This window comes from Thalassophryne amazonica, chromosome 13, assembly GCF_902500255.1.
Source record: "Thalassophryne amazonica chromosome 13, fThaAma1.1, whole genome shotgun sequence".
NCBI lineage: Eukaryota > Metazoa > Chordata > Actinopteri > Batrachoidiformes > Batrachoididae > Thalassophryne > Thalassophryne amazonica.
Window position 1 is genome coordinate 9888510 of NC_047115.1, and position 144179 is coordinate 10032688.

At 41.3% G+C, this 144179-nt stretch overlaps 3 protein-coding genes across 7 annotated transcripts; 2 read left to right on the forward strand and 1 right to left on the reverse strand.

Moving 5' to 3' along the window:
* Positions 1-390: 390 nt before the first annotated feature.
* On the reverse strand, positions 391-96431 carry nckap1 (NCK-associated protein 1). Of its 4 annotated transcripts, none has more exons than XM_034184431.1 (32): positions 96112-96431; positions 62101-62118; positions 55364-55474; positions 43261-43347; positions 43066-43122; positions 41594-41736; positions 41324-41414; positions 38943-39080; positions 37721-37769; positions 37451-37607; positions 37199-37255; positions 36677-36773; positions 34269-34375; positions 34034-34166; positions 33804-33885; positions 32839-32897; positions 28786-28931; positions 24741-24873; positions 24542-24661; positions 14891-15030; positions 11386-11517; positions 11079-11297; positions 10504-10634; positions 8871-8968; positions 8502-8595; positions 8336-8418; positions 8170-8250; positions 5762-5855; positions 5563-5679; positions 4648-4757; positions 2975-3064; positions 391-2010 (listed from the first exon to the last, which is right to left on the reverse strand). In XM_034184431.1, the coding sequence occupies exons 1-32, from the start codon at positions 96217-96219 to the stop codon at positions 1894-1896; spliced, it is 3399 nt and encodes a 1132-aa protein (XP_034040322.1). In that variant the 5' UTR covers positions 96220-96431; the 3' UTR covers positions 391-1893. The 4 variants fall into 4 exon arrangements, with proteins under 4 accessions (XP_034040322.1, XP_034040321.1, XP_034040324.1 ...); XM_034184430.1 differs by having other exon boundaries at positions 43261-43353; XM_034184433.1 differs by lacking the exon at positions 62101-62118.
* LOC117523814 (dual specificity protein phosphatase 19-like) lies at positions 95617-106143 on the forward strand. Its single transcript, XM_034185423.1, has 3 exons — positions 95617-95773; positions 96610-96850; positions 106031-106143. Exons 2-3 carry the CDS (start codon positions 96631-96633, stop codon positions 106141-106143), a joined length of 333 nt encoding a protein of 110 aa, XP_034041314.1. The 5' UTR covers positions 95617-95773; positions 96610-96630.
* Positions 106144-120247: 14104 nt separating this feature from the next.
* On the forward strand, positions 120248-143922 carry LOC117523753 (dual specificity protein phosphatase 19-like). 2 transcript variants are annotated; one of them, XM_034185365.1, is made up of 5 exons: positions 120248-120404; positions 121243-121483; positions 130691-130737; positions 136711-136863; positions 143355-143922. In XM_034185365.1, the coding sequence occupies exons 2-5, from the start codon at positions 121264-121266 to the stop codon at positions 143568-143570; spliced, it is 636 nt and encodes a 211-aa protein (XP_034041256.1). In that variant the 5' UTR covers positions 120248-120404; positions 121243-121263; the 3' UTR covers positions 143571-143922. The 2 variants fall into 2 exon arrangements, with proteins under 2 accessions (XP_034041256.1, XP_034041258.1); XM_034185367.1 differs by having other exon boundaries at positions 120270-120435.
* The last annotated feature ends 257 nt before the right edge of the window (positions 143923-144179 follow it).

Genomic DNA, 144179 nt, shown 5'->3' on the forward strand with positions numbered 1-144179 from the left:
ACTGTTCAGTGAAGGAAACTTAAAGGATGAGTATTTCTAAAAATCCCAGAAAAAACAACCAAAGCACCAAAAGAATGTGGAAATAATATAAATCTTGATTTGCTATTCAGAAATTGTCCAGCTCTACTTTAGACCACAAGAGAAATAGCACCACCTACTGGACCTTTACGTTACCCGGAGAGCTAAGGAGAATATTTGAAGGTGTACATGGGAGTATATAAATAAACTCTAGTAGTACTGCAGTATTTTTTTTGTAAATGTAGTACATGTTGTGTAAAGTTTTGTTTGGTAAAACTGGAGTGCAACACGGAATCCTTTCTGTAAAAAAAAAAAAAAAAAAAAAAAAAAAAAAAAAAAAAGTTCTTATTGAGCCAAACACGCCACTTCAAAGCCCTGATACACAACTTTTAGTGTCACATTTGGCAAATTGTCAGCATCATCATCATAAAAATAACAAAACATAAAAGTTAAAAACAGACAGTTCACATCAAAGTAGAATACAGATATTATATCTTTACCCACAAAAAGCTTGTTACGACTAGCTAGAAAAAAAACAAAAAATAAAAAAAATAAAAAAAGAAACAAATGTCACCATGTTATACAAGATTGTGTTTCACTATGAAATGTGATTAGTGTGTATTTACTTTCTATCTGCACTGGATGTAAATGTGTAAACGCACATCAACAAGCAACATGTCTCATTAACACAGAAATCCAACCCCCCCCCCCCCCCCCCCCCCCCAAAAAAGATAAAAAAATAAACTGAACCCGCATCACATCAGAATCATTTGCATTTCAACAGAAACCCATCACCACGAGTCGTCCGCAAAAAACCTCAAAGCTCTCAAAGAAAAAAAAAAAAAGAATAATACTTTAGTGTCAATATATATATATACTATATATTTATATTTTTGTTCTTTTATACCAAACAAACATGTTTATTATGTGTTGCTGTGATTGGCACCACCCACCCCACCAGCAACATTATGTCAAAGTAAAACTTCATCCAGCCAGCGTCCGAGTTCACGCGTCCACGTGGACGTTGTGAAGTTTTAGTGTTTAATCTTTGTGGTAGTCTCGTATGTTTGTTAGTGTAGTTGTTTTTTTTTTATGTTACGCGTTTAGTGTGTTACATGTGCAAACAGCAAGTAGTTGTACTTTAGTGTGTTTAGTTCAGAGTTGGGTGACGGTCACTTTTAAGACAATTTTATCTACAAGTGTAGCGGGAATCGACGGGCGGAAGAATTTTATGCCATTGTGACTCTCCGCATACACTTTCTAGCTGCCGTGGCGACTGTGTTGTTGGCGAGGAGTCAAGTATTACACAATCAACACATTAATCCTGTGTCCAAAATGAGCTCAACAAACTGGTTTCTGAACCAGCTATCAATGCTAGCTAGCGTTGTAAGCCATAGCAACAACTGGGCTATGCCGGCTAGCCAAGTGGTTCGCTCGCGACATGGAGGTGAAGTTAATTTCTTGAAGGCAACATAATTGTACCTTTTGTTCTTATATTACAACTGATTGCAAACTATACTGAACTGTTTCTGGACTAGTTCATGCCACAGTAGAGCAGGATTTTATAAAACTGGATTACGCAATACCTAGCTATGAATATAGTTCCGTTTTCGGACACCGTTTGCTTGTCTCCAAATTCAGAAGCGTAAAGTCGGCTTGTGATCAGACACCATCTCAGGTTGAGTGAAAGTCACCAAATATAAAGTCAAAGGAAAAAATAAGTGCAGATTACTGAAAACAGCAAAATAAACCAGTTTCACCCAGAAAATTCACTGTCAACGTGAGGGAACCGCCTGTTTAGTGTCAACGCGTTTTCTGTTTTGTTTGTGTGTGTGTTTGTCGTGTGAAGGTCATCGCTGTATGTTCAGTGCATGTCTATGCGCTCGCACTGATGCTCTGTTTGTAGACTGCGTGGTAGGCGTTCCGCAACAGCACGTAAGGGAAGCAGGACTCCAGCAGGTCCATGGTGAGGAAAGGCGACTCCTGCACAATCTGAAACACAGCAAACAAGCTCTTAGCAATAAGATCCTGCTGCTCAAAGGTGACTGTTGGCACGTTTATGGTGATGTGGGTCAAACGTATGTCACACTGAGTGAATCAGACCGGCAGTAACTTTTTCATGAACAGGTTGACATTTCACTATTATTTAAAAGATACAAGATAAAAAGTCAAAGTTTAGGCTGCTGCACAAGATGGGTCGGCGGTATGACCTGAAATTAATATCACGGTATTTTCATCTTTAAAAAAAAGTTCTCAAATGAGCTGTGCCAGGACTAATTGACGTTTTTAGCAAGAGAATGTCTGTGAAAACACTCAGAATTATGGGACTTTGGAGCAGTTTAACATTAACCTGCACACACGTGAAAATGTAAGATGATATAAACAGGTTTTGCACTTAATGACTCCTTTAATACAATATTAATACTTGGCTTTTGAACAGTCATTTAACCTGGGCCATTTTCAATTTCAAATCTGTTCCTTCGAAGTTAAAATCTGTATGAAAACCTTCACGAGTCAATGTATTTTTACAGTTTTCCGTTTACCAAATCTGCATGTAAGTAATGAGTCTGCAGCGCAAAAATATTTTCGTGACGTGAATCAACAGCTTTATTTTTTGAATGAATGAATAAATAAATAAATAAATAAAATTTCAGGCCCGGTGAGGGTTCTCTGTCATCGTCAGTATTGTGCAATCCATACTGTGGTGTATTATAACGATGACACTAGTGTACTGCCCACTCCAGCTGGACACAACTTAACATCACGTGCATGACGCTCCGTCAGACCAGAGTTAATCACAAGGATCATCCCATAAAATGAGCATGAAACAAACTCACCACTCTAACTTGAAGTAGTGAGAAAGTAAATTAAGCAAACAAGTAAAACCTTGAAGACACTTTCTGCTCTGAAAACCACATGAAAATATTTAATGCATCAAGCCATCTGGTTCTCTCACCATGTCCAGCAGCAGATAAACAGATTCCCGGTTACGTGTTGTCATTTTGTCCGTCTCCTGGCCAATCTTCAGCAGGCTGGATGAAGCAAGCTACAACACACACACACACACACACACACACACACACACACACACACACACACACACACACACACACACACACACACACACACACACACACACACACACACACACACACACACCAAGAAATTGTACATGGATCTCACTGACTACGTTTACATGCAGCCAATAACACTTTCCTAACTGGAATATTAGCAATATTTGCACATGGCAATTAAAAAAAAAATGGTTGCGCACGGCCATGTAAACACCTGCAAAAACCCGAATATGGTCATATTCGGGTTTTTAAAAAGAATCTTGGTCTTTTGAGTATGGCAACTACTTGTATGCGGTGCGCGCAACCCACCGGACACCACAGAAGCAGAGGTAAACAAGCATGGGGAAATCCAGACGCGGCAGCACAGCACAACACTTTTGGAGCGAGGAGGAAACCGAGTACTTCATTAGTATCATGACATCCCGTGAGTCAGAGCTCTGTAGTTGCAGAGTTTGGACATCTGACAGCCAATAAAATGTCTTTTATTGACGGTAGAAAGTACCGAGATAGCGACATTTACAAGAAGGTGGCTGAAAAGTTACGCGACGCAGGATTTACACGAACACCAGACCAAATCAAGCACCGGTGGAAGACGTGCATCGCTGTTTAGATGGGGATATTCCAAATGATACCAATGACCATGTATACAGGAGTAACTCTGTCTGCTTAAGCATGTAAACAGGTTATTCCTAATGATTCAGAAACCAGAATATTGACCTTATCCCGAATATTAACGGCATGTAAACATAGCCGCTGTCTACTCCGGCTTTGTTCAGCCAGTTCAAATCAGAATTATTGCACACACAATTCAAATTTGATCTCACAGACTGATTGCCCACATTACACACCACAACATCATCCAATCTCTGTGTCTGTACTGTGACACTGCCGTGTAATCCACATTGGTTGCTACAGTACATGGAAACAGTCACAAGACTGCTGTCAGATGTCCGAACGCTGCAACTACAGAGCTCTGACTCACGGGATATGGATTATATTCAAAGCTGGCATGTTTGCAATTTAGAGTTTCAAGTGTATATATATTAAAATGACAGAAGGGTGACATTTTGAAGGGGGAGGGGGACCCCCAAAAATGCATGTGTAAAGACTAAAGACAAATGATGTGGACAGACTGAGCAGCGGATAAAATGCAGTCATGCAAATCCACAAACACAAAAGTCCTGTGTTATTTTTTAGATGTGATTTTACAGGTTAGTCTGGGCATTTTTTGTGTGTGGTTTATGTTTTTGCCATCACCCAGCTGTGACCAGGGGAAGAAAAAGTCACAGACATACACTCAGAATCTGATCTCAGCATTAAAACAAAAAGGGATTTTCCAAAAATTCCACTTGAATCACATTTCAAGCATCTCCGAATGAGGCTTAGGACTGATCTGGAAAATAATGATTTCATGTGACTTGAGAGTTCAGACTGACAGCATGGAATCAGATTCACATACCAACAGAACAGAAACAACTTAAAAATTACAACAGTGGATTCAAATACAAGCAGGTGAAAAAGAGGACAAACACTAAATCAGGTGTCTTCATCTTACAGCTAAGAACTCTTTCAGCCGGTCCTCAATGCTTCCTTTGTGGATGGTGAAGAGAGCAGCAGCGATCTGGTTGATGGCTTTGGCCAGACAGTGGATGTTGTTACAATGGCCTACAGGGGGCAGCAAACACAGTGGTAATAATGTGCTTGTTTAATTACCATGAGGAAAGAGAGAAAACAAAAAGGAAAAAAAAAAAATCCAATTACATTTGGCTTAATTTTACAATACTTCATAGTTTAATTTTCATCTTGGACAGAGTCCACAGCCTCAGAGCAGGAAAACATGCTTTCTATTTCTCTAAAAGTTAATGTTGTTACACCGTTTAGAACAGTCACTGATTAAATTAAAGTGTGATTCTCACAACCATAAAGTAAGACGAGAAGCACCAGGATGTTCAAGATGTGGACATTCGCTTGCCTGTAACATGTATGAAAAAGATGCAGAAACGGAAAATATAAAGGGTGGAAAAAGGCACACACAGCTGTAATTTAAAACTAAAGGGTTCGTGTGTGTTGTGCTGTCCAACACGCCGCCTGCATACCAACAACAGCGAAGCACAGAACACGCCGTCATCCATTTCAAATCAGTCTCATTAACAAAGGCGCCGTTCATTTCAAGGTTGTTAGGAAGCAATGTGTCGATAATCCTTAACGCTTCAATCAAAGGCTTCATTTTACTCACATAATCACAACACAAAGAAGATTCACAGAATAAATGTGCTTAATCAAATAAAAGTTCAGTCAGTGACCTTCAAAAACATTATCCAGGAAATCACATCAATAAGAAAAATAACGACCTGCATGCTGAGTGTGAAGATTTGGAAAGAGTGGAACATTCATACAAAACAAAAATCTAATTATTTACACAGCCTATGAATGAATGAATAAATAAATAAACACCACCATGGCGTCTCACCTTCGATAGCTGGGCTGTACTGTGACATGACGTTAGTGGCCAGTGTCGGCAAGGAAACGGCCACAAATACCATGAGCAGACAGGCGATCTTATACTCCTCCTCTGGACTGATGTTCTCTGCACATAGACACATGCAGGCATTAGGAGAGGGACGTGAGGCCGATAACCCAAGCAACAAGTTTCTCTGTTTGCGTCTCACCGCTCTTTTGTGAGGACAGCGCCACCACCAGGGCCGGGTCGATTTCGCACGGTAAACCGGCTGCCGAAGACAGCTCGTAAACGTTCATGGCCACCTGCAGACAAAGGTGACAAAAAATGTTGAAGTTGCAGGAGATCTGGTTGGCTGCTGTTGTTCCGCATTATTGTGGTACAATAAAATGGCTAGCATAAATATGGCAAGAAAACGCAGCAACACTCCCCCTGTGCGAGCGGTAATCTGAGCTTTTCTGTTCTTCATTGACAGAGACAAAACCTGGCAGGCGAGCACATTTAGCACATGCAAGTCCTGCCCTACATCTAGCAAAGCCGGATGTTTATGCACGGATACTCCATAGTTATACCCATCTTATCGGCACCCATTAGGGCTGATTTAGATCGAGCAAACATCTGAAAACTTATTTACGTATTTTGACTTTTAAGATGTGTGTTTAATTACTTAAAATTTCTTATTTAATCATGTGAATTGTATCATATGATTAACATGTATCAAACTGAAATATTTTCAGACAGTTTACACATTTCAGAGAATAGAAGCTTTGTTTTTGTACACATACAAGATTAGAGGTGCTACAGAATATTAGAGTTTGAGATTAAGAAAAGATATAAAGAAGCTATCACTTCTGACTTGTAAGTAACTTAGCAGACCAAGTGACAAATGTGAATATATAAATAAATGAAGATATGTACAAAACTATTTAAACAAATATATACATTCTAGAGAAGGCACAGAGAAAATTAGACTGGACGTATTAGTGTGAGCGTATCCTATAGGATTTCAGATATTGCACATGAGTGTTTAATGTTCTCACAGCTCAGGGAAAGAAACTGTTTGTCATCCAAGAGGTTCAGGCTCTGATCGACTATCTCCTGCCTGAGGGGAGCAGACCGAGCAGGTGATGTGGTGGGTGAGAGGAGTTTGAGAGGATGGCTCTAGATCAGGTGAGACAGCAGGAGTTAGTTATCTCCTCATGATGGGGCTGTACTTCGGGCAAATCACGCTGTGATGCAGTACGTCATCACACTTTCGATGGTGCCACGACAGAAGGCCACCAACAGCTTCTGCTCCAGACTGCTCTTCCTGAGGAGCCTCAGGAAGAGCAAAGAGCAGTCGCTGCTGTGCCTTCTTTATAAGTCGCCGTGGTGTTGGTGGACCAAGAAAGCTCTTCTTAGATGTGGACCCCCAGAAACCCAGCTCTTCGTTGATGTTGAGAGGGGCATAATCCCCCCAGTTTCTCTTGTAATCTATGATAGCCTCCTTTGTTTTTGCTGTGTTGAGTAGCAGGTTGTTGGCCTGACACCACTCTGACAGGTGCTGGACCTCCTCCCTGTAGGCGGTCTCATCTCCCCTCGAGATGAGTCCGATCACCGTAGTGTCATCTGCAAACCTGATGACTGTGTTTGTGGAATGACGGGGGTAAAAAAGTCACAAGTGTATAAGAGTGTACTCGGCACACAGCCCTGTGGTGAGCCTGTGCTGAGTCACCATGGGCTCCAGAACTCCGTGGCTGTGTTTAATGAATGATCATTTCAGGCTTAATGAGCATTTTAATGCAAAACTTTGCTACTTAACACACAATCGCTCACAGAAAAACACATTTTAGATATTTCCACAACAGTTACTAGAGCAAGTTATTTCTATAAAAAAATAAAAATAAAAAAGAAGTTCTGTATCTCCACCCCCAAAAGCATCCATAAACTTATTGAGTAAACCGATTAGAATGGACTTAAATAATTTGTCCACGGGCAAAATTTGAAGAGCAGAGCTTCTCCGGACACCGGAGACACTCTCTGTCTGCTGTCCGCTCATGTACAAAACTTTCCAACAGACTCGTCAGACATCACTGGACAAGGCACACATTTAACAAATGAGAAAATAATTTGTACAGGACAAAAACAGACACATTATTAATAAATAGCTGAGATTTATTTTTTTTATTTGTGATGAAATCAGTCATTTTATTGAAATGGGCATTTTGACCAACGTAAAATTAGCTGCACTCGTGCATCTGCTCAGCCCTTCTTCAGGCGTCTTGCATGGAACGCCCAGAGGTTTATGAAATTCAAGGAGTCTGTAGACTGGAAACTATGTTAGAAGTCCAATGCTATTAAAGGATCCTTTGTTCAAAATGCCAGGAAATGACAACGCTGATTTTCAGATTCTCCATGCTCCAAGAGGTCCAAAAATGTAGAGGTTTGGTAATCTATCAAAAACTTTGAGAAAACCCCAACAAAAAATAAATAAATAACCAAGACTAAATTGCTAAAATGCACCAATGTGATTTGGAAGTGGTGGGAGGGGTTAGGCAGTGTTTAGGACTGAGATTCTGGTGCCTTCATGCACCTGTATCATTTATAGCATCCTTGAAACGACTTTGCAAAGCATCTTACCTTCATGTCCGTCTCTCTTGGAATGTGATCTTTGAAATCCTCGACTGAACTGACCAGGAAAGGAATGTGACAAGACAACACCTAAAGGGGAAGAGACAAAGAACTGGTTCACATGCACCTTAAATATGTTAATTTACATGCATTATTGCTGACGTGCACATCTTACATCTCTAAGAGCCTCCTGAGCGAGAGAGCGGAAGGAGAGGATGACGCCGATGATGGTCATCCTCTTCAACACACTGTCCACAGCTACACAACACACAAAAACAGAATCAAACATTGATGAACTTAAAAACACAGATCCTGTGTCTTATTTCAAAGTGTTTGGTTACAGGTGAGTTTCTTGAAGAGCGCTGCCATGTGGTCCGGTTTGTCAAAGCTGGTCCTCATCTGGGTCAACACCTCCATGTTCTCCACCACCAGCTTCTGCAGAGTGAAGGACACACTTTCACTTCATGGTTACACAATATTTAACATTACACACATCCATCCAACACTTCCAACGCCACACGCAGGAAGCTGCCAGGTTCAATCCAGCTATGAGACGCCAGCGTGGCGGTGGTTATTTACAGGTCAACGTCAGGGTGGAAGAAAGCAATCCTCAGTTTCGCCCTCTGACAGCGAGAATAGCATTTTATTGGCTCCTGATATCACAGCTGTGGCACTCTGACCTGCGTTATGAAGCATCCCTTTATTTGTACCTTCAGCTCAGCAACCTGTGAGGAGATGTGCCACATCAGACTCTCACTTAGGAACTTCATCCCGTACGGCCCCAGCAGCTCCGACAGGGAACGCATCTCTGTGCACAGAGAGAGTCACACAAAACGTCCTCAGACATTCTAACACAAAATATAGTGAAGTTGCTCATTGGAAAATATGTTGCACTGTTGACCAGACAGATGCACAAATTTACAAACTGTTACCGTATTTTCCAGAGTGTAAGTCGCACCTGTTAAAAAAAAGCTCCAGAAGAGGCAAAAAACAAATATAATTTGCACCTTTTTCCCCCGTGTTATCAGCGCTTTAATTTGGGATTTTTATGTACTGTTGCAGTGTACTTTTTATTATTGGCATTTAATCTTTTTATTATTTGAGTTTATTTTGCTTAGTGCTTTGATTCCTGGGAAAGTCTGAAATAAACAGTTATTATAATTATTAGTAATGAAAGCTTGATAGTTTTCCCCCCTTATACAAGCCACAGGGCGTCAAAAAAAAAAAAAAAATCCATTTTCCGTCCCAGAATGCAATGCATCGTCACCATTTTTTTCTTGTTTTGTTTTTGTTAGCCAATCAAAGCACTTCCGGTAGCTTTATTTTGAGATTATTTTTAGGGTTTGTTTGCTGATACTTTTAAATGTGTAAGTGGCGTTCTCTGCAGTAGTGGAGAAGTACGGCGGGAGCGGTGAGTTTCACAGAGAAAGTCACATAAGTTTATTTGATTTTGGAGAAGTGTGACCACATTTCATAATCACAATCTTCTTTGTTAGCATCTTGTCATCCTTGCCACCGCCTTCCCAATGTCAGCATCACAGTTATTATTATCACAACTAACAGCCACGTCAATCATGTTTTTTTGTAACCTGTTACCTTGAGTGGCCTTGTTACGTGGTAAAGTACTAGAAATGTAAAAGAGTCGAAGAGACAGCGATGTGGCTGGCATGGCTTTGTTCAGAAGAGCTGTGACGTGGGACTTGAAACGGCTAGAGGTTGCCACAGTAACATCCTCCTGTAACTCCATTCTTCCCATTGCCATTAGAACATTACGTAAGATCCCCCCCCCCCCACCGCCACATAAGCACAAGGCCAGTCTGTAGTTTGAGGAACGCAGCCTTTCTGTGTACATCTGGGTTTTGTTTTGTATGTTGAGTCACACTGAAGATGATTTTCTTTTACGATTGATCAAGTTTCTGATTCATGACACGTGGAAAATCATAATAATAATAATAATAATAACAACAACAATAACAGAAATGTTAGATATAATTCTGACTAAATGTCAAAATATAAGCTCAACACAAACTTTTAACCACACCTTTAAATCTTATAAGATTTTCTTTTTTCTTTTTGTAGGGTTCAGAGGGGGAATTACTTTTGGTACAAATGTCAGTTTTCACATAAAACTGCTGGACATTATGAATAAAATAACAAAAGAAAAACTAAATTAGTAAAATCTTGCAATGTTTCCGATTGTATTAAAACTTTGAGATTACATCTCAAAACTAAGCTCTGGCCTAAAACTGAATGTTTTCTCTTCCAGGTTTGACTGTTTCCGGAAACATTTAATGACAACAGGTGTGGAGTGTGTGTGTGTGTGTGCACGTGCTGCGTTGATACCAGAGATGTCAGAGTATTCCTCAGCGTTGAATGTCAGCTCGTTCTCTGTTGGCAGGTTGACGAAGGCCTTCATGGCAGGAAAGTAAGCAATGTGGCCGTTACTGACCTGACGGAGCAACGTCTCCAAGTACCTACAGACACACGTCAGAGTTTCATCCTTCAACTTTTGCGTCTTTTAAATTTAAAAAACAATCTCAAAGCAAATGCCAAGAAAAAAAAAAAAAAAAAAAAAAGTCAATGTACAATAAAATGCTGTATTATATAACTGGGCAACAAATCTCATCCATTGAGAGAGAAATTGATTTCCATTAGACGTTCTCCAACTCTTCAAATTTAAAAACAATACAATCATGGAGTTTAACGGCGAGATGAGAAGCATTTGTTCCCACTGAAGCAGAGCGCTGGAATAAACATTAAAGAAAGCTGGAAGTCATTTAACTAAACTTCCTGCAGAAATAAACTCTGAAAAACCTTCAGCCCGTCGTCTTCAGTAATTTGTTTCAGAGTGTCGCCCCCCCCCACCGGTGGCATTTGTACTCTGTGACTCAGATGACCTCGTATTAGGGTGGATTTACCAGTTGGTGTAGAGGCTGGTGATGGTGGGCTCGCCATGGCTATCCAGGTGCTGCGTCTGCTGCAGGAGGACATTGTTGAAGACTCGCGTGATGTCGATGGTGACGTAGTTCTCTATGGACTGCAGCACGGTCATGTAGGCGCGCACGCTGGTCAGCAGCTCGCTGGGTTTGGCTATCTCCTGAGTTGCCTGGTTATACATGGTCATTCCCACTATAGACCTTAAAAAAAAAAAAAAAAATTCAGGGTCATTTTTTTTAATTGTGATTGAACTGGTTATGCCAGCGATGTCTCGGCGTGTGCATTTACTTTGTGAACCGGATCTCCAGGTGCGAGGTGAGGTACTCTCTGGGTGTGAACGTGTGCTCCCACACCACCAGGTTGGGAACATAATTGATGGAAAAGCAGAGTTCTGATAATGCTGTGTGGAGTTTATCCAGACTGAAAGAAAAACACAACAAGGTTGTAGTGGAATGAATAATGCATGATGGGAACTTTTCAGGATCCAAGCAAGCAAACGGTCTGCAGCAGCTTAGGGGAAAAAAAAAAAAGGCGGCACACTCACTGCTCCAGATGGTGAGTTTGAAAATCATTTATCTTGAAAACAAAATATACCATTTATCACAGCCAGAAACTGGAACAAGAGTCCTCTGAGAGCAGAACATCCCCCGCTGAGAAATGCTGCTTCGGTACATTCTGGTAACATTTCAAGGAATTGTACCAAGTTACAAGAAATTCTTACTGAAAATGTGAGGAGTTAATTTCAGAATGCAGGCACCCACTCATAAAACTGACAGAGTCTAGCTTTGTTAATCAAGGCCATAACTCCGGTAAAATGAGCCCAACTCAAACAGAATTATATTATGCGTATTAGCAACTGATACAAAGGACTTGTACCAAGCTTCACGAAATTCCTCCTAAACATGTGGGAGAGGAAGGAAGGAAAGAAGTACCTGACCGACAGACAGAACCACAACATAATCCCCCTTTGGGCCTTCGGCTAGCGGGGGATGAGATCTGTAAAAATATCTGTGCACCAAATGCTTCTGACAGGTAAAATAACAATCTAAGCTTAAATCTGTAAACCACTTTATTCTAAATGTCCTATTGAGAGGTTGACCACAAATAAACTGTATGATCTACATCCTGTTACAAAATTAAAATAAATAAAATGTTCAGGTTTCAGCACAGCTGGACAATCTTAAATGGCTCTGTTGAGACCAACAGTCGTGTCACAAAAATTAAAGGACATGTTGCACGTTATTCAACGTCCCGGTTAAGAACACATCATCAAAGTATTCATGACTGTAAGTCTATCCGTGCATGAGGTAATAATTAGTAATAGTCACTGATAAGTATGTCCATCCAGTCTACATATGTTTTGTGGACTTGGAGAAGGTGTATGATCAGGTACGCAGGGAGATACTGTGGGAGGTGCTGTTGGAGCATGGAATGAGGGGGTCCCTTCTCAGGGCCATCCAATCTCTGTACTCACAAAGCGAGAGCTGTGCTCAGGTTCTCGGCAGTAAGTCGGACTTGTTTCTGGTGGGGGTGCATTTGTCACCAATTCTGTTTGTGATATTCATTGACAGGATATCAAGGCACAGGGGGGGGGGGGGTCCAGTTTGATGGGCTCAGGGTCTCACCACTGCTTTTTGCAGATGATGTGGTCCTGTTGGCTTCATCAACCTGTGACCAACACTCACTGAATCGGTTCACAGCCGGGTGTGAAGCGGCTGGGATGAGGATCGACACCTTATCTCTAAGGGAGACGCCAGCCGGTCTCCTGAGGAAGCCCATTTTGGCCGCTTGAACCCATGACTTCAGATTTAGAGATAATAAATTAGAGATTTAGAGCACTTGCTTGAGAGCACTTGCATTCAGAGCACTTGCTTGACTCGGCGAGTCAAGCAAGTGCATTTCCAGAAAATATCTTACTCTGGCATTTTGTACAGTTTCTCAGCATATGACCTACATTTTAGGAAAAGCAGTAACGTCCCGATGGCTGACAGAGTGAAACAAACGCTGCTACGCCCAATAACGAATTTTTTGAGCTTTCATTTTAAAGTGATGGCTCGGATTTACAGAGGATGTATGGAGAGAAGACATACTTCACCTCAAACTCTTGTTTTTTTTGAGAATCTGTCAGATTTTGGAACCTAACGTGTGTTGACTCTGCTGTTTGTGTCACAAGATGCTGTTTTAACATGCTGCCTGAACACGCTGCCTGAACATGCAGATATATTTCTAACATTGGAAAAAGTCAGAATATGTTATTTTCAGGAGATAATGGACTTTCTGTCTAACATCCCAGAATCACGAGAGAACTTTGTGAGGAGCTGACAATGGAGCTGCTGTAGGGAGCATGCCAAAATAGCGGAGATGAATGAGATAAATCACTTTTTCCACACCAGCTGGGATTATCCTTTTTCTTCTTCTTCTAATTCAGGACAACAATGGGAAAACATCTCATGCTGGCGGCCATGGTCAACCCCCGTGCACAGTGGTGAGCTTAAACACAGCGAAACTGTGGAGGACATCTGTCGACAGGAGGATCAGGTGGATCTGGTCATTGTTCTCCAGCTGGTGATATCGCGCAATCTGTGCATCACAGTGCCAGTTGGGACCTCTTTGATGGTGTGGACACTATTCTCCTGCTGGCAACTGCACATGACCAGTGTGCAATGACATTTTTTTTTGATGGTGTGGACTTCACATATTTAATCCTGGAAATCATTCTACAAATGGGTGAGTGCCCTGTTCAGTTTTTGTATTTTGTTCTCCTCAGTGGAGCTGGTAGGCTTTGTTAATTTTATTTTACTTTCAGAAAGTCTGTCGGATTTTGGATATCGATGTGTGCAGAGTCTGCTGTCTGTACCGAGCAGCAAGCAGTTTAAACCCTGTTATAGGTACCGACATGAACGTGCACGCAGAACTCGCTGCCGTTTTTGAGGCTGTCCGACCACACAAATGTATTTCTGAGATTTTTCACAATTATATCGATGACAACACTTAGACAGTTAACGGGCTGCATTCATGACGAACATGCACGCACACCATGTCTTCTCACAGGGGAGAGTGGCTGCTGGTTTTACTGTGACTGCATCAAAATGAACAGTTACCACTTAAAAACAAAATCATCACAACAACATCACACTTATGTAAACCTTGCAATTAATCTGTGGCTCCATTCTTAACATTAGCAGCTACATTCCATTCAAGCACATGCTGGGACGTTTTCTCAAAGGTACATAAACGCTGTTGGAAACATTCTTCGGGCACCTACTGGTATACAGCTGTCATTGTGGGATGGCTACCATACCTTTTTGAGGAGGCCAGGGTACACAGACTGGATTATTAATGTTTGGGCACCGTAAGTGGTCCTGATTAGTTTAAAATTGATGTCAAACTCCGACTATAAACCCTACATAGGCCCTGAGTGAGGCCCACTGTAAAAAGTTAAATGGAAAAAACCCTGGCAGAAAGGGAAGTAACCGGTGATGGAGCACAGTTCCATCCAGGGAGAGTCAGACTCTCAAGCAACCGTATCTGGGGGTAAGCTCCAGCACCATCATGCCTCGGGGCCTCTATAAGACTTAGTTCTTGTGGGTGTAACTGCTGTTTTCATTGAGGTGCTGGACTTGCAGGTACAATTTGGAGCAAATAAACACTGAAAATCTAATATAAATTTTACTACTGCTGTCTAAACCAATTTAAGTCAATTAAAGTCGTCGAAAACCAACTTATTTCTGTGGCAAATGCCAAAGAAACATCTTTTATGTGCATGGCTGATTAATGAGTTTGTGACACTAACTTGGTGACCAGCAGTCTGTTCTTCCTCATACTCTCCACGCCAGGTTTTTCCCTCTCCGGCTCCCCTTTCTTCCCTGTGGCCTTCTTGCTCTTCTTGTTCACAGCCTGGCTGATGGTCTTTGCACAATGCTTGGGAAGCAGCTAGAAGAGACGGGTGGAGAAGAGAGACAGAAGAAAAAAAAAAAAACAGGAGAAACTTTCAGAACTAAAATCAGCAGACATGAATCAACCTAAGAAGCTGTTAAAGACACAACACAAATCAGAATATTATTCTGACAGCATATAAATTCTGCAATGAGTATAAATACCAAATAAATAGACAAGCGAGGCCAGATGTTTTTGATGATCAGCTTCTAAAATATACATTAAAAACATAAAATACATAAAATATACAAGGAAACAGCTCCATTACGTCGTTTTTGTTGCCTTTGTTATAAAAACAAAGACTTCTTTAAATGTGCCAGTTCTCATGAAAACAGAACAGTGTCTCTTCTGCGCATTCATTATTGTTGCATTTGGAACAGCTACCAGCATCTGTATCTAAAACAGTGATTTTTTAACCTTTTTTGAGCCGCGGCACCCTTTTTATATTTACAAAACCCTGCGGCACACCACCAACCAAAATAATATTATAATTCTATTACCTCTGGTTTTGCGCAAAACCCAATTATCGCAATAGAAAATCCATACAGAAAACACCGCATTTCAAAAATCCTCAAGCATTCTGCACACTGATCTCAAGTGTTTTTTTTTAGACGTGTCGACACTTTTTTCACAATAATCTGCCACTCTAATATTCACGGAGCGCAGAGGCTGCCTTCAGCGGACCCAGTTGTGAGCGAGAAGGCTCAAGTCTGACCACGGTGACGTCAACGGAGGTCAGGCCGCCTTCCCCGCACACCTCCACAGCCAACGCAGTTTCTCCTTCCCCAGAGGAGCCATGCTCCGTGAGCAGCTGAGATTCACGCTGTAGTCATCATGTGTCTAGGGCTGTCACGATTAGGAATTCCTGGAGACGATTAATTGTCAGACAAATAATTGCGATTGACGAATATATTGTCTATTTTTTTTTTCTTTTTTCCCCTTCTTTATATTCTACTATTGTAGTATAATTACACAACTCTGGAAGAATGTTTGGCTTCTCTGAGTGGAGAAACTGGGAATGGTGCAACATTTTTATTTTTATCTTCATTTTATAGTCCCAACTTTTTCTGATTTGTGGTCGTTTCTGTTGCATTTCTGAAATTGTTTCTCCTCATCAGTCACGTTTTGTGCTTAAACACTACATTAAGCTCAAGATTAAACAAATAAATACCTTTGGAAAATAACAGCTGTTAAAGTTCAGAGTTCTCACCTGCTTTTTGTGATCTGTGCATCTGAACATTGTTTTTTTTTTTGTGGCTCAGTTCATTCATATATTCTCATTTTTTAAATATGTTTTTAAAGATATTCGACCATTTATTTCATCGCATGATCTCATAAATTCAGCATACGATGCGCACATGGTGTGAACAGGATGGTTAACGGCAAATTCACACCTTTAGAGAAAGTTCAGAGAGAAGTAAAGGCAGCTTCACGTTTCGTTTTGTTAACATGTTCACTCGGGTTAAAATCCTCTCTCTGCTCCGCGCTTGCTGCGCACTGAACGTGTCGCACCTGCATTCAGGAATCTCCCTCACCCACCCCCTCCCTCACAGTCTGCAGCCTGTTAACTCCGCGCGCATGCAGACACAGAGGCACAGACACAGACACACACACCGACAGCTCCGCATTTTAGACGGCTTTTGAAGAAGACGGCACTGTTTTAATCGGCCGTCAGCCTCCTTGTTATTGTCCCGCCTTAAGACAAGAGCGAGGCTGCAGCACAATGATGTCAGACTCAGTCATTTTATGCTTTGTGGATAAAATAAATAATTCATGGTAATCGTGAATATGAAAAATAATCGCGATTGACGAATATTGTAATAATTGTGACAGCCCTAATCTCAAGTGTTTTTTAGACGTGTCGACACTTTTATTCACAATAATCTGCCACTCTAATATTCACGGAGCGCAGAGGCTGCCTTCAGCGAACCCAGTTGTGAGTGAGAAGGCCCAAGTCTGACCACGGTGATATCAACGGAGGTCAGGCCGCCTTCCCCGCACACCTCCACAGCCAACGCAGTTTCTCCTTCCCCAGAGGAGCCATGCTCCGTGAGCAGCTGAGATTCACGCTGTAGTCAGCAACCCGTAACCATGGAGATGCACAACGCTATGTGCGCAAGTATGTCTATACTATAGTACAGCGCTTTGCTGCCATCTACTGGAATAAAAGAGCATTACATCATCTGCCACACTATTGCAACACATACACCCGATAATGGTGATATTTGATAATTGCCGCGGCACCCCGGTTGAGAATCACTGATCTAGAGCATAGAGACCGATGCATCAAACAAAATGGGCACTTTGAGTGCCCCCATCTGCCAGGGTACTGACAGACCAGATCGGTTGCAGGACTGGTTCTTCTCCATGAAATCTTTGTGAGGCGCAAATATGAAAGAAACCAATACCGTCAAACAAATGGGGCAATCACATTACCATATGTTCCAGACTATAAGTGTCAACTTTTGTCAGCTCTTTAATTTGGGATTTTTGCGTGCTGTTAAAGTGTATACTTTTTATTATTGGCATTTATTCTTTAATTATTGGAGTTTATTTTTATTTAGTGTTTTCATTCCTGTGAAAGGAATGAAAGTCACAGTCACTAATTATTAACAATAAATGTGTGAATTTTCAATATATAATTTAAATCACACCACCTCCCAAACTAGTAAAAAACAAACAAACAAACAAACAACCCCCCCCCAACACACACACACAAACTGGGACTTGTACTCCAGAAAATACAGTGGCTTCGCCCCTATTCTGTCAGAGCATAAGGGTTATAATCAGCAAATTGCATCAATGGATCTTAAAATGCCCATACTGGAAGTATTTCACTTCAGTCATTGCCTAAAGCCTCTTGTCCACTGAGCAGTCCGGGATAGTACGGCACGGTCCGGAACGGTTAAGCATGGCTTGGCTTGCTTTTCCAATGCCAGCAGTACCCTTTGTTTGGTAGGTTGAGCATGGAAGACATTGACATGCACATCATCATGATGGGCAGCATGACATCATATCATTGTTCCTCTGCAAAGCGATCGCCAAGAAAGTCTGTACCTCCATGTTTGACAAAGCTTGCCTGCTTTTGGCTGACATTCTTCACTGTGTGGATATTTAAAATGCCACGTACATTTTCGACAGGATTCTGTAGAGCATGCAAGCTGTCTCAGAGTGATGATGTATTTGCATGGTACTATGGGTCAAATCAATGGACAGCAGTGGGTTGACACCTCTCTTTTGTTCAGTGGTGGGCATAGCTAACCAAAAAGTTAGCTTCCATAACCGCTAATCCGTTAACTGAAGTTATATAACGTTAAACCACTATAAAATTTAGCAGAAGCTACAGCTAACTTTCAGTATTGTCTCCGGTACACTTTCAGTTACTGACAAGCCGGTTTTGAGTTCAAGCACCACCAACACTTCTGATTAGAATCAAAGACTATCACAAAGTCAACACAACCGAGTCAGCGCTTATGTCTTTGTGCGTCCTACCTACTGCTATAAGGAAAAGTCATTTACATTCACAGCATACAGTGGTCCAGACGTGAGGCAGAAGTCCTGAAAAGGAAAGCAGGCTTAACTTATGGTTTTGATTTATAAACCAAATTAATCGGGATAGTTTAACTACATTAATGTCAACTCTGTCATTTTTACAAAGTGAAAATATAACACATATCTTTTAATTTTAAAATAATGCACTAATTCTGAAGTTTTGAACATTAACACACACAGATGTCAAAAGGCATTATGGGAAAAATAATGCCTCTGCTCGTCACTGATTGGTTAATTCATTATATGTAAAAACCAACACACAAGTTACTATACTTAGGGGGGTAGAATGATTCAGAGAGTGTCATGGTGGCGCACAGAGTTGCAGCGGCTAAGTGCCTTAGTGGTCGGCGCTACGTGTTGATGTTTATGTATGTGTCATTTTTAATTTTGTGTACGTTATGTCGAGTGAATAACACCTACAACAGACATGATCTTCTTAAGATCGGACTTCACAGTGAACAAGTGACAAGTGAGTTCATCAAAACACATAAGATTCCGGTGGAGCTAGCAAGGAGCCACGGCTCTCCGTGGATTACTATTCCAACAAAGAAGAAGCGCAGGCGGCGTCGAGAAAAAAGGCAGAAGCGAGGCTGCCAAGATGGCGCGCTAGTAAGGCTGCGGAGGCAGCCACTTCAACCACCGCTTCCCAGCCTATTTCTCACGAATGCAAGATCCCTTGCGATCAAAATGGATGAGTTAAGATTACAGATTGCAGTAAACGACACCATGAAAGATGTGTGCATTCTGCTCATCACAGAGATGTGGCTTCATAGTTCAATTCCGGACTCTGCTATTGAGATAGCAGGCTTCAATATGCAGCGTCATGACAGAACATCAGATTCTGGTAAGAGCAGAGGAGGGGGGCTTTGCGTGTATGTTAACAGCAACTGGTGTACCAACACTGTGAAAGTCACTGCTCTCCAGACTTAGAATATCTGACAGTTAAATGCAGGCCCATTTATCTCCTACGGGAGTTTACGGTTGTCATGATCACAGCTGTGTATATACCACCAGATGCTAATGTTAGCATGGTCATTGGACTATTGCATGCAAACATTACTAACAAGCAGAGCACGCATCCTGAGGCTGTGCATATTATATCAGGTGATTTTAATCATGCAAACCTGAAGACAGCACTCCCAAAATTCCACCAGCATGTTAAGTGTGCTACTAGGGGAGATAACACCCTGGACAAGGTGTATTCCAACATTAAGTTGGGCTACAGGGCAAGGCCACTTCCACACCTGGGCCATTCTGACCACCTGTCCCTTGTTGCTAATCCCTGCATATGCCCCCCTCAGAAAAACTGCTTCCACCATCACAAAAGACTGTTGCCGCATGGCCAAAGGGTGCCTCCCGGCAGCTGCATGACTGCTTTGAGAGGACCGACTGGGGTTTTTTCGAACATCATGACCTGTAGGTGTTCACGGACAGGGTTCTCTGATACATCAAACACTGCAATAGACACTGTCACAGTGAACAAATATATCTGGGTCTACCCCAACCAGAAGCACTGGATGACAAGGAGGGTCCAGCGGCTGCTGAAGGAGAGGAACACCGCCTGGAGGTCCGGCAACAGAGACCACTACAACACGCCCTGAGCCAACCTGAAGAGCGGCATCAGGGAGGCCAAGGTTTGACTGTAAGAGGAGGATAAAGGACTACCCGAGTAGCAACAACAGAAGGCACGTGTGGTGGCAGGGAATTCAACATCTAACCAACTATAGGACCAACATTGGAGCTGCTGAAGGTGACCCCGGGCTGGCAGAGGAGCTGAACAGCTTATTTGCCGTTTCGAGGTCGCAGTGCCAGAGATGGCACCACAACATCGCCATTCAGCCAACAGCAGCGTAAACCTCATTGTGGAGGAACATGAGGTGAGGCATGTGCTGCAGGCTGTAAACCCAAGGAAGGCCACTGGTCCTGATGGCGTCCCTGGACATGTGCTGAAGGACTGCTGCAGACCAGTTGGTTGGAATTTTCACAAAGATCATTAATCTGTCCATTGTCCCACCCTGCCTGAAATCCTCAACCACAGTCCCCCTTCCCAAGAAACCCCACATCTCAGGACATAATGACTACCGACAAGTGGCACTAACACCAGTGGTGATGAAGTGCTTTGAGAAACTGGTCCGTAGTCACATCATAGCAGCCCTCCCCCCAGTCTTGATCCCCACCAGTTTGCCTATAAGGCAAACCGATCCACAGAGGACGCTGTAGCCACAGCACTCCACACTGCACTTTCCCCACCTGGAGCAGCAGGGGAGCTATGTGCAAATGCTCTTTGTGGATTATACCTCTGCTTTTAACACCATCCTCCCTCATAGGCTGGTGGCCAAGCTGAGGGACTTACACATCAAAGAAGGCCTGTCCTGGAGTGTGAAAACCACTGAGCTGCTGAAAAAGGCCCAGCAGAGACTGTACTTCCTGAGACTACTCAGGAAGAATAACATCACACAACATCTGCTAGTGACCTTTTACCGTGCCTGCACAGAGAGCATTTTAACATACTGCATGGGCGTATGGTATACAAGCTGCACAGTGGCTCAGAGGAAAGCGCTCCAGGGGGTCATCAATACCACCCAAAGGATTCATTTGTAAGAAAAAAAGAAGGCATTTGTAAAACTGAAAATTCTGTTAACTTGTATTCAGCTCAACAACAATGTGATATTTGGACGGACAGTTTTCCCGCTGCTATCCAGTAGATGGCCGTGTTCTATGCATTTTGACCCAATTACTGGATGGCAATGGGAAAACTGTCCACCCAAATATCACACGGTCACTGGACCGCTCAGTGGAAACAAGGCTTAACTGTGTTTATCTCAAATTACAACTTTAAAGTAAAATTTGAATTTTATGTGCGCGCAGTCTTCTTCTTCTTTGTCTTTCGGCTGTTTCCATCTCACCCTGTCCTCTGTATCTTCCTCTGTCACACCAACCACCTGCATGTCCTCTCTCAGCACATCCATGAACCTCCTCTTTGGTCTCCCTCTTCTCCTCCTGCCTGGTGGCTCCATCCTCAGCATCCTTCTCCCTATATACCCTGTGTCCCTCCTCTGCACATGTCCAAACCATCTCAATCTCGCCTCTCTGACTTTGTCTCCAAACCGTCCCACCTGAGCTGTCCCTCTGATATGTTCATTCCTAATCTTGTCCATTCTTGTCACTCCAAAAGAGAATCTCAACATCTTCAGCTCTGTCACCTCCAGCTCTGCCTCCTGTCTTTTTGTTAGTGCCACTGTCTCTAAACCATACAACATAGCTGGTCTCACTACTGTTTTGTAAACTTTCCCCTTCACTCTTGCTGATATTCTTCGGTCACAAATCACTCCTGCCACCTTTCTCCACCCACTCCACCCTGCCTGCTCTCTCTTCTTCTCCTCTCTACCACACTCTCCATTACTTTGAACAGTTGACCCCAAATATTTAAACTCATCTACTTTCACCACTTCTACTCCTTGTAACTGCACTATTCCACTGGGCTCCCTCTCATTCACACACATGTACTCAGTCTTGCTTCTACTGACTTTCATTCCCCTTCTCTCCAAAGCATATCTCCACTTCTCCAGACTAGACTCAACTTGCTCTCTACTCTCACTACAGATCACAATGTCATCTGCAAACATCATAGTCCATGGGGACTCCTGTCTGATCTCATCTGTCAACCTGTCCATCACCACTGCAAACAAGAAAGGACTCAGAGCTGATCCTTGGTGTAATCCCACCTCCACCTTGAATGAGTCTGTCATTCCGACTGCGCATCTCATCGCTGTCACACTATTTTTGTAATGTCCTGCACTACCCTAACATACTTCTCTGCCACTCCAGACTTCCTCATACAATGCCACAACTCTTCTCTTGGCACCCTATCATAAGCTTTTTCTAAGTCCACAAACACACAATGTAACTCTTTCTGTCCTTCGCTGTACTTTTCCAACAGTATTCTCAGAGCAAACATTGCATCTGTAGTGCTCTTTCTCGGCATGAAACCATATTGCTGCTCACAGATCTTCACCTGTTTTCTAAGCCTAGCTTCTACTACTCTTTCCCATAACTTCATGCTGTGGCTGATCAGCTTTATGCCTCTGTAGTTACTGCAGCTCTGCACATCACCCTTGTTCTTGAAAATAGGAACCAGCACACTTCGTCTCCACTCCTCAGGCATCCTCTCACTTCCCAAGATTTTATTAAACAATCTGGTTAGAAACTCTACTGCCATGTCTCCTAGACATTTCCATGCCTCCATTGGAATGTCATCTGGACCAACTGCTTTTCCACTCTTCATCCTCTTCATAGCAGCCCTCACTTCTTCCTTGCTAATCTCTTACTTCCTGATTTACTCTCACCACATCATCCAGCCTTTTCTCTCGATCATTTTCTTTATTCATCAACTCTTCAAAATATTCCCTCCACCTTCTCAGCACACACTCCTCACTTGTCAGCACATTACCATGTGCATCTTTTACCACCCTAACCTGCTGCACATCCTTTCCAGCTCTGTCCCTTTGTCTGGCCAATCGGTACAAGTCCTTTTTCTCCTTCCTTACAATTCAACTTCTTGTACACCTCGCAATATGCCTTTTCCTTTGCTTTGCCACTTCTCTTCTCGCCTTACGCCGCATCTCCTTGTACTCCTGTCTACTTTCTTCATCTCTCCGGACTATCCCAAAACTTTTTTCGCCAACCTCTTTCTCCTTATGCTTTCCTGGACCTCTTCATTCCACCACCAAGTCTCCTTGTCTTCCTTCCACTGTCCAGATTTCATACCCAGTACTGCCCTAGTTGTCTCCCTCACCACATCTGCAGTGCTCTTCCAATTGTCCAAAATTGCTTCCCCTCCATATGTTACCCTGTGCTCCTCCCTTTTCTTAAAGTAGGTATTCACCACAGCCATTTCCATCTTTTTGCAAAATCAACTACCATCTGTCCTTCCCCATCTCCTATCCTTGATACCATATCTACCCATTACTTCCTCATCATCTCTGTTCCCTTCAACCAACATGCCCATTGAAGTCTGCTCCTATCACCACTCTTTCATGCTTGGGCACACTCTCCACCCCCTCATCTAACACCACTCCAGAAATCTTCTTTCTCCTTCATCTCACAACCTACCTGTGGGGCATATGCATGCTCATATTCATCATCACCCCTTCAATTCCAAATTCACACTCCTCACCCTGTCAGACACTCGCCTTAACCTCCAACACACTTTTTAAGATACTCTTCCTTTAAAATGACCCCAACACCATTTCTCTTCCTGTCCTCACCATGGTACAACAACTGGACCCACCGCGATTGCTCCTGCTCTTACTTCCCTTCCACTTGGTCTCTTGTACACACAATCTGTTACCTTTCTCCTCTCCATCATATCAGCCAGCTCTCTCCCTTTACCAGTCATACTACAACATTCAAAGTCCCCCACTCTCATTTCCACCCTTCTAGTTTCTTCTTCTCCCGCTGTTCGGTGGCACACGTTTTTCTCCTTTTCTTTGTCGTCTTTGCCCAGCAGTAGCCCAATTTCCACCGGCACCTTGTTGGGCAATAGCACCGGTGGCGGACGTTGTTAACCCAGGCCGCGACCGATCCGGTATGGGAATTCGATTCTGAGTCTGCATAGTTGGGTTGGCTTGTTTTACGCCGGATGCCCTTCCTGACGCAACCCTCATTTATCCGGGCTTGGGACCGGCACTCAGAATGTACTGGCTGCACACTCCATGTGGCTGAGCGCAGTGTGGAAGGTATTACGTAGGGAAATATTACTTCAAAAGGAAAAGCTAAAATAAATAAAAAATTTGTGAATTTCTGATTGGCAGACACACAAGAGTGAAAAATAAATCACAAAATCAAGATAATGACACTTTTAAAAAGCAACATTTCAAGTTACTTGTGGGGAGAAGACAAACATGTCAGCCTGTATGATTTGTTTGCAATTATTTTTTTCTCGTCATGTTCCCACCTGGTCACTGAGCGTGCACTGCTCGGTGCAGATGTCGGTGATCAGATTCCTGGCTTGTTTGGCCATTTCATCCAGAAACATGTTGCACAACGACAGGCTTCGGTCCCCTATGTGGTGACGCTACGGGAAAACAAAGTGCGATTGAGGCAGGACGAACAGCAACGCGCAGCTTTAGGTCGGATATCCCGCGTGCTTTTACCTCCTCTGGACAGAGCTCGTGTGTGCATGACATGAAGTGTGTGCAGAGCAGCGGGAAGCAAATGGAGTGTCGACTCTGCGACGGAAGCTCTAAACACTGCTGGAACATTTTCTCAAACGCCCGGCTGTAGAAACTACACACAAACACACAGGAAAATACACACATCAGCCAATGTGCAAACCTGAAATTGCTTCAGAACAAAAAGAGGAGAGGGAGAAAGAAACCTGTTGAGGTCCAGGTAAAAGAATTCCCTGTAGTAGCAGGAGGTGGTACTGGTAGACAATATATATTTTTTTCCAAATATACTTACATCCACTTCAGAGATTGTGCATTGTGTAATTTGGGAGATATTTCATATAGGAAGTGGGTGTCTACCATGACAAAAAACCCCCACCCCATGCAAAAAAGAAAACTGCAATATATACTATAACTAACATCTTGTGAAATATTAGAATGTAATTGTTTTGACTTCATGATTAGTTTTGATGAACCCTGCATTGAACACAACATTCAAGTTTATGATATATAAAGCTCCTGATGTGGTAGTACTTGTTTTAGAGAAGTCACAAAAGCTACATAAGTACTGATATTATTACAGTGATCATGCAATTACACATGTAATTTCAAGTCACAGCATGGCAAGTTGTAGTAAATCAATGTGTCATGGCCAAGCCAAAAACAAGATCTCAGGCTAAAGAATTTGATAAAACCTTTGACAATGGTTTATGTTTTTAAAGTTTTTGAAGCGCATGGCCTCCTCCTAAGTTCTGTTATTCACACAGTGTGACTGAAATAAAACTTTGACAATGGTTTATGTTTTTAAAGTTTTTGAAGAGCATGGCCTCCTCCTTAAGCCCCGTTTACACATAGACGGTAAGAGCTCCTGGATGCGTCCCGGAAGAGTTTTTGGCCGTCTTAAGGATCACACGCCGGCACTAGGGGGCGTGGCTTAGTTCCGGCTTTACCGGGAATCGTCGAAAAAATGATTCAACGTGTTGAATAATTCCGGGAGCGCTCCCGGAGAATTCGCGTGACGACGGAGACAATGCGAACAAAGGCGTTTTTAATCTCCATTTCATCCCGCCCCTTCCTGTAGTGCCGCAGTTTACACCGCCGTAATTGGCCAGCGTTGTATCCCTAACCAACGGCGTGTAAAACGGCAATAGAGCCCACATCGGCGTCCTCAAAGGCGTTTTAACCGGAGACAGAGGAAGACAAAATGGCGGCGCTAGCGGACAGTATGCCGTTCTAAACGCCACCTCCTGGTTAACGGCGTTCCAAACGGCCGATAGGCGGTGGTCAGTATAAAAACGCTAGCGGGCTGCATGCAGGCCTCTCACTCGCGGCCAGCTCCAGATATTTTTTGCAGAGAAGATCCAGTATGCCTCCTAACATAAAATTGGCAGCGGCAAGGACTTACCAAGAGGTCTGGTTCAGAAGCAGAGGAGAGGCCTGTGGTGGAGACGAGCAACACGTTGAGGAGGGGAAAAGGAGAGGAAAAGAAAAGGCTGAGAGATGAGCTGCAGTGACAGCTGCTTCAGCCCATTATACTCTGGGGGCGGTGCCTATATGCAAAAGTTCCTGTAGTACCGCAGGATTTGCCTGGATAAATCCAGCGGTACACAGGGCATTATCGGCGGCAGCAGAACACCGCCGTTCTCACGTGCGTCTTAACCTGCGATTGTAAAGGATAGAACTGGGTATTAACCCCCGTTGTCTGATGTGTGCCGGATGCTACGGCGTCAAAACATGGCTTTATTCGGTGGATTTAGTGGCGTTTTATCCGCGTATTTGCGGCTAGTACTGCACTCAAAAGGCCAGCGAAATGCGCCGCCCCTTTCCACTGCGAAAACAGCCGGAACTACCGCGAACTTCGGTCTACGTACTACCCGCCAACAAAACAGTCTGTGTGTAACCTGGGCTTAAGTTCTGTTATTCACACAGTGTGACTGAAATAAAACCTTTGACAATGGTTTATGTTTTTAAAGTTTTTGAAGAGCATGGCCTCCTACTAAGTTCTGTTATTCACATAGTGTGACTGAAATAAAACCTTTGTGAAAGAATTGTGTTTATAAAGTTTTTTGAAGAGCATGGACAAACTTTACACATAGCGGAATAGCCAGATAATTGAAAATAGACCATACTTTGTTACATTCAAGGGGTGGGGGGTTATTTTCAAGATACAGGATTAATTTTGATGCCAAAATGCTGGTATTAATATTGTGAATCATTTCCCAAGTGGATGTATTGAAATTCTGACTTGTGATTTTACGACCTCCTGCTACCTGTAGATCCATGAATACTATCCAAGATTATATCTGAGACTCGTGTCCTACCAAAATTCTGGTAATTAGTAAGTGGGACCTGTACAGTACATTCCAGTGCTCAATAAAGCATGTTTTTAGTGGGGCTGGAATAACACGTTTATCTCCTGATATGATTCAATACATACCACAAAACATAAATGTGATTCTACACGTATTACATTTTGATATAATACGAGGTCTGTCATTAAAGTAACGGTCCTTTTTATTTTTTTCAAAAACTATATGGATTTCATTCATATGTTTTTACGTCAGACATGCTTGAACCCTCGTGCGCATGCGTGAGTTTTTCCACGTCTGTCGGTTACATCATTCGCCTGTGAGCACACCTTGGGAAGGAGTGGTCCCGCCCCCTCGTCGGATTTTCATTGTCTGGAAATGGCGGAATGAAAAGGACTTTTTCCATCAGAATTTTTCAGAAGTTGTTAGAAACTGGCACCTGGAAACCATTCGAAAAATTTATCTGGCTTTCGGTGAAAATTTTACAGGCTTCACAGAGAATAAGGACTGTTACTATAGCTTTAAGGACCCCTTTAAGAACGCTCGGCGCGCCGCGCTCCGAGCTGCGACGACGCGGCACAAGCCACCGGACCATTTCTAAACGGATGGCTCTGTGGATACGAGACCGTCGTGTGCTCTTTCTCTGGTTATCACAAGAGCTGGACATCAGCCATTTTCTGGCAGATTTCACTTTTAACAAGAGATTTTGTCATGGAAAGTCGCGTGGAGGCTTCGTGCGTAAAGACCGATTCGCTTTGGAAGCGAGACAACGGAACACCTCCGTTTCGGCATGTCAGAGGACAAGTTTGGACATGTCCAGCTCTCCACAACTTCTCTGATACTTACTGGACTGGTAAGCATTGAAAGCCGAGATAGGCATGTCCAAACTTGTCCTCTGACAGCTTCTGAAAAAATTCTGATGGAAAAAAGTCCTTTTCATTCCGCCATTTCCAGACAATGAAAATCCGACGAGGGGGCGGGACCACTCCTTCCCAAGGAGTGCTCACAGGTGAATGACGTAACCGACAGGCGTGGAAAACCTCACGCATGCGCACGAGGGTTCAAGCATGTCTGACGTAAAAACATATGAATGAAATCCATATAGTTTTTGAAAAAAATAAAAAGGACCGTTACTTTATTGACAGACCTCGTATATGTTGACTTTTATTTGCTTTTTGTAACACGAGACCAAAGGGAAAAGTAAAATTTGTGTCATAAAAAGCAGGGGTGGTGGCCAAATGGTCAGTGCGCTTCCCGGTTCAAACCTCACACCTGACACCTTTCTCCATGTAATGTGTAGTTGTGTAAAACCTGTGCCAAATCAATATGCAGATCCACCTTGGATCTGCTGTGGTGACCCTGAGGGAAATGTCTTGCAGTCTGCCATTCTGTTTTTACTGTGGTTGTTTGAAAAGGTGCTGTCAGATTAGGTCTACAATACACTCTGCTGAAAGAAAGCAGTACTGCATGCCCACCTCATTTCAACAGCAATTATATAAAATTCTTGACTTAAAACAACAAAAAGTTTCACACCGTAAAATTAAATATTGCGATATTGTATCAATATTTTTTCCCACCTCTAGCTTTTAGTGGCCACCATAGTTATGTTTCAGCCAATCATCTGCTGTGACATCATGCAAGTGTGGCTATTTGAAATGAAACCACAAATGTGTTTGAGTTCCATCTCAGTGTTTGACATCGCTGACTGCTGTGCGTCTCACCAGAAAATGGAAAGATCTGAAGTCTCGACCAGCATCTCCACCAGAGAGTCCACCATCTTGGTGTGGAAGATGATGGTGTTCATCATTTTACCAAGCTCTTTGTGATCAGAGATACCAAGACTAGCTTTAGAGACACTGGTGTAGGCCTACAAAAACACAAACCAAAAACACAAATCAGTGGACCAAGTGAAAAGTTCATCAAGTTTTTACTAATATTCTAGTTATTCCCAACATGAGGCACTTTTCCACTGCTGGGTCTAGACCCTGAGTACCAGACAATCCAGGTAGTAGCCCCAGTCATAGGCTTAGTTCCTGACAGCATTTTCCACCAGCCTGTAAGGTCCAACATCTCTGACAATTATGGGCAGTGACACTGGGTAAAAACGTTAGGTTGGTGCAAAGACATTACTACCTTCTGATGTTGATGAAGGACTGAGTGGCTGTGTTTGCGACTGTTCTGGATCAAGACTTTTAATGACTTCCTGGACTTGGCCTTCAGAGGTGTATCTGTATGTAAAGGTGTTGAACTTGTAGAAACATTCAGCTTTCTAGAGTCATGAGGTCATTGGACAGTGGTGCAGCAAAGCGAAGCAGATGCCTTTGTAGAAGAACGAAGCCCCAAGTCTTCAAGATCTTGATGCTTCCTGTCTTACTGTATGGTTGTGAGACTTGGAGGCCAACCAGTGACCTAAGGTGATGACTGGATGTCTTTGATACCAGGTCTCTTTGGAGGGTCTTTGGGTTCCGTTAAAATGATTTTGTATAAAATGAGCGGTTACTTACGGAGACTAAGGCCTGGTTCACACTGCAGGATAATTAGGCCGATATCGGACCCGATCTTCCCCTTCCGACAATCTTACGGACGCCCCGACAATCGGGAAGATGCTAACCATCTCATCATATATTACTGCCGTGTGTAGTGTGTTCAGACCGCTCTGATCTGCTCGGAAGGACGTCAGGGGCACTCTGATCACAACTCGGGGATATTCAACATGTTGGTTTGTCTTGGCCCAATATCACAGCGTGTGTTGTGTGTTAGCCAGGCTGACAAAGAGTCAGAGCTCTACTGAGCCGAGTATTCCTTTAACTTTAACTAGTAATGACTTCATGACTTTCTTTGTTAAAATTTTAACTATTAGAGAAAAAATTACTCATAACCATCCCAAAGACATATCGTTATCTTTGGCTGCTTTCAGTAATGCTGGTATTTGGTTAGACTCTTTCTCTCCGATTGTTCTGTCTGAGTTATTTTCATTAGTCACTTCCTCCAAACCATCAACATGTCTATTAGACCCCATTCCTACCAGGCTGCTCAAGGAAGCCCCTACCATTAATTAATGCTTCAATCTTAAATATGATCAATCTATCTTTATTAGTTGGCTATGTACCACAGGCTTTTAAGGTGGCAGTAATTAAACCATTACTTAAAAAGCCATCACTTGACCCAGCTATCTTAGCTAATTATAGGCCAATCTCCAACCTTCCTTTTCTCTCAAAAATTCTTGAAAGGGTAGTTGTAAAACAGCTAACTGATCATCTGCAGAGGAATGGTCTATTTGAAGAGTTTCAGTCAGGTTTCAGAATTCATCATAGTACAGAAACAGCATTAGTGAAGGTTACAAATGATCTTCGTAAGGCCTCAGACAGTGGACTCATCTCTGTGCTTGTTCTGTTAGACCTCAGTGCTGCTTTTGATACTGTTGACCATAAAATTTTATTACAGAGATTAGAGCATGCCATAGGTATTAAAGGCACTGAACTGAACTGAAGTTATTGTACTTGGCCCCACATACCTTAGAAACATGGTGTCTAACCAGATCCTTACTCTGGATGGCATTACCCTGACCTCTAGTAATACTGTGAGAAATCTTGGAGTCATTTTTGATCAGGATATGTCCTTCAATGCGCATATTAAGCAAATATGTAGGACTGCTTTTTTACATTTGCGCAATATCTCTAAAATTAGAAAGGTCTTGTCTCAGAGTGATGCTGAAAAACTAATTCATGCATTTATTAAATTTTCATTGTTACGCATATGATACCCAGCTTTATCTATCCATGAAGCCAGAGGACACACACCATTGTAATTCATTATTATCAGGTTGTCCTAAAAGTTCCCTGAAAAGCCTTCAGTTAATTCAAAATGCTGCAGCTAGAGTACTGACGGGGACTAGAAGGAGAGAGCATATTTCACCCATATTGGCCTCTCTTCATTGGCTTCCTGTTAATTCTAGAATAGAATTTAAAATTCTTCTTCTTACTTAAAAGGTTTTGAATAATCAGGTCCCATCTTATCTTAGGGACCTCTTAGTACCATATCACCCCAATAGAGCGCTTTGCTCTCAGACTGCAGGCTTACTTGTAGTTCCTAGGGTTTGTAAGAGTAGAATGGGAGGCAGAGCCTTCAGCTTTCAGGCTCCTCTCCTGTGGAACCAGCTCCCAATTCAGATCAGGGAGACAGACACCCTCTCTACTTTTAAGATTAGGCTTAAAACTTTCCTTTTTGCTAAAGCTTATAGTTAGGGCTGGATCAGATGACCCTGAACCATCCCTTAGTTATGCTGCTATAGACTTAGACTGCTGGGGGGGTTCCCATGATGCACTGAGTGTTTCTTTCTCTTTTTGCTCTGTATGCACCACTCTGCATTTAATCATTAGTGATTGATCTCTGCTCCCCTCCACAGCATGTCTTTTTCCTGATTCTCTCCCCTCAGCCCCAACCAGTCCCAGCAGAAGACTGCCCCTCCCTGAGCCTGGTTCTGCTGGAAGTTTCTTCCTGTTAAAAGGGAGTTTTTCCTTCCCACTGTCGCCAAGTTCTTGCTCATAGGGGGTCGTTTTGACCTTGGGGTTTTTCTGTAATTATTGTATGGCTTTTGCCTTACAATATAAAGTGCCTTCGGGCAACTGTTGTTGTGATTTGGCGCTATATAAATAAAATTGATTTGATTTGTTGTGTCCTCCAACCACAAACGAGCATGCAGCCTGCTGAATGTGTCGTGCAGCCAGTCAGAAAGCGAGGTGACGGACGTACGGAGCGGAAAATAAAATCAAAACAGCTGTTCTGATTTACCAGAAAGTCCGGTGGTCACGCTGTCTCCACTCCTTTAAATAACGCCTTTTCTTTTTCTTTTTGTATCATTTTTTCCCCCTGTTTTAAATAGTCCACAAAGTACCTCCATTTGTTCACTCTGAAGTCACGTTTAATCTCAAGAGATTTTGCGAGATTTCCTGTCTGAGCTGGGAATGTTCGTGTGTGAAATCTGTTTGTGTGTGGTGTGTTGACTTCACCGTGTGGTTGAACACCACACACTGTACGACCAAACCTGTTAGAGCTATGATTTTTTATCTTCACATGTGTGGTCTCTCAGGTTTTGGAAACCTAAAGATAATTTTAAAATCCTGTCGTGTGAACCAGTCTTAAGATGAGGAGTATCACTTGCACTGTGAGGGAGTGTCACATTTTGTCCATGTACCCCGTTTCTCTGTCTATGATGCTGCATACAAGTACCTGAGTGCTGAGGATCCCGGTGGCTGGAAAAGGCCAAGGACCAGGGTTGGGTAGGATTACTTTGAAATGTAATCCAAAAGTAATCCGATTGCAAGTAATCCAAATGTATGTACATACATACATGTAATCCACATGTATTCTTTCAAAGTAATCCTACCCATCCTTGCCAAGGACACAACCATGTTTCACTTGGCTACAGCAGGTAGATGGTTACTTTTGAGAAGTGGGGATGGACTGGTTGTCTGCCTGGGTGGTTGCCATCCAGGACCTAAGCCAGTTCCGTGGACATGGTGAAGCACATGTATGCTCCCAGACTCTACTTGGACATCACCAGTTACAGTAAGAGGTCTAAATTAAATAATGAAAGGGGGATCCTCGCCATTTCAAAATTTATTTTGGTTTCATGGGTAAAAACTGGCGTCAGTGTTTTTGAGATCAAGTCCGATATTGCAATATGTGTGGACCCCCCCCCCCCCCACCCCCCCCCCCCCCCCCCCCCCCCCCCCCCCCCCCAAAAAAAAGAATGTTCAGATATGTGTCCTTACTTGAAGTCTGAACCAGTCCAGCCTCATGCCTCTGAAGTCAAACACCTCTCCATCCTCCACTGGAACAAACAAAAATGCATTAACCCACAAATGTCTGGTGCTTAATATTACACTAGTTTGAGAAACGCTACTTAAGTTAGTTACTGCAGCTGCCAACTTCATAAGCATTAAAACTCCTTAAGTCCCTTCTCCTGTAGGACTGCCAATGACATCCAACGGTCGCGATGTAGTCGCTATAATCTGCTAATGTACTTTAGGGACAGTATGAATGATATTCTTCGTTGCTCACTCCTGTCATAATACTAACACTTATCTTGTTAACTTTTGCAATACGTAGTTACCGTACTTTACGGAGTCTAAGTTGCACCTTTTTCTGTATTATAAACTCTTTAATTTGGATTTTTGTGTACTGTTGTCATCTACTTTTTATGAGTGCCATTTATTATTTTATTATTGGAGTTCATTTTGTTTGATACTTTGATATCTTAATAGTTATTACGATCACGATTATAAATAAACTTGTGATTTCTGGTATACAAGTTCAGAGTACAAGTTGCAGGGCCTCCCAAACGGGTTTATATCATATATAAAAACTGTGGTATATTATACAGTGTCCATTATATATTTTCATTGTCTAACCTTTTTGAAAATTAATAAATGTCACACAAATTACTAAATGTCAAATTATAGCAGGATTTATCTTCATGTTTTTTATGTTGTCAGATTCTGCTGTGAAGTAGATTTTTTTTGTTTTTAATCACAAGCATCTGTCAGTAGCTGTTATTTTTAGGATGACACCATGTGTCAATAAATCACTGTATAAACATATCGATTATGGGACTGCTGGTAGTGATCTTGTATTGGGAAGTGTTTGCGTGAATACATCGATTCTGACGAGATCAAAGACAGTCCAACTCTTCTGTTTACAGTTTTTAAACAGATCCTCATTCTCAATGAAGGTTTACCTTGTTTGACGCTGAGAGAGGTCATAGTGTTGACAAATGAAGACATGATTATAGATTCATCCTCTGGACACACAGACAGGTTCTGTCAGAGAAACACCCGAGAGATGACGTGTTAGAAAAAGTGCACAAAGTGGGAAAAGTACTGTGATTTCAGTGCTCTGTTGCTTTATCTTCTATGGATTTGGAGATAAAGGTATGTGAATGTAAAGACTGCGTCATAGTGTCTTTACCTGCACAAGCTCATTGAGCACCACAGCATCAAAACCAGACAGGTACTGGACGTAGTATCGCTGCATCACTGGACCGTACTTCCTGACGTGAGCTCTGAGCTCCTCCATGTAAAAAATCAGCTCTGCTATGTGCCTGCAAAACAAACACATATTAATGGACTTTAACGTGAAATAACCAAGACCCATGTAATTACGTGTTCTCCTCTGTCACTGAATTGCACGTATATGTACATACTTGTCTATGAAGTCGTCTGTGTTTTTCTTCTGGATGTTGTCTGCATGTCGGAGCAGCCAGATGATCTCGTCACGAGCAAACGACAAGGCCATGAAAACAAATAAGGCCTGGCGGGATGGGAAACAAACAGATGAGGAAAGGAGAGGAGTTGAGACCTTTTTAATATTTTGACCATTTTCAAAGCCCCATTGGGGCATTACATCAGGGCTGTGAAATGAAAATTGTGAAATCCGAGGAAAATTTGCAGGGGGCCGGGGGGTGGGTGGGGTTACAGCTCCCCAGGAGCCGGGGTCTAGAATTAAATTTTTATCTAATGATACTTTTTCAGCATCTCCTGGAAGAACAAATATCAAAATTAGTGGATATTTAAATGATCCTATATTCAACCTTTTATTTGACCTGTCAATGATCATGTTGAAATAACAGAATATGACGTGGAAGTAGGACCTGGAATGATTTTCCTTTTAATTGTAAACCAAATTATGCATTAACTCAGAACAATTAAACTACTTTAGTTACTTCATAACTAAATTTATGAAGACTGAAAAGACTGTTACAGCATTTCAAAAACCACAGCTAAAGCTTGTGGAATATTTGGAAAACCATGGTAAAATATCAATAACACACCTTACAGTAAAAAGTCACTTATATTCTTGTGTAAATTCATGCAGCCTAAATCCATTCAAAGCCACAATGTCTATTTTACAATGAAAGAAAGTCGAGATTAGTGAAAAAGTCACATAATTTGTCTAAAATCCTGTTTGAACAGCAGAATGTTTATTTTCCAGGGAGAGAAAAATTCTTACTGTGTTTTCCTGAGAGGGCACAGTTCACTTTTCCCGTTTCTTTTATCTTTCAGGTGTGTTGATGAAGCCAGCAACGATTCCATGGATTCTTGTCCTTATAAGACTTTTTCAAATAGTCTTTCTCGCCATCTTCTCTCTGTGCGACGTCGGTCCGTGACACAGAAATGCTGCACAAATCTTTTTAAAAACTTTAGAGCTCTAAAAGTTTGGGATGCCCACATGCTAAGTTTAGCTTAAGTGTCGCCACAGCAATGAACCAGTCCTGCTTTACAACATCTGTCGTAACAGCTACGCTTTGAGTGTAATTTTTCCTCAGAGGAAACTGATTTGTATCTGTAACACACAGATCAGTGTCTGCGGACTTATAAAACTTACACGATGCCGTAAAAAGAGAGAACGCTTTGCGATAAGCATTTTAAAAACTCAGTGATGTTCACTATTAAAGAGTACAACACTAACACCCTCCCCCCCCCCCCCCCATGATGAATTCCGCAGAGTTTTCACATCTCTGATTACATTGAATTTGAAGAAACCATCAGATTCCCCTGGAAATCACATTTCAAACTTCTCACAGGTGAGACATTCATGAACATCCTACTTGAACATTTAACGTTCATAATTGTGAATTGCAGCTAACTGGGCCATTCAGTTTCATATTTTAGTTTGACTAGTCGCTGTTGTAATTTTGTATTGCACTATTTCAGGGTTCCGTTTCCTCGGTCTGAAAATACCAAAGTGCATAAACAAATGTATAAAAATAGGAACAGTGGCTTTTTCTGGATTCATTTGTCCCTCAACCAGCTCCACTTCTTGATACAATAATCAACCTCCAAACCAACAGTACGTGTAATTTTCCTCCATGAACTGCGGGTCATTTGAGCATCTTTTTCTGACTGTGTTGTAAAGCTGGTCATATTTGCAGACTTTTCTGCCAAACGTATCTGATCCATGATCGAAATGTAACCAGCGTGCGCACTGCAAAAACTTTTACAATATGACGGGAGAGGAAGAAGTGAAAACTTAAAAGTGACAAATGCGGTCTCAGTCATTTAGCAGGTGCCAAATGAACCATCATGGGGAGGGTTCGCAGCCATGCAGAGGGCACTGATCTAAAGCTCTGGTTCGTCATACTCAGGGATATGTGTAAAACTTAACACCATATTACAGTGCAGGCAGCAAGTAGAATTTTATTAATAACCACTGTGCTTCAATTACACCCTGCCTTGTTTAGGCACTGGGTCCAAGCATGGTTTGAAAAAAATTAACGGCCACAGTCTTTTAATCACAGAAATATAGTACTCACTTTCCTTGAGTGCTGAACTGCATTTTGTATCTCTGTACATGCAAGGGGTTTTTCATAAAAATACATTGTGATCGGACAGGATGTTTTGTCCGATGTGAGCGATAATCTGTTACACAAAATGCTGTATATGTGGTGTTTATTGCATGGAAAATCATACAAAAGCATCAGGACTTTGGCTTTTGTCTGATGAGTGCGAATATCTGGTTTATATGAAGACTGTTTAGGCGAGTTTTACTGTGTGTACACACACACACACACACACACACACACACACAGTTTTGGTTGATGAGTCATCGCACCTTTGGACCCAGCAGTCCCGGCTGGTCGGCTAAGACGGTAGCCAACTCTTTTAGTGCTGATCTGAGGAATTTGCGTCTCTCTCTGTGCATGGAGCCGCTGCAGAAACACAGACTGTCAGCACCAAGCATCAAGAAACACACAGACGTCATGATTAAATGGTGTTTTGACACTTTCAGGACAATCCCACAAGAGAAAACAAGTAGGCAGTGACAGCAGAAGAATGAGAATGAAGATTAAAGGCGAGGACAGAATACAGAATTAGGACAGAAGCAGAAACAGAGGAGAGAAAAATAATCCCACATGGGGAAAGAGGAAGGGGATAAAGAGAAAAAGAAGGTGATGTGAGACATCTGACGGTGAAACCAAAAGGCCACAAAACATAAGAGTGATGCTTTAAAGACAAAACATAAAAGGGAAAGTGAAGTCAAAGAAAATAAAAATCATGAATATATGAGCAGTGGATGTAAAGAGAATATGCCCAGTGGGATTTTCAGATGATCACAGGATTAGTAAATACGTACGCGTGGGAGAGGGCCTGCTCTTTGCACTCTCTGATATCTGTGATTCGTTTGTTGTACCTGGGGGAGGAGGGAAAAAAAAAAAAAAAAAAACGGTAAATGAACAACGTGCTTCACAACATGATTGATTACTGATGGTGCTTCTTTGCAGCCTACGTTGACTCTATTTGGTTGATTGGGCAGCTCTCTGGGACACCCTGAGAATTTGAGGTCCAGTGAAAAATTAAAAAATAGGTGTGCTCGGTTGGTGCGTACCCTCTGATGTTGACAAACAGGTCCTCTGCCGCCTTGTGGATGTGGAAAACTTCATCCCTGAACAGACAGAGGCAGGTGGAGCTCTGCAGAGCCAGCTTCCACAAAGGCAACGCTGCCGCATCACTGTTCAGCACCGAGTGGCACAGGATGAACCCAACTACAGCCGGGAAACAAGGGAGCAGGAACATCAACATCAAAGGCGATTACCAACGCGAGATATAATTATGAAAAAAAAAAAAACAAGAGGCACATTTCTTCCCCAGTACTTACAAACAATCCACTTCTCCATTGTGTCCAGTGACAGATACTCACAGGGCATCTGAAGACAAAGGACAAGATCAGCATCAGTCAGAAGGATTCACTGCAATGCCCACAAACAGGAAACAGCTTCCCGACCACAAAATCAATTGCAGACCCTCAGTTCCTTTACTTTATTTCTATTTGAGAGAAGTTGGTGCCATGATCCCAAAACTATTAGTAGACTAATGAGTGGATTTGTAAATGATGTCTGCAAAGTTCAAACTCAGGAAGAGTTCTTGCCGCATTTTAAACAGACTCCATTCGGTTGTAATTTAAGCCCGGTCGTCTGCAGCTGTTCTGTATATCAAGAAAACCGATTAAAAAGCCCCGGTCTCGCTTTCAAAGGTCAGGTTTATAAACCAAGACAAACCACCGTGCAAAGATCACTGTTGCACAGAGCATCATTTGATGGTGTAACACACCAAACGTACCACATGACGCAGGCAAAAAGCAAACGGCACGCATCTAGTATAACCAGGGCACAAGACTGGTGCTTCCCAAAAACCTCTTGTAGAGGTTTGCAATCCTGATTCTTGAGCTCTGGTGTCACGTTGATACCAGAACATCAGTTTGGAACCTCAAATGTACCTCAGAAAATTTTAAAGCCTGCAGGTGGGTGGATGAGGTACCGCCTAGTAGAGTAGGTAGCTCAGCGGATAAGGAGCTGGACTGCCAATGTGCAGACCTGGGTTCAAATCCTGCTCTGTGTCCTGGGCCAAGATACTTAATCTGCACCATCTGAGTCCACCCAGCTGTAAAAAATGGGGGCCAACGCTGACTGGGGAAGAAAGAACTCACAATGTACTCTCTTAGGTCTGTAAAAAATGTGAACACTGACGAATCTCCACTGATGTTGGTGTGGAAGTGTGCACGCTTTATAGAGCTTTCCTTTGAGCCTGGCCTTTTGAAGTGGATACCTTGTGGTTAACTCTCTTTAGTGTTGATGCTGACAAAGATAGGCCCGCTTCCAGCAGGGTGCATCCAATCTGGCCAAATGTTTTGAAGTAGTTTTTCTTCACTGGGGTGGGGAAAAAAAACATTCTTGTGATGTATTTCTGGTGTGTGTTTTCCTGAGCTCACCAGTGTATTACTTTTGTGTAAAAGTCTGGATTTTCAGCACATTTTCCCACTACTCAAACTTCAGTTTGGAACTAAATTGAGGCATTTCAGTGCAGTTTTTCTCCATACTAACAGTGTCTGACTGAGCAGGATTGAGCATCGTGGATGGGGCAGAGATCAGAGAGAGCAGCTGGGCGTTCCTCCACTGATCGGCTGACAGGTTCCTCCTCGGATAGACCATCTGAAGGCTGATCAATGCGTCTGACAGCGACTGCATGACAGGAAAGGTGGGAAGGAGAGACAGAGGGGGGGGGGGATAAAGGAAAGAGCAGCAATATTTATCAGTATAAAATAACACTATGAATAACATCAATATGAAGTTGAACAAATAAATAAATACAGTCAACACAGCACCAGTCTGCACACTGCTATCTTCTTCTATGTCAGCAGGCTTCGGTACTGACAGGTTGAACTTCTCTAACAAATCAAGTAGTATTGTGGGCGGGACTTTGTTACAAACCAGAAAGCAGTGATTCATATTTTAAAATAGTGGGTTGGGCTAATGGCCCTCAGTGCCTGACATAAGGGGACATTTGTTGCATATGATGGGGACCTCTAAGACATCAATTGGTCTATGCAGAGCAGAATAAATTAAAATAACATTCACAGTGTTTTGTAATCTACTGTAACAGACACAGCTTGAGGCAAATTAACTTAAATTATGCAAATTTTGTATTTCTGTCATTTCATGTTATGTGTAGGTCATAAATAACAGTTAAAAGGTTAAAACATTAATATTTGATGGAAATAGCATTTGTTTCCTTCTTGATAACTGTCTTGCTGTGTTAAATTGTCTAATGGAGCTCTCTGCCTCAGTGGATAAAAGCTACTGTGCCAGAGTGTAAACGTAAATTTACACACAGTAGCTTTTATCCATTTGTGTGTCAGGCAGTTTTTCTGTCATCTTGAGCGCCTTGGGGCAACTGTTTGTTGTGATTTGGCGCTATACAAGAAAAAAGTTGATTGATTGATTGATTGACAGTTATTTTTTTTTCTTTCAACATTTTTGAGTGGGACTGCATTTTTTCAACAATGTAACCCTTTAATTGTCGTCTTATTTGAACAAGAGCTGAACCTGGACTGATTTACTTGTAAAGGATAAAACCTGGATGAAAACTTCTTGAATCATACTTTTTCCACACATTCCTGTTTGAGGCTGTGTGCTGAAGATGATCGTTTATGATCGTCGAGTTGCTCTGCTGCTTTAACAAGCGTTTAGCACTAAAGTCTGTTGTTCACAAAATGGTCGTGTGAACGTCTGTAAACAGTAAACAGCTTGTACATTTTATGATGGTTCCATGAAAGCTAACTTTTCATGTGAAAATCAGTGAACCCCCATCCTCTCCTGCAAACGCTTCCTCCTCGCCAGTCCCCTCTACTCTTCCCCCTTCCCTCATTCAAACACCATCTCTGCTGTTCTCTAGTTGAGGAAACACAGAGCTATTCTGAAATACAAAGCCTTTAATCAGTAAAGTAAACCGTCAATTTCAGAATGTAACAGCAGCTATGGACAAAGGAGGAACTGTGGATTGCTTAATGAAGGTTTATGATGAAGTTTGTTCTTTTACTCGGATGAAGAGAGGCTGTTTTTACCTGTGCTCTACAGCTTAGAGTGAAGCTGCAGTGCACAGGGCATGAAGGTGGAATTTGTTGACCACTGAGTTGCTAAATGCAACGCTGCAAAAAAAAACTGTCATATCAGCCGTTATAAATGGCCGATACCAATATCCGCAAAAATGCTGAATATTGCCCAGGCCGATAATCAGACGACCCATCGTCCTTAATCCCCAAATTGCCCCCAGTGTACAGTTGAGTGCACTGACATCAGTGTACGTGTGTGTGGGTGAATGTGTAGCATCACTGTAAAGTGCTACAGAAATGCAGAACATTCATCATTTCACTGAAAGTCTTAACAAGAAACAAGTCAAAATATATTTTTGGGTTCCAGCTTTTTGACATGTCTTTAAAAGCAGAAAAGAGAGGGAAAAAAAACCCTGAATAATTACAAATGTGTGGCCTTTGCTGCAACTAAAATATTACTTGCGTGCACACCTGTGCTATAGTTAAACAACCAGTTCTGAAACCACCCAGATCTCCAACCATTTGATTTTGTAAGCAACCAGAAGTAAAAACAAACAAACTTATGCCATCTTGGAGTACTAAAGAAAGTGACAAACTGCTGAATCTACATGCAAATCATTAAAAATTAATGGATGACTTGTTACTATGAACTCACTCTCTCTCTCACACACACACACACACACACACACACACACACACACACACACACACACACACACACACACACACACACACACACACACACACACACACACACACACACACACACACACACACTCTCTCTCTCTCTCCACTGGATTAGCATTCAAAAACAGATGACTTTCAAAATATTTTCTCATGGCTACATGCATGAGAACTCAGTTGTTCCATTACCTTCCCATGAGGAACAAACTCCTCCATCATCTTCTTCAAGGGGTTTTCATAATCCACGATCATCTGACCCAACCTGGGATATTCTCGATCACTGTGACACCAACAGAACCCGAGTTAGCAGCACAACCTCTCAAGTACAGAATGTGTGCAGAAGGGGCCACATAAAGCTTGTTGGAGACTGTGCACGTTTGTCAGGAGATAAAAGCTTCACTTTAACATGTTTAACGTGTTCAGGATCCTCTCTGGTCCAGGTTCACAGTTTTTTCTCACCTGGCTCCATGTGTCATCTCATGGGCATAGTTGTACAGCCCTATGATGGCTTTTCTCTCCTCTATACGTGACAGGATTATCATCAGTGTAGTGTAGGTCACCACCAGGTCCAAATAGTTCCTGGTCAGGTCGAAGTTAACAGTCTGGCAGGAAACACAAAGGCAGAACCCTCAGGGCTGAAGTTCTGTTTAACACTCAGTCATAACAATTTAAAGACCAATTATCCAAATCAAAATTTTTTAAACCACAAGTAATATTCCATAACATTTCCGTTAAAATACTAAGACCGCATGAGTGAATCATTTGGGAAGGCAGATGAAGGGGGAAAAAAACAAACAAAAGAAATGGAACCCATTAAAGACATGACATACAAAAGTTGTGAAAATTTTATGTACACAAATAATTCAAATGCAAGTACACTCTTTAGTTTACTATACAGACATCTCAAGCTGAACATCAGAGGTGAGCATGGATTTTATACTAGAGCCCGACCGATATGGATTTGTTTTTGTTTTTTTATGGCTGATAGATATTAGTGAGTACAAATTTGTTTTTATTTGTTACAATATATACATTAAAAAAATATGGCAATGTTTGGATACATTTTGTTATCAAGTCCTTATGACAAGAATGCTTTTTTTTTTTTTACATTTTAATCATGAACTTTATTATAAATAACCATAAATATAACTAATAACCAACATATGTCACACTGCCACCATCCTGCCAAAATAGACCTCGTCTATTTTGGCAGCATAGCAACTACTTGTCTCTTGACACTTTAATATCACCCACTCTGATTGAAGATCAATGGTGGCTGGTCTCGGTGCATCAGTCTTGTAGCTAATGTTGTCAAGGGGCGATGGGGGTCCTAGCCATGTCTGACAACACTGCAAAGTATGTGGTGGACCGCCCTCTGTTGGACAAACTATAACGATGGTTTCAAACTGCCAAAGTGTTTTTCTGCATTGTTTATTCCATCAGAGAAAAGATGTCATATCGGCGGAAATATCACCGACACTGATATGATGGTGAAAGGCTTATATTAGCCAACTGATATATGGTGCTGCACTATTTTATACACAAAAGTGAAACTAAACTGTCTCTACTGCTCTCTTTGCTTCTGCTCACCCCCTTTTTGGTCACACGTCACTGTGGAATTGTCTTGTGTATCTGTTTTTGTTGTTGTCGAGTTTGTGTGCCAAAATAAATAAGTTCAAGTTCAAGTACTGCTCCTTCGTGGCTGACTACGGTGTTGGGAATTAACTAAATGTTACCATTTGTCAATAAGTGGTAGTTTTGATGGTTCTAACATCTTGAGCCTAAATATCTCTGCACATTTGAGTAATTCTCAATAAAATGTGTTGGAATCTTTTATTAAGCCAATATGACAGCGGATAAGAATTCTTTAAAGAGGAGAAACAACAGTCTGAATAAAGTATACTGAGAGTCATTAGGGATATTTCACTTACAATGTCAAAGAAGACCTGGCAGGCGTCGATGGTGTTCAGCAGCTCACACACGTGGTCCTGTTGATAAAGAAGTTCACATAAATGAACCTCACTAAAACCAATAACTTTCCAACCTCGTCTTAAACCAGTGATTCCTAAATAATTTCTTCTACTTCATAAACTGAAACACAGATAAGGGTAGATGTGTTCCCCTACCTTGAATTCCATGACGTCTACAAAGGTAAAATAGTAGAGAGCCAGGTTCTTCAGAATCTCTGACTTCTCCTTCTGCAGCTGAGCCAACTGTTGCTATAAAAGTACACGGTACAGTAATGATGATTACAAAATCATCTACAACAGACAGTACAAAGTGTTCTAGTCCAGTCAAATACATCTTGGAAACAGTCAAAGAAGCAGCAGCAGCAGCATACCTCATCCGACAGTATGTTCACTGTATTAAAACAGGTCCAAATTCCTCATTTAAAAAAGAAAAGTGAGAGGTTATCAAGAAGAGTACAAGGCAAGAAAACTGCCCAATTTATCCATGAGCAGCTTCAAGAATTAAGATGCTTTCCTTGAGGGCAGGATGCATTGTCCAACCTCCATTCAGCTGCTCCCTTGTTTTCACTCAGGGTCACTGAGTTGTTGATTGGTACAAGTTTTACGCTGGCTGCCCTTCGTGACAACTCCACATTACATGGAGAAATGGCAGGGGTGGGGTTTGAACTAGGAACCTTCCACACTGAAACCACTTAGCCACCACCCTTGCTATTGTTCCACCCTCCGACTAGACAGAAAAAGGACTACTTTTTCTAATCTGGTTCGTTTAGTGTTCACAATAACTTGCCAAGATGAAGCATGCTGCCACTGTCAGAGATACACAGATAGTTCCAACGGCAAAAATCTTTGTGGTGTTCCTCTCCAGATTCACCATAACTGGCATAAACATCAGCTGACCGTAAATCCACGGTCTGTTCTCTGATATCTGGGATGGCACTGGGTTTGATTTCAGTCATCTTAAGTACAGTAGTATTCAGAATAATAGTAGCGCTATGTGACTAAAAAGATTAATCCAGGTTTTGAGTATATTTCTTATTGTTACATGGGAAACAAGGTACCAGTAGATTCAGTAGATTCTCACAAATCCAACAAGACCAAGTATTCATGATATGCACATTCTTAAGGCTATGAAATTGGGCTATTAGTAAAAAAAAAAAAGTAGAAAAGGGGTTGGACAGAAAAGGATGAAGCCAGCACCTGTTGAACATGCTTTTCTCTTTGAAAGCCTGAGAAAAATGGGACGTTCAAGATATTGTTCAGAAGAACAGCGTAGTTTGATTAAAAAGTTGATTGGAGAAGGGAAAACATACGCAGGTGCAAAAAAAATTATAGGCTGTTCATCTACAATGATCTTCAATGCTTTAAAATGAAGAAAAAAAAAAAAATGCGTGGAAGAAAACGGAAAACAACCATCAAAATGGATAGAAGAATAACCAGAATGGCAAAGGCTCATCCATTGATCAGCTCCAGGATGATCAAAGACAGTCTGGAGTTACCTGTAAGTGCTGTGACAGAAGACGCCTGTGTGGAGCTAATTTATTTGCAAGAATCCCCTGCAAAGTCCCTCTGTTAAATAAAAGACGTGCAGAAGAGGTTACAATTTGCCAAAGAACACATCAACTGGCTTAAAGAGAAATGGAGGAATATTTTGTGGACTGATGAGGGTAAAATTGTTCTTTTTGGGTCCAAGGGCCGCAGACAGTTTGTGAGATGACCCCCAAACTCTGAATTCAAGCCACAGTTCACAGTGAAGACAGTGAAGCATGGTGGTGCAAGCATCATGATATGGGCATGTTTCTCCTACTATGGTGTTAGGCCTATATATCGCATACCAGGTATCATGGATCAGAGCTCTATTGAGCCGAGTATTCCTTTAACTTTAACTAGTAATGACTTCATGACTTTCTTTGCTAATAAAATTTTAACTATTAGAGAAAAAATTACTCATAACCATCCCAAAGACATATCGTTATCTTTGGCTGCTTTCAGTGATGCCGGTATTTGGTTAGACTCTTTCTCTCAGATTGTTCTGTCTGAGTTATTTTCATTAGTTACTTCCTCCAAACCATCAACATGTCTATTGGACCCCATTCCTACCAGGCTGCTCAAGGAAGCCCTACCATTATTTAATGCTTCGATCTTAAATATGATCAATCTATCTTTATTAGTTGGCTATGTACCACAGGCTTTTAAGGTGGCAGTAATTAAACCATTACTTAAAAAGCCATCACTTGACCCAGCTATCTTAGCTAATTATAGGCCAATCTCCAACCTTCCTTTTCTCTCAAATATTCTTGAAAGGGTAGTTGTAAAACAGCTAACTGATCATCTGCAGAGGAATGGTCTATTTGAAGAGTTTCAGTCAGGTTTTAGAATTCATCATAGTACAGAAACAGCATTAGTGAAGGTTACAAATGATCTTATGGCCTCAGACAGTGGACTCATCTCTGTGCTTGTTCTGTTAGACCTCAGTGCTGCTTTTGATACCGTTGACCATAAAATTTTATTACAGAGATTAGAGTATGCCATAGGTATTAAAGGCACTGCGCTGCGGTGGTTTGAATCATATTTATCTAATAGATTACAATTTGTTCATGTAAATGGGGAATCTTCTTCACAGACTAAGGTTAATTATGGAGTTCCACAAGGTTCTGTGCTAGGACCAATTTTATTCACTTTATACATGCTTCCCTTAGGCAGTATTATTAGACAGCATTGCTTAAATTTTCATTGTTACGCAGATGATACCCAGCTTTATCTATCCATGAAGCCAGAGGACACACACCAATTAGCTAAACTGCAGGATTGTCTTACAGACATAAGGACATGGATGACCTCTAATTTCCTGCTTTTAAACTCAGATAAAACTGAAGTTATTGTACTTGGCCCCACAAATCTTAGAAACATGGTGTCTAACCAGATCCTTACTCTGGATGGCATTACCCTGACCTCTAGTAATACTGTGAGAAATCTTGGAGTCATTTTTGATCAGGATATGTCATTCAAAGCGCATATTAAACAAATATGTAAGACTGCTTTTTTGCATTTACGCAATATCTCTAAAATTAGAAAGGTCTTGTCTCAGAGTGATGCTGAAAAACTAATTCATGCATTTATTTCCTCTAAGCTGGACTATTGTAATTCATTATTATCAGGTTGTCCTAAAAGTTCCCTGAAAAGCCTTCAGTTAATTCAAAATGCTGCAGCTAGAGTACTGACGGGGACTAGAAGGAGAGAGCATATCTCACCCATATTGGCCTCTCTTCATTGGCTTCCTGTTAATTCTAGAATAGAATTTAAAATTCTTCTTCTTACTTATAAGGTTTTGAATAATCAGGTCCCTTCTTATCTTAGGGACCTCATAGTACCATATCACCCCAATAGAGCGCTTCGCTCTCAGACTGCAGGCTTACTTGTAGTTCCTAGGGTTTGTAAGAGTAGAATGGGAGGCAGAGCCTTCAGCTTTCAGGCTCCTCTCCTGTGGAACCAGCTCCCAATTCGGATCAGGGAGACAGACACCCTCTCTACTTTTAAGATTAGGCTTAAAACTTTCCTTTTTGCTAAAGCTTATAGTTAGGGCTGGATCAGGTGACCCTGAACCATCCCTTAGTTATGCTGCTATAGACTTAGACTGCTGGGGGGGTTCCCATAATGCACTGAGTGTTTCTTTCTCTTTTTGCTCTGTATGCACCACTCTGCATTTAATCATTAGTGATTGATCTCTGCTCCCCTCCACAGCATGTCTTTTTCCTGGTTCTCTCTCTCAGCCCCAACCAGTCCCAGCAGAAGACTGCCCCTCCCTGAGCCTGGTTCTGCTGGAGGTTTCTTCCTGTTAAAAGGGAGTTTTTCCTTCCCACTGTCGCCAAGTGCTTGCTCACAGGGGGTCGTTTTGACCTTTGGGGTTTTACATAATTATTGTATGGCCTTGCCTTACAATATAAAGCGCCTTGGGGCAACTGTTTGTTGTGATTTGGCGCTATATAAAAAAATTGATTGATTGATTGATTATTTTAAAGTGCGACTACAGATATGGAGGAGATGCTGACTATGTAAAGTGCCACCACAGTAACACTGTGGTTTTTTTTCTTTTCTTTGATGAACATGGAGAGAAAACCAGGTAACACACACAAAAAAGTTCAAAAGTGGATAACCTGATTCAAAATTAAATACTCTCAGTTTTGTCAAGTTTTTCTTTGAATCAGATTCATTCAGAAACAAAGCCTAAAGGTTCAACAGGTACACGTTAGAGAAAGTGCAGAGAAAATATTTTACCAAAGTCAATTCTAACTAGTAAAGCTTAGCCATCTGGTCCACTCAGCAGCATCTGGTACTGACAGAGTTTCCCAGGATTCAAGAGTTAAGAGAAAGCAGAGATGGAAAACCCAGCAAACACACCCCCAAAACCAGAACCCGAGTCAGTGTTTGAGGGTATCGAGATATGTTTAGGTGTGGATGCAGATTTCTTTCTAAACTGAAATGTGAAAAAAGTCATCCTAAAAGGAAATGTGAAAAAAATTAATCTTAAAAAGAACGCACCATTAATGCTTTTAAGTTATGGGGCGGGTGGGGGGATGTCAAAGCAAAATGAAAATGCTAATATTGACTGGGTTTCTGTTTAGATGATGAGTCTTAAAGCTGTATACAGACCAGGAAAAACAAAAGTTCTCATGCTGCATTCACATGTTGGAAGTAGTGAGGTTATGTCTCACACTGTAACCCAGAGATATTTTCCCTATTTTTAGTCACACAAGAGTATTAGTCACCTCTGGTAAAAAACAAACAAACAAAACAAAAAACTTAATATGGGGGGGATTGTTATGTCACACTGGTCTGTAAATTGCATTGATTTGAGAAACATGGCACTACTGTTTTTTTGCAATAAGAATCAAAATTAATTTGATCATCACATTATTTGTAACCTAAACAGTGTCAGCCAGCAGAAGCTAATGGGTCAGTTATTATAAGAGGTACAAAACTCTGCTTCTTGTTACACTAAACAGACGATCATCAGTGATGTAAAGGTGCAATCTAAGCAATTGAAAATTTTGCAACAGAACCATAGTGTCAGTGAGCTGAAGCTAATGGGCTAATTGTTGTCACTGTAAGAGCCACAAAGAATGAGTGAACTGCTGCTTTCATCCACTGAACAGACTGTGATACTGTATGTGAGGTAAAGGTGCAAAGGAGTGAAGTGATTGAAAACAATGTGCATTATTGATCTAAAAACACTGTTCGCAAGCAGAAGCTAAAGGGCAACTTAACTACCGTAGGAAGCATAAAGAAATCAGTGTGAACTGCTTCGAGTAATGTGAAGTAATTGGCTGGGAAAGCATCGACATGTCAATATGGCTTTATCTCACCATCGGCAGTGTGCAACAGACGGCAAACTGGGTAATCAACTATTTTCAATGATAGAATGATGGAAAACTGCTACCGCTGACAGCGCAGCAGAAAATAGACCGGTATGTGCAGATAGAAAATTTAAAAATTTCAATTTTTCTCCTTTCTGTAGTGACAACAACAAACTAAACATTTACCTTTAATAATGCTGAAAGACAGTGATATGAATGTCAGTTTTATACCAGATAAACAGAGTAATGTGTGATATTACAGAGTGAAATTAAACTGTGACGTTTGGAAAAAGTTAACTTTTTAAAGAGTCAACCAGACCTTCCCATTTTAGGACTGTGCAAAAGTTTGGACTATGCAAAATGGGGGAGAAAGCAAATTGGTGGTCCCTACATTTACCAAGATATTTCATGTTTTATGGGGTCAACTGCATCTTAACTTAATTTGTTATATTTATATATGACCGGTTCAAAATGTCAAATGTTACAAAATCTTTTGGGCAACATGTTGTTCTTGTTCCACTAATAAAATAAAAGATCTGTGCCAAATTTTATTGTAATTGGACATTGTTTAGGGGTCCCCCACAAAGCAAAAATTCTCCCCAAACAAGCAAAAAGGGGAGACGTCTTCCATTAATGTTCTCCTCTGGGTGCCCAATCAACCACAACTTTTTGCAAATAGCAGCCACCACATGTACCTGTAAAAGAAAAACAATGGCATCAGAGTCTTCTCCCGTTAGGGTGACGTTGCCTTGCCAGTGGAGGGAAATGTGCCACCCTGGGGGACCTCTAAATCTTATCTGACTGAGTTCGAATTAAAACCTCAAGTGGAACAAAAACATGTGGCCCGAAGTCTCTCACAACTTTTATTTTTTCACTATATAACATGAACAGCCCTAAAAAAAAAAAAAGTTGAGCAACCAATTCATTCTCATAACACTTTAAAGATGGTTTGGCATTGATGATACAAGCAAAGCTGTTCAGTGGTTTTGTCCTAGTCTTCCTGCAAACATGTTCTCAGGCGTGCAACAATACACACATTCTCTACTGGGGATAGGCAAGTCCAGTACTCATCCCTTTGTAATGTGTGCAGAATGTTGTTTTGCATTGTCTTGTTGGAAAATGCATGGACATCCCTGGAAAAGATGTCCTCTAAAAGACAGCATATTTTGCAATAAAATCTCTGTATACTTTTCTACATTAATGGTGCCATCACAGAAGTATAAATTACCTTTGACAAGGGCACCTACACAGCTCCATAACATACAAGACAGAGCCCGACTTCTGGGCTTGTTGCTGATAACCATCTGAAAAATCATGTCTTTGGTCTGGAGCACACTGTGACCATTTCTTCCAGAAAATACCTGGAATACTGATTTGTCTGACCACAATACACGTTTCCACAGTGTTATCTTCCAAACCAGATGCTTCCGAGCCCAGAAACACTGACAGTTTCTGGACAAGGTTAACATTAGGCTTCCTGTTTGTTTTTTGCACAGTAAAATTTTAAGTGGCGTTTAGCAATGTAACTAGCCTAGACATGCAGGCCTGAAATGCAGGAATGGATGTATATTAAATGAAATCAAGCTGACCACACAAAATAGGAAATATCTTTGGCTGACAATGTCAGGAACGAAACAGAAGTCAAAGTAATTGTAAGAATCATTGTAGGTTTTACTAAATTGGCATTCTCCATTTTTTTTTTTTCCCTGATTGGGGGTTGTACATACTGAGCACTTTTTTTTTGTTAAGGTCAACATGTGAATGCAGAGTGAGAAACAAGACGTCAGCACATGTGCCACATTGCTGCTGCACCAAGGAGCTAAAAAGGTGTTCCTAAGAGACATAGCAAAACCAAATTCTGCATATAAAAGATGTTTATGTAAAATCTACAAATTTCAGATGAGTATGTTTTTTCTTTCTTCTTTCTGACAGGGAAGCAGAAATACCCAGCAACTAAAATACAGTATTTATAATCAAATTTGGCTTGAATATTGGTTATTAAATACACCCTTATGTACCACCCCGTGCTCTATGTTCTCAGAATGCAGAATAACTATTTCAGAAGGTAAAAAATAAGTCAGCAGGCCACTGTTGCCAATATGTTTGTTCGTGGGGTGAGTAAGGTCTAGACTCTAGATCTTACTCATGTATAGCTCCTTGAGGTCACGTGGGGCTATATAAGTTAATAACTATCCTCAAATAGTCTGTCCCTGATCTGGACTGAGATCTGGTAGATTTCTGGTACAATTATTTACACTAGTAAGTACTGCGCCAGTTGCTAGATGTGGAAAAATCATTGTTCTTTTATCTGGGCAATGAGAGAAGCAAGTCAGCATGTGCAAAAAGTTCCTTGTGTTGTTCGTTAAGTTCTTAAAAAAACAAAAAAAGAACAGAAAGTAGTATTTTTTTTTTTGCCAGTCTGAAAATGATTTCATCTGTGAAACGGTGTCTGATCTGAACCAGGGGGTTTGTGATCCATGACACTTCTATTTATTATGTCATGAATGTGCGTGCTGATAGGGTGGGTAAAGTCTAGACCAGGGGTGGGCATCGAGGGCCGAGACACTGCAGGTTTTCCATGCAACCATTCACCTCAGCAGGTGGGTTGCTGATGAGCTTCTCCTCTGAACATAAACACCTGGTTGTCAATGAAATCACCTGCTGAGACACCTGATCATTAATGAAATCACCTGCTGAGGTGACTGGTTGCACGGAAAACCTGCAGTGTCTCGGCCCTTTATGGCACATGATTGCCCACCCCTGGTCTAGACCCACGGTTCTTATCCTTTTTTCCTTACAAACCCTCTAACCAATTTTTGCTTATTTGGTTCTTTGTTTTTAATTAATTATCAAAATAGGCTGAAGTCAAAGAATCTGAAATCACTGTGTCACAACCGAGGAATAAAAAACAACTGTAATGAAGATGTGCCAACACTCCTTAGTGCAGGCAGGTAACCAGCCGTCAAGACAGCAGCTGCTTTAAGTGCCACACAGTCGCTCAGTGGATGAAGGAGACAAAGCAAAAATGCCGCCAGGAGAGAAAGCATGGCAAAGCAAAATACACCCCAAAACAGCTACAAAAATACATGAGTACAAAACTTAAGCATGTCAACTTAAAAAAAAAAAAAAAAAAAAAAATCTGTTACAGAAACTTAGATACAAAAACTTACCAAAAAGCACAAGTCCGGAATAAGCCAAGTTTAGCATGCAGAACACAAACAAACACAGAAACAAAGCAGAAAACAACATAAGACAATTTTGGCACATTTATACTGAATAAAGCCATTAGCTACATACAAAGGCGCGCGCACACACACACACACACACACACACACACACACACACACACACACACACACACACACACAGCTGTGTACTAAAAGTATTTATATACACACACACCTATGCGTTAACAAGTAAAGCTGGGAAGAAATTAAAAAAATAATAAAAAATGATGACTAATGACTGCATCCCTCAAACACAAAACACTGGCACTGAAACTTTTTCTGTATCAATGCACATAAAGTGTGTACTGTTGCCATTTTTTCGAATTTACAGGAGAAGTCCACTTGTTCCTTAAAATTAAGTTTATAAAATTAAAAGTATTTGCAAAACTGTAAACAATCCGCAGGTCTGTCAGAAACTACTGAACAAAAATTAAAAGTAGACAAAGCAAAATCAATCTGTGGAATGCCAAAGCGAGATGATCCATCACGACGTCACTTGATTGTCAAGGTGTCTACTCTAAGAATTAGATACGGGTCGCAAATTCAGAGCATCGCAAACAAATCCAGCAACATCCAATTGTGAGAGTGAACACAAATATTCACACAGCAAATCCATAGTGTGATCAGGGCTGTAAATTAAAGTTATGAAATATAAAATACTTGTAACAATCATAAGAAAAAAGCTCAGGAAGGAACAATATAAGGAATGAAACTAGTGCATTAATTCTAGTCCAGCTGTATATGAAGTTTTGTAAAATGAAAATTTTATGTAAATTTGTTCTACTAGAGTAAAAATTAATTTTGTTAATATATAAACTTAAGTAATAATACTCAGACATATAACAAGAGTTCCAGTTTGCGTGGTTGGAATCTTGACTATAGAGCAAGCTAACTATGACGCAATAATCAAAATAAATAATTTCAGTTTGACTTTTCAATAACAGGAAGTTAAACATGTCCAACATCAACCAAAAGTGTGATAAGCTGCAACATTATTGATTCCCATATTGGGGGCAATCACAATTTTGAACACTGAATTTTAACCCACCCACTACCCCAAAACACTGGTCAGTCTGCCAACAACTACTGTGCATCTGGAAAGTATTCACAGCGCTTCACTTTTTCCACCTTTTATGTTACAGCCTTATTCCAAAATGGATGAAATTAATTTTTTTCCCCCTCAAAATTCTACTCAACACCCCATAATGACAACACGAAAAAAAGTTTTAAAATTTTTGCAAATTTATATATATATATAAAAAAAATAAAAAATAAAAATTAAGAAATCACATGTATGTAAGTATTCCCATCCTTTGCTCAATACTTTGTTGATGCACCTTTGGCAGCAATTACAGCCTCAGTTTTGCCCATTCCTCTTTGTGCACCAACACTCCCAATCCAACCTGATGGAGTTGGAGAGGTGCTTGCAGCCGTTTTCAGATCTCTCCAGAGACATTCAATCAGATTCAGGTCTGGGCTCTGGCTGGACCACTCAAGGAGAAGACACTCCTTTGATAGCTTGGCTGTGTGCTTAAGGTCATTGTCCTGCTGAAAGCTGAACCTTCGCCCCAGTCTGAGGTCAAGAGCACTCTGGAGCAGGATGTCTCTGTATATTGCTGCATTTATTTTCCCCCTCAATCCTGACTAGTCTCCCAGCTCCTGCTGCTGAAAATATCACCACAGCATGATGCTGCCACCACCATGCTTCAATGCAAGGATGGTGCCTGGTTTCCTCCAAACATCATGCTTGGCATTCACGCCAAAGAGTTCAACAGTTGTCGGATCAGACCAGACTATTTTGTTTCTCATGGTCTGAGAGTCCTTCAGGTGCCTTTTGACAAACTCCAGGTGGTCTGCCATGTGCCTTTTACTAAGGAGTGGCTTCAGTCTGGCCACTCTGCCATACAGGCTTGACTGGTGGATTGCTGCAGAGATGGTTTTCCTTCTGGAAGGTTCTTCTCTCTCCACAGAGGAATGCTGGAGCTCTGAGAGTGACCATCAAGTTCTTGGTCACCTCCCGGACTAAGGCCCTTCTCCCCCGATCGCTCAATTTAGACGGATGGCCAGCTCCAGGAAGAGTCCTGGTGGAACCGAAGTTCTTCCATTTATGGATGATGGAGGCCACTGTGCTCATTGGGACCTTCAGAGCAGCAGAAATGTTTCTGTACCCTTCCCCAGATTTGTCCCTCAAAACAAACCCATCTCTGAGGACTACAGACAATTCCTTTGACTTCATGTTTGGTTTGTGCTCTGACATGCACGGTCAACTGTGGGACCTTATATGTAGACAGGTGTGTGTCTTTCCAAATCATGTCCGATCAACTGAATTTACCCCAGGTAGATTCCAAGTAAGCTGTAGAAACATCAAGGATCATCAGTGCAAACAGGATGTACCTGAGCTCAATTTTGAGCTTTATGGCAAAGGGTGTGAAGACTTAGGCCCATGTGATTTCTTAGTTTTTTTATTTTTAATAAATTTGCAAAAATCTCAAAACATTGTCGTTATGGAGTATTGTGTGTAGAATTTTCAGGAAAAACATTAATTTTATCCATTTTTGAATAACGCTCTAACATAAAATGTGGAGAAAGTGAAGTGCCGTGAATAATTTCCAGATGTACTGTAGGAGTCATTTTTAAAAGGCTAGCTTGCTTATCAGTCTACAGTAAAATCTTTGACAATGATGTCACCAAAATTAACAAATTTTAATCAATTTCTCTGAGATGGTTAATCACTGCCACTCAGTGACATCCTTCAAGGTACCCTCAGTCAGTTGCTGGACATTACACAGGTACTGTGAGCACAGTATGGAACTTGAGTAGACACTGCTTTCTTCTGTGTGAATTCTGGTGTTCCCCATGGATATGCTCTGGATCCTACTCTGTTCAATGCTTGCATGGACTGGGTGACGGATATCATTTTGTAGTCCAACAACTTGAGTGCATTTATTGGTGAGGAAAGGTTCACTGACATGGACAATTCTGTGATTTTTGTGGAATCAATAGATGGACTGACTGCAGCTTGAGAGTAGTTGAGTGAGGAGATGGAATGTCTGGGCTTGTAACAGGCACCGATATCTTTGCAGGTGAAAGAAAGTCCAAGTCTTTAGGGTCCTGATGCTTCCTGTCTGACTACATGGTTGCGATACTTGGATGCCCACCAGTGGCATTAGGTGATGACTGGATATCTTTGGTACAATGACACTGTCATTGCAAAATGACAAATGCACAAACTAAGGGCTATAAACAACAACAGCTTTGGTGCAAGCAAGCACCCCCCCCCCAGCCTTAACTGTAAGTGCACAAACCAACATTTATAAAAAAAAAAAAAAAAAAAAACCTTTTCGTCTGTCATTTTAGAAAACTTACCAATACCAGTCTGCAAGAATAAACACACCACATTCACTCCATAAAATATCTCTGGATATATTCGGCCACTTGCCAAATATATCACTGGTGAAATGATTTCAATCAATCAATCAATTCCATACATTTTCCAAACGTGCTCTCGAAAATCTGATGATTAATTATCTCATAAGCTTCTCTTAATGCTTTTATTTTGTAACTGCAGAAAGAAAAATTTACAGCCTCGTTTCCGGCACCTGGAGAAACATCAACCACATTATTGAAGACAACATTTAACTCTGGCAAACACACAGCAGACGGCCACACAGGAACACTTACATTATTGTTGCGCGTCTCAACTGCAGGGAATTTCCTGACGATGAATTTAACTGCAGACTCCAAGTTCTTATCAACGAGATAGGAGGGCTTAGCTTTTGGATCGCCACACGCCTGGAGAGACATGAAGGTCAAGGTAAGTATGCCAAAGAAAATAAATAAATCAGATTTTATTTTTGTTATTTTCTTTCCCCACAGTCAGATACTGTACATTAGATGTGTTATCATCAGCTGGGAAACTTTCAGCGCTTCCAGTGAAAAATGGTTTATCCTGGTTCAAGAACCAGGGGAGTCAGACGAATTAATTATTCAAAGAAATTTAAGTCTAATTGAAAAGTTAAAAACAAGGCAACTAAACATATGGCCATGTTACTATAAAAACAATACTGATATCAATTCTGCTTTTAAAGTGTGCAAGAAGAAAAGAGGCGGAGAGAAGAAGTAATAGTACAAGGGAACCAATCAGCTGAATGTTATCAGAGGATAGTTTATCTTACGAGCATCACTCCCGTAGTCTTGACTTACTGTTCTGCTCTCGTACAGGTGGCGATGCATCGGCCCCGACAGTCAAAACGACAGTGCTCATGCAGTATGGGTAGTGTAGTAGTGAATGGCTGAGGAGGATGTGATCCATGCATGTGCCATAAACAGTAAAATATAAAACGCTTCTCAGCAGTCGGTTCAGGGTGGCAGAATCCCAGAAGTGATCAGTGTCATGGAGGTCAACGGACCATTCTGAAGATTCAGCTCCATGTGGTTAGAGTGCAAGCACACATTTAGCAAAGCCATTAAAAATGACATGAAAGTACAAAAAGTGAGAGTTGCATCAATAACTAATTTTAGAAATGTCATGTTTCTGACCTATCAAATAAACATCACAGCTAAGCAACACACAGGATTTAGACAAAATTCTGAAAATGTCTACCTCTGAAACCGTCATTTGTTTTCATTCATTCCACTGTTAAAAATTAAGTAAAACTTGAAACATTCTTTGGACAGGCAAGCCATCACAGCAAAGAACATGACTTCCTCTTTTATTCTGAAGGTGAGTAATTTTGTTTTACAAAGCTCAATAAACCAAATTTAACTCAAAAACACTAAATTGACTTGTGCATTTATGTAAACACTGAGTCCTTTACAAAAATAAGAATAACTAGAGGTCTTGACAAAATTCTTTTCCACCTGCAAAAAAAAAAAAAAAAAAAAAAAAAAAAAGTTAATGTCCACCAGGTGGAGGTATTGCTCCATTTCAAGAACCATGAGTACAGGCTGCAGTGGGACACAATGGCAAACCTGTTGCTTATGTTGGTAAATGATGATAACAATAATAAATCAAAATTTATAACCAATAGTGCACTGTGGTATAGTGCGGTTGTCATGCATCACATGACTAAAATAGACCCCAACCTCATGTTATGAATGTCTCGCCCCTGTGGTTCCATACATTAAAAGGCGCTGAATCGCCGCTTGACTATTTCTGTGCACAACGCAGATTATGTGTGTGTGTAAAATGAATACCCGCACACTTCTCATGGTTGTGTGTCCCTATGAAGTCAGTTTCAAGTAAAGACAGAAGCAAGTGTCACGAAGACAGTATAAAACAATGTTATTCTTTTATGTAAAAAGCAAGTGTTTGCATGGAAACATGAACAGTGCCCCGTGAACTCATTGTAGCCAATTTGTTAAAATATGAAACTCTAGGTATGCCTACTCACAGATCCCCCCGGGGTTTAGAAAATAGAGAATAAAATCCTGCATTAGATCTGTGATTTAAATAAATTAATGTCTGGGCAACATAAATAACCACATTTAATAAACGACGTGTTCTATAAATAAGTAATTATTACAAGTTTGTTGTATAAAGTATTAATATTATAACAGAACCAGGATGAATTTTTTTTGGGGCTTGCCTTGGCTGAGGATCAGGGACCCAAAAGCACACAGGATGTTATTATGGGTCTCACAGTACACATACAGTTCTGTGAAAAAGAGTTTGCCCCTTTGACCCTTTACATGCTAGATTTTTATTAGGACATCAAAAAAAATAATAATAAAATAAAATAAAATAATTCAGGCCTTGTATATTAGAATTTCCAAAATCATGCTCTCCAAGTTATAGACTTCTGTGGTTGTGACTGAAGAAATTGTGCCTTCATAGTGGAGATGCACAGAGAATAATTTTCTTTCAACAAAACATCAAATCTATGCTTAAATCTCCAATGTGTCTTCTGGCAAATTGTAGCTGAACTTTCAAGCGTTTTTTTTTTGTCCTTTCTTTTTTTATAGAAACCTTCTCAATACCACTTCATCATGAAGCTGTCTAACTGGTGATGCAACACTCAAAACCTGCACTTTGCACAATTTCTTCAATCACAGCCACAGAAATCTATAACTTCTTCAGGGTTGTCCTGTTGTCTTTCCTCACTCTTCACCTTCTTATACAGTCACTCAGTTTTTGAGAACTATCTACTCCACACAGATTTATCACAGAGTGCTATACTGTTTGTATTTCTTCATAATTCATGTAAATAAAGTCCAAGACATAGTCAGTGTCTTGGGAATGTTCACGTATCCATCCCCTGAATTGTCCAAAGAAAACTGTATATAAAAGTCATGGTTTACATGTGCTATACTAAAGGGGGCACTTGCTTATTCACACCATCATTTTGGCTTTTAGATTTTTAATTAATTTATATCAAACTGTAGAGATTTACTTTCACTGTTAGTTTAAAGAGCATGATTTTGGAAATTCTAATATACAAAGCCTAAATTTTTTTTTTTTTTTTTTTTGATGTCCTAATAAAAATCTAACATGTAAAGGGTCAAGGGAGCAAACTTTTTTTTTTTTTTTACACATGTACCGAACACACACAACTGCACTTGCAAAACTTTTTTCCTGTGTGCTGTACTCACTTTGTAACACAGAGTTTACTCTGAGCAACTTTATTTGGAAGCACTATGATTCCTCATTTAATAATTATGACTGACAAAGATGTAGATCGGACGAACGTTGTATACCAGTAGTGTTCACCTGCAGTGGGGTATGGCGCTAGCTGAGCATCTCCAGAAGTGAATGTTGTGGTACAAGAAAAAGGTGAGAGCAGTGTTAACCCAACTCAATGTGCCAATCAAGCAGCCTCCAGCTAACAATTCAGACATGGTCAAAAACAGCAAATGCTGTGTATGTTTTTGTAGTAACAGATATGCGGCCAGAATGTTGTTGAGAACATGGGATTTAAAATGCATGCTTTACAAAGTTTTCCCTCAAGACGTTTAATGTCATCTTTACTTTCCACTGTACTGAAAATGTGCTGAACTGTGAACTCAAACCCACAGTACATACCAAACCGTGACTTTTGTGTATTGCTACACCCCTAACTCATGTGTTACAGAAAGCTCACACAATATAACACAAAACAATAAATCCTACAACTAGTAACTAATAACTAACAACTGCTAACAGAATATTGTCCCACCACATGATGGAAATAGAATAGATGCCCCACAGGATGCCAGTTTTTCAAAGGGTAACTGCAGGAATTTTCAACCAAGTCTCTAGTATTAGATGTTTGTGGGCTCATCTTTTTACATGAGACAAAAATAAATAAATAAATAAATAAATAAATAAATAAAAATCAGTCCAGTATCAATTTAAAATGCTCACACTGTCATAACTAAACAGTTACACAATTTGGAATGGACACTGAAAAATGGTATTCAATAGGCCAAGGGGGTAAATTATTAAAGACCAGAGTACCAAGTACCAATAAGCTCCACTTAACTGTACTGCTTTCAGTACTGGAGAAATAGTTTTGAAAGACAGCCCCTCCTCCTCAGAGCATGTCCACACTGTCTATGCCCCCCCCCCCACTGCATGCCAAGTGTGGCAGTCTGAACAGTCCCCCATATCATCAATGTCAATGATTTGGTCAAAACAATGTTGTGGCAATTTGCTATTATTTATGATGTTAAATTGTATACAGAAAATAAAAGCCTTGTTAATTCTCTTCTTTATTTTATTTTCTCCAAAAAGTACCTTTAAGAATACTGTTAATGTACCGGACAAATAAGTAGTACTGCTAAGATTAGTCTTAACAATACCCATCCCCATACATGATGTAAGGCTATGGGGACAAGCTAAAAACACTCAAAACTAAGGCATTTATTGATGCTACCGAACAGACAAATGTATCATCACACGTGTTCAGTATCATGGAGAGGATGCCTACAGCAGACATGTGCATGTTGTAAGTGCTTATATTTGTTGATCATGAACCTGTGTTTGAAAAACTAATAACTCACAGAGTTTGAGAGATTCATGTTTTAACTTTCAAGGAGCTGACTTGAAAAGTAAAACAGCCCATATAACCATATTCATTAACTAATCAAATAAGACAGCTATTAAAAGGGATCACATGCAAAGAAAAAAAAAAAAAATCAGTTTATCAAGTCAGTCCTGCCAAGTAGTCAATTAAATGGTTCATGTGTGATGTACTTTAAAGTCACGTGTACGTAAGTGACTTTAAAGTACATAAATGACAATAATTATCCAAAATTGCACTAAAATGTACTTTGCACTCAGCACAGAAAAGCACAAATGCCCTTTTCACCTGTAGTCCAGTGAAAACAGACAACTTTGCCAAAAAATACAAACAAATAAGAGAACGGAATAAACCTTTACCTTTTTGTGCTGATTACTTAAATTGAATGTCAACTCAGCCTCATTATTATTTTCTAATATAAAAAAAAAATAAATAAAACTAAATCCCATTGTCTCCTTTGTGGCTCCTTGAAGTTCTGATTGAAAAATAAATTTGTTGGATTGGTAGCCAGCTGGGCAGAGCTGAAAATTTCTGGAGTGTAAGAATGTGTCATTTTACAGTTTTTTTTCCCCCCCACTGTGAACTGAATCAGTGTTTTAGAATGTTGTCAGACGAGAGACATCTAAAGAGATCACTGTTGTCACTGACAAACCAACTGGCATTTTTCATAGTTGTCGGACAGAAAAAAACAAAAAGAAATCATACACAGACTGAATCAACAGACGAAGTCACAGTTAGTCTGCAGTGAGTTACACAAAAGAATACAGATAAACACAGCGCAATGATAAACATTCAACACTTTAAAAATCTGATCCAGAATATAAGATTTAAAAGTATAACCCCCCCCTCCCCCCCCCCGCACCAAAATCTTTAGATTAACTAATACCAACGAAACCTATTACACATCCTGCTCACAAGTGTAAATGAATGTTTTATTAACTGATGTCATTGATTAAAACAGATTTTGTGTCATTTCCAGGGAGTGTGCATTAGCGGTGGTGGCTGGTGCAATAAGCTGGCTGGGTTTGGGTGGGGTCAGGGCTGAATGGATGGATGGCCAGAAGCGCGCAGTGAATGAAGGACATGGGAATAAGGTGAGAATCAGCTGTGGTCAGGGAGGAGTAAAGGAGCTGTTGCCTGGATACCAGAACAGACCTTAGTCTCACCTCCACCTTTCTTTCACCAATCTGGTTGGAATTAATAGTTTATAAAAACTGAGCACCCCCCACCCCTACCTCAGTGTCTACATTGATGAACAAATGGCAGGAGATCCCTGAACAGATGGCATGGGTCCAAGAAATGCTCCAATCGAAAAACCAATTACATCTGTTAATTACTGAAAGCTGTATCCTGTCGGTGATCCCTCAGAGTCCCTGAACAATTACTGACAGCTGAAGAGAGAAAGCAAAACAAATTTATCCTCAATGACAATTAGCTTTTGCCCATCATCCCTGACTGTGGAGGGTAAGGTTAAGTGCCATGGGGGGGGGACAAAAAGGATGTCGCTTGCACAGAGTGCTGGTCTCAGTCAAATTACAGGGAAGAAAACCCCTACAACATACTAAGTACTGGCTGATCACATGGACTTTCAGATGGCAAGACTATAATCTCTGTTCATCCTTTGCCTTTTGTCAGCACAGTAAAGAATTTGTTCTTTTCAACAAGAACTTGGATGGAACCACAGAAGCAAGACGGTTAATGCTACACCGACTCCCAAATGAATGAATTTATGAAATTATTAAAAAAAAAAAAAAAAACCTGTAAGATAGCCCTGGTTAAACGACTCAAACAAAATTGGAGTAATGTGAGTGTTACTACTACAAATAGGTTTGGGGCTTCAATGAAACATTATATTAATAGGATTATTTATACACCAAAGCAGTGATGACACAAATGACCATTTTTACTTTTGGAAAACCAATCGTGCAGAAACTAAATTTGGTCTGAATACAGACGGATATATTTGTGGACCTCCAAACCCCTGCCCGTGACCTTTAATTGGAGTGAGCAGATACAGAAAATGGATGGGTATTTGTGGACAGTATCTCTCTAAAGTACACAGGCACAGTACAATACAAACATTTTAAATGCTTTAAGGTACCGGTTAAGGGTTGACATTTGGTGGAGGTTTACACTAAGTGGTGCTGTAGCTGGCGTTTGCTTTTAGTATATTGGAAACTTGCACAGTAACATTTACTTGCACTGGATGAAGACAGACCGTAAATTAGAGCAGTGAGGAGTGTGCACGTGAATGCAGTATCATAAGCAAATGAGTTAGACAGTGAATGGAGTCCTGCCCTACAGATTCAAACATGAACAGGAGGGAGAGGAGCGACAGATCAGTCCGGGTAGCCAGGAGGAGGAAGGAGGGTGGAGGGGGAGGAGTTTCATCAGTGGAAGGTGAGAAACTTTGCAAACCTTCCAAACTTGTCCTTGCTGCATAGGAGAGGGGGAAGCATTGGAACGAAGAGAAGAAGAAGAAGAGAAGAAATCAAAACAAAGAGCCGACGCAGACAAACAGCTAGCTCACTGATCCACACACAGGACGCACCAACCTGACGTATTCCCTTCACCAATCACACCACCTGACCAATCATGTTCAAGACAAACTTATTAAGAGGAAATGATGAAGCACACTTCCCTGTGTAAAGTTCTAAGAGGCTGTAACTACAGCCTTTTCTTATCTCTGCAGGAATCATATGAGCAACAAAAAGTGATAGAAAATAAATACGCAGAGAACATTAACATGGACCAATTTTACGACAGTTCCTGCAGAAATAAATATTTGTGTCTTCAACCTTAAGTAACCTGTGCAGAAGCAATCTTTAAATGTGGCTGATATCCAATATGCTTGATAAAGTCTGTATAGGTAGGGAGGGGTGTTTTTTCAAGAAATTTGGAGATCTATAAATGTTTGCATAGAATATGAAAATATACACAGAATAAACCATAGCAGGATAAATTTTTGGTCATTTGGTTCCAAAAACCCATATGGATGGAGCCAGTGAAGATATCGGGTTCAAAAATCGTCAAAAATAGATGAAAATGTCATATCTTGAGAATGGCTGCACCTAGAGACTTGAAATTTGGCTCCAAATGTTGCTTGACCCCAAGTTTATATTCAACTTCTATAGTAACAATAAGCCTATCTAGTGTTTTTTTTTTAAGAGTACTTGACAAAAAAAAAAAAAACTAATTTCAGTACATATGTTACAATCAATTGTAACAAACAAAATCTATGTAGTTTTTAATTTCCGGAACATCAGCTGAGTATAATCATCACATGTAAAGAATGACATGGCCACAATGAACTAATTATAAGCAACAGAGTGGTTTTCTACGTCAACAGCACATATACGACACGCGTTACATGAAATTTTCAAACGCTAAGTCCATATGGGTTTTTGGCACCAAATGACCCACAAATTATACGGTTATGGTTTATTCCATGTATATTTCCATACGCCATGCAAAAATTTATAGATTTCAAAAATTTTTGAAATAATACTCCTCCCTAGTATAGGCATCCAGTATATTTTGGATTACTGCATTCCTAAAACATGTACCAAACTAGTGTTAGACCCACTTTGTTTTTTTTTTTAAGGGGGGGGGGGGGGGGGGGGGGAATTACTTAAAATCTCAAAGCTGGAAAATTTTTAGAAAGTCATTCTATTAAGAGAAAACAGGATAAACAGGGCAAAAAAAAACTATCATATTAAAAGAATGAACAACACAGTAACTGAACTTTTTCAAAGATGTGCATAGTTTCAGCACCAAAACATTTTATATAATTTGTGATCACAATTAACTTCCCATTATTTCGCACCCCTGAAATGTTGGTGCAGCCTAATGTGAGATCTCAACATCATCAATACGAGTCTGATTACTTTTACGTTAGACAACGGCAGTCGCAGCCACACCTCTATATAGGGATGTCCCGATACTGATCAGAGTATCAGTAAAGGAGAACACAATTGTGGGTTTTTTAATATTTTGACTGGATTTTTGCACCCAAATCAACTTCTCACCTGTTGTATAAATACATGTTTCAATGTTGTGCTGTGACAAAGCTGCTGCAAATAAATGACTTGAGAGAGCAAAAGTGAGCAGGTACCCTGCTGTGCGGAGCAGAGAGGGTCGTGGACATTTTTAAGCACCTATTTGAACTTGCATTGCAATGGTGTTGTTTACAGTTTGCGTTGTGTTCAATGTTGGGTCAAAGGCATGCAAGTGGCGACAGCTGTGTGTCCACGTTTAAGCAATAACGATATCTGTCACAGCCAAACTACTCAACTGAATTTAATTTAAGTAGAAAGTAGATGTTCCTATAAAAGACGTTTTCTTTGTGTCACAGTTCGTTTCGGGACACCCCATGATGGCATATGTTTCTGCACAGCACAAACGCCACAGTATTCACACTTCTTTCAACAAGTGTTAAAGATAATACAAGTATTGCTGCCTACACACGTGTGGAATGAAGGAGTGCAATATGGTAGACAGTATGGACATCAGCGGCCACAACGCCTCATTTAGAAAGTTTACCTTCCCACAGCTCAACTGCTGCTTACTGACTGAAACTGCAACAATACAAAATGTTCAGTTAATCATTTTTGCCAAGCCACAGAAAAGTCTAACATTGACTGATTCAGTGTATTAATTATTTCTGTTAATTTGATTAATTGTGCTCAATAATGTGGTATTAAAACTGTTCTGCACCAAAGACTGCATGGTGCTCTTCACATTCATTAAAATGAAAGTAGACATACAGTTGTGGTCAGATGTTTACGTAGATACGCTCACTATGGACATGAATGTCCCACTAATATTGAGCTTTCAATCATTTCTTTGAACCAGGGCTGCAACAAACGATTATTTTCCGTAACAGATTAATTAAGAAAATAATCTACCAATCATTCGATTAGTTGTTTGGCCCATAAAATGTCAGTAAATTGTGAAAAAATGTTGATTAGTGTTTTCCAGAGCACATGATGATGTCTTGAAATGTGTTGCATCCACAACCCATTACCTTTGCAGCCCTTATAGCTGTCGGTTAATGTAGCAGTTGATTAATCATTGCGGCTCTACTCTGAACTGTTCCTTTTTCTGGGCTAGAATGATTGTACAAGCAACACATTTAATAATAATACAAAAAAGGAGAATTTAAATGGGCAGGTAATTTTTTTTTCCTCCAAATCAACACAGGGTCACACCTTGACCAGATACTTGGAGTGGTTTCTTGGCATGTCAATGACCTAAAATCAAGATATTTTTGATTGGGCTGAGATCAGGACTTGAGGAAGGCAAGTCCAAAACCTTGATTTTAGCCTACTTTATTCAGTCAGTGTCTGTTTTGATGTGAATTTTAGAGTCATTGTATTGTGTCCAATTATGTCCAAGTTTAAATGGTATAGTTGAGGAACTCTGAGGTAGCCCTTCTTCAGCATTTCCTACACTTTGTGGAAAGCACCGGTTAAACACAACAAAAACAAAACACAACACAAAATTGGCTCAGAACACAATACTACCACCAAGATGCTGAATAGTTGGTACAGTGTTCTTGGGATTGAATGATTTGCCTTTACTTGTCCAAAAATACTTTTGGTCATTGTGGTCAAGACTTTAAATTTTCTATCAGCCGACAAGAACCCCCCCTCCCCCCAAAAAGCCATCGTTAATTTGACCATGTGTTGGAAACTGTAGTCGAGATTAATGGTGTCAGTTTTGAAGCAGTGGATAATTTCTTGGACACAAGTGGTTATTCTTGATCATTTTGGACTCTGTTGTTTCTTAGAAATGACCCCAGGCATCATACCTCACTTGCTAAATCTATTAGTCTCTTTCTCAGATCTTCTGATGTCCTTGGACTTTCCCCATTGCAACGTGTTTGTCAAAGCAACATGTGCTGTCTAACTCTTTAAGCGTTGGCTCAGTGAGACTACCAGCTATACTCAATCATGAAGAGGCCTTGTCAAGTAAATAGTTCACATTTCTCAGTGAGCGTAAGTATATATTTGATCTGTATGTGTAATTTTGACCCTGTGCTGATTTCAGAAAAACACAAGCCACCTTACTTCCTGTTGAGAGAAGACATTACACCATTACACCACAACTGTTATACTTACAAACTAAAGTTAATTAAAACTGAGGTTACTTGGATAAGTGGTAAAATGTCCTGAGGACCAACAATATGGCCAATTGGTGTAAAAAACTCTTACATATCTCCTACACAGATGACTGCGGTCCTGCATGGAAACTCTACAGTATTCCTCTCTGGGATGCTGAGCTATACCGCACTATGTTGCATTGTGAGAATTACTTTTATTTTCAATAGGCCTGTCACAATAATATTCTTGAAAATTAGCTAAATGTTGATTGTTCTTTGGATGGATATACTTGTATTTTTATGCTATATTATCATTATATCATTGGCACAATATTATGATATTATTGTGATATTTCCCAAGGCAATATATCATACCAAAAAATTTGTTAGTGTGACAAGCCTAAATTTCGACACGTATGTCGTGGGCTTTGGGTGACTTGTGATGTGATTTAGTGCTATATAAATCATCCGAATTGAAAATAAACTGCAACTTGTGCATCAAATTCTTGTTTTTCCCCCTATTAAAATAGGGATGCTGTTCAATCATGGTGTCTCAGAAAAAGAACAGTTCAAAGAAATCAATGACAATCATGTCTGCTGTGATAATGTATAAACTGACCACAACTGTAAGTAGTTTGTTTAGCGCTTTCAACAGCTTGAAACCAATTGTAAACCATCTTAAAATGAATTTAAAGAGACAAAAATAAATGTAAAGTAAATCGTTCTGAAATTTGGACAGATGGTAACAAAACCAAACAAAAAAGCAATTTAACAGCATCTCTTTGGAAACTGAAACTCCCATTTTGACATTTCCCTTACCAAAAAGTAGTATATGCAAGTATGTTTCAAGTATACTTCTAGTTTACTTTTTATATACTTATCAGTACTATTTTTTGGTAAGGGTTTATATGCTAATGATTAATCAGAGAAAATAATCAACAGCTTAATGAGAACAACAGTCCTCAGTTTCACTCAACCATTTAGAAAGGTTGGTTAAAATTCCTGTTGCCAACTGTTATGAATGCAGCTTCAGTTGCTGGATGAGCTGTCAACTGTCCTATCATGAAAAACTATTTTGCTAAATACCATTAGTATCGCATTAGGTGACGCCTGTTAGCACTGCGTTATGCTATGCTAGAGAGTGGTCATGCAAGCCTGTTTGCATTGCGTTAAGTGATGCTAGCCACATTTCAAGACACGTGACTGATTAAATCCATCATACGAGGTCTGTCCAATAAGTATCGTACCTTTTTATTTTTTCAAAAACTATATGGATTTGAATCACGTGTGATTCCATCAGCCAAGCTTGAACCTTCATGCGCATGAGTGAGTTTTTCCACGCCTGTCGGTTGCGTCATTCGCCTGTGGGCAGGCTTTGAGTGAGCACTGGTCCACCCCTTCCGTCGGATTTCTTTTGTCTGAGAACTTGCTGTGAGACTGCCGCTTTGCGCCATGAAATTTTTTTCAGAAACTGTTAGAGACAGGCAGTTGGAAACCATTCGATAGATTCAGTTGGATATCGGTGAAGATTCTGTCGGCGTCACGCGGATTATGGACTGTTAAAACCTTTTTAAAGACGGCCCACAGCGGCGGAGGGCGCGCCGTGTGCCGAGCGACCATTCGACAGGCTGGATCGACCAGATCATTTCTAAACTGAACGCTGTGTTGATCCGGGACATCATGTAACTACCACAGAAATGGCAACAGAGCTGGACATAGCACTTTTGCGGCACATTCCACTGTTACAGGAGATTTTGTAATGAAAGACGTGTGGAAGATTTCGCGCGTCGGCACGAAGCAGCTCAGGACGCGCAGCAAAAAAAACACCGTGTTGGAAACCATTCAGAAAATTCAGACGGCTTTCGATGGCTTTCAGTCGAGTGAGTATCCAAGAAATTGTGTAACAGCTGGACATGCCCCAACATGTCCTGTGAGACTTCCAAGATGGAGGTGTTTTGCTGCGCGTCCTGAGCTGCTTCGTGCTGACGCGCAAAATCCTCCACACATCTTTCATTACAAAATCTCTGCGTCTTTAAAAAAGGTTTTAACACTCCTTAATCTGTGTGACGCCGACAGAATCTTCACCGATATCCAACTGAATCTATCGAATGGTTTCCAACTGCCTGTCTAACAGTTTCTGAAAAAAATTTCATGGAGCAAAGCGGCAGTCTCTCAGCAAGTTCTCAGACAAAAGAAATCCGACGGGAGGGGTGGACTAGTGCTTACTCAAAGCCGGCCCACATGCGAATGATGCAACCGACAGGCGTGGAAAAACTCACGCATGCGCACGAAGGTTCAAGCTTGGCTGATGCAATCACACGTGATTCAAATCCATATAGTTTTTAAAAAAAATAAAAAGGTCCGTTACTTTTTGGACAGATCTCATACATCCCTTCTTTAAGGTGCACCCCTCACTCAGGTCCTCAGCCACCACAAGTAAAAGTAAGTCCCTTTGGCTGCTCCCTTGTTTTCACTTGGGGTTGCACAGCAGACTCCAAGGGGATCTGCATGTGATTGACACAAGTTAACACAAGTACGTATACCCCCCCCCCCATCATCAATTCCCTCGCTCACAAAGGATGCACCCAGACCATGTAACGTCAGGTGCCATGTCAGCACCTGACGTCGCACTTCAACACCCAACCTAGTGCCAAGCAATTCTACAAGATACTCTATTACAGGGGTGCTCAAGTTCGGTCCTCGAGATCTACCTTCCTGACATCTTAGTTGTCTCCGTTCCAACACACCTGAATCAATGAAAGGCTCATTACAAGCCTGCTTACGGACTTTCATTGGATTCAGGTGTGTTGGAACAGGGAGACAACTAAGAGTTGTCAGGAAGGTAGATCTCGAGGGACCGAATTGGGCACCTCTGCTCTATTAAGACTGTATCTTTACTAAAATAAGGTTCCATTGCTGCAGCACGCTGATAGCATTTACCAATTATGGCCTACAATTGTACTGAATATCATTTAGAAGAACCTTGCAGCACATTTGTTCGTGGTCATCTCATCCACATAAAATCCTTAGAAGATAACCTTGCATCAGTGAGAAGCTGGATGCCTAGAAACGTCCTACTTTTAAACTCTGAAAAGACTGAATATGGGTTCTTGGTCCAGTGAGACATTGGCATCAATCTGACCAGGTAAAGCTTAACCTAGGCTCGTGTGTCATACATCACACTGACAAAGTGAGGAACCTTGGGGTAATTTTTGATCCTATGTTGTCCTTTGACCTCCACATTAGAAATATTACGAGGACTGCTTTCTTCCACCTGCAAAATACAACAAAGATTCATCCCATCCTGTCTATGGCTGATGCTGAGACCCTGATCCATGCGTTTATCTTGTCTAGATTGGACTACTGCAATGTTTGATTTTCTGGATTACCGCAGTCTAGCATTAGGGGTCTCCAATTGGTTCAAAATGCTGCTGCCAGACGTTTTAACACAAAGCAGAAAGTTCGACACATTCCACCCTTTTGGCATCCCTTCACTGGCTTCCTGTCTCTGTGAAATCAGATTTTAAGGTTCTGCTACTAGCCTATAAAATTGTTCACGGACTGGCACCTCCCTACCTAGCTGACCTAATTAAACCTTATGCACCGGCCCGGGCTTTGTGTTCTCAGGGTGCAGGACTACGTTGTGTCCCTAAGGTGAATTAGAAGTCTGCGGGTCCCAGAGCTTTCTCTTATCGTGCCCCTGTTCTGTGGAATGATCTGCCTGCATCAATAAAACAGTCAGATTCTGTGGAGATTTTCAAGTCCAGACTTAAGACGCACTTATTTTCCCTTTCATATGGCTAGCATACTGGTACAGTATAGTTCTACTCTTTTCACTCTTTTAATTCATTTTATTAGGAAACGCAGCATGCCGCGGCCTCAACTTTACCTAAATTCTGGGTCTTTTAGTGATGCTTAGGGCTAGTGGCCGGCAACAGGGCTGTCACGATTAGGAATTTCTGGAGATGATTAATTGTCAGGCAAATAATTGCGATTGACAATTATATCATCTATTTTTTTTCTTTTTTTCCCCTTCTTTATTTTCTACTATCATAGTATGATTACACAACTCTGGAAGAACGTTTCGCTTTTGTGAGTGGAGAAACTGGGAATAGTGCAACATTTTTATTTTTATCTTCATTTTACATACAGTCCCAACTTTTAATCATTTGTGGTTGTTTCTGTTGAATTTCTGAAATTACAGAACTGCTATAAAGAACAGCATGAACATTTTATTGTGTTTTAAAACTTTGTGGAGCAAACACCAAACTCTTATAAAGAAGGAAAAACACCTGGACATGTTCAGGAAAACTGATATAAACTTAACAGAACAATGCAGGCTGATTACACTCCCCATGTTATTTTGTATAAGTAAATCAGAATACAATAAGAGGCAACTCACTTTGAAATAATTAAAACATATAGCTGCAGCTTAATAACTTTGAAAAACAACAGAAATCAGCAGCTTGTATTTTTATTCTGACTCCAGTTCATTTTAGTGTGATGAAGTGATCCTTTTTTTCCTCATCTGTCACGTTTTGTGCTTGAACACTACATTAAGCTCAAGATTGAACAAATACATACCTCTGGAAAATAAACAGCTGTTAAAGTTCAGCTTTTTCTGATCTGTGCCTCCGCACAGCTTCTCCACAGCAGGGTTTTTTTAAACCCGTGTGTGTAATTTTTGCTCAGTTCATTTATATATTCTCATTTTTTAAGGATGTTTTAAGGATATTTGAAAGTTTATTTCATCTCATGATCTCATAAATTCAGTATACGATGCGCACATGGTGTGAACAGGTCGGTGCCATCAGAACCACAGCCCCAAGGTTTGTTTTTTTTGTTTTTGTTGTTTTTTTTAAAACATGTTCACTCGGGTTAAAATCCTCTCTCTGCTTCGCGCTCGCTGTCTTAAGTGCACTGATGGTTCACAGCAGATCGTAACGTCTCGTGCCTCCGTTCAGGAATCTCACTCCCTCACCTGCTCCCTCCCTCGCAGTCTGTAGCGAGTTGACTCCACGCGTGCGCGCACATACACACAGCTCCTTCGGTAAACTACCCATTTTAAATGGCTTTGAATAAGACCGCCACTGTTTTAATCGGCCGTCTTATTCAAAATTTGAACGTCCAAATGACGGCAGGACGACTGCCTAAAACTATGAGTTGAGAGGAAAACAAAGACTTAAATAAAATAAATGACTCGTCAACTACTAAATTAGTTGTTAATGATTTCAATCGTCAACATAGTCGTGACTAGTCGACTAGTCGTGGAAGCCCTACTTAAAACCGAAATGCATCCACAGCGGCGCCGTGGTACGTGGCTTTGGAACCAGAACCTCCTCACGCTCCATGTTATTATCCGAGCCTCGCTAACCATTCGACCAAGACGAGATGAAACAGAGTGAGTGAGGCAGCGAGACTGCGTGTGGCTGCTGCAGCACGATGACGTCAGATTCTGAGTCGTTTTATGCAACTTTGTGGATAAAATAAGTAATTCACGGTAATTGCGATTATGAAAAATATTCGCGCATATGAAAAATAATCGCGATTGGTGAATATTGTAATAATTGTGACTGCCCTAGCCGGCGATCAACTTAGTATTTCCTGTTTTTCTTGTTGTTTAATGCTGACAAATTATACCATATTTCTTGTCTTTCTGATGCTTGATTCTGTTGTTTCTCTCTGTTTAAGGTAAAGCTCCATCCAGAAATGGTTGTGGAAACTGTGCTGGAGACCCTCCTGTCCTGCGCACCAACAGCTTTTCCTGTTCGTTTTGAGAATTGTTCTGTAAAGTATGTCTGTAGCATGGCATAAGCAGAGGGTCACCCCTTTGAGTCTGGTCTGCTTGAGGTTTCTTCCTCAGAGGGAGTTTTTCCTTACCACTGTTGCCTGTGTGTTTGCTCTGGGGTTGGTAAGGTTAGGCCTTACTTGTGTGAAGTGCGTTGAGGCAACTCTGTTGTGATTTGGCACTATATAAATGAAAATGAAATAAATTTAAATTTCCTCCAATAATTCCTCTCAGGAAATATCAGTGATTTCACTGATTAGAGACAAGGTTACAGGCCTGAAATGACCACAACAAAGTATATATTTCATAAACACTACAACTACAAAATGCTACTAAAGTACTTAGCTGTTGATATTTTGGAGAATTTATATACTTCATTAATTTAATAAACTTACTAAAATAAATACAGTGCACCCAGAAAGTATTCACAGCACTTCAGTTTTTACACATTTTGGAAAAAGGGCAATTCTATGGTAATGGAATTACAACAGCAGCAAAATCTGGACATATGGCATCTAACCATGACAGATTAGCTCAGATTGTAATTCCGTTACCATAGAATTGCCCAAAATTGCCCAGTATTGAATTGCCCGGTATTTTCTTCTCTACAAGAGTCAAGACAGAAGTCAGACTACCAGAGCAAGAATTTTAGCTGAGGAAGCTTCTGCGATTTGAAGCAAAACGTCCTCGCGTCAAGCAACCCAGTCCAGTCGAAGATTCAAGCTTCTCTACCAATTGCCCAAAAGACAACAGCCCATAATGACAACATTAAGTTTTTTTTTAATTTTGCAAATTATTAAAAATAAGAAATCACATGTACATAAGTGTTCGCGCCCTTTGCTCAATACTTTGTTGATGCACCTGCATCATATTCAAGTCTTCTTGAATATGATGCCACAAGCCTGGTGCACCTATCTCCGGGCAGTTTTGCCCATTCCTCTTTGCAGCACCTCTCAAGCCACTCCTTTGACATCTTGGCTGCATGTTTAGGGTCATTATCCTACAGAAAGATGAACTGTCGCCCCAGTCTGAGGTCAAGAGCGCTCTGGAGCAGGTTTTCATCCAGGATGTCTCTGTACATTGCTGCAATTATATTTCCCTCAATCCTGAATAGTCTCCCAGTTCCTGCTGCTAAAAACATCCCCACAGCATGATGCTGCCACCACCATGCTTCACTGTAGGGATGGTGCCTGGTTTCCTTGAAACATGACGCCTGGCATTCACACCAAAGAGTTCAATCTTTGTCTCATCTGACCAGAGAATTTTGTGTCTTATGGTCTGAGAGTCCTTCAGGCGCCTTTTGTCAAACTCCAGGTGGGCTGCCATGTGCCTTTTACTAAGGAGTGGCTTCTGTCTGGCCACTCTACCATACAGACCTGATTGGTGAACTGCTGCAGAGATGGTTGTCCTTCTGGAAGGTTATCCTCTCTCCACAGAGGAATGCTGGAGCTTTGATAGAGTGACCAGCGGGTTCTTGGTCACCTCCCTGAATAAGGTCCTTCTCCCCCGTCGCTCAGTTTAGACAGGCAGCCAGTTCTAGGAAGAGTCCTGGTGGATCTGAACTTCCATTTATGGATGATGGCGGCCACTGTGCTCATTGGGACCTTCAAAGCAACAGAAATGTTTCTGTGCCCTTCCCCAGATTTGTGCCTCCAGACCATCCTGTTTCAGAGGTCTACAAACAATTCCTTTGACTTCAAGCTTGGTTTGTGCTTTGACATGCACCCATCAACTGTGGGACCTTATATGCAGACAGGTGTGTGCCTTTCCAAATCACATTCAATCGGCTGAATTTGCCCCAGGTGGACTCCAGTTTAGCTGTAGAAACATCTCAAGGATCATCAGTGGAAACAGGCGCACCTGATCTCAATTTTGAGCTTCATTGCAAAGGCTGTGAATACTTATGAATGTACATGGAATTTCTTTTTCTTTTCAATACATCTGCAAAAACCTAAAAAACAAACAAACAAATAATAATAAAAAGAAAAACTTTTTCACATTGTCATTATGGTGCATTGTGCACAGAATTGTGAGGGGAAAATATGAATTTCTTCCATTTTGGAATAAAGCTGTAACATAAAATGTTGAAAAAGTGAACCGCTGTGAATACTTTCTGGATGGACTGTGTAAGAATTTTTATTTGGTGGAATTTCAGCTAGATTAGAGTGGCTATCTGTGAAGACTGCACAAGAAATTTAATTAACTTATTTAATCAATCAATCAATCAATCAATTTTTTTTTTATATAGCGCCAAATCACAACAAACAGTTGCCCCAAGGCGCTTTATATTGTAAGGCAAGGCCATACAATAATTATGTAAAACCCCAACGGTCAAAACGACCCCCTGTGAGCAAGCACTTGGCTACAGTGGGAAGGAAAAACTCCCTTTTAACAGGAAGAAACCTCCAGCAGAACCAGGCTCAGGGAGGGGCAGTCTTCTGCTGGGACTGGTTGGGGCTGAGGGAGAGAACCAGGAAAAAGACATGCTGTGGAGGGGAGCAGAGATCGATCACGAATGATTAAATGCAGAGTGGTGCATACAGAGCAAAAAGAGAAAGAAACAGTGCATCATGGGAACCCCCCAGCAGTCTACGTCTATAGCAGCATAACTAAGGGATGGTTCAGGGTCACCTGATCTAGCCCTAACTATAAGCTTTAGCAAAAAGGAAAGTTTTAAGCCTAATCTTAAAAGTAGAGAGGGTGTCTGTCTCCCTGATCTGAATTGGGAGCTGGTTCCACAGGAGAGGAGCCTGAAAGCTGAAGGCTCTGCCTCCCATTCTACTCTTACAAACCCTAGGAACTACAAGTAAGCCTGCAGTCTGAGAGCGAAGTGCTCTATTGGGGTGATATGGTACTACGAGGTCCCTAAGATAAGATGGGACCTGATTATTCAAAACCTTATAAGTAAGAAGAAGAATTTTAAATTCTATTCTAGAATTAACAGGAAGCCAATGAAGAGAGGCCAATATGGGTGAGATATGCTCTCTCCTTCTAGTCCCCGTCAGTACTCTAGCTGCAGCATTTTGAATTAACTGAAGGCTTTTTAGGGAACTTTTAGGACAACCTGATAATAATGAATTACAATAGTCCAGCCTAGAGGAAATAAATGCATGAATTAGTTTTTCAGCATCACTCTGAGACAAGACCTTTCTGATTTTAGAGATATGTAGGACTGCTTTTTTGCATTTACGCAATATTTGTTTAATATGTGCTTTGAATGACATATCCTGATCAAAAATGACTCCAAGATTTCTCACAGTATTACTAGAGGTCAGGGTAATGCCATCCAGAGTAAGGATCTGGTTAGACACCATGTTTCTAAGATTTGTGGGGCCAAGTACAATAACTTCAGTTTTATCTGAGTTTAAAAGCAGGAAATAAGAGGTCATCCATGTCTTTATGTCTGTAAGACAATCCTGCAGTTTAGCTAATTGGTGTGTGTCCTCTGGCTTCATGGATAGATAAAGCTGGGTATCATCTGCGTAACAATGAAAATTTAAGCAATACCGTCTAATAATACTGCCTAAGGGAAGCATGTATAAAGTGAATAAAATTGGTCCTAGCACAGAACCTTGTGGAACTCCATAAGTAACTTTAGTCTGTGAAGAAGATTCCCCATTTACATGAACAAATTGTAATCTATTAGACAAATATGATTCAAACCACCGCAGCGCAGTGCCTTTAATACCTATGGCATGCTCTAATCTCTGTAATAAAATTTTATGGTCAACAGTATCAAAAGCAGCACTGAGGTCTAACAGAACAAGCACAGAGATGAGTCCACTGTCCGAGGCCATAAGATGATCATTTGTAACCTTCACTAATGCTGTTTCTGTACTATGATGAATTCTAAAACCTGACTGAAACTCTTCAAATAGACCATTCCTCTGCAGATGATCAGTTAGCTGTTTTACAACTACCCTTTCAAGAATTTTTGAGAGAAAAGGAAGGTTGGAGATTGGCCGATAATTAGCTAAGATAGCTGGGTCAAGTGATGGCTTTTTAAGTAATGGTTTAATTACTGCCACCTTAAAAGCCTGTGGTACATAGCCAACTAACAAAGACAGATTGATCATATTTAAGATCGAAGCATTAAATAATGGTAGGGCTTCCTTGAGCAGCCTGGTAGGAATGGGGTCTAATAAACATGTTGATGGTTTGGATGAAGTAACTAATGAAAATAACTCAGACAGAACAATCGGAGAGAAAGAATCTAACCAAATACCGGCATCACTGAAAGCAGCCAAAGATAACGATACGTCTTTGGGATGGTTATGAGTAATTTTTTCTCTAATAGTTAAAATTTTGTTAGCAAAGAAAGTCATGAAGTCATTACTAGTTAAAGTTAATGGAATACTCAGCTCAATAGAGCTCTGACTCTGTCAGCCTGGCTACAGTGCTGAAAAGAAACCTGGGGTTGTTCTTATTTTCTTCAATTAGTGATGAGTAGAAAGATGTCCTAGCTTTACGGAGGGCTTTTTTATAGAGCAACAGACTCTTTTTCCAGGCTAAGTGAAGATCTTCTAAATCAGTGAGACGCCATTTCCTCTCCAACTTACGGGTTATCTGCTTTAAGCTACGAGTTTGTGAGTTATACCACGGAGTCAGACACTTCTGATTTAAAGCTCTCTTTTTCAGAGGAGCTACAGCATCCAAAGTTGTCTTCAATGAGGATGTAAAACTATTGACGAGATACTCTAGCTCCCTTACAGAGTTTAGGTAGCTACTCTGCACTGTGTTGGTATATGGCATTAGAGAACATAAAGAAGGAATCATATCCTTAAACCTAGTTACAGCGCTTTCTGAAAGACTTCTAGTGTAATGAAACTTATTCCCCACTGCTGGGTAGTCCATCAGAGTAAATGTAAATGTTATTAAGAAATGATCAGACAGAAGGGAGTTTTCAGGGAATACTGTTAAGTCTTCTATTTCCATACCATAAGTCAGAACAAGATCTAAGATATGATTAAAGTGGTGGGTGGACTCATTTACTTTTTGAGCAAAGCCAATAGAGTCTAATAATAGATTAAATGCAGTGTTGAGGCTGTCATTCTCAGCATCTGTGTGGATGTTAAAATCGCCCACTATAATTATCTTATCTGAGCTAAGCACTAAGTCAGACAAAAGGTCTGAAAATTCACAGAGAAACTCACAGTAACGACCAGGTGGACGATAGATAATAACAAATAAAACTGGTTTTTGGGACTTCCAATTTGGATGGACAAGACTAAGAGACAAGCTTTCAAATGAATTAAAGCTCTGTCTGGGTTTTTGATTAATTAATAAGCTGGAATGGAAGATTGCTGCTAATCCTCCACCCCGGCCTGTGCTACGAGCATTCTGACAGTTAGTGTGACTCGGGGGTGTTGACTCATTTAAACTAACATATTCATCCTGCTGTAACCAGGTTTCTGTAAGGCAGAATAAATCAATATGTTGATCAATTATTATATCATTTACCAACAGGGACTTAGAAGAGAGAGACCCAATGTTTAATAGACCACATTTAACTGTTTTAGTCTGTGGTGCAGTTGAAGGTGCTATATTATTTTTTCTTTTTGAATTTTTATGCTTAAATAGATTTTTGCTGGTTATTGGTAGTCTGGGAGCAGGCACCGTCTCTACGGGGATGGGGTAATGAGGGGATGGCAGGGGGAGAGAAGCTGCAGAGAGGTGTGTAAGACTACAACTCTGCTTCCTGGTCCCAACCCTGGATAGTCACGGTTTGGAGGATTTAAGAAAATTGGCCAGATTTCTAGAAATGAGAGCTGCTCCATCCAAAGTGGGATGGATGCCGTCTCTCCTAACAAGACCAGGTTTTCCCCAGAAGCTTTGCCAATTATCTATGAAGCCCACCTCATTTTTTGGACACCACTCAGACAGCCAGCAATTCAAGGAGAACATGCGGCTAAACACGCCACTCCCGGTCTTATTGGGGAGGGGCCCAGAGAAAACTACAGAGTCCGACATTGTTTTTGCAAAGTTACACACCGATTTAATGTTAATTTTAGTGACCTCCGATTGGCGTAACCGGGTGTCATTACTGCCGACGTGAATTACAATCTTACCAAATTTACGCTTAGCCTTAGCCAGCAGTTTCAAATTTCCTTCAATGTCGCCTGCTCTGGCCCCCGGAAGACAATTGACTATGGTTGCTGGTGTCGCTAACTTCACATTTCTCAAAACAGAGTCGCCAATAACCAGAGTTTGATCCTCGGCGGGTGTGTCGTCGAGTGGGGAAAAACGGTTAGAAATGTGAACGGGTTGGCGGTGTACACGGGGCTTCTGTTTAGGGCTACGCTTCCTCCTCACAGTCACCCAGTCAGCCTGCTTTCCCGGCTGCTCGGGATCTGCCAGGGGGGAATTTACCTCATTATTAGCCCTAACTTGGTGCCATCCTAACTGTTTGTCGTGTGTTACAGGCCTGAAATGCAGGAATGGATGTATATTAACAAATGAAATGAAGTTGATCATACAAACAAACCACAAAATATCTTTGGTTCATAGAGTCTGCAATGAGGTAGAAGTCAAAACAAAATGTATGAATCACTGCATGCCCCCAATAACTTTCTGATTTGGGGTTGTATGGTAAGAAGAGAGTGACTAAGAAGATCCAAGAAGAAATGAGCTATTGAAATTGTGCAGTGTATTCCTTAAACAGGGGCTAGCTGGAAACCACATATAAATTATGTGAAATCAAAATTGTCAAAAACTATAGCCATTTTGTATAAAGCCAAAGACCTACTACCGCAAGAAGGGTTACTTACTTTATATCATTCTCTGATGGTACCATATATGACATATTGTGTTGAGTCATGGGGAAACACAAATCAAATACCAATCCAATAATCCTTTTGCAAAAACAAGCCATACGAATCATCTGCAATAAACAATATCGTGAACCAACTCATTCTCTATTTGTGTCTTTAAATTTATTAAAATTCATAGATTTGGTCGATTACATTACAATTCAAACTTTATTTCGAGCGAAAAACCAAGCCTTACCGAGACATGTCCAGAGTCTGTTCCGATTGAGAGAATCCAGATATAGTTTAAGAGGTTGTGCAATTTTTATGAAACCACCAGTAAGAACAAATGTAAAGGGTTTTTGTGTGTCTGTGGTTGGGGTGAGGAAATGGAACAAATGTTCAACAGAGGTTAGAATGAGTAGTACCTTAGTAAGATTTAAGAAACTACTCAAAAAGAACATCATGTCTAAGTATCATAAAGAAGCAAATATAATTTGATTTATATGGAATGTTCAATTTATAAGTGGGACTTATTGTATATTTGAATGTATGGGTATGTATATGCGTATGTAGATATATAGATATGGGTAGGTGTATATGTATATATGTATGTATATATTTATGTTTGTAAAGTATATACGTATGTATATAGGTATATATGGCACAGCCCAAGCAGAGGGTCACCCCCAAGAGCCTGGTCTGCTTGAGGTTTCTTCCTTATAGGGAGTTTTTCCTCACCACAGTTGCCTAGTGCTTGCTCTGGGGGTTGGTAAGGTTAGTCCTTACTGGCGTAAAGTGCCTTGATTCGACTTTCTTGTGATCTGGTACTATATAAATATAATTATAAGTGAATAGTATATTGATGTGTATGTCTGTGTGTCGACATGTAGTAGTGAATTTGTATTTATGTAAATATGACTGATTAGAATTGTTGGACTTGTACTAGCAGGGGTGGGCGCTAATAAGCTTTGCTTCAGCCCACACCCTTTCGGACTCACTAGTTTTGTCTGTGTTTGTTTGTGGAATTGTTCATTTTTTTATATTTGAATATTTGGTGTGTCGAATAAAACTTTGTCACTTGTCACTTTTTATGCTGTTCAATGTTAAGAGAACAGCAGAGATACCCCCCACAGACCCCCCAAAACATAAAGCCCTCTGTGATCGTGGAAAAAGGAAAGCTTACAGCTCGCAGAGAAGTCACAGTGCCTGTATTTATTTAGCAAAGAGGAAAAACATAAAGCTTTAGACAGCAAAACTGGACTGGTTGCACGATACCAATCTGCTTGCTGATTGGCAACTGCAGTATGAGCACAAATTAGTGTCTACATGCTGACAGACACATATTTCAGTCGTAATAGAAATGATGAAGAAGGCTGCAAAAAAAAAAAGTTAAAGCTGACGACAAGTGATGTGTGAGTAAGCACAGTTGGAGAAGGATCACAAGTTTAAAAAAAAATAAAGACCCAAAACTAAAGTTCAACTTGCAGATACAAGAGAAACAAATTTGAGTGAGAATCAAGAAAGATGCAATTTTACTCCCAAAATACCAGGGGAGCTACGACCACTACCTTTGCACCCCCCAATACTAAACCAAACCAACTTTTTAGGTTCCTTAGATGACCCCAAAGCACACTCAGGATGTTACCAAAAATAAAAACTGGCCTCAAGCCAGTTATCCAAGATGGTGTCCAAGATGGCCGCCAAAATAGAGTTTTTCACTAAAACACCTTTAAACAACATATAAACAACTTAAATATCACAGAGATTCAATGGGAAGACCATTGCAGGGCACATCAAATTAATTTGTGCCTAAAGTAAATTCACTCATGGCTTTCCAAAATGGCCACCAATAGACCCTTATCATTGAATGCAAAGGTAGTGGTCGTAGCTCCCTTAGTAAAGTTACACGAGTCAAAGAAAAAGAAAAAAATTTGATCTGTTGATATTGATGTTACTGAGCATTAATTATTTTTCCCAAAGGTTGAAACCAGACTTAATTTCTTTTAATCAATGATTAAAAGAAACTAAGAAAAAAAAAAAACTCCGCCAATGTTGGTGACTTGATTAAACCTGAGTGTGAATGACGTGCAGAATGTCATTAATCCATTAAAAAAAAAGACTGGGGGGAGGGTTTAAAACCCACTTTGTTCTCCGTTGTGTTTTGTTTCAAGCTTTGGGATAAAGCAGTTAATTAAGTGCTGAAGGTTTTTCAACAGTCACAGGCTAAATGAAAAGCATGAAGAAAAAAAAAAATTTACATCTAAACTATTTCTGGATGGAAACATTTAGTAAGTTGCATCACAACACTGTATGAGGGAAGACGTGAAGATGAAATAGATATAGAAATCAAGGAGTACACAAAAGGAGAGTAACAGGGTGGCACAGTCTCATTTGAACCCCTCCGTGATATCGCGGGATTTCACCACATCTGGGGACAGGTGGCACAAACACGGCAGAGAATCCCCGGGTGGAGTGTGTGAGTTTCAGCACAAACCATTCAGCCCAGCTCGGTAAATATAAAAGCATACTTGCTGTCACCTAGCGGACCTGCCGGTTTAAGATGTGCCAGTTTCAAATGGTTTCTGCTGAAACCCCCATCCTCCAAATGGTTTGTGCCGACACTCCCACACTCCGCCAGGGGATTAGTCTCTCGCCACGAACAGCGTCAATGCTAACAGAAAAATGGTGTACTATTGGTTTTCAACTGCCATCCCCGAAGCGGTCGTGAAAAGTGCAGGTTTTTTCAATTCCCACTGGAGAAGGGGGTGTGCAGCCAGTACATTCTGAGTGCCGGTCCCAAGCCCGGATAAATGAGGAGGGTTGCGTCAGGAAGGGCATCCAGCGTAAAACAAGCCAACCCAACTATGCAGACTCAGAATCGAATTCCCATACCAGATCGGTCGCGGCCTGTGTTAACAACGTCCGCCACCGGTGCTATTGCCCAACAGGGTGCCGGTGGAAATTGGGCTACTGCTGGGCAAAGACGACAAAGAAAAGGAGAAAAACGTTGCCACGAACAGCGGGAGAAGAAGAAAACTAGAAGGGTGGAAATCAGAGTGGGGACTTTGAATGTTGGTAGTATGACTGGTAAAGGGAGAGAGCTGGCTGATATGATGGAGAGGAGAAAGGTAGACATACTGTGTGTGCAAGAGACCAAGTGGAAGGGAAGTAAGAGCAGGAGCATCGGCGGTGGGTACAAGATGTTGTACCATGGTGAGGACAGAAAGAGAAATGGTGTTGGGGTCATTTTAAAGGAAGAGTATGTTAAAAGTGTGTTGGAGGTTAAGCGAGTGTCTGACAGGGTGATGAGTGTGAAGTTGGAAATTGAAGGGGTGATGATGAATATCATCAGTGCATATGCCCCACAGGTAGGTTGTGAGATGAAGGAGAAAGAAGATTTCTGGAGTGTGTTAGATGAGGTGGTGGAGAGTGTGCCCAAGCATGAAAGAGTGGTGATAAGAGCAGACTTCAATGGGCATGTTGGTGAAGAGAACAGAGGTGATGAGGAAGTAATGGGTAGATATGGTATCAAGGATAGGAATGGGGAAGGACAGATGGAGATGATTTTGCAAAAAGGATGGAAATGGCTGTGGTGAATACCTACTTTAAGAAAAGGGAGGAGCACAGGGTAACATAAAAGTGGAGGAAGGTGCACACAGGTGGACTACATTCTTTATAGGAGATGCAAGCTAAAAGAAATCACAGACTGTAAGATGGTAGCAGGAGAGAGTGTCACTAGACAGCATAGGATGGTTGTTTGTAGGATGACTTTAGAGGTAAAGAAGAAGAAGAGAGTGAGAGCTCAACAAAGGATCAGATGGTGGAAGCTGAAGGAGGAAGACTGGTGTGTGAAATTTAGCGAGCAGGTGAGAGAAGCACTAGTTGGAGGGGAAGCAATTTTGGACAATTGGAAGAGCACTGCAGATGTGGTGAGGGAGACAGCTAGGGCAGTACTGGGTATGACATCTGGACAGTGGAAGGAAGACAAGGAGATTTGGTGGTGGAATGAAGAGGTCCAGGAAAGCATAAGGAGAAAGAGGTTGGCGAAAAAGTTTTGGGATAGTCGGAGAGATGAAGAAAGTAGACAGGAGTACAAGGAGATGCGGCGTAAGGTGAGAAGTGGCAAAAGCAAAGGAAAAGGCATATTGCGAGCTGTACAAGAAGTTGAATAGTAAGGAAGGAGAAAAGGACTTGTACCGATTGGCCAGACAAAAGGACAGAGCTGGAAAGGATGTGCAGCAGGTTAGGGTGGTAAAAGATGCACATGGTAATGTGCTGACAAGTGAGGAGTGTGTACTGAGAAGGTGGAGGGAATATTTCGAAGAGTTGATGAATAAAGAAAATGAGCGCGAGAAAAGGCTGGATGATGTGGTGAGAGTAAATCAGGAAGTAAAAGAGATTAGCAAGGAAGAAGTGAGGGCTGCTATGAAGAGGATGAAGAGTGGAAAGGCAGTTGGTCCAGATGACATTCCAATGGAGGCATGGAAATGTCTAGGAGAGATGGCAGTAGAGTTTCTAACCAGATTGTTTAATAAAATCTTGGAAAGTGAGAGGATGCCTGAGGAGTGGAGACGAAGTGTGCTGGTTCCTATTTTCAAGAACAAGGGTGATGTGCAGAGCTGCAGTAACTACAGAGGCATAAAGCTCATCAGCCACAGCATGAAGTTATGGGAAAGAGTAGTAGAAGCTAGGCTTAGAAAACAGGTGAAGATCTGTGAGCAGCAATATGGTTTCATGCCGAGAAAGAGCACTACAGATGCAATGTTTGCTCTGAGAATACTGTTGGAAAAGTACAGAGAAGGACAGAAAGAGTTACATTGTGTGTTTGTGGACTTAGAAAAAGCTTATGATAGGGTGCCAAGAGAAGAGTTGTGGCATTGTATGAGGAAGTCTGGACTGGCAGAGAAGTATGTTAGGGTAGTGCAGGACATGTACAAGAATAGTGTGACAGCGGTGAGATGCGCAGTCGGAATGACAGACTCATTCAAGGTGGAGGTGGGATTACACCAAGGATCAGCTCTGAGTCCTTTCTTGTTTGCAGTGGTGATGGACAGGTTGACAGATGAGATCAGACAGGAGCACCCATGGACTATGATGTTTGCAGATGACACTGTGATCTGTAGTGAGAGTAGAGAGCAAGTTCAGTCTAGTCTGGAGAAGTGGAGATATGCTTTGGAGAGAAGGGGAATGAAAGTCAGTAGAAGCAAGACTGAGTACATGTGTGTGAATGAGAGGGAGCCCAGTGGAATAGTGCAGTTACAAGGAGTAGAAGTGGTGAAAGTAGATGAGTTTAAATATTTGGGGTCAACTGTTCAAAGTAATTTAGAGTGTGGTAGAGAGGTGAAGAAGAGAGTGCAGGCAGGGTGGAATGGGTGGAGAAAGGTGGCAGGAGTGATTTGTGACCGAAGAATATCAGCAAGAGTGAAGGGGAAAGTTTACAAAACAGTAGTGAGACCAACTATGTTGTATGGTTTAGAGACAGTGGCACTAACAAAAAGACAGGAGGCAGAGCTGGAGGTGGCAGAGCTGAAGATGTTGAGATTCTCTTTGGGAGTGACAAGAATGGACATGTGCAGAGGAGGGACCCAGGGTATATAGGGAGAAGGATGCTGAGGATGGAGCCACCAGGCAGGAGGAGAAGAGGGAGACCAAAGAGGAGGTTCATGGACGTGCTGAGAGAGGACATGCAGGTGGTTGGTGTGACAGAGGAAGATACAGAGGACAGGGTGAGATGGAAACGATTGATCTGCTGTGGCGACCCCTAACGGGAACAGCCGAAAGACAAAGAAGAAGAAGTGGAGAAGGGAAGACGAGGAAAATGGGAGATGTTGTGTCGTAAGTGTTAGCCTACACAGTTAACCAGAGTAGGTGCCGTCTCTCGTCTGCACAACCACCTCAACACGTTTGAGCTCCGGGTCATAAACAAACCGCAACACGTCCATTTTCCATTGCATCGTCACTTTTGTTTACATTTTCACTTTGTTTGCATGTAATTTGCCCAAAATCTCAGAGAAAGTGCTGTGTTTCTGTCCCCGGAAGTAGAGAAATTATGTCTGTCATATTTTACCCCTTTAGCGCCCACCCTCAAACAAGACTGCACTGCCCAATTGGCAGCAAAACCCTAAATATTATGGCAAAAGTCCCATAGAGGCAAACTCTTCTTGCCATCTCATAATTTTCCTCACTCATTCCCACTCATTCTACCAAAGAAACCTTTCCAATAGGATTCCTGATATTTCAGGACAACACTGGCTCACAAACGATCAATTAATTGGTAGTGTGAGACTGCAAAGGCCACGAAACACCTGAGTGCAGGGAACGCTTCAGAGGTCTGTGGCATTGGACCTGAGCTCACCCAGGAGGGTGGAGACGCTGTTCTCCTGTTATTGCAAACTATTTTTGTTTGGGAGACGGGTAAGAACTTTATTGACTGGAAGAAAGTTGTCCCAAACTGGAAAGTACAGGCACATGGACTGTAACAACTATATGGGCATCACACTGCTCTGTGTGCCAGGAAAGGTGCTTGCAGAGATTATTCTGTTAGCATTCAGTTTCAGCTACTTGCTGTTTACCAACTGGAACAGTCTGGCTTCACTTTCTCATAAGTCAACCAGACCACATTCTAGCCTGAGAATGCAAATGTGAAAATGGGCAGTGCGCCTTCGTAGCCTATGTAAATTTTTATAAAGCATTTTATTCAGTTGACTGGACTGCTCTCTGGGACATCCTGACAATTCTTGGGATCACCAAGAAGTATTGGACATCATAGGCAGCCTGTACACAGACACTGTGAGTGCTGTGCAGACTGGAGGCAGAGACACATGAGGTTTTCCCAGTCAAAACTAGCATTCAACAGGGATGCGTTGTGGCTTGTACACTGTTCAATGCTTCAATGAACTGGGTGCTGGGTAGGGTTATGAAAACCAGCAACTTAGGTGCTTTTTTTGTCAAGGAAAGCTTTACTGACCTCGATTTCACAGAAGATGCTGTGATCCTTGTGGATGGATACCCTGATTACAGTATTTGAAAAGCTGAGTGAAGAATCTGTGTGTCTGAGACTGTGATTCTACTGGCTTTTATTGTCATCCTGGACTCGATCATCAGAAGTGTATCTGTATGCGATGAAAGTGTTGGACTTTTAAAGACATTCACGGGAGTGACTTCACATCTCTGGGTCCTTGAACTTTGAGACCGAGTGGCACCTGGGAAGAGCTTATAGAGTGATGAGGTCGCTGGAAAGCGGTGTATGGTGATGCCAGTGTCTTTGCAGGAGAATGAAAGTCCCAGTCTTTGTTGTCTGTCTTGCTGTATGGTTTTGAGACTTGACGCTAACCAGCGACCTAAGGTGACAACTCAATAGCTTTGGTACTAGATCTCTTCGGCGGATCATTGGGTACCACTGGAATGACTTTGTGTCAAATGAGTGATTACTGTAGGAGACTAGGATGAGGAGTATCACTTGCATTGTGAGGGAGTGTCTGCTGTAACATTTTACCCATGTGGTGCATTTTTCTACAAATGATCCAGCAAGCAGGTGCCTGAGTGTTGAGGACTCTTGTGGCTGAAGAAGCCCCCCCAAGGTTTCACATGACTATAGGATATAGGTGTCAAACTGATTCCAGAAAGTGCACCCTCTTGGCCCTTTCTGGAATCAGTTTGACACCTACGCTATAGGAGATAGATGGTTATTTTAACCCTCTGGGACTGACGCCGTCGTATACGACGGCTAAGACCAAGCTTTACTAAATTATAAATAACTTTTGAATGATATGAGATAGAAACTTACTTTTTTTTTTTGCTGAAAATTTAACTCCGCGGACTTTCGAGCCAACCATCGACCATATTTGTACTCCTCATAGAAGCTGTGTGATGACGTGCGCAATGTGAGTGTCAATTGAAACTGGTTCACCGTCACATGATTTTCCAAAATTCAATCGTAGGGCAGATTTACCTCACGTGAAAAGCCAAAGATCGTTTTCAGGAGTGATGTGTTACTAGTTGGCATGTTTGAATAGCCCCCTGGGTGCTCCAATGAGTACATACTATGTGTTCCCTGCGCCATTATGCACAGCGATCAGTGAAAGCAGGAGCACACGGAGAGCCTCTCAAGGGCTCAAATACAGAGTGTGTAACTATCAGGATTGCTCCACTAGTTTGTATGTGAATGTTGCTGGATAACTCTGTTGCTTTCTCTGCATAAAGCACTGTTTACCATATCAATGGACAACAAAACACACAGACCATTTTGTATATATTGTTCAAAATATGCATTTGTGTTTATTGTTTGAACCTTATTGTTGTAGTCTTTCACAAAAGACCTCAAATTACCTTTATAAAGTGTCAAAACAGTTGTTTATTCTAGTTTGCTGTGTGTTTTGAATAAATGTGTGTGGAAAATTATTTTTCACTATTTTTTCCTTGCCTATTTTTGATTGTAAACCTTTATTACACTTATAAAACACAACAAAAACATATATTCTGAAAGCACATGTTGCACTGAAAAAAAGAGAGACATAAAACATGATTGTGGGATGCAGGGAGAGCTGTTAACAGCAATAATAAAACATTTATGCCAGGCAAGTGAACTGTCCAAAAAATGCCCTCGGACCCCAGAGGGTTAATGAAGTGGAAATGGACTGGTTATCTGCCTGAGTGGTTGACATCCAAGACCTAAGGCAGTTCCAGGGTATTGTAGATACGGCAAAGTGTGACAGCAGCACATGCTCCCAGACTTTACATTACACTGGGCCAATGTGCCTTGCGGCTAAGGGATTTTCATTTTGAAACGAAGAAAAATAACAAAAACTGAGCCAGTTCCATTTTTTGGCTGGCACTCAACTGTTTTTGTATTCTTTAACAGCACAGATTTCTTTTTAATAAAACACATTTTTTGAAGCACAGATGCATTGACCTACATAGTTTTATTAAATGTATATTTATTCAGGTTAACTATGTCCAATCTTAAATGAAATAACAGCAACAGAAATTTTCAGGGCAAGACTAATTATTAAAATCCTTTTCCTCCCAAGCAAAATTAATTTTTTTTTTAATTTATTTTACACATTTTACAAACTTCATGACTTGACAGAAGCAAGGCTCCCTTTTTGACTTAAATGTGAACTGGTCAGTAATTCATGCAGATACAGTTTGTCCACAGTAGGTTCTGTGATGAATGATATGTGCACAACTTAATCATCGGTCTTATCAGACGGTTTCACCGTGCAGCAAAGTACAGAATAGTTGGGAGGGAGAGGAATAATTTCCAAGCAATTTGGTCATTTTAATTCATTTCCAAGGAGTTTCTGTGAGTAGCAAACTACTCTTAAAATTTTTTAGGTTGTCGAGGATGCACAGGAACCCTGTTTTATTTCCTATTGTTGGTAGGGGAATTTTTAGATACCCTGTTAGCAGAAAATCTTATATGACAAATATAGGATTTGAGCAGGGGTGGCCAAGTTCGGTCCGCGAGATCTACCTTCCTGACACTCTTAGTTGTCTCCCTGCAACAACACACCCGAATCCAATGAAAGGCTCATTAAAAGCCAGCTAACAAATCTTTCATTGGATTCAATGAAATCCAATGAAAGCTAACTGATCATCTGCAGAGGAATGGTCTATTTGAAGAGTTTCAGTCAGGTTTCAGAATTCATCATACTACAGAAACAGCATTAGTGAAGGTTACAAATGATCTTCTTATGGACTCAGACAGTGGACTCATCTCTGTGCTCATCCTGTTAGTGCAGCTTTTGATACTGTTGACCATAAAATTTTATTACAGAGATTAGAGCATGCCATAGGTATTAAAGGCACTGCGCTGCAGTGGTTTGAATCATATTTATCTAATAGATTACAATTTGTTCATGTAAATGGGGAGTCTTCTTCATGGACTAAGGTTAATTATGGAGTTCCACAAGGTTCTGTGCTAGGACCGATTTTATTCACTTTATACATGCTTCCCTTAGGCAGTATTATTAGAAAGCATTGCTTAAATTTTCATTGTTACGCAGATGATACCCAGCTTTATCTATCCATGAAGCCAGAGGACACACACCAATTAGTTAAACTGCAGGAATGTCTTTCAGACATAAAGACATGGATGACCTCTAATTTCCTGCTTTTAAACTCAGATAAAACTGAAGTTATTGTACTTGGCCCCACAAATCTTAGAAACATGGTGTCTAACCAGATCCTTACTCTGGATGGCATTACCCTGACCTCCAGTAATACTGTGAGAAATCTTGGAGTCATTTTGATCAGGATATGTCCTTCAATGCGCATATTAAGCAAATATGTAGGACTGCTTTTTTGCATTTGCGCAAATCTCTAAAATTAGAAAGGTCTTATCTCAGAGTGATGCTGAAAAGCTAATTCATGCATTTATTTCTTCTAGGCTTGACTATTGTAATTCATTATTATCAGGTTGTCCTAAAAGTTCCCTGAAAAGCCTTCAGTTAATTCAAAAATGCTGCAGCTACAGTACTGACAGGGACTAGAAGGAGAGAGCATATTTCACCCATATTGGCCTCTCTTCACTGGCTCCCTGTTAATTCCAGAACAGAATTTAAAATTCTTCTTACTTATAAGGTTTTGAATAATCAGGTCCCATCTTATCTTAGGGACCTCATAGTACCATATCATCCCAATAGAGTGCTTCGCTCTCAGACTGCAGGCTTACTTGTAGTTCCTAGGGTTTGTAGGAGTAGAATGGGAGGCAGAGCCTTCAGCTTTCAGGCTCCTCTCCTGTGGAACCAGCTCCCAATTCGGGTCAGGGAGACAGACACCCTCTCTACTTTTAAGATTAGGCTTAAAACTTTCCTTTTTGCTAAAGCTTATAGTTAGGGTTGGATCAGGTGACCCTGAACCATCCCTTACTTATGCTGCTATAGACTTAGACTGCTGGGGGTTCCCATGATGCACTGAGTGTTTCTTTCTCTTTTTGCTCTGTATGCACCACTCTGCATTTAATCATTAGTGATTGATCTCTGCTCTCTTCCACAGCATGTCTTTTTCCTGGTTCTCTCCCTCAGCCCCAACCAGTCCCAGCAGAAGACTGCCCCTCCCTGAGCCTGGTTCTGCTGGAGGTTTTCTTCCTGTTAAAAGGGAGTTTTTCCTTCCCACTGTCGCCAAGTGCTTGTTCATAGGGGGTCGTTTTGATCGTTGGGGTTTTTCTGTAATTATTGTATGGCTTTTGCCTTACAATATAAAGCGCCTTGGGGCGACTGTTTGTTGTGATTTGGCACTATATAAGTAAAACTGATTTGATTTGATTCAGGTGTGTTGGTGCAGGGAGACAACTAAGACTGTCAGGAAGGTAGATCTCGAGGACTGAACTTGGCCACCCCTGGATTTGAGAAACCCCTATTTCTCTTTCACTCATCTACATTTGTCAGACCAGGCACACATTCTTCAACAAACAAAACCCCGAAGCTATTACTCCAACATACCGGTGTAACACTTATATACTGTTTAATATCCGGGACGTCGTCTGACTTACACAAAAATGGCAGGAGACGTGGACATCAGTACTTTTTCGGCATATTCCACTGTTACAGGAGTTTTTTTCATGGAAAGTAAAGCGGACGGATGCACCACCGTGCCGCTCATGGCGCGGCACAAAACCACCTCCATGTTGGTCTCAGGACGGCTTTGAGATGGCTTTCAGATGGCTGTCGGTGGGTTTTCAGTTGTGTGACTAACCGAGAAATTGTGGATGAGCCTGGACATGCCAGAACATGTCCTGTGAGGCTTCATCACGGCGTTGCTTTGCGCCATGCGGCTCCACCGCGACGTGCATCCCGTATCAACAAAGCCTTCACGTTGGAAATGATCTGGTTGATTCAGCCTGTTGATCGGCGCTCTGAGTGCGGCGCGCTCTCAGCAGCTGTGGGCGGTCTTTAAACCGGCTGGAGCACTCCTTAATCTGTGTAATCCCCATAAAATCGTCTTTGAAAGCCAACAGAATTTTCCGAATGGTGTCCACCTAGAGGTCTCTCACAGTTTCTGGAAAAATTGATTCAGGAAAGCTCCAATCGTTCAGACATTTATTCGCAATAAAATCCGATGAGGAGGGGTGGACCACTGCTCACACAAAGCCTGCTCACAGGCGAACGACGCAACCGACAGGCGTGAAAAAAACTCACGCATGCGCACGAAGCTTCAAGCTTGGCTGATGCAATCACACGTGATTCAAATCCATATGGTTTTCGCAAAAAATAAAAAGGTCGGATACTTTTCTAACAGACCTCGGGTGTGTAATATATATATATATATATATATATATATATATATATATATACACACACACACACACACACACACACACACACACACACACACACACACACACACACACACACGAGGCCTGTGGGCAGTCTTTGAGTGAGGAGTGGCCCACCCTCTCGTCGTTTTTTCATTGTTTAGGAATGGCTCAGACTGCTGCTTTGTTTGATAAAAATTTTTTCAAAAACTGTAAGGCACAACTGAGTGGACACCATTCAATAAATTCAGCTGGTTTTCGGTAAAAATTTTAATGGCTGATGAGAGATTTTGGTCTGGTAGTGTCGCTTTAAGGACAGCCCATGGCGCCTGACGGCGATCTGCGCTTCGAGGCGGCAGCGTTTCGCCGTTTCAAGCTGAAAACTTCCACATTTCAGGCTCTGTTGACCCAGTAAGTCGTCAGAGAACAGAGAACTTTCAGAAGAAGTCGGCATGAGGAGTTTATTCGGACATTCCATTGTTAACGGACATTTTGTAATGAAAGAACGTGCGGGCAGAGTCGCATGTCGGGCCGGACCCGACTGCGGGGGGTCACAACAGGAAAAACACCTCCGTTGGAAACCTTAACGGGCAAGTTGGAACATGCCCAAGCTGTTAAACAATTTCTCAGTTACTCACTTGTTGAAAGCCATCAAAAGCCGCCTGAATTTTACAAATGGTTTTCAACACGGAGGTGTTCTTCCTGTCGCGGCGCACACAGATTCACCGAGTCGTCACGGAAACAACTCGGCGAATTTGCGTGTACGTCTTTCATTACAAAATGTCCTTAAACAGTGGAATGTCCGCATAAAGTCCTCATGCCAGCCTGTTCTGAATCTTCTCTGTTCTCTCACGACGTCCTGGGTGAATTAAGCCTTAAATTAGAATGTTTTCAGGTCGAAACAGGCCGACGATGGTGCCTGGAAGCGCTGCGCAATGTCCCGCTCCGTGGGAAGTCCTTACACCAACAGAAACACCCCATAATCTCTCATCAGCCGTTAAAGTTTTCACCGAAAACCAGCTTAATTTCTCGAATGGTGTCCACTCGGATATCCCTCACAGGTCCAGAAAAAATGTTGATAAAGCAACGCGCGCCATCCGCAGCAGCTATTCAGACAAAGAGATTCCGACGGGCGGGGTGGAGCTCTCCTCACTCAAGGCCTGCCCACAGGCGAATGACATCAACGACACGCGCGAAAAAACTCACATGCGCACGAGCGTTCAAGCTTGTCTGACGTAAAAACATATGAATCAAATCCATTTATTTTTTGAAAAAAAATAAAAAGGACCGCTTTTTTCATCAGACCTCGTATATATATATATATATATATATATATATATATATATATATATATATATATATATATATATATATATATATATATATATACACACACACACACACACACACATATATATACACACACACAATTTATGAACTGAAACAAGTTCAGTAAATGTACATGCAGAAAATTTTGTGCCTCATTGTGCAACAATTCAATGCATGCACGCTATTCAGTGACGAGTGAAAAGATGGATTATTTAAAAAATGTGCATATAGAAAACATGGCAAATACAGAACATCCCCAAATTGCAGTTAACGCAGCTAACACTAATATTTGACTTCATTTGCAACAAATAGGAGTAGCATGTACGAGGTCTGTTAGAAAACTATTTTTTTTTAAACTATATGGATTTGAATCATGTGCGCTTGCATCAGCCAAGCTTGAACCTTCCTGCGCATGCGTGAGTTTTTTCACGCCTGTCAGTTGCGTCATTCGCCTGTGGGCAGGCTTTGAGTGAGCACTGGTCCAGCCCCCTCGTCGGATTTTATCGTCAGGAAAATGGCTGAGCGATTGGACCAGCACTGAATCAAATTTGTCCAGAAACTGTGAGAGACAGCCAGGTGGAAACCATTCGGAAGATTCAGATGGCTTTCGGTGAGGATACAGGCTGAAACGACCAGATCATTTCCAAAGTGAAGGCTGTGTTGATCTGGGATGTCGTCTGACTACCAGAGAAATTGTGGAAGAGGTGGACATCAGCACTTTTGCGGCACATTCCACTGTTACAAGAGATTTTGTAATGAAAAACGTGCAGAGGAATTCGCGCGTCGGGACAGAGCCGCTCATGGCGCACAACAAAAAGCACGTCCGTGTTGGAAACCATTCGGAAGATTCAGACGGCTTTCAGTGGCTTTTCAGTCGAGTGAGTATACGAGAAATTGTATAACAGCTGGACATGTCACAACTTGTCCTGTGAGACTTCCAACACAGACGTGCTTTTTGTTGTGCGCCATGAGCGGCTCCGTCCCGACGCGTGAATTCCTCCGCACATCTTTCATTACAAAATCTCCTGTAACAGTGGAATGTGCCGCAAAAGTGCTGATGTCCACCTCTTCCACAATTTCTCTGGTAGTCAGACAACATCCCGGATCAACACAGCCTTCACTTTGGAAATGATCTGGTCGTTTCAGCCTGTCGATGGCCGCTCGGAGCACCCTGCGCCGCTGTGGGCCGTCTTTAATCCGGTTGTAATGATCCTTAATCTGTGTGACGCCCAGAGTATCTTCACCGAAAGCCATCTGAATCTTTCGAATGGTTTCCACCTGGCTGTCTCTCACAGTTTCTGGAAAAATTTGATTCAGCGCTGTTCCAATCGCTCAGCCATTTTCCTGACAATGAAAATCCGACGAGGGGGCTGGACCAGTGCTCACTCAAAGCCTGCCCACAGGCGAATGACGCAACCGACAGGCGTGAAAAAACTCACGCATGCGCACGAAGGTTCAAGCTTGGCTGATGCAAGCGCACATGATTCAAATCCATATAGTTTTTAAAAAAAAAACTAAAAATGGTCGGATAGTTTTCTAACAGACCTCGTACAACTGCTCTCACATTTCTTATCTAAATTATTCTGAAATCTGAAAATAATCATATGTTGTAACCGTAAAGCCAACTTCAATTTATTTTGTCAATGTGCCCCCAAAACCCATCATACCACACAAGAAAGTAAGTAGTAAGTGTTGTTCAGGCCCTGGGACTCACTGGTTATCCCAAGATTCCATAGGGGCCCTGGGACTCACTGGTTATCCCAAGATTCCATAGCAAGAAGCAGATCAAAGTAAATAACTCCCCCCGGACTAGATGCCAGTCCACTGCAGGTTACTTACCCTGGTAAAGACAGTACCCATTTTTATAGCTGAGTAGACTGTGACAATGCAAATCAAGTGTCTTGTCCAAGTGGACACAGACAGATAACATGAGCAGGATTTGAACCCAGGTCTACATATCGGCAGACTAGCTCTTTATCCACTGAGCTACCTGCTCTAAACATAGCGCAGATTTTTTTGCCCCCCCGGCTGTTCAGAGTACTTTATGTTGAAAATATTCTGACTTTTCAGTAGTCACTGTGTCATCACTCACAGCAACTCCAACACAGAGCGTGCACGCGCTAAGGCAACTGGTAACAAATCTGGCGATTGTGACGCCACACAAACCGGCCAGTTTGTAAGAGGAGCATGCTGTGTGTGGACAAGAGAAAGAGAGAGAAGAAAGAAAAAGCGTGGCTGGTACTCGGCCAATAAAAGTTGCAGCTCAATGTGCTGCTTCCTAGCTGCTGGGGTCAGCCTTAAGCGGCCACTCATGGAACTCCAAGTTTTTCCAGATAGCTGGAAGTTGGGGCTTTACAAATAAATAAATAAATAACTAGTTGACTATTACAAAAAAATAAATAAATTGTCAACTAGTTAAAAAAAAAAAAAAAACAACAATCAGAAGTCTCTCAGTAGTTTATGGTAAAACCTTTTAGTAAGTGCTTTTTGGATATTGTTCTTTTTCTGCATATGATAGAAGATTCATTATGATTCGTTAAACCATTTCAAAATGTGCCTGCATTGTTTTGAATTTTGACTTTCAGTCAAACAGCTATTTTTCCAGTCATATTTAATCCACCAAGTTGCCTTAAAAAGTCTTAAAATCCCTCTCGTTCTCATGAACAATAGCGTGTATAGTCAACTCTTGACCTGAATGTATCGTCACTCCCCTCACCAAAAGTCAAGGTCAAATCAGACATCATTATCTTCTGTCTGTGGGAATCAAATGCAAAGAAGCAGTTTCAATCAAGCTCAGTAAGTAAACTTAGTGGGCTCCCCTCTTGCAACACAGGTCATGTCAAGGTCATAGGTCTAAGGTCAAATCAGATGTCATCTAAAATACACGAACAACCATATCTTAGAAACTGGATACTGAAATGTGATTTTCTGCATGGACTTCCATTGTCTTGGAGCTATCAAATGTAATAAGACCTCTGACATCAGTGACATCATGTGATCGCGTCAAGCAAAGTAAAAAAATAAAAAACAAAACAAACAAACAAACAACCCCCCCCCCCCCCCCCCCCCCCAAAAAAAAAAAAAAATTACATGTTAGAAGCAGCACAGAATCATCCAAATGGCTGGTAAGACTTAGGTTTTGGAATGATCTCCCTGTTGTGGTTCAGATGCTGAGTAGTTGAGATGTTTTTAGAAATTATGTTAAAGTAGTTGCACATGACTCAATTATTAATCAACACCCAAGATCATCTGATGCATTACTATTGAACTAACCTTAAGAAATGATGACTGCATCATACAGTCTTTTGACATTTGGTAGTTTTATTGTTTTTGGAGAACTGCGATGAAAATAAAATGTCTATACTTTGTATTTTATGTAGATTTACTGTTGTTGTTATATAAATAAATGATCCTTTGCCGACAATTTAAAGAGTAAATAATTTGAGGTAATTAAACATTTAAAAAATGTATTTTTTAATTACAGTGCCTCAAATTTCAAATTGTCGGGTTTTCCCCAATCAAAAAAAAAAATCTAAACGATTAATCGATTAGTCTACAAAATGGCCTAATCGTTATAAAAACAGACAATGAAAATAATGGTTAGTTGCAGCCCTTCTTTTAAATGATGTAAATGTAAACACACTGGACAACGTGAATGGATTCAGATCGGGACATCCCTAAAAAGCTAAAAAAAAATAAAAATAAAAAAAAATATTAAGACCGGTCAGGCTACGCCCGAGTGCTAGCCGTGGCTAACTTAGCTTAGCAGCGCCGCCATTACTAAAAAGCCTGAGAGGATCAAAACAGCCGATATCACTTCTCCAGCTTGGTTTGACACCTTTGGTTTGACTGCTGGGTTCATACTGGTGGGTATTTGTAAAACGATTAATTATACCTGTAGATATTTATCTGCAAAAAGCACCGGGAGAGCTTTACCGCAAGCTAATGCAATAGCTAGCAGCTAATGCGATAGCTAGCACTAACAGTCGGGGATGCCAACATTTAGGCAAATATAATTGTGTATTCGTATTTATATGGTTATAATTAACAGTATTACGCGCTGTAAAATAAAACCGGGGTGGCTGTAACCGTGCTCGCTGACGTTAATAAAGCCTCCGTGTCTGACTTGGCGTTACCGCTGCGTTAACACTGACACCACTGATGTGTGTTTAATGTGCATTTAGTCGTGTGTATGTGTGCGAACCTTCTTGATATTGTAAACTCGAGTCAACATCCCGATGCCCCTGTCGTTCAGGATGGTGAGTTTTTCTGCCAGTTTTTGCTGGCTGGGCTGGATCACTCCCCGAGACATCTTCTCCTCTGTGGTCGGTCAAACGTCCAAACGCGGTGCGGGCACGAAATACCACCAAAGTCCGCAGCTTCTGGCTCGGAAAAGGAGAACAACAGCGGTGATTTATGCCCTTATCAGTTTGAGATTTCGCCCATGTTCAAGATATTCGTGGACAGCAGTTTCCTGAACTCCACCCTGACGATTCCCAGTCTGTTTTTTCGGTCACAGAAAGGTGGCGCTGTCCTGCTTTTTGCATTTTAGGCTCCGGGTGTATTCACTGAACCTCGGCAAAAGCACCACTCACTTTGGCAGCTGAGATATCTTAGACCCAGTTTGAATCCAGAAGTGTGCAGTACCCCGTGTAGGTGAATAATACTCTCTTCAAACAGTTTATGCTTTTTCGTGCTGCAGATTCCTGTTATACCGGATGTGATGCATTCACTGGCTCAGGAAATCCAAGGTTTCTCCAAAAACCGCTTGAAGAAGCAGAACACACGTGTAACCACGGTGACGGGCAGGAGGTTGCTGGAGAACAGGAGCGATGGAGGAGATGCAGTGGTGGAGGAGGTGGAGCAGGGAGGCGCATGTGGCTTCATTGAAGACACAAGTCTGGACCTTCATGTTGGTGTTGTGAGACCCTTCCTACTGCTGGGTACCATACTTCTATTCATTGAATGTGAATCTATTCCCCATGTTTTCAGTTGACTTCAACAATCACATCCACTACTGCAGTATTTGCAGTCATATGCAGGGCAGCGTGGTGGACAAGCGGTTAGTGCACTTGCTTCCAAAGTAGAAGGTTTTCAGTTCAAGACCACCTAGGGCACCGCAGTCTCTTTGAACCCTACGTGATATTGCGGGTTTTGACAGACAAATGGTGTACTGTTTTGTTTTAGGCTGCAATCGCCGCAGAAGTCGTGAAAAGTGTTTTTTTTTTTTTTCGGTTCCCAGTGGAGAAGAGAAGATGAAGCAAGTAGGAGACGTTGTGTCAGGAAGGGTTAGTCTACACAGTTAACCAGAGTAGCTGTGTTTTCTCGCCTGCAAAACTGCCTTAACACGTTTGTGCTCTGGTTCATAAACAAACAGCAACACATGTCCACTTTCCACCACATCCTCACTTTTCTTTGCATTTTCACTTTTTTGCGTGTATTTTGGCCAAAAACTCAGAGGAAATGCAGTATTTTTCCCCGGAAGTAGAGAAATTACATCATATGCGTCATATTTTACTCCTTTAGTGCCTGCCCTCAAACAAGCCTCAAACATAAGTCAGGAAGGGCATCCGGTGTAAAACTTGTGCCAAATCAACACGCAAATCCACATCGGATTTGCTGTGGTGACTCCAAGTGAAAACGGGAGAAGCCACAAGAACGTACTATGTACAGTATATTCATTTTCAGAGCTCATAAGCACTTAGAAAAATAAACATAAGCTGCACTATATTCTAACACAAATCATCACTTCTGCAGCCAGTTGGCTGGGTATCTTGGTGGCTTCCCTCAGTAGTCTCCTTGCATGGTCATTCAGCTTTTGAGAACTGCCTACACCAGATGGATTTACTGCACAGCTCCATCATGTTTCTATTTCTTAATAATAAAGTCCAAAACATATTCAACCAGAGCACCGCGCTCATAGAGCCCAAACCTCCACCAACACTCCAATTCCACAAATTTTTACATTGGAAAACATTTTCTAGGTCAAAGTCCTGTTAGAAGTGGCTTTTCATAAGCTAAAATATAATATAAAATATAGATCAAAAGGGCCTTTCAGTGTTAAAATCAAATAAATGTTAAATCTGCAATACAGATGGGATGCAGATCAAACTTAGTCTATTCATTGAGAGTGCCAGTCTGCACCTCATTGTCACAAATAAGTGATTGAGGCGCATTTGATTGAGATATAATGCAAAATGTACACCAGACAAGCTTTTCAATATTAAATTCAAATGTCCACAAAATCCACAATGCGGATCAGATCCAGATCAAACTTTGTCAGGAGATAGTGAGTGCCAGTCTGCACTTCACTTTCAAATATGAGAGTGATTGGGGCATGTTTGATTAAGATATAATGTAAAATATACATTAAGTGGGGTTTTCAAAATTTGTAATCCGGATCAGATCCAGATCAAACTTTGTTAGTCAATAAAGGAAGTCATCCTACATAACACTGTCAAATATGAAAGAAATCTGAATCTTTTTTGACAGAGCTATTAACAATTTTCCAAGAGTTTTCCTGACTTTGACCTTGAAAACTCAATCAGCTCTTGCCTATCAGGATATGAATCCTCTGTTTAAAAAAAAATTATGAAGATACAAAAAAAATTGTGGGTTACAGACTGTTCATAAGCAGACAAACAAATAAAAAGGGGTGAAGACATTACCTCTGCCCAATTTGTTGGCAGAGTTAATGATTTGGAAGTGTTTGTACATCCACCCCGACGTATCTAAAGAAAACTCCATAAAAGTGCTGATCCATCCATCCATCCATTTTCTTCCGCTTTATCCGGAGTCGGGTCGCGGGGGCAGCAGCTCTGCCCAAAAATATTTATGTTTTATCAATTACTTAAGGCCTCTGAGAATAAATGGCAGCACGGTGAATTAGTGGTTAGCACTGTTGCCTCACAGCAAGAAGGTCATGGGTTTGAGTCCCACCTAAGGCCTTTCTGTGTTTGCATGTTCTTCTCGTGTTTGTGTGGGTTTCTTCTGGGTGCTCTGGTTTCCTCCCATGTTTAAAGACATGCAGGTTAGATGAATTGGAAACTTTATAATTGCTCAGATCTCCCTTGCAAAAGAGATCTGGATCTCAACGGGACTAACCTGGTTAAATAAAGGTTAAATTCAATTAAAACGAAGTCTATAAAAATAGCTGGAATATTTGCATGGTTAATGCAATATTGAACACCTTTGTAATGACCCCTGAGCAGAAAACAACACCGATGGAGAGTTCAAACAGTCTTTACTTGCAGCTAAGCATTTAGCAGCTGTGGCACAAACTTATCTGGGTGGGAACACCTGGTGATGTGGTGGGTAACACAGGCATGGGTTCGGTACACAATCAGCAACAGTGTCCGGGAGAGCAACAGCAGGAAAATCCAGTAACAGCAGAAGGTCAAACATACCATGTAGGAATGGTAAATGGACTGCATTTATATAGTACTTTTCCATCTGCACCAGAAGCTCAAAGCACTTTATAATTATGCCTCACATTCACCCATTGGCACAAACACACTCACACACCAATGTCAGGGTGCTGCCATGCAAGGCACTACACACTGGGAACAACTTGGGGATTAAGGACCTTGCCCAGGGGCCCTTAGTTATTTTCCAGTCTGGCTGGGTTTTGAACTGAGTATCTTCTGGTCTGAAGCCCAATGCTTAACCAGTAGACCATCACCTCCCCAGGAAGTCCAATAAATGACCAGCAAAACTCAAAATAAATAGGAAATCAGTGGACGTTGCCAACTGAAGAGCAAACACTGGAGATAAAACTAGAAAGGAGGTTTACAAACAAGATAATCTGGCACTGGAGTTTAAGATTTGTGGTGGTTAATTGTGTATCATCCAGTTAATCTGCAAATAAACATGCACATGAATGTGGAAACCCAGTTTCCCAGGAAGGAAAGCCAACAACATGCTCCAGGAGCAGGACTGTCAAATAAAATCATAAGGAGAATAACTACATGGAAATTACACAAAGAGTACAAGCCCCAAATGAACACTAAAAATATAACGTAGGAAATAATACTACAACCCCTGGCAAAAATTATGGAATCTCCGGCCTCGGAGGATGTTCATTCAGTTGTTTAATTTTGTAGAAAAAAAGCAGATCACAGACATGACACAAAACTAAAGTCATTTCAAATGGCAACTTTCTGGCTTTCAGAAACACTATAAGAAATCAAGAAAAAAAATTGTGTCAGTCAGTAATGGTTACTTTTTAGACCAAGCAGAGGGAAAGAAATATGGAATCACTCAATTCTGAGGAAAAAATTATGGAATCATGAAAAACAAAAGAACGCTCCAACACATCACTAGTATTTTGTTGCACCACCTCTGGCTTTTATAACAGCTTGCAGTCTCTGAGGCATGGACTTAATGAGTGACAAACAGTACTCTTCGTCAATCTGGCTCCAGCTTTCTCTGATTGCTGTTGCCAGTGTTGGGAAGGTGTCGTAACACGGACCCGCAACAGGGGGCGCAAATGAACGGACAATGGATAAGACAAAGAGTAACAATTTAATGTGAAACGCACAACTGAATACAGACAAAGATAATGCCAATTGAACACAAGGTGACGTGCGGGCAGGCTCGAAGATAGGAGACCTCTGGCGATCGGAGAGCCGGGACCCACACAGCTTCCACCACCAACGGCCTGAAGAACGCCGGAGCCGCCAAGACCTGAGTCCCCAGGTGGTCACCGTCTTCTGTTGTAGACCCTGGTACTGCTGGCAGAAGATGAAAAAACAGTTAATGGTGAGTGTGTATCCACACACCCAGTAATCCTTTTCTACAGATCTTCAAGGAGGGAAAACCTCCACCTCCAGACACAATTTCACCCGTGCAGCTCCTGTTAGTCTCTTCCCTGGATGGAGTAAGAGGCGAAGAACGTCGCACTCCCACTATCCGCCAATTCAGCTTCAGACTCAATCCACAGGAATACGGCTGCACACAGAACAATGTTAGATACAACGATAATTCAGCAGAGAAGGTTACCTTCATGGTAGTTGATTTCTCGGCAAGGAGGTGGAGTAATGATCCGGCTTTTGTAGAGATGCAGGTGATTGGTGACAGCTGGTGTAAATGAGTGACAGCTGTCACTCTCTGTCTCGGCGCCCTCTCATGCTTGAAGCCCGCACTCCAAGCAGGGCGCCGACTGGTGGTGGTGGGCCAGCAGTACCTCCTCTTCAGCGGCCCACACAACAGCCAGATCAGCTTTGCAGATTGGAGCCTTGTCATGGACCATTTTATTCCGCATCGTGCATTCAAACCATATAATGCACGGCTTCTCGTTATTTAATCCTTACGTAACAATTTCAATTTTGAGAGTATTATGGTTCTTGAGTTTTAGGATAAGAAAGTTTCCTGGAAGGACGAAATTGCTCCTCACAAGCACAACTTTATTATTATTCATAATAATAATAATAAATGTATGATTTAGTTTTTTTATATACATTTCACATCAGAGTATGACAATATTTGAAGATCATCTAAATGTTTGAACATATACACACGTGGAGTGCCGGTGTTTTGGTCTGTTGTCATATTATTAGTATTACTACTGTCAATAGTCTTCAGCGGTTGTTTTGTTGGCTCTCAGTACTTTAATATTGTCATCCAGAAAAGCTCCAGATTCTGGTTTGCACATAATAAATGACAAATAAATCTGATTAATCCCAAATTCTTCTCAGAGAGCCGACATCATACCCTTCAGATGGTGGACCAAGGATCCATAAGTTAGCAGGTTTCTGTCCTCCTGAAGAGTCCTTGAGCCTGACTTTGAATCACCAGCTCCAGGGTTCCGCTGTGTTCTTCAGCCAATGCTGACCTTTGACCTCACTGCAGGAGAACAGGCTGAAAGAGAATTTCTAAGGCGGGATCAATAAAATATTACAGCTGTTAGGCTCAGCATGTTATATGGCTGGGGGGGCCTGGCTGCCTTTTTGTTTCTGTCCTTTGTTTCTCCTTCCAGGTGGCTTGCATTTGGGACTGAGTGGCTGTGTTGCTGAGGTTATCAGGACCTCACCCTGATCACCTGCGGCTCGTCAGGACTCACAGCTGTGGTGCATCTATATGGATTGGAACATGGTGGCATTTAAGACTGGAGTATACAGTGTGTATTTGCCAGAGACTCGACCTTGTGACCAGACGGGTGAGATCGTCGTCTCGGGAGCCATCTCATCATCAGTGGATGCAGAGAACGTCCAGGGTTTGATGCACGGTCTGTGAAAGAGGAGGGGGTGAGGTCTCACGCTCGTCAGCACACTTCCTGAGGTACGTTAGATTTGTGACTAACATTTATACAGTCAGTAAATATGGTGTCCCTCACACCTTTATTATTGAGCTGTATGTTAGTCATGTATCGGCTTCCACTGCAGTGGAGTTTGTGAACTGGATGTTCCATGCCTGCAGGTTGGGAAGCTGATTAGTAATCAAGCCAGGAAGTGTTTGCTGTTTGTACACCTTTAAGTGTTCTCTCTGTGTGTAGAGTGGGCTCAAATGGTTCCTTCTTTCACAGACCGGTTTGTTGCGGCCACCTGGGGGGTGTCGGCGGGGTCCTTGGGTCCGAACAGCTTCTGGCTCCGGACCGTTAGCGCTGCTGGGAGCGCACCACGCCAGACCGCACTTTCTGTTATTTTTGTATCACTGTTATGTATTAAATTCAGTTAGCCTTTGTACCGTGCTCTGCTTATTTCATACTGGGTCCTTCAAACGCTGGTCGGTTCTCCGAGCTGCATCCGACACATAACACAGCAGACGTAACACTTTTCCTTCATGGAAGAAAATTGCTGATAGATGACATTTTTCTTTCTTAAAATAAACCCTAATCATTCTGTCTTACTGAGGCTCTTTCACGCTCTCCCTGCTGACAGTAACCTCTTCATATGGTTTTAGAGCCAGGATTTTAAGAATTTGAAGTGACCTATCCTGATGGACCTGTTCTACTTTTGGACGGCAGAGAAACTTTTGATAGGGCTGCTTTGATTATGGCAAAAGTAATAATTACGATTATTTGGGCAAGAATTTAAATAAGAAGTAGTTAAATGATTTAACATGATTACTCACTGACTTTTGAAACATTCTGTGTTTATTGAACTTTAAAACACCGGTTTTTCTTTCAGTGTAACTTAAATTTGAAATATCATTGAAGTGAAAGTCAAACAAATAATAATAAAAAAAAATCTAACTCCCAGCTAACCTATAAATGGGTAAAGAGGTGGAGCATGGGTACACGCGGGTGGTGAACATGCCCAACTCATAGTTGTCATGCAAGCTAATGCTAACAGGCTAACTTTGGTTCAGGTGGTTAACAAATTTTCTTTTTTTTTTTTGGCTTTCATAACAGGTGGTTTGGACACAGGTATTAATACAAAATTCTAAACACCATATTGCCCCAGTAATCACGGCGCAATCAGTGGAGCTAAGGTCATGCCATGCTGTCGATACCTGCTAATTAGCGTTGGCGGTGCTAACATAAATGCCGTATTTTCGGGAGTATAAGTTGCACCTGTTAAAAAAGGCCTGATGAAGAGGAAAAACCCATATAAGTCTCACTGGAGTAAAAGTCACACCATTTTTCAGTATTATCAGCTCATTGTGGGATTTTTTTAAATTATTTATTTGTCTGGCTATCTGTTAGCAAATTAAGTCAAAACTACTGCATGGCTTTTGACAAAATTTTCACCACAGATAGATATTAGGCCATAGAAGCCTCCATTAAATTTTGGATCTGGATCAAGATTTCATTAGGCCATAGAAGCCTCCATTAAATTTTGGATCTGGATCAAGATTTCACTTTATATAGGCTTTGAAGGATTACGTCAATAAAACTACTTGATGGATTCTCATCAAATTTACACCACGGAGAGCAATTAGAGCATGGAAGACTTCACTGAATTTTGGTGATGATTCAGATCAGAATCCAGATTCTGGATCAAGATTTCACTTTATATAGGTTTTGAAGGATTATGTCAAAACTGCTTCACAGATTCTCACCAAATTTGCACCATAGATAGATATTAAGGTATGGAAGACTTTTGATTTTTGATCTGGATCCGGATTGGCAGATGTCAGAAATCTCGGTTTGCTCTTGTTGTGCATTGTTGAAGGGTAGTTCTTGTTTTGGCATTTATTTTGTATTATTGGAGTTTATTTAGTGCTTTGATTGCTGTTAAAGTCCTACATAAATTGTTACTGTAATTATTATTATTACAAATAACAAATTCATGATTTTTGGTATTTAAGTTGCACCTGAGTATAAATCACAGGGCCTCCCAAACTAGCAAAGAAGAACAAAAGAAAAAAAAACCCACAAATGAAAATATGGTAATAGCAAAATTTCCCTCAATGAAAATACTGGAGCACCAACTTCTGAGGTGGTACTTTTGTACAATTAACCTTAGTATTAGCCACAATACATCAAATATTTGTAGTAAAATACTCAGAAAGGACAAATACGGTCAAGTCTACAGCAGCCGGCGACTTCCCATTAGCCTAGCAGAGGCTGATGCTAGCAGCGGCCATCTGCATCCAGCGCATTTAAAATCCAAAACATGTTCAGTTACACATGAAATAAAACAGGAAAAAGTTGGTTATAAGATGCTTGTTTTTTTCTTAGTAATTAGCTACTCGTCAGGTCAGATCTGGGAACATTCACTGGTGTCCAGCGTCACTAACTGCTAATTGACGCCGCTCCTATCTCGAAATATAAACTTCACAGAGTTATTTCATGAATGTTACCGAATGTTACACAAATGAAATTCTTGCTGCTTAGCTTCGGGGAAACAACCCAAATGCATTTTCTCGGAACAACTTGGGGATCTGTCTTTTGTTTCGAAGATTGAATTTGGTCTCATGTCACGGCTCAAGTTAAAAATGTTGCCAAAAAAGCCCGCCTTCCAGCAGATGTGTCAGTTTAAATCTTTGCTCCTGCACTGATGAAGCACACAGGCCACAGCTGGCTTATTTCCAAAGACACTTTATCCTCTGGGTTTTGATTTACTCCTCAGCAGCATGAATTTGGCTGGATGTGAAAGTGGCTCGGTTCAGCTGGAGAGTGCAGACGTCAGTATTTTTTGCAAGGATGCAATACGCTGCGTGTGCTGTCATCTCTTGCATTTCCAGCATTGCATACTTTCATGTAATTATGTAACTGATGTGGTAATTATTTAAGGATGTCACTGCTGCCTGGGTGCACAGCTTTTTGACAAGTCCAGAGAGAGTTTTGTGCAATCTTCAGCTTCTCCTCTCACTCATTTCTGCTTTCCTCAGTGGAAACAGTTCTTCACATTTGTGCTATGATCGTCACCATTTTCTCCATTAATTCAGTTGGAGGTAAGTTGATTTTAAGCTGGATCAGGAGAATACAAACAAGAATCTGCAAGCCAGCTCTAGATAAAATTCTGCACTGTATCATCTCAGAATTTAATAGTAGACTTGAACCGTGATGCTTTGCAGCCATTGCTCAGCTTTGCACGGGTATTTCTCGCCACTTAACTGGCAGGGTGCACTCGGACACGCTCCAAATGGATTTGCATCCTCAGCGTATCTTAGTTTTGCATCTGCTGTCAAGATATGGAGCTACAGAACATCATTAGCACCTCGCGTCCCAGCATGACTTGTCAGATGTTGACTAAAACTTTGAATAGAATAGAATAGAATAGAATAGAATAATTCTTTACTGTCCACCGATGTGGAAAATTGTCTTTGGCTCACCAGCACAAAAGAGACAAAAAAAAAAAACAGTCATAAAACATTCATACAAACACACGAATAAAACAAAAACAAGATACATAAAATACATGGAAGTAAAAGAAGAAATAGAATAAGACCTAGTAAGATAAATAAAACGTACAGTAAGATCTAATAAAATCAAATAAAACAGAAGTAAAGCAGTTCAGGTTTAATTTGTGGAGTGGTCACTTTTTGAGTTCATTATGGTGATGGCATTTGGTATAAAAGATCAAGAATCAGTGATAGTAAACAGTGCAGTTATTTCCAGCAAAACTGCATCAAACACACTCACACACAATTAAATGCTATTGATATGCAGCAGGATGCTTCGTTCCTTGGAATCATCTGTCTTGTCTCTCATCAAGGCATTTGTGCTTTTTTTCCAGCCTCTCAGGATGTGGCCCATGACATCGACACTCTGCAGAGGTTTAAGGTTAGTGCAGAGGAATCGATAGAGTGCATGGTCTTGCTTCGTCTCAACAGCCTGCAGTGTATTTGATATGAGGGGTCACAAACGGCCGTTTGGAGCCTGTGAGTCGTGCAGTGACAGTTTTGCTCAGCAGAGGGAGTAAATGATTACAGTCGTGTCTGTGCTGCTGCTCCACTTTGCTGCAGTGGCTGCAGTGAGGCTCGCTCACCTCACTGCCTGTGGAGTCTGAGACGACGATGAAATGGACAGATTACAAATATCTTCACTCCCAGTCCTTAGGATGAAACCACAAGCTCACAGATGACATTTAGATGAAGAATTCTGAGTGGAAATATATAAAGATAGACCAGTGGGGAGATTGTATTTTGAATACGCAAAATATTAATTTTAATTTTTTTTATAACACCCCACCCCCCCAACCACACACACACACACACCACAAGATGGTAGCACAACATATGCAAATGCCAATACATAAAGGAAAATAATTCCAGTCTGATATCTTCGAGGGGCCGTAATTAGACTTTTACGTTTACGGTATTTGATGCACACTATAATCTTGACTTCCTCTGTACTAATCCTCCTAAACCAGTTGCAAAAAAACCCCCTCATACTTTGTGCAACTGTGCAATTTTCAAAATGCCACAGTTTTTTGGTTTTTTTTTTTTTGCATATTTTCATCAACTTATAAGCCAAAGTCATAATAATAATAATAATAAAAACACTTTTTCAATTTTCTTTTCGAAAATCATCAATATTCTCCTTGTAAATGTGTAAGGGCCCCTTCACACATAGCACGATTGAAGCCAACTAGAGCACGAAGGAGGAATTGCATGCCTTCCGTGAAAAATCGGAGCCACCTCTAACAACTCGTACACCTGTTGCCACAACGATTCGCGCACACCAGTGGCCGAAAGACAGATAGTGCCCTGCGAGTGCGCGTGCGATCCCTCGCTCGACAGGTGTCGGCCAAATTTCATGTACCACACACGAACATCCAATACCACTCGCGGAGCACTCAGGAAATGTGGTGGCAATCGCGCAGTCAGGACGAAAGTAGTGAGCAGGCCACCACTTTCGAGCTGGCTGTCTAAGTGCCCCCATGACTGTGGCATTGCCAAGTAACACACATGTAGCGTGCCAGAGTGTCGGCTCCCCCCTCAACACGTGGCATGCGTGTGTTTCGCATCCCCATCCCCCTGCTCCCCCTGCTCCCCCTCCCCACAACACTTGTGGCGTGCGTGTGTTTTGTGCGCCCCCCTGCTGTCCCCCCACCCCGCCACAACACTTGTGGCGTGCAGGGTGGGAGCACACTTGCATGAAATGCTGATATGTATGTACAAATGGGGACCGGCCAGCTGCATCTGAGCGCACACAGCACAGCAAGCCGTCTCTCAGCTGTTCGCCAGCCAGAGACTCACTGCCAGCTGGAAATGACGGCCCAGTGCACACGACGTGTCACATTAAAAACACAGAGACCACAGCCAGGACAGGTACATAAATAAGTACTACAACCCCTGCCAAAAATTATGGAATCACCGGCCTCGGAGGATGTTCATTCAGTTGTTTAATTTTGTAGAAAAAAAGCAGATCACAGATGACACAAAACTAAAGTCATTTCAAATGGCAACTTTCTGGCTTTAAGAAACACTATAAGAAATCAGGAAAAAAATTGTAGCAGTCAGTAACGGTTACTTTTTTAGACCAAGCAGAGGGAAAAAAATATGGTGGTGGCCAAGTGGTTAATGCGCTTGGTTTCAGTTCGGAAGGTTCTGGGTTCAAATCCCACCCCTGCCACATTTCTCCATGTAATGTGGAGTTGCGTCAGGAAGGGCATCCGGCGTAAAACCTGTGCCAAATCAACATGCAGATCCACCTTGGATTTGCTGTGGCGACCCCGAGTGCAAACAAGGGAGCAGCCGAAGGGACTTACGTTTTACTCAATTCTGAGGAAAAAATTATGGAATCATGAAAAACAAAAGAACGCTCCAACACATCACTAGTATTTTGTTGCACCACCTCTGGCTTTTATAACAGATTGCAGTCTCTGAGGCATGGACTTAATGAGTGACAAACAGTACTCTTCATCAATCTGGCTCCAACTTTCTCTGATTGCTGTTGCCAGATCAGCTTTGCAGGTTGGAGCCTTGTCATGGACCATTTTCTTCAACTTCCACCAAACATTTCAATTGGAGTAAGATCCGGACTATTTGCAGGCCATGACATTGACCCTATGTGTCTTTTTGCAAGGAATGTTTTCACAGTTTTTGCTCTATGACAAGATGCATTATCATCTTGAAAAATGATATCATCATCCCCAAACATCCTTTCAATTGATGGGATAAGAAAGTGTCCAAAATATCAACGTAAACTTGTGCATTTATTGATGATGTAATGACAGCCATCTCCACAGTGCCTTTACCTGACATGCAGCCCCATATCATCAATGAATGTGGAAATTTACATGTTCTCTTCAGGCAGTCATCTTTATAAATCTCATTGGAACAGCACCAAACAAAAGTTCCAGCATCATCACCTTGCCCAATGCAGATTTGAGATTCATCACTGAATGACTTTCATCCAGTCATCCACAGTCCACGATTGCTTTTCCTTAGCCCATTGTAACCTTGTTTTGTTTCTGTTTAGGTGTTAATGATGGCTTTCGTTTAGCTTTTCTGTATGTAAATCCCATTTCCTTTAGGTGGTTTCTTACAGTTTGGTCACAGACGTTGACTCCAGTTTCCTCCCATTTGTTCCTCATTTGTTTTGTTGTGCATTTTCGATTTTTGAGACATATTGCTTTAAGTTTTCTGTCTTGACGCTTTGATTGTCTTCCTTGGTCTACCAGTGTGTTTGCCTTTAACAACCTTCCCATGTTGTTTGTATTTGGTCCAGAGTTTAGACACAGCTGACTGTGAACAACCAACATCTTTTGCAACATTGCGTGATGATTTACCCTCTTTTAAGAGTTTGATAATCCTCTCCTTTGTTTCAATTGACATCTCTCGTGTTGGAGCCATGATCATGTCAGTCCACTTGGTGCAACAGCTCTCCAAGGTGTGATCACTCCTTTTTAGATGCAGACTAATGAGCAGATCTGATTTGATGCAGGTGTTAGTTTTGGGGATGAAAATTTACAGGGTGATTCCATAATTTATTCCTCAGAATTGTGTGATTCCATATTTTTTTCCCCCTGCTTGGTCTAAAAAAGTAACCGTTACTGACTGCCACAATTTTTTTCTTGATTCTTATAGTGTTTCTTAAAGCCAGAAAGTTGCCATTTGAAATGACTTTAGTTTTGTATCATGTCTGTGATCTGCTTTTTTCTACAAAATTAAACAACTGAATGAACATCCTCTGAGGCCGGTGATTCCATAATTTTTGCCAGGGGTTGTACAATAATTACATACACAATTACATGACAAAATAACAAAAAAAAATCACATAACACAGAAACAGAAAGTGACATTTTGGTGTGTGCACTGAACAGACAGGGGGCGTGACTACCAACAGCAGCAGCTGTTGAGATCTCTGGACCCGGACGTCACAGCTGTAGAACACGAACCGTGTTTTGTCTAGCCTGAGAATGCAAATGTAAAATGGGCAGTGCGCCTTCGTAGCCTATGTAAATTTTTATAAAGCATTTTATTCAGTTGACTGGACTGCTCTCTGGGACATCCTGACAATTCTTGGGATCACCAAGAAGTATTGGACATCATAGGCAGCCTGTACACAGACACTGTGAGTGCTGTGCAGACTGGAGGCAGAGACACATGAGGTTTTCCCAGTCAAAACTAGCATTCAACAGGGATGCGTTGTGGCTTGTACACTGTTCAATGCTTCAATGAACTGGGTGCTGGGTAGGGTTATGAAAACCAGCAACTTAGGTGCTTTTTTTGTCAAGGAAAGCTTTACTGACCTCGATTTCACAGAAGATGCTGTGATCCTTGTGGATGGATACCCTGATTACAGTATTTGAAAAGCTGAGTGAAGAATCTGTGTGTCTGAGACTGTGATTCTACTGGCTTTTATTGTCATCCTGGACTCGATCATCAGAAGTGTATCTGTATGCGATGAAAGTGTTGGACTTTTAAAGACATTCACGGGAGTGACTTCACATCTCTGGGTCCTTGAACTTTGAGACCGAGTGGCACCTGGGAAGAGCTTATAGAGTGATGAGTCGCTGGAAAGCGGTGTATGGTGATGCCAGTGTCTTTGCAGGAGAATGAAAGTCCCAGTCTTTGTTGTCTGTCTTGCTGTATGGTTTGAGACTTGACGCTAACCAGCGACCTAAGGTGACAACTCAATAGCTTTGGTACTAGATCTCTTCGGCGGATCATTGGGTACCACTGGAATGACTTTGTGTCAAATGAGTGATTACTGTAGGAGACTAGGATGAGGAGTATCACTTGCATTGTGAGGGAGTGTCTGCTGTAACATTTTACCCATGTGGTGCATTTTTCTACAAATGATCCAGCAAGCAGGTGCCTGAGTGTTGAGGACTCTTGTGGCTGAAGAAGCCCCCCAAGGTTCACATGACTATAGGATATAGGTGTCAAACTGATTCCAGAAAGTGCACCCTCTTGGCCCTTTCTGGAATCAGTTTGACACCTACGCTATAGGAGATAGATGGTTATTTTAACCCTCTGGGACTGACGCCGTCGTATACGACGGCTAAGACCAAGCTTTACTAAATTATAAATAACTTTTGAATGATATGAGATAGAAACTTACTTTTTTTTTTGCTGAAAATTTAACTCCGCGGACTTTCGAGCCAACCATCGACCATATTTGTACTCCTCATAGAAGCTGTGTGATGACGTGCGCAATGTGAGTGTCAATTGAAACTGGTTCACCGTCACATGATTTTCCAAAATTCAATCGTAGGGCAGATTTACCTCACGTGAAAAGCCAAAGATCGCTTTCAGGAGTGATGTGTTACTAGTTGGCATGTTTGAATAGCCCCCTGGGTGCTCCAATGAGTACATACTATGTGTTCCCTGCGCCATTATGCACAGCGATCAGTGAAAGCAGGAGCACACGGAGAGCCTCTCAAGGGCTCAAATACAGAGTGTGTAACTATCAGGATTGCTCCACTAGTTTGTATGTGAATGTTGCTGGATAACTCTGTTGCTTTCTCTGCATAAAGCACTGTTTACCATATCAATGGACAACAAACACACAGACCATTTTGTATATATTGTTCAAAATATGCATTTGTTTATTGTTTGAACCTTATTGTTGTAGTCTTTCACAAAAGACCTCAAATTACCTTTATAAAGTGTCAAAACAGTTGTTTATTCTAGTTTGCTGTGTGTTTTGAATAAATGTGTGTGGAAAATTATTTTTCACTATTTTTTCCTTGCCTATTTTTGATTGTAAACCTTTATTACACTTATAAAACACAACAAAAACATATATTCTGAAAGCACATGTTGCACTGAAAAAAAGAGAGACATAAAACATGATTGTGGGATGCAGGGAGAGCTGTTAACAGCAATAAAAACATTTATGCCAGGCAAGTGAACTGTGTCCAAAAAATGCCCTTGGACCCCAGAGGGTTAATGAAGTGGAAATGGACTGGTTATCTGCCTGAGTGGTTGACATCCAAGACCTAAGGCAGTTCCAGGGTATTGTAGATACGGCAAAGTGTGACAGCAGCACATGCTCCCAGACTTTACATTACACTGGGCCAATGTGCCTTGCGGCTAAGGGATTTTCATTTTGAAACGAAGAAAAATAACAAAACTGAGCCAGTTCCATTTTTTGGCTGGCACTCAACTGTTTTTGTATTCTTTAACAGCACAGATTTCTTTTTAATAAACACATTTTTTGAAGCACAGATGCATTGACCTACATAGTTTTATTAAATGTATATTTATTCAGGTTAACTATGTCCAATCTTAAATGAAATAACAGCAACAGAAATTTTCAGGGCAAGACTAATTATTAAAATCCTTTTCCTCCCAAGCAAATTATTTTTTTTTTTTATTATTTACACATTTTACAAACTTCATGACTTGACAGAAGCAAGGCTCCCTTTTTGACTTAAATGTGAACTGGTCAGTAATTCATGCAGATACAGTTTGTCCACAGTAGGTTCTGTGATGAATGATATGTGCACAACTTAATCATCGGTCTTATCAGACGGTTTCACCGTGCAGCAAAGTACAGAATAGTTGGGAGGGAGAGGAATAATTTCCAAGCAATTTGGTCATTTTAATTCATTTCCAAGGAGTTTCTGTGAGTAGCAAACTACTCTTAAAATTTTTTAGGTTGTCGAGGATGCACAGGAACCCTGTTTTATTTCCTATTGTGGTAGGGGAATTTTAGATACCCTGTTAGCAGAAAATCTTATATGACAAATATAGGATTTGAGCAGGGGTGGCCAAGTTCGGTCCGCGAGATCTACCTTCCTGACACTCTTAGTTGTCTCCTGCAACCACAACCCGAATCCAATGAAAGGCTCATTAAAAGCCAGCTAACAAATCTTTCATTGGATTCAATGAAATCCAATGAAAGCTAACTGATCATCTGCAGAGGAATGGTCTATTTGAAGAGTTTCAGTCAGGTTTCAGAATTCATCATACTACAGAAACAGCATTAGTGAAGGTTACAAATGATCTTCTTATGGACTCAGACAGTGGACTCATCTCTGTGCTCATCCTGTTAGTGCAGCTTTTGATACTGTTGACCATAAAATTTTATTACAGAGATTAGAGCATGCCATAGGTATTAAAGGCACTGCGCTGCAGTGGTTTGAATCATATTTATCTAATAGATTACAATTTGTTCATGTAAATGGGGAGTCTTCTTCATGGACTAAGGTTAATTATGGAGTTCCACAAGGTTCTGTGCTAGGACCGATTTTATTCACTTTATACATGCTTCCCTTAGGCAGTATTATTAGAAAGCATTGCTTAAATTTTCATTGTTACGCAGATGATACCCAGCTTTATCTATCCATGAAGCCAGAGGACACACACCAATTAGTTAAACTGCAGGAATGTCTTTCAGACATAAAGACATGGATGACCTCTAATTTCCTGCTTTTAAACTCAGATAAAACTGAAGTTATTGTACTTGGCCCCACAAATCTTAGAAACATGGTGTCTAACCAGATCCTTACTCTGGATGGCATTACCCTGACCTCCAGTAATACTGTGAGAAATCTTGGAGTCATTTTTGATCAGGATATGTCCTTCAATGCGCATATTAAGCAAATATGTAGGACTGCTTTTTTGCATTTGCGCAAATCTCTAAAATTAGAAAGGTCTTATCTCAGAGTGATGCTGAAAAGCTAATTCATGCATTTTTTCTTCTAGGCTTGACTATTGTAATTCATTTATCAGGTTGTCCTAAAAGTTCCCTGAAAAGCCTTCAGTTAATTCAAAAATGCTGCAGCTACAGTACTGACAGGGACTAGAAGGAGAGAGCATATTTCACCCATATTGGCCTCTCTTCACTGGCTCCCTGTTAATTCCAGAACAGAATTTAAAATTCTTCTTACTTATAAGGTTTTGAATAATCAGGTCCCATCTTATCTTAGGGACCTCATAGTACCATATCATCCCAATAGAGTGCTTCGCTCTCAGACTGCAGGCTTACTTGTAGTTCCTAGGGTTTGTAGGAGTAGAATGGGAGGCAGAGCCTTCAGCTTTCAGGCTCCTCTCCTGTGGAACCAGCTCCCAATTCGGGTCAGGGAGACAGACACCCTCTCTACTTTTAAGATTAGGCTTAAAACTTCTCCTTTTTGCTAAAGCTTATAGTTAGGGTTGGATCAGGTGACCCTGAACCATCCCTTACTTATGCTGCTATAGACTTAGACTGCTGGGGGTTCCCATGATGCACTGAGTGTTTCTTTCTCTTTTTGCTCTGTATGCACCACTCTGCATTTAATCATTAGTGATTGATCTCTGCTCTCTTCCACAGCATGTCTTTTTCCTGGTTCTCTCCCTCAGCCCCAACCAGTCCCAGCAGAAGACTGCCCCTCCCTGAGCCTGGTTCTGCTGGAGGTTTCTTCCTGTTAAAAGGGAGTTTTTCCTTCCCACTGTCGCCAAGTGCTTGTTCATAGGGGGTCGTTTTGATCGTTGGGGTTTTTCTGTAATTATTGTATGGCTTTTGCCTTACAATATAAAGCGCCTTGGGGCGACTGTTTGTTGTGATTTGGCACTATATAAGTAAAACTGATTTGATTTGATTCAGGTGTGTTGGTGCAGGGAGACAACTAAGACTGTCAGGAAGGTAGATCTCGAGGACTGAACTTGGCCACCCCTGGATTTGAGAAACCCCTATTTCTCTTTCACTCATCTACATTTGTCAGACCAGGCACACATTCTTCAACAAACAAAACCCCGAAGCTATTACTCCAACATACCGGTGTAACACTTATATACTGTTTAATATCCGGGACGTCGTCTGACTTACACAAAAATGGCAGGAGACGTGGACATCAGTACTTTTTCGGCATATTCCACTGTTACAGGAGTTTTTTTCATGGAAAGTAAAGCGGACGGATGCACCACCGTGCCGCTCATGGCGCGGCACAAAACCACCTCCATGTTGGTCTCAGGACGGCTTTGAGATGGCTTTCAGATGGCTGTCGGTGGGTTTTCAGTTGTGTGACTAACCGAGAAATTGTGGATGAGCCTGGACATGCCAGAACATGTCCTGTGAGGCTTCATCACGGCGTTGCTTTGCGCCATGCGGCTCCACCGCGACGTGCATCCCGTATCAACAAAGCCTTCACGTTGGAAATGATCTGGTTGATTCAGCCTGTTGATCGGCGCTCTGAGTGCGGCGCGCTCTCAGCAGCTGTGGGCGGTCTTTAAACCGGCTGGAGCACTCCTTAATCTGTGTAATCCCCATAAAATCGTCTTTGAAAGCCAACAGAATTTTCCGAATGGTGTCCACCTAGAGGTCTCTCACAGTTTCTGGAAAAAATTGATTCAGGAAAGCTCCAAATCGTTCAGACATTTATTCGCAATAAAAATCCGATGAGGAGGGGTGGACCACTGCTCACACAAAGCCTGCTCACAGGCGAACGACGCAACCGACAGGCGTGAAAAAACTCACGCATGCGCACGAAGCTTCAAGCTTGGCTGATGCAATCACACGTGATTCAAATCCATATGGTTTTCGCAAAAAATAAAAAGGTCGGATACTTTTCTAACAGACCTCGGGTGTGTAATATATATATTAATATATATATATATATAATATATATATACACACACACACACACACACACACACACACACACACACACACACACACACACACAAGCCTGTGGGCAGTCTTTGAGTGAGGAGTGGCCCACCCTCTCGTCGTTTTTTCATTGTTTAGGAATGGCTCAGACTGCTGCTTTGTTTGATAAAAATTTTTTCAAAAACTGTAAGGCACAACTGAGTGGACACCATTCAAAATTCAGCTGGTTTTCGGTAAAAATTTTAATGGCTGATGAGAGATTTTGGTCTGGTAGTGTCGCTTTAAGGACAGCCCATGGCGCCTGACGGCGATCTGCGCTTCGAGGCGGCAGCGTTTCGCCGTTTCAAGCTGAAAACTTCCACATTTCAGGCTCTGTTGACCCAGTAAGTCGTCAGAGAACAGAGAACTTTCAGAAGAAGTCGGCATGAGGAGTTTATTCGGACATTCCATTGTTAACGGACATTTTGTAATGAAAGAACGTGCGGGCAGAGTCGCATGTCGGGCCGGACCCGACTGCGGGGGGTCACAACAGGAAAAACACCTCCGTTGGAAACCTTAACGGGCAAGTTGGAACATGCCCAAGCTGTTAAACAATTTCTCAGTTACTCACTTGTTGAAAGCCATCAAAAGCCGCCTGAATTTTACAAATGGTTTTCAACACGGAGGTGTTCTTCCTGTCGCGGCGCACACAGATTCACCGAGTCGTCACGGAAACAACTCGGCGAATTTGCGTGTACGTCTTTCATTACAAAATGTCCTTAAACAGTGGAATGTCCGCATAAAGTCCTCATGCCAGCCTGTTCTGAATCTTCTCTGTTCTCTCACGACGTCCTGGGTGAATTAAGCCTTAAATTAGAATGTTTTCAGGTCGAAACAGGCCGACGATGGTGCCTGGAAGCGCTGCGCAATGTCCCGCTCCGTGGGAAGTCCTTACACCAACAGAAACACCCCATAATCTCTCATCAGCCGTTAAAGTTTTCACCGAAAACCAGCTTAATTTCTCGAATGGTGTCCACTCGGATATCCCTCACAGGTCCAGAAAAAATGTTGATAAAGCAACGCGCGCCATCCGCAGCAGCTATTCAGACAAAGAGATTCCGACGGGCGGGTGGAGCTCTCCTCACTCAAGGCCTGCCCACAGGCGAATGACATCAACGACACGCGAAAAACTCACATGCGCACGAGCGTTCAAGCTTGTCTGACGTAAAACATATGAATCAAATCCATTTATTTTTTGAAAAAAATAAAAAGGACCGCTTTTTTCATCAGACCTCGTATATTATATATATATATATATATATATATATATATATATATATATATATATATATATATACATACACACACACATATATATACACACACACACAATTTATGAACTGAAACAAGTTCAGTAAAGTACATGCAGAAAAGTTTGTGCCTCATTGTGCAACAATTCAATGCATGCCGCTATTCAGTGACGAGTGAAAAGATGGATTATTTAAAAAATGTCATATAGAAACATGGCAAATACAGAACATCCCCCAAATTGCAAGTTAACGCAGCTAACACTAATATTTGACTTCATTTGCAACAAATAGGAGTAGCATGTACGAGGTCTGTTAGAAAACTATTTTTTTTTAAACTATATGGATTTGAATCTGTGCGCTTGCATCAGCCAAGCTTGAACCTTCCTGCGCATGCGTGAGTTTGTTTCACGCCTGTCAGTTGCGTCATTCGCCTGTGGGCAGGCTTTGAGTGAGCACTGGTCCAGCCCCCTCGTCGGATTTTTATCGTCAGGAAAATGGCTGAGCGATTGGACCAGCACTGAATCAAATTTGTCCAGAAACTGTGAGAGACAGCCAGGTGGAAACCATTCGGAAGATTCAGATGGCTTTCGGTGAGGATACAGGCTGAAACGACCAGATCATTTCCAAAGTGAAGGCTGTGTTGATCTGGGATGTCGTCTGACTACCAGAGAAATTGTGGAAGAGGTGGACATCAGCACTTTTGCGGCACATTCCACTGTTACAAGAGATTTTGTAATGAAAAACGTGCAGAGGAATTCGCGCGTCGGGACAGAGCCGCTCATGGCGCACAACAAAAAGCACGTCCGTGTTGGAAACCATTCGGAAGATTCAGACGGCTTCAGTGGCTTTTCAGTCGAGTGAGTATACTGAGAAATTGTATAACAGCTGGACATGTCACAACTTGTCCTGTGAGACTTCCAACACAGACGTGCTTTTTGGTTGTGCGCCATGAGCGGCTCCGTCCCGACGCGTTGAATTCCTCCGCACATCTTTCATTACAAAATCTCCTGTAACAGTGGAATGTGCCGCAAAAGTGCTGATGTCCACCTCTTCCACAATTTCTCTGGTAGTCAGACAACATCCCGGATCAACACAGCCTTCACTTTGGAATGAGCTGGTCGTTTCAGCCTGTCGATGGCCGCTCGGAGCACCCTGCCCGCTGTGGGCCGTCTTAATCCGTTGTAATGATCCTTAATCTGTGTGACGCCCAGAGTATCTTCACCGAAAGCCATCTAATCTTTCGAATGGTTTCCACCTGGCTGTCTCTCACAAGATTTCTGGAAAAATTTGATTCAGCGCTGTTCCAATCGCTCAGGGCCTTTTCCTGACAATGAAAATCCGACGAGGGGGCTGGACCTTGCTCACTCAAAGCCTGCCCACAGGCGAATGACCACCAACCGACAGGCGTGAAAAAACTCCACGCATGCGCACGAAGGTTCAAGCTTGGCTGATGCAAGCGCACATGATTCAAATCCATATAGTTTTTAAAAAAAAAACTAAAAAATGGTCGGATAGTTTCTAACAGACCTCGTACACTGCTCTCACATTTCTTATCTAAATTAGTCTGAAATCTGAAAATAATCATATGTTGTAACCGTAAAGCCAACTTCATTTATTTTGTCAATGTGCCCCCAAAACCCATCATACCACACAAGAAGTAAGTAGTAAGTGTTGTTCAGCCCTGGGACTCACTGGTTATCCCAAGATTCCATAGGGGGCCCTGGGACTCACTGGTTTCCCAAGATTCCATAGCAAGAAGCAGATCAAAGTAAGATAACTCCCCCCGGACTAGATGCCAGTCCACTGCAGGTTACTTCCCTGGTAAAGACAGTACCCATTTTATAGCTGAGTAGACTGTGCAATGCCAATCAAGTGTCTTGTCCAAGTGGACACAGACAGATAACATGAGCAGGAGTTGAACCCAGGTCTACATATCGGCAGACTAGCTCTTTATCACTGAGCTAACCTGCTCTAAACATAGCGCAGATTTTTTGCCCCCCCGGCTGTTCAGAGTACTTTATGTGTGAAAATATTCTGACTTTTCAGTAGTCACTGTGTCATCACTCACAGCAACTCCAACACAGAGCGTGCACGCGCTAAGGCAACTGGTAACAAATCTGGCGATTGTGACGCCACACAACCGGCCATTTGTAAGAGGAGCATGCTGTGTGGTGGACAAGAGAAAGAGAAGAGAAAGAAAAAGCGTGGCTGGTACTCGGCCATAAAATTGCAGCTCAATGTGCTGCTTCCTAGCTGCTGGGGTCAGCCTTAAGCGGCCACTCATGGAACTCCAAGTTTTTCCAGATAGCTGGAAGTTGGGGCTTTACAAATAAATAAATAAATAACTAGTTGACTATTACAAAAAAATAAATAAATTGTCAACTAGTTTAAAAAAAAAAAAAAAAAACAACAATCAGAAGTCTCTCAGTAGTTTATGGTAAAACCTTTTAGTAATGCTTTTTGATATTGTTCTTTTTCTGCATATGATAGAAGATTCATTATGATTCGTTAAAACCATTTCAAATGTGCCTGCATTGTTTTGAATTTTGACTTTCAGTCAAACAGCTATTTTTCCAGTCATATTTAATCACCAAGTTGCCTTAAAAGTCTTAAAATCCCTCTCGTTCTCATGAACAATAGCGTGTATAGTCAACTCTTGACCTGAATGTATCGTCACTCCCCTCACCAAAAGTCAAGGTCAAATCAGACGTCATTATCTTCTGTCTGTGGGAATCAAATGCAAAGAAGCAGTTTCAATCAAGCTCAGTAAGTAAACTTAGTGGGCTCCCCTCTTGCAACACAGGTCATGTCAAGGTCATAGGTCTAAGGTCAAATCAGATGTCATCTAAAATACACGAACAACCATATCTTAGAAACTGGATACTGAAATGTGATTTTCTGCATGGACTTCCATTGTCTTGGAGCTATCAAATGTAATAAGACCTCTGACATCAGTGACATCATGTGATCGCGTCAAGCAAAGTAAAAAAATAAAAAAAAAAAAAACAAACAAACAACCCCCCCCCCCCCCCCCCCCCCCCCAAAAAAAAAAAAAAATTACATGTTAGAAGCAGCACAGAATCATCCAAATGGCTGGTAAGACTTAGGTTTTGGAATGATCTCCCTGTTGTGGTTCAGATGCTGATAGTTGAGATGTTTTTAGAATTATGTTAAAGTAGTTGCACATGACTCAATTATTAATCAACACCCAAGATCATCTGATGCATTACTATTGAACTAACCTTAAGAAATGATGACTGCATCATACAGTCTTTTGACATTTGGTAGTTTTATTGTTTTTGGAGAACTGCGATGAAATAAAATGTCTCTACTTTGTATTTTATGTAGATTTACTGTTGTTGTTATATAAATAATGATCCTTTGCCGACAATTTAAAGAGTAAATAATTTGAGGTAATTAAACATTTAAAAAATGTATTTTTTAATTACAGTGCCTCAAATTTCAAATTGTCGGGTTTTCCCCAATCAAAAAAAAAAAATCTAAACGATTAATCGATTAGTCTACAAAATGGCCTAATCGTTATAAAAACAGACAATGAAAATAATGGTTAGTTGCAGCCCTTCTTTTAAATGATGTAAATGTAAACACACTGGACAACGTGAATGGATTCAGATCGGGACATCCCTAAAAAGCTAAAAAAAAATAAAAATAAAAAAAAATATTAAGACCGGTCAGGCTACGCCCGAGTGCTAGCCGTGGCTAACTTAGCTTAGCAGCGCCGCCATTACTAAAAAGCCTGAGAGGATCAAAACAGCCGATATCACTTCTCCAGCTTGGTTTGACACCTTTGGTTTGACTGCTGGGTTCATACTGGTGGGTATTTGTAAAACGATTAATTATACCTGTAGATATTTATCTGCAAAAACCACCGGGAGAGCTTTACCGCAAGCTAATGCAATAGCTAGCAGCTAATGCGATAGCTAGCACTAACAGTCGGGGATGCCAACATTTAGGCAAATATATAATTGTGTATTCGTATTTATATGGTTATAATTAACAGTATTACGCGCTGTAAATAAAACCGGGGTGGCTGTAACCGTGCTCGCTGACGTTAATAAAGCTCCGTGTCTGACTTGGCGTTACCGCTGCGTTAACACTGACACCACTGATGTGTGTTTAATGTGCATTTAGTCGTGTGTATGTGTGCGAACCTTCTTGATATTGTAAACTCGAGTCAACATCCCGATGGCCCCTGTCGTTCAGGATGGTGAGTTTTTTCTGCCAGTTTTTGCTGGCTGGGCTGGATCACTCCCCGAGACATCTTCTCCTCTGTGGTCGGTCAAACGTCCAAACGCGGTGCGGGCACGAAATACCACCAAAGTCCGCAGCTTCTGGCTCGGAAAAGGAGAACAACAGCGGTGATTTATGCCCTTATCAGTTTGAGATTTCGCCCATGTTCAAGATATTCGTGGACAGCAGTTTCCTGAACTCCACCCTGACGATTCCCAGTCTGTTTTTTCGGTCACAGAAAGGTGGCGCTGTCCTGCTTTTTGCATTTTAGGCTCCGGGTGTATTCACTGAACCTCGGCAAAAGCACCACTCACTTTGGCAGCTGAGATATCTTAGACCCAGTTTGAATCCAGAAGTGTGCAGTACCCCGTGTAGGTGAATAATACTCTCTTCAAACAGTTTATGCTTTTTCGTGCTGCAGATTCCTGTTATACCGGATGTGATGCATTCACTGGCTCAGGAAATCCAAGGTTTCTCCAAAAACCGCTTGAAGAAGCAGAACACACGTGTAACCACGGTGACGGGCAGGAGGTTGCTGGAGAACAGGAGCGATGGAGGAGATGCAGTGGTGGAGGAGGTGGAGCAGGGAGGCGCATGTGGCTTCATTGAAGACACAAGTCTGGACCTTCATGTTGGTGTTGTGAGACCCTTCCTACTGCTGGGTACCATACTTCTATTCATTGAATGTGAATCTATTCCCCATGTTTTCAGTTGACTTCAACAATCACATCCACTACTGCAGTATTTGCAGTCATATGCACGGGCAGCGTGGTGGACAAGCGGTTAGTGCACTTGCTTCCAAAGTAGAAGGTTTTCAGTTCAAGACCACCTAGGGCACCGCAGTCTCGTTTGAACCCTACGTGATATTGCGGGTTTTGACAGACAAATGGTGTACTGTTTTGTTTTAGGCTGCAATCGCCGCAGAAGTCGTGAAAAGTGTTTTTTTTTTTTTTCGGTTCCCAGTGGAGAAGAGAAGATGAAGCAAGTAGGAGACGTTGTGTCAGGAAGGGTTAGTCTACACAGTTAACCAGAGTAGCTGTGTTTTCTCGCCTGCAAAACTGCCTTAACACGTTTGTGCTCTGGTTCATAAACAAACAGCAACACATGTCCACTTTCCACCACATCCTCACTTTTCTTTGCATTTTCACTTTTTTGCGTGTATTTTGGCCAAAAACTCAGAGGAAATGCAGTATTTTTCCCCGGAAGTAGAGAAATTACATCATATGCGTCATATTTTACTCCTTTAGTGCCTGCCCTCAAACAAGCCTCAAACATAAGTCAGGAAGGGCATCCGGTGTAAAACTTGTGCCAAATCAACACGCAAATCCACATCGGATTTGCTGTGGTGACTCCAAGTGAAAACGGGAGAAGCCACAAGAACGTACTATGTACAGTATATTCATTTTCAGAGCTCATAAGCACTTAGAAAATAAACATAAGCTGCACTATATTCTAACACAAATCATCACTTCTGCAGCCAGTTGGCTGGGTATCTTGGTGGCTTCCCTCAGTAGTCTCCTTGCATGGTCATTCAGCTTTTGAGAACTGCCTACACCAGATGGATTTACTGCACAGCTCCATCATGTTTCTATTTCTTAATAATAAAGTCCAAAACATATTCAACCAGAGCACCGCGCTCATAGAGCCCAAACCTCCACCAACACTCCAATTCCACAAATTTTTACATTGGAAAACATTTTCTAGGTCAAAGTCCTGTTAGAAGTGGCTTTTCATAAGCTAAAATATAATATAAAATATAGATCAAAAGGGCCTTTCAGTGTTAAAATCAAATAAATGTTAAATCTGCAATACAGATGGGATGCAGATCAAACTTAGTCTATTCATTGAGAGTGCCAGTCTGCACCTCATTGTCACAAATAAGAGTGATTGAGGCGCATTTGATTGAGATATAATGCAAAATGTACACCAGACAAGCTTTTCAATATTAAATTCAAATGTCCACAAAATCCACAATGCGGATCAGATCCAGATCAAACTTTGTCAGGAGATAGTGAGTGCCAGTCTGCACTTCACTTTCAAATATGAGAGTGATTGGGGCATGTTTGATTAAGATATAATGTAAAATATACATTAAGTGGGGTTTTCAAAATTTGTAATCCGGATCAGATCCAGATCAAACTTTGTTAGTCAATAAAGGAAGTCATCCTACATAACACTGTCAAATATGAAAGAAATCTGAATCTTTTTTGACAGAGCTATTAACAATTTTCCAAGAGTTTTCCTGACTTTGACCTTGAAAACTCAATCAGCTCTTGCCTATCAGGATATGAATCCTCTGTTTAAAAAAAAAATTATGAAGATACAAGAAAAAATTGTGGGTTACAGACTGTTCATAAGCAGACAAACAAATAAAAAGGGGTGAAGACATTACCTCTGCCCAATTTTGTTGGCAGAGTTAATGATTTGGAAGTGTTTGTACATCCACCCCCGACGTATCTAAAGAAAACTCCATAAAAGTGCTGATCCATCCATCCATCCATTTTCTTCCGCTTTATCCGGAGTCGGGTCGCGGGGGCAGCAGCTCTGCCCAAAAATATTTATGTTTTATCAATTACTTAAGGCCTCTGAGAATAAATGGCAGCACGGTGAATTAGTGGTTAGCACTGTTGCCTCACAGCAAGAAGGTCATGGGTTTGAGTCCCACCTAAGGCCTTTCTGTGTTTGCATGTTCTTCTCGTGTTTGTGTGGGTTTCTTCTGGGTGCTCTGGTTTCCTCCCATGTTTAAAGACATGCAGGTTAGATGAATTGGAAACTTTATAATTGCTCAGATCTCCCTTGCAAAAGAGATCTGGATCTCAACGGGACTAACCTGGTTAAATAAAGGTTAAATTCAATTAAAACGAAGTCTATAAAAATAGCTGGAATATTTGCATGGTTAATGCAATATTGAACACCTTTGTAATGACCCCTGAGCAGAAAACAACACCGATGGAGAGTTCAAACAGTCTTTACTTGCAGCTAAGCATTTAGCAGCTGTGGCACAAACTTATCTGGGTGGGAACACCTGGTGATGTGGTGGGTAACACAGGCATGGGTTCGGTACACAATCAGCAACAGTGTCCGGGAGAGCAACAGCAGGAAAATCCAGTAACAGCAGAAGGTCAAACATACCATGTAGGAATGGTAAATGGACTGCATTTATATAGTACTTTTCCATCTGCACCAGAAGCTCAAAGCACTTATAATTATGCCTCACATTCACCCATTGGCACAAACACACTCACACACCAATGTCAGGGTGCTGCCATGCAAGGCACTACACACTGGGAACAACTTGGGGATTAAGGACCTTGCCCAGGGGCCCTTAGTTATTTTCCAGTCTGGCTGGGTTTTGAACTGAGTATCTTCTGGTCTGAAGCCCAATGCTTAACCAGTAGACCATCACCTCCCCAGGAAGTCCAATAAATGACCAGCAAAACTCAAAATAAATAGGAAATCAGTGGACGTTGCCAACTGAAGAGCAAACACTGGAGATAAAACTAGAAAGGAGGTTTACAAACAAGATAATCTGGCACTGGAGTTTAAGATTTGTGGTGGTTAATTGTGTATCATCCAGTTAATCTGCAAATAAACATGCACATGAATGTGGAAACCCAGTTTCCCAGGAAGGAAAGCCAACAACATGCTCCAGGAGCAGGACTGTCAAAATAAAATCATAAGGAGAATAACTACATGGAAATTACACAAAGAGTACAAGCCCCAAATGAACACTAAAAATATAACGTAGGAAATAATACTACAACCCCTGGCAAAAATTATGGAATCTCCGGCCTCGGAGGATGTTCATTCAGTTGTTTAATTTTGTAGAAAAAAAGCAGATCACAGACATGACACAAAACTAAAGTCATTTCAAATGGCAACTTTCTGGCTTTCAGAAACACTATAAGAAATCAAGAAAAAAATTGTGTCAGTCAGTAATGGTTACTTTTTAGACCAAGCAGAGGGAAAGAAATATGGAATCACTCAATTCTGAGGAAAAAATTATGGAATCATGAAAAACAAAAGAACGCTCCAACACATCACTAGTATTTTGTTGCACCACCTCTGGCTTTTATAACAGCTTGCAGTCTCTGAGGCATGGACTTAATGAGTGACAAACAGTACTCTTCGTCAATCTGGCTCCAGCTTTCTCTGATTGCTGTTGCCAGTGTTGGGAAGGTGTCGTAACACGGACCCGCAACAGGGGGCGCAAATGAACGGACAATGGATAAGACAAAGAGTAACAATTTAATGTGAAACGCACAACTGAATACAGACAAAGATAATGCCAATTGAACACAAGGTGACGTGCGGGCAGGCTCGAAGATAGGAGACCTCTGGCGATCGGAGAGCCGGGACCCACACAGCTTCCACCACCAACGGCCTGAAGAACGCCGGAGCCGCCAAGACCTGAGTCCCCAGGTGGTCACCGTCTTCTGTTGTAGACCCTGGTACTGCTGGCAGAAGATGAAAAAACAGTTAATGGTGAGTGTGTATCCACACACCCAGTAATCCTTTTCTACAGATCTTCAAGGAGGGAAAACCTCCACCTCCAGACACAATTTCACCCGTGCAGCTCCTGTTAGTCTCTTCCCTGGATGGAGTAAGAGGCGAAGAACGTCGCACTCCCACTATCCGCCAATTCAGCTTCAGACTCAATCCACAGGAATACGGCTGCACACAGAACAATGTTAGATACAACGATAATTCAGCAGAGAAGGTTACCTTCATGGTAGTTGATTTCTCGGCAAGGAGGTGGAGTAATGATCCGGCTTTTGTAGAGATGCAGGTGATTGGTGACAGCTGGTGTAAATGAGTGACAGCTGTCACTCTCTGTCTCGGCGCCCTCTCATGCTTGAAGCCCGCACTCCAAGCAGGGCGCCGACTGGTGGTGGTGGGCCAGCAGTACCTCCTCTTCAGCGGCCCACACAACAGCCAGATCAGCTTTGCAGATTGGAGCCTTGTCATGGACCATTTTATTCCGCATCGTGCATTCAAACCATATAATGCACGGCTTCTCGTTATTTAATCCTTACGTAACAATTTCAATTTTGAGAGTATTATGGTTCTTGAGTTTTAGGATAAGAAAGTTTCCTGGAAGGACGAAATTGCTCCTCACAAGCACAACTTTATTATTATTCATAATAATAATAATAAATGTATGATTTAGTTTTTTTTATATACATTTCACATCAGAGTATGACAATATTTGAAGATCATCTAAATGTTTGAACATATACACACGTGGAGTGCCGGTGTTTTGGTCTGTTGTCATATTATTAGTATTACTACTGTCAATAGTCTTCAGCGGTTGTTTTGTTGGCTCTCAGTACTTTAATATTGTCATCCAGAAAAGCTCCAGATTCTGGTTTGCACATAATAAATGACAAATAAATCTGATTAATCCCAAATTCTTCTCAGAGAGCCGACATCATACCCTTCAGATGGTGGACCAAGGATCCATAAGTTAGCAGGTTTCTGTCCTCCTGAAGAGTCCTTGAGCCTGACTTTGAATCACCAGCTCCAGGGTTCCGCTGTGTTCTTCAGCCAATGCTGACCTTTGACCTCACTGCAGGAGAACAGGCTGAAAGAGAATTTCTAAGGCGGGATCAATAAAATATTACAGCTGTTAGGCTCAGCATGTTATATGGCTGGGGGGGCCTGGCTGCCTTTTTGTTTCTGTCCTTTGTTTCTCCTTCCAGGTGGCTTGCATTTGGGACTGAGTGGCTGTGTTGCTGAGGTTATCAGGACCTCACCCTGATCACCTGCGGCTCGTCAGGACTCACAGCTGTGGTGCATCTATATGGATTGGAACATGGTGGCATTTAAGACTGGAGTATACAGTGTGTATTTGCCAGAGACTCGACCTTGTGACCAGACGGGTGAGATCGTCGTCTCGGGAGCCATCTCATCATCAGTGGATGCAGAGAACGTCCAGGGTTTGATGCACGGTCTGTGAAAGAGGAGGGGGTGAGGTCTCACGCTCGTCAGCACACTTCCTGAGGTACGTTAGATTTTGTGACTAACATTTATACAGTCAGTAAATATGGTGTCCCTCACACCTTTATTATATTGAGCTGTATGTTAGTCATGTATCGGCTTCCACTGCAGTGGAGTTTTGTGAACTGGATGTTCCATGCCTGCAGGTTGGGAAGCTGATTAGTAATCAAGCCAGGAAGTGTTTGCTGTTTGTACACCTTTAAGTGTTCTCTCTGTGTGTAGAGTGTGGGCTCACATAATGGTTCCTTCTTTCACAGACTCGGTTTGTTGCGGCCACCTGGGGGGTGTCGGCGGGGTCCTTGGGTCCGAACAGCTTCTGGCTCCGGACCGTTAGCGCTGCTGGGAGCGCACCACGCCAGACCGCACTTTTTGTTATTTTTGTATCACTGTTATGTATTAAATTCAGTTAGCCTTTGTACCGTGCTCTGCTTATTTCATACTGGGTCCTTCAAACGCTGGTCGGTTCTCCGAGCTGCATCCGACACATAACACAGCAGACGTAACACTTTTCCTTCATGGAAGAAAATTGCTGATAGATGACATTTTTCTTTCTTAAAATAAACCCTAATCATTCTGTCTTACTGAGGCTCTTTCACGCTCTCCCTGCTGACAGTAACCTCTTCATATGGTTTTAGAGCCAGGATTTTAAGAATTTGAAGTGACCTATCCTGATGGACCTGTTCTACTTTTGGACGGCAGAGAAACTTTTTGATAGGGCTGCTTTGATTATGGCAAAAGTAATAATTACGATTATTTGGGCAAGAATTTAAATAAGAAGTAGTTAAATGATTTAACATGATTACTCACTGACTTTTGAAACATTCTGTGTTTATTGAACTTTAAAACACCGGTTTTTCTTTCAGTGTAACTTAAATTTGAAATATCATTGAAGTGAAAGTCAAACAAATAATAATAAAAAAAAATCTAACTCCCAGCTAACCTATAAATGGGTAAAGAGGTGGAGCATGGGTACACGCGGGTGGTGAACATGCCCAACTCATAGTTGTCATGCAAGCTAATGCTAACAGGCTAACTTTGGTTCAGGTGGTTAACAAATTTTCTTTTTTTTTTTTGGCTTTCATAACAGGTGGTTTGGACACAGGTATTAATACAAAATTCTAAACACCATATTGCCCCAGTAATCACGGCGCAATCAGTGGAGCTAAGGTCATGCCATGCTGTCGATACCTGCTAATTAGCGTTGGCGGTGCTAACATAAATGCCGTATTTTCGGGAGTATAAGTTGCACCTGTTAAAAAAGGCCTGATGAAGAGGAAAAACCCATATAAGTCTCACTGGAGTAAAAGTCACACCATTTTTCAGTATTATCAGCTCATTGTGGGATTTTTTTAAATTATTTATTTGTCTGGCTATCTGTTAGCAAATTAAGTCAAAACTACTGCATGGCTTTTGACAAAATTTTCACCACAGATAGATATTAGGCCATAGAAGCCTCCATTAAATTTTGGATCTGGATCAAGATTTCATTAGGCCATAGAAGCCTCCATTAAATTTTGGATCTGGATCAAGATTTCACTTTATATAGGCTTTGAAGGATTACGTCAATAAAACTACTTGATGGATTCTCATCAAATTTACACCACGGAGAGCAATTAGAGCATGGAAGACTTCACTGAATTTTGGTGATGATTCAGATCAGAATCCAGATTCTGGATCAAGATTTCACTTTATATAGGTTTTGAAGGATTATGTCAAAACTGCTTCACAGATTCTCACCAAATTTGCACCATAGATAGATATTAAGGTATGGAAGACTTTTGATTTTTGATCTGGATCCGGATTGGCAGATGTCAGAAATCTCGGTTTGCTCTTGTTGTGCATTGTTGAAGGGTAGTTCTTGTTATTGGCATTTATTTTGTATTATTGGAGTTTATTTAGTGCTTTGATTGCTGTTAAAGTCCTACATAAATTGTTACTGTAATTATTATTATTACAAATAACAAATTCATGATTTTTTGGTATTTAAGTTGCACCTGAGTATAAATCACAGGGCCTCCCAAACTAGCAAAGAAGAACAAAAGAAAAAAAAACCCACAAATGAAAATATGGTAATAGCAAAATTTCCCTCAATGAAAATACTGGAGCACCAACTTCTGAGGTGGTACTTTTGTACAATTAACCTTAGTATTAGCCACAATACATCAAATATTTGTAGTAAAATACTCAGAAAGGACAAATACGGTCAAGTCTACAGCAGCCGGCGACTTCCCATTAGCCTAGCAGAGGCTGATGCTAGCAGCGGCCATCTGCATCCAGCGCATTTAAAATCCAAAACATGTTCAGTTACACATGAAATAAAACAGGAAAAAGTTGGTTATAAGATGCTTGTTTTTTTCTTAGTAATTAGCTACTCGTCAGGTCAGATCTGGGAACATTCACTGGTGTCCAGCGTCACTAACTGCTAATTGACGCCGCTCCTATCTCGAAATATAAACTTCACAGAGTTATTTCATGAATGTTACCGAATGTTACACAAATGAAATTCTTGCTGCTTAGCTTCGGGGAAACAACCCAAATGCATTTTCTCGGAACAACTTGGGGATCTGTCTTTTGTTTCGAAGATTGAATTTGGTCTCATGTCACGGCTCAAGTTAAAAATGTTGCCAAAAAAGCCCGGCCTTCCAGCAGATGTGTCAGTTTAAATCTTTGCTCCTGCACTGATGAAGCACACAGGCCACAGCTGGCTTATTTCCAAAGACACTTTATCCTCTGGGTTTTGATTTACTCCTCAGCAGCATGAATTTGGCTGGATGTGAAAGTGGCTCGGTTCAGCTGGAGAGTGCAGACGTCAGTATTTTTTTGCAAGGATGCAATACGCTGCGTGTGCTGTCATCTCTTGCATTTCCAGCATTGCATACTTTCATGTAATTATGTAACTGATGTGGTAATTATTTAAGGATGTCACTGCTGCCTGGGTGCACAGCTTTTTGACAAGTCCAGAGAGAGTTTTGTGCAATCTTCAGCTTCTCCTCTCACTCATTTCTGCTTTCCTCAGTGGAAACAGTTCTTCACATTTGTGCTATGATCGTCACCATTTTCTCCATTAATTCAGTTGGAGGTAAGTTGATTTTAAGCTGGATCAGGAGAATACAAACAAGAATCTGCAAGCCAGCTCTAGATAAAATTCTGCACTGTATCATCTCAGAATTTAATAGTAGACTTGAACCGTGATGCTTTGCAGCCATTGCTCAGCTTTGCACGGGTATTTCTCGCCACTTAACTGGCAGGGTGCACTCGGACACGCTCCAAATGGATTTGCATCCTCAGCGTATCTTAGTTTTGCATCTGCTGTCAAGATATGGAGCTACAGAACATCATTAGCACCTCGCGTCCCAGCATGACTTGTCAGATGTTGACTAAAACTTTGAATAGAATAGAATAGAATAGAATAGAATAGAATAATTCTTTACTGTCCACCGATGTGGAAAATTGTCTTTGGCTCACCAGCACAAAAGAGACAAAAAAAAAAAACAGTCATAAAACATTCATACAAACACACGAATAAAACAAAAACAAGATACATAAAATACATGGAAGTAAAAGAAGAAATAGAATAAGACCTAGTAAGATAAATAAAACGTACAGTAAGATCTAATAAAATCAAATAAAACAGAAGTAAAGCAGTTCAGGTTTAATTTGTGGAGTGGTCACTTTTTTGAGTTCATTATGGTGATGGCATTTGGTATAAAAGATCAAGAATCAGTGATAGTAAACAGTGCAGTTATTTCCAGCAAAACTGCATCAAACACACTCACACACAATTAAATGCTATTGATATGCAGCAGGATGCTTCGTTCCTTGGAAACTCATCTGTCTTCTCATCAAGGCATTTGTGCTTTTTTTTCCAGCCTCTCAGGATGTGGCCCATGACATCGACACTCTGCAGAGGTTTAAGGTTAGTGCAGAGGAATCGATAGAGTGCATGGTCTTGCTTCGTCTCAACAGCCTGCAGTGTATTTGATATGAGGGGTCACAAACGGTCGTTTGGAGCCTGTGAGTCGTGCAGTGACAGTTTTGCTCAGCAGAGGGAGTAAATGATTACAGTCGTGTCTGTGCTGCTGCTCCACTTTGCTGCAGTGGATGCAGTGAGGCTCGCTCACCTCACTGCCTGTGGAGTCTGAGACGACGATGAAATGGACAGATTACAAATATCTTCACTCCCAGTCCTTAGGATGAAACCACAAGCTCACAGATGACATTTAGATGAAGAATTCTGAGTGGAAATATATAAAGATAGACCAGTGGGGAGATTGTATTTTGAATACGCAAAATATTAATTTTAATTTTTTTTATAACACCCCACCCCCCCCAACCACACACACACACACACACACACAAGATGGTAGCACAACATATGCAAATGCCAATACATAAAGGAAAATAATTCCAGTCTGATATCTTCGAGGGGCCGTAATTAGACTTTTACGTTTACGGTATTTGATGCACACTATAATCTTGACTTCCTCTGTACTAATCCTCCTAAACCAGTTGCAAAAAAACCCCCTCATACTTTGTGCAACTGTGCAATTTTCAAAATGCCACAGTTTTGTTTTGTTTTTTTGCATATTTTCATCAACTTATAAGCCAAAGTCATAATAATAATAATAAAAACACTTTTTCAATTTTATTTTCGAAAATCATCAATATTCTCCTTGTAAATGTGTAAGGGCCCCTTCACACATAGCACGATTGAAGCCAACTAGAGCACGAAGGAGGAATTGCATGCCTTCCGTGAAAAATCGGAGCCACCTCTAACAACTCGTACACCTGTTGCCACAACGATTCGCGCACACCAGTGGCCGAAAGACAGATAGTGCCCTGCGAGTGCGCGTGCGATCCCTCTCTCGACAGGTGTCGGCCAAATTTCATGTACCACACACGAACATCCAATACCACTCGCGGAGCACTCAGGAAATGTGGTGGCAATCGCGCAGTCAGGACGAAAGTAGTGAGCAGGCCACCACTTTCGAGCTGGCTGTCTAAGTGCCCCCATGACTGTGGCATTGCCAAGTAACACACATGTAGCGTGCCAGAGTGTCGGCTCCCCCCTCAACACGTGGCATGCGTGTGTTTCGCATCCCCATCCCCCTGCTCCCCCTGCTCCCCCTCCCCACAACACTTGTGGCGTGCGTGTGTTTTGTGCGCCCCCCTGCTGTCCCCCCACCCCGCCACAACACTTGTGGCGTGCAGGGTGGGAGCACACTTGCATGAAATGCTGATATGTATGTACAAATGGGGACCGGCCAGCTGCATCTGAGCGCACACAGCACAGCAAGCCGTCTCTCAGCTGTTCGCCAGCCAGAGACTCACTGCCAGCTGGAAATGACGGCCCAGTGCACACGACGTGTCACATTAAAAACACAGAGACCACAGCCAGGACAGGTACATAAATAAGTACTATAACCCCTGCCAAAAATTATGGAATCACCGGCCTCGGAGGATGTTCATTCAGTTGTTTAATTTTGTAGAAAAAAAGCAGATCACAGATGACACAAAACTAAAGTAATTTCAAATGGCAACTTTCTGGCTTTAAGAAACACTATAAGAAATCAGGAAAAAAAATTGTGGCAGTCAGTAACGGTTACTTTTTTAGACCAAGCAGAGGGAAAAAAATATGGTGGTGGCCAAGTGGTTAATGCGCTTGGTTTCAGTTCGGAAGGTTCTGGGTTCAAATCCCACCCCTGCCACATTTCTCCATGTAATGTGGAGTTGTGTCAGGAAGGGCATCCGGCGTAAAACCTGTGCCAAATCAACATGCAGATCCACCTTGGATTTGCTGTGGCGACCCCGAGTGCAAACAAGGGAGCAGCCGAAGGGACTTACGTTTTACTCAATTCTGAGGAAAAAATTATGGAATCATGAAAAACAAAAGAACGCTCCAACACATCACTAGTATTTTGTTGCACCACCTCTGGCTTTTATAACAGATTGCAGTCTCTGAGGCATGGACTTAATGAGTGACAAACAGTACTCTTCATCAATCTGGCTCCAACTTTCTCTGATTGCTGTTGCCAGATCAGCTTTGCAGGTTGGAGCCTTGTCATGGACCATTTTCTTCAACTTCCACCAAACATTTTCAATTGGAGTAAGATCCGGACTATTTGCAGGCCATGACATTGACCCTATGTGTCTTTTTGCAAGGAATGTTTTCACAGTTTTTGCTCTATGACAAGATGCATTATCATCTTGAAAAATGATATCATCATCCCCAAACATCCTTTCAATTGATGGGATAAGAAAAGTGTCCAAAATATCAACGTAAACTTGTGCATTTATTGATGATGTAATGACAGCCATCTCCACAGTGCCTTTACCTGACATGCAGCCCCATATCATCAATGAATGTGGAAATTTACATGTTCTCTTCAGGCAGTCATCTTTATAAATCTCATTGGAACAGCACCAAACAAAAGTTCCAGCATCATCACCTTGCCCAATGCAGATTTGAGATTCATCACTGAATATGACTTTCATCCAGTCATCCACAGTCCACGATTGCTTTTCCTTAGCCCATTGTAACCTTGTTTTGTTTCTGTTTAGGTGTTAATGATGGCTTTCGTTTAGCTTTTCTGTATGTAAATCCCATTTCCTTTAGGTGGTTTCTTACAGTTCGGTCACAGACGTTGACTCCAGTTTCCTCCCATTTGTTCCTCATTTGTTTTGTTGTGCATTTTCGATTTTTGAGACATATTGCTTTAAGTTTTCTGTCTTGACGCTTTGATTGTCTTCCTTGGTCTACCAGTGTGTTTGCCTTTAACAACCTTCCCATGTTGTTTGTATTTGGTCTAGAGTTTAGACACAGCTGACTGTGAACAACCAACATCTTTTGCAACATTGCGTGATGATTTACCCTCTTTTAAGAGTTTGATAATCCTCTCCTTTGTTTCAATTGACATCTCTCGTGTTGGAGCCATGATTCATGTCAGTCCACTTGGTGCAACAGCTCTCCAAGGTGTGATCACTCCTTTTTAGATGCAGACTAATGAGCAGATCTGATTTGATGCAGGTGTTAGTTTTGGGGATGAAAATTTACAGGGTGATTCCATAATTTATTCCTCAGAATTGTGTGATTCCATATTTTTTTCCCCCTGCTTGGTCTAAAAAAGTAACCGTTACTGACTGCCACAATTTTTTTCTTGATTCCTTATAGTGTTTCTTAAAGCCAGAAAGTTGCCATTTGAAATGACTTTAGTTTTGTATCATGTCTGTGATCTGCTTTTTTCTACAAAATTAAACAACTGAATGAACATCCTCTGAGGCCGGTGATTCCATAATTTTTTGCCAGGGGTTGTACAATAATTACATACACAATTACATGACAAAATAACAAAAAAAAATCACATAACACAGAAACAGAAAGTGACATTTTGGTGTGTGCACTGAACAGACAGGGGGCGTGACTACCAACAGCAGCAGCTGTTGAGATCTCTGGACCCGGACGTCACAGCTGTAGAACACGAACCGTGTTTTGAAGGACATGACCTTACAACTGTCCACTGTGACACGTGTGTGTGCGTTTGCTGTCATCACGTGAAAATACATAAAACATTTCTCAGTTTTGCGATGGGCTGGAGCGCACGCACAGCATGCACACTGACAGGCTGTCCCAGGTGAAACGGACCGTCAGATCATGTGGACATGCAGCAGGAGGTCTGAATGTGTCGGGCCGGACTCGCGCGCAGACCCGGCCCTACACAGCGTTGCAAGATAGACAGATACTGCGTCATGTGGAACATAGCTCACATGGGTGACTTGACATTGAACAGTGATATAAATGCAGTCCATTAACCATTTTTAGAACAGTTCAATGGGATTTGGTATGATACGATGCAATACGAGACAATTCTTTGTTCAATGTTCAATTAATTTTCCATGATGAATTAGAATAAGCCAAAAGTTGCATTGTTTACCTTCAAAGATGTATTTCGTGAACAGCCAGGAGACTTCTTCAGGTTTTTACTACTGTGCTGCAACCTCTGCTCACCTTTTGTTCACCACTGGGGGCAGCACCACACCCAGCAGCAGAAAGGGAGGAGGAGCGTGGAGGAGCAGCGGCTCAACTCTGAGCTCCTCCCAAGTGACCCAAGTCCTCCTCCATGGCCTCCCCAAACTCCTTCCAAACCCGAGTTTTTGCCTCTGCAACCGCACGGGCTGCGGCGCGCTTGGCCTGCTGGTACCTGTCAGCTGCCTCCGGGGTCTCACCTACCAACAAAGACAAGTAGGACTCCTTCAGCTTGACGGCATCCCTTACTTCCGGCGTCCACCACCGTGTTCGGGGATTGCCGCTGCGACAGGCACCAGAGACCTTGTGACCACAGCTACGAGCGGCCACATTGACAATGGAGGTGGAGAACATGGTCCACTCGGACTCCATGTCTCCAACCTCTCCCGGGATCTGGGAGAAGCTCTCCCGGAGGTGGGAGTTGAAGACCTCGCTGACAGAGGGTTCCGCCAATCGTTCCCAGCAGACCCTCATGATACGTTTGGGCCTGCCAGGTCTGACCAGCTTCCTCCCCTCCCAGCGGATCCAACTCACCACCAGATGGTGATCGGTCGACAGCTCAGCCCCTCTCTTCACCCGAGTGTCTGAGACACGTGGCCGAAGGTCACATGATACGACTACAAAGTCGATCATCGACCTCCGCCACCCAGTCCTCTCTGCACCCGACCTGAAGAAAATATCTTATTAAATATAACATATTAACTTTCGTCAGGCCTTTAAAATAATTTTGTGGACTCTTGCTGTAATATGTTGTCAGTGGTTGAGATAGTTGCTGTAGGCATCTAAACCCTATGGAAATCTCTTTGTGGTGTGCCTGTGATGTATGTATGTGCAAAATAAAACAAAACATTACTCCAGGTATGTTTTTGACAACAATATAACATCATAACTTTGTTACAAGGTCAAACGTTGATGTTGTGTGACAAAGGCGTTTTAATAATAACTCACTTAAAGAAATAATGGCAAAACTCACATGTAAGTAAAAAACAAAAAAAAAGGATTAATCGAAAAAATAATCGACCGATGAACTGATTAGTAAAATAATTGTTAAATGCAGCCCTAGTGTTTAGGCTAAAATAAAATAGGTCTTTCCTAAAAAATCAAAGTCCAGATTTCAAAAAAGAAGAGAAAAAAGGACAGGGAAAGAAAACTAAATGAGGGAAAGCAGCTGCTAACCAAATTCTTTGAAAAGAGAGGTGAGCTTGAAAGCTAGCTATATTGAGGAGGACCAAATTGCACCATTTTTCTAGAAAATGGTGCAATTTGGTCCCCCAGACCCCCCAACTCAATATTGCTCCCCCAACTTTAAAAAGGGTTCTGACTCCCAAGTGTGATCTAAGGTATACATGATGAAGACCTGGTTTGACTACGCATTAGAAATTTGGTGTTTGCGTTAATAAAAAAGAACATAACACTGTGTGTGTGTGTGTTCTGCATGTATATTGCACCAACTAATTCCTGACATTAAATCCAGCTCATATGTCCATAAAAACAATGACGTTTTAGTTTCACCACATTTTTAGAAACAGGTGGTCATCTGTAAGGCTGCATTCACATTACAGGTCTTAGCTGTCTGTAATTCAGCCATATCTGGTACAATAGTCAGCTAAATAGTTACATATAAGCAGAGTCAACAAAAGCATAATTGATTGATTTTTGAACAAAACAATATTTACACATCTAACAGTCAAATATTCAAAATGGAGCACAAAGCAATGCAGCTTTTGTGCAAAACTATCCCCAAATCTGTTAAAACAGCTTGTTTCCACTAATTGAAAAAAAAAAAAAAATGTAATTAAAAATCTGATTTAGTCCACTTCAGCCTGCAGTGTGAATGATGCTAAACTGTCTCTCTCTCTGTTGTAGGTGTCTCATGTGCTGAACGTGGCCTATGGAGTCACCAATCTGTTCCCGGATCAGTTTGTGTACCGGACACTCCAGATCCTGGACCTCCCAGATACTGACATCACTTCCTATTTCACAGATTGTAGCTCCTTCATCGATCAGGCCAGAGAAGCGGTACATCCTTCTTCTAATTCCTCCTCCTCTTCAGTTTGCCTTCCACGATAACTGAACAAGTGTCGTACAGACGGCAAAGCATGAAACTTTAAACTACACTGTGACTCAGTGATTCATTGATTGGTCATAAAAAGTAATTGAGGTCATATCAAATCAAATCAATTTTATTTATATAGCGCCAAATCACAACAAACAGTTGCCCCAAGGCGCTTTATATTGTAAGGCAAGGCCATACAATAATTACGGAAAAACCCCAACGGTCAAAACGACCCCCTGTGAGCAAGCACTTGGCGACAGTGGGAAGGAAAAACTCCCTTTTAACAGGAAGAAACCTCCAGCAGAACCAGGCTCAGGGAGGGGCAGTCTTCTGCTGGGACTGGTTGGGGCTGAGGGAGAGAACCAGGAAAAAGACATGCTGTGGAGGGGAGCAGAGATCAATCACTAATGATTAAATGCAGAGTGGTGCATACAGAGCAAAAAGAGAAAGAAACACTCAGTGCATCATGGGAACCCCCCAGCAGTCTAAGTCTATAGCAGCATAACTAAGGGATGGTTCAGGGTCACCTGATCCAGCCCTAACTATAAGCTTTAGCAAAAAGGAAAGTTTTAAGCCTAATCTTAAAAGTAGAGTAGAGAGAGTGTCTGTCTCCCTGATCTGAATTGGGAGCTGGTTCCACAGGAGAGGAGCCTGAAAGCTGAAGGCTCTGCCTCCCATTCTACTCTTACAAGCCCTAGGAACTACAAGTACACCTGCAGTCTGAGAGCGAAGCGCTCTATTGGGGTGATATGGTACTATGAGGTCCCTAAGATAAGATGGGACCTGATTATTCAAAACCTTATAAGTAAGAAGAAGAATTTTAAATTCTATTCTAGAATTAACAGGAAGCCAATGAAGAGAGGCCAATATGGGTGAGATATGCTCTCCCCTTCTAGTCCCTGTCAGTACTCTAGCTGCAGCATTTTGAATTAACTGAAGGCTTTTCAGGGAACTTTTAGGACAACCTGATAATAATGAATTACAATAGTCCAGCCTAGAGGAAATAAATGCATGAATTAGTTTTTCAAAATCACTCTGAGACAAGACCTTTCTAATTTTAGAGATACTGCGCAAATGCAAAAAAGCAGTCCTACATATTTGTTTAATATGCGCATTGAATGACATACCCTGATCAAAAATGACTCCAAGATTTCTCACAGTATTACTAGAGGTCAGGGTAATGCCATCCAGAGTAAGGATCTGGTTAAACACCATGTTTTTAAGATTTGTGGGGCCAAGTACAATAACTTCAGTTTTATCTGAGTTTAAAAGCAGGAAATTAGAGGTCATCCATGTCTTTATGTCTGTAAGACAATCCTGCAGTTTAGCTAATTGGTGTGTGTCCTCTGGCTTCATGGATAGATAAAGCTGGGTATCATCTGCTCATAAGAAGTGAAAAAAGTATATTCGCAGCTCAAACCCAAAACAGTGTCATGAATTAAATTTTTAGTGAACGTAAATTTTGTCCAGCAGAAGTCTGGTCTTTTAACTTCACTGTCAGTGCACATGACGACCTGCTTCCTCACTCTGAGGCTTTTACATCAACAGACATCGTGTTTGTGTCACTCAGCACAAAGTGGAGACGTGCGGTCGTCACGAGCACTCAGCTTTTTACTTTACTCCTTTTACTCACACACCGCATGTTTATTAAGGCTCGTTTCCAAGCAGACACACTCCTTCCTGTGTGTGTGTGTGTGTGTGTGTGTGTGTGTGTGTGTGTGTGTGTGTGTGTGTGTGTGTGTGTGTGTGTGTGTGTGTGTGTGTGTGTGTGTGATTGACTGTCAGAACATCATCATGTGATCTGAGCGCTGTTATGGAAACACTCGACTGGAACACAATGAAATAAGAGCAAAACAACAAACTGAGAAAAGCAAATTAAATCCCCATGTTCACTGTGACGGATCATCAAACTCAGCCAATTTCCACTTTTATGTTCCTTGTTTTTCTTTTTTGTTGTTTTGTTTTGGGGGTTTTGGGTAAGAACTGGAAAATAACATCTACTGTATATTATAATGGCCAAGTGGCCTCTGTGCACGTGTGTGTGTGTGTGTGTGTGTGTGTGTGTGTGTGTGTGTGTGTGTGTGTGTGTGTGTGTGTGTGTGTGTGTGTGTGTGTGTGTGTGTGTGTGTGTGTGTGTGTGTGTGTGTGTGTGTGGTTTTGATCACGCAAACACCAGGGAGAGCTAACATTTGCTGTTTGATATTTTTATGTATTTTGGGTCAAGGATGAACGCTGTGAAAATGCAAAGTTGATAGACTATTATTTTTGGAGAAATTAGTATTTTAGCAATAGTAAACACTGGACATTGTGCTGCAATGCACCATGGGTGTTTGGGGTTTTGAGGTTTTAAATGTTGTTATTTTAGTTCCTGATAGTTTAACAGTGTTGTTAGTGTTATTGATTTATTGTGTTTTTTTGTAGTTCAATTGGTTTGGTCACTTTAGATAAGTCTCATGTTGCTCTTACCATGAGCGACTTAAGTTTCATGTTGGTACCATGAGTAAAATGTTTAGTGGTTTTAATGTGTTCAGCCACTGTCTTGTTTGTCAAATTAAAACCACCTGCTGACAACAGCTGTGTGTGCCTGCATGCAACTTCTATCAAGAACAAACCGAGCACAGCTGACATTTGCTGTTTGGCATGCTTAAGTATTTTGGGTCAAGGATGAATGGCACCAAAATGGAACACTGATAGGACTAATAGTTTTGGAAAAGCTAGGAATATTAACCAATGTTGCTAATTACATTTAGGACTCACATGCCTTTCCAGCAGGGGGCAGTAAATCATTTTAATATTAAAAGCGTGAGTGTAAGTGCATATAATTGTAAATTCATTAAAAAATTCGTGAATGACAAGAAAGTGAAAACACCTATTTTCTATGTGGTCCATTTAAAAATCATATGACAAAATAGAAGTAATAATAAAATAAAAAAATAATAATGATAATAACAATTGTGTGTATATGATAACAACAACGAAAATAATTTATAAATACTTTAAGACAGTAAATTAACATTAAAAATTATGTAATTAAGAGGAAATAAAAGGATTGAGTTCTTCTAAAAACTGTCGAGGTCTATCGTTCTAAAAACATTCTGGACTCACACACCATTCCAACTCATTTTTGAAACTTTGCATAATTTATTACCACCCTTGAAAAATGTCAGCTACCTATTTTATAAACACTTCCCAATCTATAGCACATGGATCCTCACGGGAAACATGCAAGTCTGAGATACAAAGCTACAAACTGTGCAGATCTCTGCACAAAGTATAGAGTATAAGTGGCACTTGTTAAAAAAAATGCCTCTTGAAGAGGAAAAACTTATATATAAGTCACAATGGAGTGCAAGTCATACCTTATTTCTGTATTATCAGCTCTTTAATTTGGGATTTTTGTGCCTGGTTGGAGTGTATTTTTATTATGACCATCATTTATTCTTTTATTATGACATTATATTGAAATTAAAATTGCAAGGGTGGTGGATTTGCTTTTAATGTTATTATTATTATTATTATCTTGTATTATTATTTTGTTTAGTCCTTTGATTCCTGTTAAAGTTCTATTTAAATAATCATTATAGTTATTCTTATTAACAATGAATGTGTGATATTTTGGTATATAAGTCATACCGGAGTATGAGTCTTCATATAGTGTAGCCTCCCAAACTAGTATAAAAATGGTACTTGGGTTAGTGTCTTCAGATGATTAACTTTTAGAACAGCTTGTGTAGCGGCTCCTCTGCATTGCGGTGTTGACTCCTCCCACTTGCTCCCCTCAGGACGCAAACTCACAATCGCTGGCATGGAAGGCCGACACTCTGACCACTCAGCTAAAACCTGGGCTCTGGCCTGAGTGGCCAGAGAATCATTTGACTGTCGGGGGAGTGAGGCCTATTACCTACCACATGCACAGCGACTCCTGCCGGCCTCCATCACACTTGGTTGAAGGTCAGACAAAGCATTGTCGAAAAAAAAAGTTTAATGTAATATCTCTGTTTCCGATGTGACTAGAGATTTCATCAAAAGCACGCACTAGGAGTGTAAGAGCCACAGACCGCTCCTTCCCAAGTGCAGGACCAACAGACTGAAAAACTCCTTTGTCCCTCAAACCATCAGACTGTACAACTCCTCACTCAGTGGGAGGAGTAGTAATAGGAAAACAGAGGATGGGAATGAGAGGAACAGTGGTAGCCGGTAAACCAATAGTGATCAGTATGTCTGGTATTTATATTTGCAAATTGTTTTTTACTTTCACTTTTGATGCTCTATGTGCTTCTTACCCTGTGTGCTGCTATACAATGCGGCTAGTTTCCCTGAGGGAGTCTCACCAAGGGATCAATAAAGTTCTGTCTAATCCAATCTAATCTACTACTCTGTAAAATATTTGTGATTGGGTATGAGTGACTCATGAAATCAGATGTTGTAATATGAAGTCTATAGTCTTACATAGTAAAAAAAAATTGGACCCCTCAAAGCTCACTGCATCTATTGCTGACAATAAACATTCATAATATAAATTTACAGTATATCTGGATGTGTAGAGGGTGCAGGGTATGAATCAGCCCTCTGATGCCTTTTGTTACATTTACTCTCTTCTTGAATAAGAACTGCAGTAAGAAAACAATTAGAACTAGTGTTGTGTGTGTGTGCTTGTAGCTAAAGCTAATTTATGCCAGAATTTTGATTGACAGCTATAATAAAAGAAAACAAACAAACAAAAAATCAAGCTCCCAGTTTGTCTTTTTACTCCACTTCAGAGTTAAAAGTGCCTTTATTCTGTGATTACAGGCTGTGCATTGAATAAAAGAGACAAATATGTCAGTACAGTGAGCTCCAGAAGTGAGCCGTGGGCCCGAATGCATCGTATAAAGATGTGGCTCGACTCAAATTAAAAAATTCTACTCATGCACTCTGGGCAGTAAAGTAATTACATCAACCTTAATATTAATGACACTGCAAATTCTGACACACAGACACAGAACTACAGACATGGATTTGTTCTCTCTCGTTCTCCGGTGTGTGATGCGGTATGAAAATGTTGGAAAGATACAAACTGCCAAAGCGGCACTCCAGGAGCTCAGTCTGGCCTCGGAGACGATTTATTATTGGATGACTGCAGAGTTTCATAATATTAATCGATCACTTTTACACACTCAAAGCTGTGAGCTGTCCGTGGTGTTGAAGAGGACTGCACACACACTGAAGTAATCTGCTATATTTTATCAGCCGTCTCATCCCCGTTTCAATCCAGAATACGCCGGCTTGACGTGTTGGCTGAACACAGCTTCAACATGTGTTCTAGCCATGTTTCAGTCAGAGTGCCAGACATGTTCTTCATGGGATCTGAGTCTACCACAAACAGCGGTTGTTGATATCATCAAGTCAAATGTGTTAGGCAGCTCACAGCTATGTGGTCACAATTTTCATCAACACAAGACTGATATGAAGCATTTCCATATATATAATGTGATAAAACAGGTCAGATGAATGAAGAATAACACATAACGTAAATCCCATGGTGTTGGATTATTTCTTACATTTTAAAAATAACCAAATTATTATTGGTATTTTAAACTTTATTACACTTTTTCCAATTTATTTCCCACTGTTATAAATGATACGTCATTCCACAACAGGTACAGATTTACAATCAACATCAAGCAACTGACATTTTATCTTTGATAAAATTGTAAGCATCAAGCTGGAACGTCATTCTGTCATCATGTCTGCGTTAAAGCTACAGTTCAGGTTTAATCAGTCACATGACTGACTCAATGAGAGCATGGATTAGTATGACACTGGAGCACACATCAGCATGGTGATTTCCTGTTGTAACGACAAAATGGAAATGCCAAAACTGAAGTTGTTTAAAGCAACAAATGGTGTTAAGCACAAGAAAGTAGGGATGTCCTGATCTGATCACGTTTGCCACCAGGCGGGAGCAAGGCTTTTTTTTTTATTGATCTGTATCGGATTTATTAAACACGAATTATCAGTCTGCATTCCATCTGTCACTTCACATGCTCTGCACAAAGTGCTCTGTCAGTGTTTGCTGCTTGTTCATCAGCCACACAGCATATTTATGCTCAGCTTCCCTTCATATATGCATCGAGTGTATTTCTGATGGATATCGCATATGACGCACTTCTTACCAGCCAATTAGGTAGCACTTTCCACATAACTACATACGTCTTGTCTTGTCTGGTTTTGTTCCTGCTAAGAGGCACTGTACAGGCCCGTAGCCAGAAGGGCGAGGGGTCAGAAGCCCCCGCCCACCCTGCAGGTAAAGGTCCACTTTTGAAGTATGAATGTTGAGGATGAATATTTTTACCTACTGTATACTTGATAGAAAAAAATATTTTTTTGGTGGGTGGGGGTGGGGTTGTATAGAAATCATGTTCACTACTGTTCCCTTTGTGTTTGTTATGTGAGTTTTTCTCCTCTTGCTCAGGGTGGGGTGGTGCTAGTCCACTGCAATGCCGGTGTCTCACGCTCATCATCTGTTGTGATTGGTTACCTGATGTTACGGGAGGGGCTCTCATTTGAGGATGCCTACAGGCAGGTGAAACTAGCGAGGTCCTCGATTTGCCCCAATCCTGGATTCTACCACCAACTGCAGTTACAAACCTGGAGGAAGTACAACACCTTGAAAAAAAATGACACTTAAAAGACTAAACCACCTAAAACGTTTTTTTCCCAGCTCTTTTTTTTCCCAGTCCCAGATTTGGTGTTAAACTGTTGTTGAAAGTATGTGCTCTAATAAGTAATTTTCTCCTGTGTTAAGTATTTATGTTATAAATTAGTTTGTGGAGATTGTGATTGTTTTATTCTGTGGGGGGGGTAAATGTAAATGGATGATCTGAATAAATTGCAAATTCTAAATCAGATGGAAGATCATTATACGAGGGCTGTCAATAAAGTAAGGGTCCTTTTTATTTTTTTCAAAAACTATATGGATTTCATTCATATGTTTTTACATCAGACATGCTTGAACCCTCGTGCGCATGCGTGAGTTTTTCCACGCCCGTCGGTGACGTCATTCGCCTGTGAGCACTCCTTGTGGGAGGAGTCGTCCAGCCCCTCGTCGGAATTCCTTTGTCTGAGAAGTTGCTGAGAGACTGGCGCTTTGTTTGATCAAAATTTTTTCTAAACCTGTGAGACACATCAAAGTGGACACGGTTCGAAAAATTAAGCTGGTTTTCAGTGAAAATTTTAACGTCTGATGAGAGATTTTGAGGTGACTCTGTCGCTTTAAGGACTTCCCACGGTGCGAGAC

Excerpts from the sequence above, each read along its gene's own strand:
- nckap1 (XM_034184430.1), bottom strand. The coding sequence starts at position 96,219 with ATGTCTCGGGGAGTGATCCAGCCCAGCCAGCAAAAACTGGCAGAAAAA. Across the intron at positions 39,081-41,323 it reads AGTTTGTTCCTCATGGGAAG|TCGCTGTCAGACGCATTGAT; the intron begins GTAATGGAACAA and ends CCTGTCATGCAG. Across the intron at positions 8,419-8,501 it reads GCTCTTCAAGAAACTCACCT|CTGTGGACAGTGTGTTGAAG; the intron begins GTAACCAAACAC and ends TGTGTTGTGTAG.
- LOC117523814 (XM_034185423.1), top strand. The coding sequence starts at position 96,631 with ATGCATTCACTGGCTCAGGAAATCCAAGGTTTCTCCAAAAACCGCTTG. Across the intron at positions 96,851-106,030 it reads GAGACCCTTCCTACTGCTGG|CCTCTCAGGATGTGGCCCAT; the intron begins GTACCATACTTC and ends CTTTTTTTCCAG.
- LOC117523753 (XM_034185365.1), top strand. The coding sequence starts at position 121,264 with ATGCATTCACTGGCTCAGGAAATCCAAGGTTTCTCCAAAAACCGCTTG. Across the intron at positions 121,484-130,690 it reads GAGACCCTTCCTACTGCTGG|CCTCTCAGGATGTGGCCCAT; the intron begins GTACCATACTTC and ends TTTTTTTTCCAG. Across the intron at positions 130,738-136,710 it reads ACACTCTGCAGAGGTTTAAG|GTGTCTCATGTGCTGAACGT; the intron begins GTTAGTGCAGAG and ends TCTCTGTTGTAG.